The following is a 142,650-nucleotide window of genomic DNA, read 5'->3' on the forward strand; positions in this document are numbered from 1 at the left end:
TAACATTTTCTAAGCAAATTCTTCCTTGTCACACGAAGAGAAAAAACTTTTTGAATTTGGTTGCTACATTTACTTGCTATCCAATATCACATCAGATAATTTGAAGGGATTTAATTTTCTAGCTTGGTCGTCATGGTTTTATTTAAATGAATATCTATGTCCAGAATTTTTTTTTTTTTGAAGAATATTATGTCGATATATTAATAATTCTCAGGCCAGAAAAGATCATTACATATCCTCCCTCAACCATCTTTGGGTAGATAAAGAGTTTGTGGTAAAACCACAGCGATACATAGATTAGGTCTGATCATTTGATGGTACTCATGCTCACTTATTCAAAGAAAGCCTACAAACTATGTTACCAATGAAGAGTAAATAGGCAAATTAAAGTTTAAAAGGAAATAAAATTAAATTTTCTCCTTGCCCTTAACATTAGGGCTTGGAGGTTTGCTAGGGCAGATGATGCTTAGCACATCTTCAGTAGAAGCTTTTTTACTCTTGGTGGGGTTTTTGTTCTTCGACCCCAAAGGCCTTCCTTTCTTCTTCTTGATCAGCTGCATGTCTTCTCACTACTAGAATTATATTAATAGACATCGCATGTTTTAAATTGGTCAGACTTGCACACGATGTAAAAAAGTAATCTAACATCGTTTTACGAAAATACCGATTTAAATGTCTATCATTAACATCGGTTCTTAAAATGACCGGTGTTAAAAGTTTTGTTCGAAAATTTGCGGGAACCTATTTTTTGCAAAAAGCGCTATGTCTTTTAAGTGAAATGAAGAAGCGGGTACTACAACTCAAAACTTTCACACTTAGAAAAAAAATTGCACCCTACCCCAAAACTAAAACAGAAAACCCTAATGTTAGTCTTGCTCAACTCCTTCATTCTGAACTCACCCCAAACTGGAGCTCCTCCCAAACTCGACCTCCATTCTAGACCCTAGGCTCACTCGAACTCGCCGCCATTATTACCCTCATTGCTTCCTTCATTTACGCCCTCGGCTTCTTTGGCATCGACTCCGTCCAGTCTGCCATCTTACATGCCTCCCACTATGATGGTGACGGCGTCCTCATCAACTCCCGCTGCTGCCCTCCCCCTGCCAAACCCAAATTCGTCAATGCATTGTGCTTCGGACAAGGACATGATCATCCGGGCATTTCTAAACAGCGCCATTCCGTCTTAGTCTCTGGAATCGAAGCTTGGCGATTGCAAGAGAGCGGCGGCCAGTCAGCGCGACTCGCTTCAGAGAATGACTCAGTTCTAGGATTCAAAGGATTTGCCTCTTGAAGGATTCTAGGAGTCGCCGGTCGGAGACGAAGTAATCTTAGTATGTATGATTGTTTGATAACTCCTTCTTTAGGAATCAGGATTCCTCCTGAAGCCTCAATCAATCCAAGAGACTTGGCAGAGAATTTGGTGTGGAATTCCGGCAACTTCAACTTCTTTTGGAGCATGGATGGACTTGTAGCCTAGCTACTCTCTCCAAAAGGAGTTTTCAGTTTCTTTGGGGATGTGAATGGTGAGGATGGATGCCCTCTCTTGGCTACAGCTTGGTCTGCTTCAGCAGGAGGTAAGGCTAACACAGTATCTGCCTCTTCAGGCCTCACATCCCCATTCTTGATGACAATGGAACGCCTAGGTTTGTGTGCAGATGGAGCACCAAACAGATTCTGAGCGATAGATGGCAGTATGGTCGGGGGCTTGAACTCCATGAAAACGAAAGGTTCCTTTTTGAAAGCGAAGATTAGAGAGGCCTGGAAAATGAGACGCCAGAGAAGTCCCAATTGTAACCTATGCTTCAGTGTTATTCTACAGCTTCGGTGTAGCCCCTAAAGGGCATTCATCCTGATCATGGATAATCAAATTGCAGTCCCTGCACTTTCCATGTAAATTATCAAAGAAATATGTTATCTCCATCACCACACTAGGGATCAGTTTCAACATACGTTTCAGAAAGAAGGGTTGGGATATAACATGCGCTACATATCTATGTCCAGAATACATATTATATACAACAACGCTAGTCAATTTGGTAGAATAAATAGTTCTGATTGGTGCCATAATATAATTGTGTATAGTCACTACAAGAAATTTGGGTATATGCAACGGGTTCATATGCAAGGAGTGAAAATTCCTTGCATTTGGTTGGATACTACCAAGAATTATAAAAGTCCTTGCATTTAGTTTGGAGATAATGCCAGGAACACATAAAGTCCTTGCATTAATATTAAAAAACGTAAAAGTCCTTGTATTTGCTATTCATTCCTTACATTGGTTGAGCGGGATCTTTGCCGCTTTTAGGTTTTCTCTTAATCTTAAATCCTTTTTTTTTTCACTCTCTCTCTCTATTCATGTCTTTCACTGTTTCACCATCTCTCCGTTCTCTCTCTTCTCTCCCATTTTAGTCTCAATTCCTCTCATACCCAACCAAACCAGTAACTAAGGTTTCTCCACTTCAAAATCACCCTCCGATCTCCGATTTCCTCTTATTGAAACCCTAGAACCCTCCTCTTCCCCGGCTCTTTCCAATTTCAATTTTAAATTCAATTGTAGTGATTCCCAATTCCATATATGTGATTACAGCTCCGGCGATGCCCAGAGATTTATAGCAATTTCAAGAAAACTATTACCCAGATATTCACCGAGTACTTGTACAGCGCTGTGGAGATTCGTATCATTTTGGATGACGGCGGGCCCAGCCCGGCCTTCGGCCTTCAACTGTGATGCGGCGGTGGCTACTAGTCTGAAGACCAACCCTAAGGATGGCAAAGGCGACGATGGGGATGATCCGGAGCAGGCCAAGCTCTGAGCCGGGCTTAATTTGCCGGTCAAGTTCCCTCAGTTCTTTAGTGGTTAGTTTGTTTGCTTTTGATAATGGCTTGGTTTTAGTTTGTTGTGTTGCTATGTTTTGGATGTTTGGTAATGTTGATTGTAGTTAGAGAGCTGGGATTTTTGTTTTAGTGATTGCAGGAACCCCAAAATACCTCAGTTCCCCTCGAGATGAAGAACCAAGCCCTAAAATACTGAGCAGCCAGATCTAGCTATGTCGTCTATCTTCTCAAGTTCTCAGTGCAGATTTGTAGTTATGGGTAGTAGCTCTAGCCTCAAATCAATGCCCTGCCACCACTCTCAGTATCTCTCTGTCCCTCTATCTCTCATGGGTTTATTTTTGATGGCTTTTAATTCATGGTTTAGGTTTGACTTCAGTGGATTCTGGGTATCATTATTTGGTTTAATGTTGTTTTGATGTGAATACAATTTGCTTAGGGTTTGTCAGATTCCATGAAAGATTTTGATTTTTTTTTTTTACTACAGTACCACACTATCCTATCTTTCTCAGCCTCTCAAGTTTCATTATAAAAGCTTTAATGTCTGTCTAGTGGGTCTCCAAGTCTCTTGCAACTTTATCTGGGTAAGTTTTCTGCAGATTATTTCATTCTCTGAGTAATGCTGAGATGATATGATATATATTGTCCTTGCTAGATTTTGGTGTTGCGTATGAATTTGACATAGTCATGTTGGGAGTATGTGAAAAAGTTCAATGCTTTGTTAGTTTGTTAGTGTTAGATAGAGTCATGGAATCAAGATGGACATAAGTTGATTCATTTTCTAGTCTTCTATTGTAATAGCTTATTATTGAAAAATTGAGTTGCCTTCTAATGGGAACAAAAGGATGAAAATTATCTTTGTTACACAAGCCTTCCTGAATGGTAATGGATGACTCTTACCCATTTGGCATCCTTTATCTTTAATAGTTCAAATGCAGGGGGAGCATACCATAGAGCTATCATCTAGAAGTCTTTTAACAGGCTCCAAGGCAAGTTAAATAAATATGCTTGACAAGGTGAACTAAGTATTTGATACACAACTAGCTGGCATTGAAGTCTTGATTGGACACATTTAAAAACATGTACAGCAGAAATAAAAACATGTACGTACATAGTTTAATGTAGTTTGTGGTTGCATCACTGGCTTTCCACAAATCCTAGGAGGTAAATTATGCTATACGCCATGATGCAATTTTAGGGGGAAGCAGTCCAAACTATATATCAAAATTTAATCAAATGATCTAATCAAAATGGGTCTTGAGCCAAGCTTCAAACTTATTATAGTCTCACATCAGTAATCTCCTAGCATAACCTGCATTACTGTATGTGCACACATGCATGTGGAAGACTTCAACATAAATTAGTTCAAGCCATCCCCCATATCGATCTGATTCTTTGTTCTCTTCTATAGTTTGCTGCAAAAACAGGGGTCTAAAAGCTATGAATATATTCCGTAGGCAAGTTATGAAGCTTGATACACCTAATCTCTATGATATATGGATCTGATATTTTTTAATTTTATGATTACTTTGTTCTTCTTTCTAATAACAGTGTTCTACTACTACTCGTATACTCTGCTGCTCTGTGCTTCTGCACTCTGCTGTCTCTGCCTTAAACTTTCTATAGGATTATAAGTTCAAGAAGTTGTAAAGCTTATCATTTTCAATTTTGCATCTTTCTTACTTTATAAATTTTATGAATGATGATCAATGAATCTATTAGCTATGCATCAACTAACATCTATCTATGAATTTGTATATGCTATTTTGTATAACAAGTCGTGTGATTTGACTTATCATGATTATGAACATAAATATTTTTGCTGAATAAATAAATTGGAGACCCTAAACTAATTCAAATGGTGTTTCATTTGGCTTACCCACTCAGGAAATCCTTATAAGTACATTATGTATTAATTTGTTGTATATATGATTAATTGCAAGAACATGCAAGGCTATTGCCTCTTCTAGAAATGAGTTAAGTTTGGTGTTATCATACTTTGCAAAAGATGAAGTGATGTGCGATTTCTTTGTTATAGTGTTTAGGTCTGGTGTTAATGTTGTTTGAATTTATAAAGTGTTACTTGTAATGTGTTGGATTAACTAACTCATGAGAACTACAGGACTGACAATAAAATGGAAGTGTTTGGAATGAATTCAGCACACGTACTTTTAGCAAATTCTCTTTCAATTATCTTGCTAGATGTTACTTTTATGTTTGATCTTGACTACTTAGATAACTGAAGCAGCTTGTTCTCTCATCTTGTATATGTCTATGCAGTATTTAATGCCAAGATCATCTCATGCAGTTAGGTGAGCAATCAAAGCTTAATTTTTGTAAGTATACATGAGGCTTGATTGAAATTTAGGAAATTTAGGAAACTGATAAACATATTACTGCTATACATTTGAGCATAGGTTTTTCTTTCTCAACTCAGATATCAGGATTGAGTTTTACTATAAATTGAAGATAAGGATCAATGGTTATGAAAAATAACAGGATTTTAGATATACAAGTACAAAAACTCTTTCAAAACTGCAAAATATATAATTCATCATTCTTTTAGTGATTGCAGTTGACAATAAATTTTCCATGATCCAATAGTTTATTCTAGCCAAGTGATCAAAGTTCTCATCTTTACAGGTTCTCAATAAGAATGAGGCTGCCCCAGCTAGAAGTGTTATGTGGTTCTAAAGGAAAAGCTTTGTGATTATCTCAAGTCTTCGACATAGAAAAGAAATGTTTTAGGAAATGTTTTGTGATTATCTCTTTTCAAACGCCTCTGAGCGTCATTTCTTTGGATCTGGAACTAGAAGTATTTTTGGTTAAGTGAAATACTGTTAAATTATCACAATTTTTGATGTACAAATGAACTAATTGTTTTTAATTGAAGGAGTAAAAATAAAAATAAAAATCTGGAATGACATGCAATTGGGGTATTTTCTTTTATTCAGTTTTTATTTTTTTATATTTTTTTTAAAACTAAATGCAAGGAATGATATGCAAGGAATGCTCCTTGTATATCACTTAACCATAGTTAACCTCAGGTGTTCAATTCCTTGCATTTGAGATGAAAAATTTCTTGCATTTGTGAACACAAATGCAAGGAATTAATTTTCATGTCATTGTATTTGCTCTTTTGCAAGGGCCTCTTTGCAAGGACTCAAATGCAAGGAATATTCCTTGCATTTGAGTTAATGCAAGGAATTTCCAGCTTTTTACAAGGAAAAAATTCCTTGCAAAAGGCCATTTTTCTTGTAGTGAGTGATCAGATCATGTATGGAAAAGTGGTAAACGACTAAAGATATATCACATCTACAATCTAATTTTTTTGTTCAAAGATTTGCATATTTCCGTAAGATTCATCTTCTTCTAATTGTTTCTTGATATGATGCAACTCATCGTTTTTATTAAGCATGCACATGAACATCAAGAATACTGAAAGAAGCAAGGGTGCAATGGAAGAGAGAGATATGACCACTCTCAAGGACTCAGAATGAGAGAGCAAAATATAGGTTTTAGCTGACTCAAGAAATTTATGTATTCCATCGAAGAAAAAAAATTGCGTGGATTGAAAAATTGTTAGGGTTCTTGACCAAACGCCCAAATTTAGTTGAATAAGAACCCACTTACTCCATTTAAGTGTGAAATTACAATTTTATAATATACCATATAATAAATTACAACTTTTTACTAAAACCACATCTCTCTATTCTCCGATCCAAATCACAGACTCTCTCTCTTCCCTCTCTGATCTCTCCTCCTGGCAGAGTTCCAAACCGCTTTGAGTCTCTCCCGACACGGCGACTCACGCAGACCTCAAGTACTCCCACGGCACACAACTCATGCGCCTCTCCATCCAGCAGGTCATCTAGTCAACGCCGTCAGATCTGCTCCGTTCCTAATTGATGTTTCTGTACCTTTAAAGGAGATCCTACGAGTTCCGCTTCAGTTTCAATTGTTCAATAGTTGGTGTTGGTCTTGCAGTAAAGGGTTTGTGTCAAATCACATGTTAGTGGGGGATTAGGGGGAATCGAAATTTTTGGAATTTTTCTTTGCATTTTATTAATAAATAGGGAGATGAAAAATCCATAACAGAAGTCAAGCCAGTGGAGAAACACTTGGAAGCAAATGAAAATGGTGATTGATTGTGATTGATTCGGTTGAAAGTCAAAAGTTAAGAAGGTGAAGTTCAGTCCTGGCAATGAAACCTTCTACTCTGAGGCAAAACTCTAAATTTTGTTTTTTATTCTTTCCTTCTTCTTTTTTATTGAATAGATTTGCAATAATATAATTATTAGAGGACAATAATATGATTATTATGGAGCAATAATATGATTATTGGGAGTCAATAATATGATTATTGGGGGGCAATTAATATAGGCAATAATATGATTATTTGGGGACAATAAAATGTTCATAGGAGGGCAATAATATGATTATTGGGTATTATTAGGGGCAATAAAATCAGACGCCGGAATCCGGTCGCCTGGCCGGTAGCCGGATTCCTGTCACCTTAGTCCTTGGCCGGCCACCAGAGTCCAGCGAGATCTCTAATGACTTCTCTCTCTAAGTGACAAAAAAGGAAAGAGCAAAATTGTCCTAAAAATAAATAAAAAATAATTAATTGGGTATTATGGCAAAAATATATATAAACTATTGGGCAAGTGGGCAATCTCATAAGATGTGTGGATAAATGAGGTTATTGTAGCTCAAAATTGGGTAAATGGACATCTTCGGCGGCATAATTATAATCCCACTAGAACTCATAGTAGACTCGGGTCATCGATGAAACCTATAAATAACTCATGTTGCTACTACTGTACTCAAACCCTAGCCATCCAAAAACAAAAACGAGAAAAAAGGTACAAACCCTAGCTACAGCCTTCTTCTCCTCGATCACTACCGCTTCTGCGCTAGTACTTGATAGATCCAAAGTTTTAATATTCATTGAATTAGATGCCGATGCAAGCACCACCGCCAAAGAAGGATTGGTTTTTGTACTTGATCATGAACGATCGAATATGCCGTCTAAATATTGATGAATTCTGCAAAAGGAACTCTCCAAAGCCTCAGTTTGAAGTTGTGCATGATTATTATCCTAATGGCGACTATCGTCTTGATACAACTATTCCGCAGGGAATGCAACCTATAGTTGTGGGTTCCAAAGTGTATATGCTCGGGGGTGAATCCACAAGAACATGTAACCCTGAAATGAAGGATTCTGATTCTGATGTTGATTCCGGTGGCAGTGGAAGATATAATTCTGAAAATGATCACCGTGATGACCGTGAAACGGTACGTCGGCATGATGATTCTCGTGTGCCCAATTTGGATGTTTTTGCCTTTGATCCGAATGCTTCAGAGGGTCCAACCATCAGTCTGTGCATCGACCGTACCATTCCAAGGAAGCTAATTGATCCGAGGTTGATTGATCCAAAGACCTTGTCTGGTCCTGAAGTTTTCACCCTGGAGGACAAAATCTATGTTATGGCCAGAACATCATACTTGGGCGATGAGGAAGATATGGATCATCACCCACCCCTTTTCAAGGTTTTTGATCCCCTTCGCCAAATTTGGAAAGAGCTTCCCCGTCCTCCCCACTGCGATCATAACTCATTAAGTTTATATAGTCACTCTGCTTGGGGTCACAAGATTGTAACTTGCAATTCTCGGTCGGGTTTATGCCTTTTTGACGTTCATCAAGAGAAATGGGAAAAATGGCCAGAGCAAAAGGAGGACGAAGGGAACAACCACTTGGAGTTTATGGCTGTTGTAGAATTTGAGGGCTTTTTAATTGGTGTAATATACCATGAGCTCACTGTTTATCAGTTGGATCCGAATGGTATCCCCAAGCTGTTTCGAGACCTAGATGAGCTTCAGGGGATATTCTGTCCTTTTTTACTCGTCGGTAACTGTGTTATGGGGAAGTGTGATGGTGGCCGAATTTGGTTGGTGTATACCGGCAAGGATGTTTTCGAACATAGGCATACACGTGTAGCTGTGTTTCAAGTTTCCATCTCCGACGATCGTGATGGCAATCCGGTCCTCTCCACTGAACTCGAGGCTGTGGAGTTTTATTTATTCCGAAATAGTTTTGATAAAGTTTCCTCAGCTTTTTCCATGTGCCATCATTCAAACAATCGTGATATTGAGGAGAAAAAAATATGTGGGATAATTCTAGCACACGATCATCCTCGAGGGTGATGCGAGTTTGGCCACTGTTGCTACCTCTATTTTTGGTCCAATGTTGCTTCGCATAGAGTTCATTACATGCTTGATTTTTGAGTAAAACTTTTCACTTGATATCAATAAAATCAAATCTTTGTTTTCTTATCCTATTATTAAGAGATTTCGATCGTCTTTAATTTTAGTTATTCGAATATCTTGAAGGGCCATTGGCTTTCAACATGTGCTGGAGAAGTAGCAGGTTGCTGCATTGAGTTCAACATGAGTTGAGTGATATTTTTGAAAAATCAGTGAAACATGTCATAATTGGAGGTCATCATTTAACCGATGAATCAATAGGTTGATGGAGGCCCGCTTGGCCTGACAGATAAAAGCCCGGCCCATTGGTATTGAGGGCCAAGCTTGGTATAGGGATTTGAAGCCCGGCCCGGCCCGGCCTTCCAAATCCGAAGAAGCCCATCTGGCCTTGCTCGTAAACCCGCAAATTCTATACTATGCTAAATGTGTAGTTAATTATATATAGGGTTAATTACAGTTTACCCCCTTAAGGTTTGGGGGTGTCATCATTTCACCCCCTCTACTTTTAGTTTTGACTTTTTACCCCCTAAACTTTCCAATTTCAATCACCCGTGTCCAATTTCTCCTATTCCGTCCAAATTGGACGTTAAGTCTAACCCTTGAGGGCTAAAATGGTCATTTCAAAATAAATAAAAAAAAATTAAAAATAAAATATTTTTTTTTTCTTTTTGTTTTTTTGTTTTTTTTTTTTTTTTCTGTTTCTTCCTTTTTTTTTTTAAAGAGTATTTTTTTTTTTGGGTCTTCAACCTATACACCACAAATTATAATACATTTATAAAAACAAAAAAAATACTCTAGGTGGTTGAAAGCCGCTCGCTGGTCTACGATATTTGTGATATATCTCTGTTGGAGGTAAACTTATCCTTAAAAAGTGATGGCGGGAGCTGCCCCTGAAGGGATTCTATTTTTGTCACTTCGGGCTTGTATTCCATCACTCCCAGTCCTTAGTGATAGAAATAGAATCCCGTCAGGGGCAGCTACTGCCATTACTTTTTAAGGATAAGTGTTTCCCACAGACGGCGCCAATTGTTGGTGTCGAAAAACTTATCCTTAAAAAGTGATGGCGGGAGCTGCCCCTGACCGGATTCTATTTCTGTCACTAAGGATTGGGAGTGATGGAATACAAGCCCGAAGTGACAAAAGTTTGGGTAACGTAGACTAGCGTTCTTTCACATTATGAGAATGGTCAAATTCTACTGGGCCTGCAATTAAGGCGATTAACTCCGTAGTTAGTATGAATTTAAATTTCAGTCATGAATGCGGCGATTATTACGACAATAACTACGCACAATGATTATGATTATAAGTGCGCAATGAATGACTATGATAAATACGCAATGAATGACGGTCGTAAGTACGCAATGATTAACTGTTATTAGTGCAGCAATAATTATCATTATAAGTGTGTAAATAAATGCAGCCATCAAAGCAGAAATAATGGCGGCTTGTTCCCGAAGTAAGTCATCGCCTATATAAAGGAGGCTCGACGTCCAGGTAATCCATCGAATTCCAATTATCTCTACTCCACAATTAAGAAACGTACTCACTTAGGCATCGGAGGGTTTTCTGCAGGTACCCCCCCTTCTTCTCGAGCCGACGGTCAAACTCCATGTCAACGCTCGAGGGAAGCTACTCCATTGTTCCAGGTCAGCTCCCGCTCCAGTCCGCATTAATTGGTGAGTCAAACTCCTCAACGGAATTTTTCGACACCAACAGTCTCCTATAAAGTGAAGAATTTTAGGATATATCCCCAATAAAGTGAAGAAATATTTGTAAAAAATAATTTTACACTTTATCTGTAAATAAATATCTGTATATCCCCAATAAAGTGAAGAAATATCTGTGTAAAATCATTTTTGGTCTACATATTTGTGATATATTTCCAATAAATTGAAGAATTTTAGGATATATCCCCAATAAAGTGAAGAAATATTTGTACATCCTCAATAAAGTGAAGAAATATCTGTGTAAAATCATTTTTTACAGATATTTATTTACAGTAAAGTGTAAAATTATTTTTTACAGATATTTCTTCACTTTATTAGGGATATATCCCAAATTCTTCACTTTATCGGAGATATATCACAAATATCGTAGACCAGCTAGCGGCTTTCAACCACCTAGAGTATTATTTTTTTTTTTTATAAACCTATTATAACTTGTGGTGTATAGGTTGAAGACCAAAAAAAAAAAAAATACTCTTTAAAAAAAAACAAAGAAACAGAAAAAAAAAAAAAAAAAAAAATTAAAAAACAGAAAGAAAAAAATTTATTATTTTTTAGTTTTTTATTATTTTTATGTTGAAATGACCATTTTAGCCCTCAAGGGTCAGACTTAACGTCCAATTTGGATGGAATAGGAGAAATTGGACACGGCTGATTGAAATTGGAAAGTTTAGGGGGTAAAAAGTCAAAATTAAAAGTAGAGGGGGTGAAATGATGACACCCCCAAACCTCAGGGGGGTAAACTGTAATTAACCCTTATATATATATACATAGTCATTCTCTACTAACGACTATCACATATATTAAAATATGGGGATTTCCTTGATAGATTCACTTTTCGATCACATATTTACATCTTATCCGTTCAGTTTCTAGGTATATATGAGTAGATAATCTCTGCAAATTTTCAGCCAAATTGATAATCTTTAAGACATTAAAACTGCAATTTACAATTATGAACACAAACTATTCAGGTTGGACAGAGTCGGTTCATTGATTGATTTAATCTAGTTTGATACCTTAACAATCATCAAATTGGCTGAAAAATTTGCAAAAGTGATCTGTACATTAGGACCTAAAAACTGAATGGTTGAGACACGCTTATGCGATCGAAAAGTGGGTCAATTCATGGAAATCCGCAAATATGCAGAGGTTCTTAATTAGGATAGACACACACATTAGAATATAGAGGTATGAAAAATCAGAACTGAAAATGCAATACCTACATGCTATGATTTTGGAAAGCACTATAATTATTAAATGAATTGGATGTATGTTTCTGGAAAACTGTTCGGAAAGCACCATAATTGACTACACAATGTCTACTATATATAATAGGGGAAATGATCATTTACCTAATTTCAGCTTAAAAATTGCTCACTTGCTCCACTAACAATTTTTTAACCCCATTTACCCAAAACACTCTAAAAGATTATTTATGTAATACCCAATTAATTCTTTTTTTATTCTTTTTATTTATTTTTGAGACTTTTTTGCCCTCTCCTTCTTTCTCACTTAGAGAGAGAAGTCATCCTTCACCTTGCTGTGCTCCCGTGACCAGTGGCCGGCCTCGGTCTCGGCGACCGGTGACAGGATTCCGGCCTCTAGTGATCGGAATCCGACAACCAGTCACCGGAATCCTGGATCCGACAACCAGTCACCGAAATCCCTGATCCGACTGCCAAACTGGTGACCGGATTCCGGTGTCTGATTTTATTACCCCCCAATAATCATATTATTGCTCCCCAATAAACTTGTTATTGGGGATCAATAATTAGTGAAAAATGAAGATGTTTTGAATTTTGAAAGCTTTCGGAGGTTTATTCAAATAAATAATCTTATTATTTCCCCCCAATAGTCTTATTATTGCCCCAATAAACATTTTATTGCCCCTCGGTAATCTTATTATTGTCTTCCAATAATCTTATTATTACCAACCAAATCATAATAAAAAAAGCAATCACTACTAGAAAAATAAAATTTGACCACCCAAGAAATGTTATGGGTAGCAAAAAAAAAAAAAAAAAAAAAAACTAGAAACTGATTTGGGCACCCAGTAAAGCTCTAGGCACCCAATCACCATCTTCGGCGGCACCGTGGCTTCGTCTCCGGCTTCCGAAGGCTATACGTCGGTCGACGTTCGGGTCTGGACGACGAGTCGGTGATCATATAAGCCGTTGATCGATTTGTTAACTTGACTTTCTTGGAGACTGAAGAAGCTCCAGTGCCGGCTCCGATCGCTGCAATTTCGGGTCAGCCACATTGGGCGTTCGGGTCGGTTGCGGATCTGCTAAGGAACGGCAAAGCCTCCATGGATGGACGCCGCCGTCCAATCCCCAACGCCTAGCTCCTGATGAACCGCTGTCCAATTCTCGTTCGGCGAAGACTGCAGTGAACTCGGCGTCTTCGAGTCGACGGAGGTGGTGGTCACTTTGCTTAGTTGACGTGAGAGAGAGAGAGAGAGAGAGAGAGAGAGAGAGAGAGGTTTGTAATTTATTAATTAGACTGGGGTAAAAATGTCACTTGTGCTTAAATTGGGTAAATGGGAGTAAAAAACTTTTAGTGGAGGAGTAAGTGGGCAATTTTTAGGATAAAATTAGGTAAGTGGTCACTGGTCTATCGTCCTTTTATATTTGTGATAAAAAAATCACCCCAATATATATATATATATATATATATATATATATATACACGCATGTTCTTCTCCAAAATAAAATACTGCAAGCTATACTTCAAGAGCTCTAATTAACTTACTTAAGTAAAAAGTTAAATGTATGTGCAAGCTAGGAAATTGAAGAAAATTTAGGAGATCTGAATGCAGATTAAGAGCAACTCCAACAGCTTCCCCATATTTTGATTTTTCTCTATTTTAGGGAAAAATAAGCCTATTTTGCTCTAACAGATTCTTTATAACTATCCCCATTTTAGGGAAAAGTGTGGAAAGAGAAAATCAAATTGCCTAAATTTACAGCATTCTCTAAAATTTTAAGGAGGAATTATGAAGATTTTAGGGATTGTTGTAAAATAGGGAATCTGTTGGAGTTGGAGAATAAAAAGAGGCTAAAGTTTTGACTTTTGCTTCCCTATAATATAGAAATTATAGAGAAGCTGTTAGAGTTTTTTTTTTTTTTTTTTTTTTAGAGGAAGCTGTTGGAGTTATTCTAAATTGTTTGGAACTAAAGAACATAGGCCCAGCCCGAATAAAAGAGGGGTACCAGGCCCGCAAGACCCTATTTATAAGGACGGGCTTGAATTCTGAAATTTACAATAAAGCCTGGTTCAACCTAGCCCAACCCGACCCTTCATTATGTAAAAATTTTGTAAGGCCCGGCTTGACCCGATGACCAAGGATCATGATAACTGAGTGACCCTCAGTGATTTTTTTTCCTTTATCTTAATATTAATATATAACCAAAAATGGAAATAAAAAATAAAAAATATTATTCGTGGCTAAATCAGTAGCAAACAACCGCGAAACGAAGAAAACTTCTCTTATCCGCCAAAACATATCATAAAACTTCTCTTGGTCTTAATAATTACTCACAAATTTCCCTACTCTTATAATTTTCCCTTTAATCTCTCTCACACTCTGACTCATCATCTTTGCTTGTCAGAACAACTCTCATCATCTTTGCTTGTCATCTTCTTCTTCTTCATATATGCACAACCTCAGCTCTATATTCAAAGCTCTCATCAAACCCATTACAGCAGCTGCTTCTTCTCCTTCTTCAAATGGCCACAGCTTTCTTAACGTCCTCCTTCATTTTGGGCAGTTCCTCTGATTCTGGGCACGCCCTTCCATTCCTCTGTTCTAACAAGAAATTGAGAAGCAGACACAGAGCACGCTACCGAAACCCAACTGGGTTTCATGCGTTTTGCCAATCAAAGGTGATTCTTGAATACCCTTTTGATAATTCAATACGTTTCTATCTGAAATTCTTGCTTTCTTGTAAGCGTGCAAATGTTACTGTAACTGTATCAGTTCTCGTAAGCATGTAGAGTTCTGTGTCTGCATGAGACATTATTTCCGACATAGGAGTTTTATTGATGTTTTTGGACTTTTGAAGTGAGGTTTAGGATTTCACTTTCTGTTGTTGTACAACTTATTTTGTGATTTTTCATTCTTATTTAGATAATTTTTTTTTCTTTCTTTGCAAAAGTCTTTTCGAGTGGGGAATTATAAACTGACACATGTATGTTATTGGACCTTTTAGAGCAGTCAACTTTCTCGCTAGATTATCCGGTCTGTTACCATGTCTGTATGGCTGCTTGATTGCTTTAAACTATTCCACTTCCATTGAGGTGGTAAGTGTTCCTGAGTTTTCAACAGGGAACATCTGCAAAAGTACATAACTGTAGATAAATCTAATGCTACCCATCCAAAAGAGCCGAGATGCTTTGTGGTCCTATTGCAATGATCTTATCCAGTATTAGAAACTCGATCTGCTTCCTCTCCAAACGTTGTAACACTTCAATATCATACAGAAGGAAACTAGCAAGGGGATAGTTACATTATTATGTATTCTGTGCAGACAGAGGAAAAGCAGATACGGAGGTATTCACCTTTCCTAGAAGGTGCTTCTGTGGATGGTACTGCAAGTTTGGTGCCTGATGATTGGCAAGCAGTTCCTGATATCTGGAGATCTTCATCTGAGAAATATGGTGATCTCGTAGCATTGACAGATCCATACCATGACCCACCTTCTAGTTTAACTTATAAACAGGTTAATTTTCTATTCAATTCTTAACTATCTCTTTAAGATTTATTTATTCCAGACCCATTTTTCTTTTTCGTCTCCACCAAAATCGGGGACTTCAAGAAATGAGTGATCCTTTTTTTGGAACTAGTATACTTAGTAAGCAGAAATGAACAAACAAAATTTCTGCTGTTGGAAACATAAACTTTTGTTAAAGAAGAAATGAATCACTTGAATGCCTTACCAGAAAACTTATGAGGGATGGACTAATAAACAGCTCATTGTTCCTGGTCAATGAACATGGAAACATTAAATAAAATATCTTAAAATGCTTCGACAATGAATCCTGCATAGATGCCAAACAATCTCTGCCTACTTTATAATAAATTCTTTGATTAGTTTTAAGATCTTCCTCTGCATTACCTTCTATGATTATGTCATTTCTTTCCTTCCAATAAATCCATAAATAAGAAGAATGATCTTCTTATTACCCATCACATAGTCTAAAGTATAGACTTCTATCCAAAATGCATAGTGATCCAAACACTTGAAGCAACTGAATGTAGACGCTGAAAGTGAAAGGCAATGACATGATAGCAGTCCGGTAGTTGTGTTTTTGAGATTTTGCCTGAGATACATTTTTTTCACGATCAAAAGTAATATCCCGTCGATTACAAAAGGGGTTCAGTGGTGTAACAGACGCTTTTGTCTTGACTGCCATTAACTTAGTTAATCATTGTCAATTTTAGTGTCTGTTAAATTATTTTTGTCGTTTCCTACAGTCACTTTATTTATTAATATAATTTCTGTATAGCATTTTACTGATGCATAGAGTGTTTATCATTGGGTTCTTCCAAACTGCAGCTTGAGAAGGAAATTTTAGATTTTTCTGAAGGTCTAAGAATCGTTGGGGTACAGCCTGAAGAAAAAATTGCACTTTTTGCAGATAACTCATGTCGTTGGCTTGTAGCAGATCAAGGTATTCAGCTTCTTGGCATAATTGCAAACAATAATTGTTTCATTCAAACCTTATTTATAGCTATCTGTATTACTTTCTCTAGGATGTGGTATGCTCATTTTCTCTGTGGCCACCATATTATTCTGAATCTTCTGATAGCATCACATTATGCTCTTCAGGTTTGTTGCTTCACATCCTGCTATTGATAACTGCAATATGAACTGAATCCATGCACAGACCAAAAAAAAACTGAATGCATGCCTGAACGAATTCCAAGTGCATATTTTATTGTTGCAAAATGTATCAAAGCAAACCATACTAAGGGGTTAGGGTTGTGGTAATACCTTCTAAATAATTAGGTGACAAATTTAGAATGAATCATACCTTCCAAATAATTAGGTAACATCCTTTGTTTTTGTGATATGGCTGAAGGGCAACTGCCTTGTCTCTTAGTCTGAGAATTTAAAGCTCATTCTTATGTTTCTCTTGTTTCAGGTATAATGGCCACCGGAGCAATCAATGTGGTAAGAGGTTCAAGGTCATCAGTCGAAGAGTTACTACAAATATATCACCACTCAGATAGGTTTGGAGACAATCTCCCTTAAAAGTTTACTTTCTTCTTATTTCAAGTATATTACCAGTATAAATAAGTTGCAATTTTTTTTATGCTCTATCTACGTACACATTATCTTTTGCGGTTGAAACTTAATACATTAGGCTGCTTTCACCTTTGATCTCTTTTGAGGTTCTGAGTGAAAACATCTATTCTTGCATATGCAAATAAAGAATATTAGCAATCTCTAAGAATGAAATAGATCTTATTTCTTTTAATTAGTTATATTGAAATAATTACTGTTAGAAAATTTAATTTTCCATTATTCCACAATGTTAGTAGTGGGGGCTAAGTTGAGATCATTGAAAACTCTTGGACCTATAAAAGTATTCATAATTTCGCATTATGTTCATGCATCCTTCTCTTTTACCTTGATGACACCAGGAAAGCTTGAGTTTAACTTCATTCCTACTACAGTGTTGCAATTGCTGTCGACAGTCCTGAACTGTTCAATCGGATTTCAGAAGAATTCTGTTCCAAGGCTGTCATGAAATTTGTTGTTCTTCTTTGGGGGGAGAAATCTAGCTTGGTCAGTGATGGGAAGATTCCCATTTTCAACTACAAAGAGATTCTAGATTTGGGACGAAAGAGTTGTAAGAGTATGGCCGATTCTGATGATGGACGTAGGTCATCCATCTGTATTTATCTAAGATTTTTTTTTTGATAAAACTAGATTTAAAGCCTTTTTATGAGTTTGGACTCCTAATGTTTTTCAGTGTCACTTGGTATCCTCAGTCTTTAATTCTGCAATACTAGACTGTGTTATAGCATATAGCTATAGAATTTTTATTTCTCATTATAGAATTTTAGCATGTTTTTTCACATTTTTAGAATACAAATTGACAGCCTTAAGCAGCTTTGTCCTTCATTTCTGTTTCAGAATTGTGTTAACAAATCTGATTTATATAAATGAAAAGATAAAGCCAGCAGCGAGAAGCAGCTTATGTTATTTTGCCTCAAAATATCATAGAATCTATATGCATATAACTTGTTTTGGACATTCCATATTGTATTCCCAATACTTCTGTTTATTTAGACTGTTGGTCCTTTTGCTGTTCTAAATATATAAGTGCCTTGACTGTATATCTATTTGTGGATTTGTGTTTCTATGTAGTTAAGTTTGGTTGTTACAACTCCTACATATCCTTCAACTCTTCAAGCTTCTGAAAGTTGATGCAGCATCCGTTGTAACTATTCTGATTGCAGGAAAGTACTCTATGTATGAAGCAATCAACTCAGATGATATTGCTACAGTTGTATATACAAGCGGAACAAGTGGTAACCCAAAAGGTGTCATGCTCACTCATCGAAATCTGTTGCATCAGGTTTGTCATCTTTGTGTCCATCTTGACAAAGCTTTGGATCTAGGAATTTAAAAAGAACAGAAAAATGTATAGTGATAAGAGGTGTCATTTTGCAATATGAATGTACCATCTAAAGGAGACAAAAACGGAAGATTATCTAAGTGAAATGATCTTTAAGTTAAATGAGGAATATTTTGATAGGCTAAAGACATCAATGGTAACTCCAAAACTACATTACCTTTTTTCAATGAACTTATGAACGTATAACTGTGGACAAGAAGTTTACATAAGAGAAGAATATATTAGTGCTAAAACAGTAAAAGTCAAGTTTCTTACAAGAAACTTGGTGAAGGCTAGTTCCAATTTCACAAGCTGGAAAACAGATTTACACTTCTAAAAGCTGCTGAAATATAAGCCCCAAAAGAGGACCAATATGTTTTTTCCAACAACTCTTCCAGCCCCGTATTCCACAAGTTTTTGCCCTTTTCCCTCCAAAACCCCTAAAGCTTGCGCTTAACAGAGAATAGCGAACCTCCGGCAGAACCCACACCATTTTAGCTTCCCTTAAAAGATTGGAACAAAGCTGCTGAGACAATTCACATAAGAACATTACTTATCTTCAATATCCAACTGCTGGCTCTAATCTTCAGTTGACCTATTGTCGTGATCCTTTCAGTTTATTCATGTGAAGCATAATAGAATCTCGCTTGAATCTATTTTCATACCTTCCTCATGCAAAGCATATTGACTTCTCAACTGTACTCGGCCTAACTATACCGAGGAAAAATAAATACATTCTTTTGCAAGAAAATATAAAGTAGGTGTTCACCACTTTCTTCACCCTTGTTTATCTGAAACGTAATACAGCTACTCTCTTTCACTAAACTTCCATCATTAGTATCCTTCCTACATAGAAGCCTAATAACTAGGAAAAAAAAAAAGATTATGTAGGGAGCTCCATCCATTTACCCTCTATGTTTTCATGTGGAGACACTGCTTGGTAAAACAATATTCTATCATATATAAAGGGAGAAAAAACATTTGGCACCTGTTAGATTAAGTCAGATGCTCTAAAGCATGAGTGATTTTAAGAAGACCCCAGATGAAGAGATTTAATACCCATTTGGCTGTTCCTAATTAAAATTCAATATCTGCCACCAAAGTGATCTTGTCTGCAGGTATAGGATTTGACTGAGAACTCCCATACCAACATTTTACTTGAAATAGAAGCCATCAAACCATTCGTGACCTTATAAAGAGCATCTCATGGAGATATAAAGTGTCTTCCCAAAATAATTATCTTGGACATTAAGTGCCTCCCCAGATCTCTTCTTCCTTTGTAGCATTTTGGCCAACTACTTCTTGCATTTTGGAAGACCCCAGTTCGTTTTCTTATGACCGTAGCCAACACTTGTATGTGTCAATTATTCTCAATTTGAGGCTATTTGCTTTGTTGTTTGCCAGATTAAGAACCTCGGGGATATTGTACCTGCTGTAGGCGGGGACAAATTTCTCAGCATGCTTCCACCTTGGCATTGCTATGAACGAGCTTCTGAATATTTTGCTTTTACACGTGGAATTGAACAATTTTACACAACTGTCAGGAAATTGAAGGTATTATTATTTAATTTGCTGATTTAATGCTTGTTAATATGACATATATATATATATATATATATATGTGACTTATGCTTAGTCTCTTATCTGGGAATTACTATTTCAGACCCCAAAATACTATGGCTACAGCCTAGGAGAAATGCAGTCCTAGACTGGACATAACAATTTATCTATGGAAACTATCTCTACACTACTTTCCACTGATTTTGAAGAAGAAGTGGAAGAATATTTCTTTGTGGGAAATTGAAAAACTATTGACTTCATACCTAATTATTTGATATCTCATTAAGGAGTAGGTGTTCACCACTTTCTTCACCCTTTTACTATTATCATTTCATGTGACAATTTTTACTCATTTGATAGGCTGATTTGCGACAATATCAACCAGATTTTGTTATTTCCGTTCCTTTAGTGTATGAGACACTTTACAGGTATATATTTTTCTTGGAAATTATGCGTGCATCTCCTTTTGGAGTCTTTATGCTCTAGTGTTCTTTCCAAATGTCTGTTGACGATTGATATTGATTTATAATTAAAAATCCATTCTTCCGTTTTCTTTTCTTTTCTTTTCTATTTTCTTTTTTGTCTAATGGGCAGCATTGTCATTGCATGGTTAATATTGTAATGGATTCAAAAACCATCTGATCAGATGCTGTAAATAATGCTCCATTGGATTTCTGATGTACAACTGAGATTGATTTAACACTTTTTTGTCTTTGTTATAATGGTTTCATCTCATGCTGTAACAGTATTGATCATGAATTCTTTTGTAGCATGTATATGTTATTTTTGTGTGGTAAGCTAGCGTTCTTCCTCTCATTGGGTTATATATTTTCATTCTCTTTGCAGTGGGATTCATAAACAGATTTCTTCCAGCTCTACAGTTCTTAAGCTTATTACACTTGCATTCATACGGATCAGTTTGGCATACATGGAGTTTAAGAGGATCTATGAGGTTATTCCCTACAAATTTATCTTGTTATTTGTCATTCTCATAACAATCAAATAAAATACAGTAGATTCCGTACGTATGTCTCATATTCATTTGTGTCTACTGATAATCTGCTGTGTCAATAATTTAATCTCTTGAGGAAAATGAATTAATATATCATTTATGGATGCATGGCCAATTATGTTGTTGTTATGGATGGGTTCATGCCTTCTTATTGCTGTAAGTAAGACCACTCAACCAATACATGTTGGGTCCAATTAATTCATATTAGTTAATTTCAATAACGTAGCTTCTGTATTTTTCTTGGCCTTTTCTCCATGTTTCCTTGAGGCACGTTTACTTCGTGAACTTCGAAATCTGCTTAAAGTTCTTATTTCTACCTCACAATTACAACCAGTAGCTGGTCACTAGTAGTCATCAATCACCAATCACTGATCCATCACAAGTTAAAAACCTTGCAGCTAAAGGTAGTCCATGGTTGCTGAAATTCACAAACTAATATCATAGTTTAGATTTCTGTAACTAAAGTGGGTATATAATATTTCCCTGCAGATCCACAGACACATGAATATCGAGGACTTCAAATTTCTTAATGAGTAATATGTCCTGAATCTGAGTAAATGGAGATTGTCAATGAATGAAAGATGAACTGTCATCAAACTGCTAGTTGTTGGATGTGTGGATTTGACTCCATATTGATCTCAATGCTCATCTTCATTAACTTGTTATGTCTTGCTAAAATGTGCTTTTTTGGAATTTCTAAACCAAACAGTTGATTGTGACCTACAGGGTCTTTTGTAGTAATTCTATTAGTTCATATTCTGTTTGAATGATGGATATCTGAATCTTCTGATGAATATTATGTGCCTTAACTGTTTAATTGATTTGTATCTATCAAACTTTTGTTCGGTTTAACACTCGATTATTGATTTGTTATTTCTGTTGTGTGTTTAGTTGACAACTAGTTTCCCACCCAAACTTATTGCATTACTTGATTACGATGTGATTGATAGGGAACATATTTGACAAGGAAACAGAAGCAATCTTCACATCTTGTTTCAATAGCAGATTGGTTATGGGCAAGAGTTGTTGCTGCAGTATTATGGCCTTTGCATGTTATGGGACAGAATCTAATATATAGTAAAATCCAATCTGTTATCGGAATATCAAAGGTTATCTGATTTCTAACTTATATGTAGTCAGCTTCTTTATATTGTTACAACTATGTCTCAAGTGGGTATTGCATCATTGACTTTCATAGATCATATTTCATAAGTTCATAACTAACAAAAATGCTTTTGTAAATGATTATTTAATTTCTGTTACGTTTTTTCTCCTCATTTTCAAGGTTTTCAGAAGAGGATCGGTATTCTCTTTGCTTTACTTGTTTGTTTCTTCTTATTCTTCTTTTTTTGTTTAGAATTTTAAATTATGTTTTGTATCTCATTGATAAAAGCAGACATTATGGTGTTGCTTAGAATAAAAGGGACTGATAAGAGATTCCTGCAGGCTGGCATTAGTGGAGGAGGCAATCTACCTTCACATGTTGATAAGTTTTTTGAGGTTGGGTTCATACTCTTCTATATCTTAATCTTGCCAAATATAAATTTTGGATAATCAGCTATCTCAATAGTGTAGTGACTTGCAGGCAATTGGCATTAAATTGCTGAACGGATATGGTTTAACAGAGACTTCTCCCGTTGTTGCTGCTCGACACCCAAGCTGTAATGTAAGAAATAGAGTTTAATCTATATGTATGGATCAAGTTTTACTTATTCTCTTCTTTTTTCTTTTTTTTTTGGTGAATTATTCTGCGGTCTTGCACTTAAACGAGAGTGTTGGTTTGTGTTGTACACTTGTACTGTTTGTTGAGTTGTGCTTGATAATTATTATACCTAGGTTGGCCTGACTGGTCATACCATATCAAGCACAGACTTCCCTACTGCTTGAATTGTCATGCAAGGAGATTAATGGTTTCTGTACTGTATATATAACTTTATCCTATTTGGTATGGCAATTGTATTTTACTAACAAGTCTTTTGAAGTTGCAGTCACTTATATAAGTGGTGTGGTATGTCAGACGCCACTTTTTATTTCTATTGTAACAGACTGTTTACTATTCTTCATCTACTTTGCTGAAGGTTCTTGGTTCAGTTGGGCATCCGATTCGACATACTGAGTTCAAAGTTGTAGATTCTGAAACTGGTGAAGTTCTCCAACCTGGTTTAAGTGGCATTGTAAAAGTTAGGGGCCCACAAGTGATGAAAGGATACTACAAGGTATCATTATTGTTGATTAATAAATATGATATTTCTAATTAAAATATTATTGAAGATATTCTGAGAGAATTTTATATGCAGTTAAATCTAAATTGTACAAGTATTGGTTTAGAACTGAGTTAATAGAAAGCATAATATAGCATAATACCGAAGTCTTAGTTAGTGGATCCTTGTAACTGCGAATCTCGTATATTTTCTGTAGGGCCTAAGCCTTGTAGCCCTTGATCTTGTATGTCCTTTTGTATGCTTTAAGCCTTGTGACCAAAAATCATGTAGAAACTTATTCTATCAATGGTACCTTCCGGCATCCATTACGGAGCCACCCGTAATAAATTTTATAACGGACTTTGGTATCTGTAGTAAATTAGTAATGAACTAGTATAGCATTTTGTTATTGTAGCACTTGTACTGTACATTTAAATTCCTATGTGTATATATGTCTATGTTTGTGCCTTTGTGTGACAGTATTTATGAATGTACACCCTCTTGAATAGAATAGCACATAATTTAGTTTAGAGTCATTACGACGTAATGTAAATGAATATGCCGCTTTTAGGTAATATTTTCAGTATGTAATACTCATAGTTATTGTTTTTGTATTTCATTTTGTTTTGTATTGAACTTTTACAGTTAACCACTGCAAGTAGCCTAGTGGTTCTTGTCTAGTTGGGTGTGCTCCCCAACCTAGATTCGAATCCCGAAGCTGTCAAAGTGGGCAGGCACTGTGCTGCAATGTACAGTTGGAGCATTTCACATGCGCCGAAGGGGTTTATCTTGAGCCTAGGAAACCTTTGGGTTCCCCTTGACAAAGTCAAAAAAAAAAAAAAAAAAAAACTTTTACAGTTTCGAACTGAAGACATAATCATTTAATGGAGTGTTATCAAAATTCAAGATATATTTAGTTAGCTATTGTGTGTTTAGTTAACTTTTTTGTTCATGTTTGAACTAGAATCCAGGGGCTACAGAACAAGTATTAGATGAGGATGGTTGGCTAAACACTGGAGATATAGGTTGGATTGCTCCTCATCATTCAATAGGGCGAAGTCGTCGTTGTGGAGGTGTTGTTGTCCTTGAAGGACGTGCAAAGGACACCATAGTGCTTTCAACAGGTACTAAAAGCTTTCTTATCAGAAAAGTATACCAAAAGCTTTCTTCTGCAAACTAGCTTGTCATGGATCTTCTTACAGACAACTTTTAATATTTTTGGGATTTCAGCTTCGCAGATTTTTTTTTTTTTGAAGAATATCATGTCGATATATTAATATTAACTCAGGCCAAAAAGGACCATTATATATCCTCCCTCTACCATCTATGGGTAGATAAAGAGTTTGTGGTAAACCACATCGATACATAGATTAGATCCGATCATTTGACGGTATCCATGCTCATTTATTCAAGAAAACCTATAAACTATGTTACCAAAGACAAGTAAATAGGCTAAAATCAAACTAAATAAACTAAATTATCTCCTTGCCCTTAACACTAGGGCTTGGAGGCTTGCTAGGGCAGATCACACTCAACACTTCTTCAGCAGATACCTTCTTAGTCTTGGAAGGATTCTTGTTTTTCAACCCTAAAGGCCTACCTTTCTTCTTTTTGATTGGCAGCGATTCCTCCTTCTGTATTGTACCTTCTTTAGTAACCAAAAGTCCTCCTGGAGCTTCAATCAATCCAAGAGATTTGGCAGAGAATTTGGTATGGAACTCCGGGACTTTCAGCTTCTTTGGAATCCCATCTACACTCTCTGATGCTTTACCAAGCAGCAGCTTGAGTTTCTTTGGGGAGGAGAAGGGAGAAGGTGGCCTGTTGCGCTTCAAATCTGCCGGCGTCGCCTCAAAAGGTACCAAAGCTAGGGCATCCTTACTAGTACCCTTAGTTCGAGTAGTTGCAGCTTGTTTCTCCACACCAGCATTGCGAATAACTATTGGCCTTCTAGACTTATCACCAGATCCAAATAGGTTACGTGCTATAGAAGGTAAGATTGGTGTTTGCACACCCTGGAACTTGAATGCCCCATTAACAAACCTGTTCTCAGCAAAGCCCATGAATGACTTTGGCAGAGGGAGACGCGTCTGGTTCGCATCCTCAGACTGCTTGCTTGGTGAGACCACCTGACAGACTTCTTGGGCATGGTAAATTAGATGACACTTCCTACATTTATCGATTAGGTTTTCGAAGAAGAAGTCTATTTCAGCCACAACTCCAGGAGCAAGTTTCAGAGTCATCTTCTGGAAAAAGGGTTTAGAGATGTCGTGTGCCACCCGAACCCTTACCAGTGTTATTAAATAGTTTTTGATCGATTTCCTGGTATGTTCCCACCATAGAGGCCACATTCTTAATGGTTCTCTGCTCTTCCATAGCTAGTGGGATGTTGTTGAGGCGTACCCAAAAGTAGAGGGTTTCCAGCAGTACCGACTGAGGCGCAGCAAGTCCATCATAGGTTTGCATGATTACGGGGCTTTGTTGAAATACCATGGCCCCCCTCTGATCACCTTATTTCGATCCTTCCTCTGATCAAAGGAGAAGACGTATCTATTTGGAGGCCGATCATGTACCTTGAATGAGCCATCCAGTACCCAGATACGTCGAAAATGACGTTGCAAATCCGCACTATTGCATGCTTTCCTCGTCAAAGGACGAGCGAGCAAGAAAGCCTGAGATCCCCGTGTCGTGGATCCACCAGCCAAGTGGGAGAGATCAACCATATCACCCCCGGCTAGAGCATGCGATGTGGGAAAGGTAGCTGTGACATCCTCGATGGAGGCCATGATGCAGTTGGAGAAGGGCGCCGTAAGCACTCGACGCTAGGGTTTCTGTGTTTTAGAACGCGGCAGAGAGGCAGCGATAGGGTTTTGAACTATGATTATCAGTTCAGCTTCGCAGATTAGATTACATATTTCACAGAGAAATGAAGAAACATTTATTGTTGAGAAATTTTATTCACACACTTCTAAATAATAAATACACATTCCTTTTTTCATACACCCAACATCAAATTTTGTGAGTATGTTAAATTACTAAAAGAGACATTAATAGCTGGAAACTATATTCCCTCTAGAAGTTGCAAACTTAGAACCCTAGATATATGGCCTTCTTCCTCAATGGTGTCTCCAAGCTCCATTCTCGTCTTGGCCAACAATCTAGTCTCCAAGATTCCGTCAGATGGGTTCTAACCCAGACCTCTTCCGATCTTGATCTTCATTCTCAGTCGTTGAAGGGATTGATTCCAGAACAACAGGAATGTCTGAAGAAATTGAAGGCAGAACATGGCAAAGTATAATTGGGCACTATCACTGTTGATATGGTGATTGATGGAATGAGGGGAATGACGAGGTTGCTGTGGAGACCACTTTACTTGATCCAGACAAGGGCATTCGCTTAGGGGTTTGTTAATTCCAAAATGCCAATGAACATGTCAAAGTCTCAATAGAGCAATTATGAATAAAAGCTCTTAGTTGTGTTTTGACAAAAAAAAAAAACCACTGATTGATGAGCATTCATGGTTCCAAATATAATCGGAAACGGCGTAATAACTAATGATATCAGTATTTCTCAATCCTCAATTGAGGTGTTAGTTCTCCATCTTTGACATTTAATCTATTTGTTCTTATTGAGTTTTGTTTTTCTTTTGGAGTTAATATGGTATAAAGAAATGGGATGCGTATTTAGTGAATTGGTATGGTGTAATGTGAATGAGGGTAGTTTAGGAAGTTTAGGGTTGTGTTTCTAGTAAAATGTTAAAATAAAAAAGTGATTAGGTGGTGTATTAAGCAAGGGATGTGTATCTAGTATGTGTGAATAAAATTTCTCTTTATTGTTACATACCTAACTAGTCCAAATATTTGTAGTTACTAATGAACTCTTTTGGCAAAAAACTTAAAATCGGCACATTTCCTGTTGTTGAATCAAGATTGTTTAAAATATAATGTAAAGACACACGAAATCTTGGAGATAATTACCAGAGAGACATATTAATACTAATGCTCTAGGTACATGTATTCACTTGAATCGTTATGTAGATCCCAACCATATATGTAGTTATACGAACTGCAAAAATAGCTTATTCTAAAATCCATCTTATGTGTTGATATATGGTACATTGTATACTTGCGCCTTTAGTAGCTTTTTGATCATTTTCGTTCTTGTCATTTTCAATCAAGGCTGCTCTTATTTATTTGTTTGTTTATTTTGCAAATTAGTCGCATTGAGATGTTTACTTTCTTATTACCAAGACTACATAATGCTCTTTCATTTTTCCTTTTGTTCTTTTCCCTCTAACGGTTTGCTTGTTGCCATTTTCTAATTAGGAGAAAACGTTGAACCAGTAGAGCTTGAGGAAGCTGCCTCAAGAAGTAGTCTAATTCAACAAATTGTTGTCATTGGCCAGGTTGATTGAGTCTCAGTTTTTCATTCTTTTACTGTAGTTTGTTTTTCGTGTCACTGATAACAATTGATATGCTGGTTTTATGTTTCTGCTGGCATCCATACATGCAGGATCAACGACGGCTTGGGGCAATAATTGTTCCAAACAAAGAAGAGGCTTTACTTGCAGCTAAGAATTTGTCCCTTGTAGATATTGATGCCTCTGACCTAAGCAAGGAGACAATGAAAAGCTTGTTGTCTCAAGATTTACAAAAATGGTAAGATAGGTTCAATTAATCTTTGATGTGCTGAATAAGATATGGGTGAATGCAAGTTATTAGACAATCATTGGACCCCAAAGGATTAAGCTGTTATGGACTTGGCTGACACATGTCAAGCAACTATAAGTCTTATGTTTCTACTCTTTCTTTTCTACTTGATTCAATTAAATGAAGTCCCCATTGAGGTGCAATTACTTATCTAATCTGAGAAATTTCAACTTGGATTAAGATCCATTTTCTGAAGCTCTTGCTGTTAAGTAGACTGTGAGTCTCATTATTAACCCTCTAATTTCTTGCAGGACTTCAAGTTGTTCATTTCAAATTGGACGGATCTTAATTGTAGATGAACCCTTTACGGTAAAATAACCATGTCAGCATCAATATTTATTTGGCCTTGCAGCTGTGACTCGTTGGCTGATTATTCCTTATTCTTGCAGATTGATAATGGTTTGATGACTCTGACAATGAAAATTCGAAGGGATAGAGTCGTGGCTCGATACAAGGAACAGATAAACAATCTGTTCAAGTGAAGTTGTATCTGTTCTTTCATGATATTGTGCCTGGATCACATATTTCTCCACATTTATGAAAATTTTCATTGCACACTGTGGAGTTTGGGGAAGAGATGAGAAGTACAACAATGCCAAGAGGACCTGACGTCAAGAAATGGCAGACTTAGCTTCAAATAGTTAGAAACAGGAATTATAAGAAAAGAGAACGCACAGATAACAGTCATGACACCGGTGATGACGGTCTCCACTTAAAAGGGACATGTAATCGTTGCCTAATTTGACGGTGTCAGTAGCTGGATTACAAAATAAAGAAAATTGAGAAACAGTGTGCAGTTCCAGTGATTTTTTTGAATAGGGAGTTTTAGTGATTTATATATTGAGTAAATGTCAATAAAGTAAACATTGATTTTTTTTTTTTGGACTAACAGGGGTAATTTTTTTCACAAAACTAACTAAACCAACCAAATCCAACTTGGATGATGTTTGATTTTCAAAGCTCATTCCACCGATCGTCTAATCAATCAAACTCTATTAGCGTCAAGTTGGTCAACTTTTTTTGTGTTAGTGAGAATCAAATTTATGTACAGTGACTCGAACTTGAGTGACCACAATTGCACTCTAGTTAAGTGGCCAACCCACCAATCCCGTGATGTAGTTTTGAAGTGGTAGCTTCCCACCAACACAAAGGGAAGGAGCCACGTGGCGACCCAGTGGGTTCTGTGCCCCACTAACTTTTATATTATTTTTTAAAATTTCTATATATGACAACGTGGATAAGTAGCTTAGAGCTTCTTAATATTATTACCAGCCAACTTGGTGTAGCAACAAAGTATGCATGGATTTTGTAGGTAGTCATAGGTTCCAAACATGCATGTTGGGAAGATTAGTTTTTCAAATTTTTTTTTAGACCATTTTTTCTAAAACTAGCGCCCACTTGGTATAAAATTATGGCTCTACCACTGCAACACAATGTGTGTGTGTGTGTGTTCATGAATAAAAGTTATTTATATTTGTTATATTGGGTCACATCTCCGAATGATTTGATTTATGGTGGATGCAGGTTTTTGCAACCTACTTGGCATTATAAGATCTTGGGCTTGTTTGTACATCGTGGTTGGTTTGATATCATTTTCGATTGAACTGTTGGGATCCAATATGATATAAGAGCAATTTCACCCGATGGACTCTAGGGCAGGGTCTCTAGGGGATAACACTATTCACTCTCTTTTTTATGTAACTTTCACATGTTTGGCCAGGGTCTTAGTAAAAAGACATTATTCACTCACTTTTTCTATTAATATATTAATTGTGAATGTGAAAAAATATAATTTAAATAAAGATTAATGATGAAGATATATAAAAAGAGTTCAATTCTCACTAACAAATCAAACTAGCTGAGTAGTTTTTTTTTTTTTTTTTGGACTAAATCCTGCTTACTACCCTATACTTTCAGGGGTTCATCAGTTTAGTTCCTGGACTTCTAGTTTAATCAGAAAAGTCCCCGCACTCTTAGAGCTCCCACAAAACTGACAGATCAGAGCTCCACCGGCCACCTCAGCAACTTAACGCAGAATATTGACGAAGTAGTGACAGAATGTATCGATTTGATGAAATTATTGCGGGGACTTTTTTGATTAAATTAGAAGTCCATGGACTGAACTGATGAACCCCTGAAAGAACAGGGTAGTAAGCAGAATTTAATCTTCTTCTTTTTTTTGAAAAAATAAATTCATTGAAATTTTTAATGATTATAATCGTTTAAAATGACATCCCGAATAATCTTGGGAGCAGACACAAGCCACAAATGGTTTAAAGCTAGAACTAAGATAGAACAAATTAGAAAGTGTACTACACCAGCAAGTTGTTCATATACAATAAGACACTGCTCTAAAACACTTATAGAGAAACTAGCAAAAACTAAAGAGAAATTTTCAGCCTCCTTATGATAATTACCAACGACCTTGAGATTTGTAGATCAAACCATCAGACTATGCAATCTAGGCATGCAAGAAATTAGCAGACCAATCAACTCTAAATTTGTCCCATCCTACAACACACTGCTGACCAAGACACTCAATTGTGATACTCTCAATGTGATTACATTGAGACTCTTGATAGAATGTAGAGAGAATCAATCTACCCAAAAAAGAAAAAGCACCACATCCATAGTAACTGCTATAAAATTGAGCACAAGTAAAACACCACCTGGTTCCCATATCCAAATCCTAAAAGGAATCAAGCCCAATTGGGCTTTACCTATAGGCCGAAAGCAGCACAACCAAAGTTCCCCACTTTTTCATTTGGACACCCCAACATTGGGCACCCGAGCACAGCTGACCAGCCCCTGGGCAGCATTTGGACCTCTGGCAAGCAAGAGCCGCCCGCCATCAAAAGTCGCGCCGTCATCACAAAACAACACCTACTAAACCGCTCGCTCCAACCATCAACAGTTCGCTACTTGTAGTCTAGATCATGTTAGCCTCCCCCACAAACCACCGACCTGGCTTGTGATACACCATAGGAACCTCGCCACCCTCGCTTTGAGCTCGACGCCGTAACCAATCTCAAAGATCAGCGCCGTGCACGATCCTCAATCTTAGTGTCAAAACACCACTGCTCGCCTCCGACGGCGCTGTAAAACGCGGCTAGGGAGAGAACCCTAGCTTTTGATGATGTTATTATCATCAGTTAAATATACTAGCTGCGTAGTCTTGATTCCGCTTGTATGCGAAATTGGTAAGAAGTTAACTTTATTTAATCGACCTATTAAGTGATTTTTAAAAGATGTAATGCATCATAAATTATAGTATTATATACAGAAAGTGAACAATTATAGTGAGAATTTATAATCAAAACATTGATTAAATTTGTAGCAGATGATTTGGCGAATCTTGGACATCGAATTGATGTTGATAGTTGGCATGACCAGCTTCCTTCTGCTGTCATTCCTGCTCTTTGTTTTGATCTTTTACCATTAGGTTGTTTTAGGGCTTGTTTTATAATTATTTCTTTTTCCATGGAAAAGAAAAACATTGATTAAAGATATAAGTAATGTAAACTTAACAACAAAAAATTTTAGATCGGTTGGCTGAGATGTGCACTTGCGCTGGATATGTCGTGGGTTCGAATCTCCTCTTCAATGATGATTTTTCATGCTTACACACATCAATGGCTAGTAGCTAGCCATATGATAAGTGTGATTGTTGTGTTCGCTATGGGACAAAAAGGTGAATATCGCATGGCTAACGTCAACAACGAGTCTTGGGTTACCACTGTGGCAATAAGAAGGTTGTAGCCCAAAGCTGTTTCACTCCCTATCTCTTGCCTCAGGTCCCTTTTGGACTAGACTTCCTACCACATTTTAATGATAAATGTTCTTATTTTCAAATTAAACATCTAAGCATTTCATCAAACAATTTATATTTATTTTTAACAAAAGCTATACATTGTACCTTCTCTAGTAACAGAGACAATCTCTTTACCCAAATGAGTCCAATTCAAAACATTGACGACTGAAATTTTTGAATTCAATAATTACAAATAGCTGTATGGAAATCAGCAGTGATGATATAACTACTTATCCGCCAAGAAGATAAACAAAAGCTAGGGTTTTTTTCTCACCTTAGCTGGAAAGCTATATAGGGACTTTGCTAATAGCATCGTCCCCATGAAGATTGGGAAGCTTATGAAACTACGATGCTCATAAGCCATAGGAGATGTATGAGAGGCCATCATTGATGGTGTTTATATAGTGAAAATCTAGCCCCAAAAACTACTATTCCCTTTTGCATTATCACTTATGGCCCGACCCGCCGTATTCAGCAGATGAGATGGGCTAAGTAACCCGACGTCTTATCACGTGTGAAGTTTGACGATTTGTTTCCACCACTCAACCAAAATAGTAATGTTTGGTTAAAGATTAGTTACAAATACCTCTGAACTATGAGGCTATTTTCATTTTCATACCCAACTATTAAATTTTTGCATTTGCATACCTTCAGTTTCCTTATCTTAACATTTTGATACCTTGACCACTAACACTGTTCATCTTCAAGGGCGTTTCCATCACTTCAATGAATTTATGATTTTTGACATTTAGTTTGATAAAAAATATATATATGTATATATCTATATATATATATATATATATATATATATACAACCCAGAAAAAGTGCAGACGTCCCTCCTCCAGCGTTGGGAAGGCGGCGATTGGTGCACCGCAGGTGCCGGACGCACCCTCTGGACATCCCGGACAGCCTCGATCAAGCGACGAAGGCGAAGGTGATCGGAAACTCAGCGGTGTGTGGCGAGCTCGCTGAAAATCATGGAAGCCCATCGAGCTCGACTTCAAACCCTTCGCCGACCAATCCAACCGCTTCTGAACTGCTCCACATCGTGGCCTGCTTCTGTCAGGCAACAGAAACGCAGCCATCGCTGCCCGATCAAGGCCGGAGGAGCCACGTCCGCACTTTTTCTGGGTTGCGGACATCCACTTCAGAACCCGCCCCTATATATATATATATATATATATATATATTTTTTTTTTTTTTTGAAATTATCAAATTTTATTAGTTTGTCAAAATATTCTACAAATACTAAAATTACAATGCACTATATTTTTAAAATATATATTGACTAGAAGAATTTGTATATATATTTTTAGAAGAAAAAAAATTAAGAAAAACAAAGTAAATGAACAAGACCAAAAATAAAATAATTAAATAAATAAAAGAAGAAACAACCATTCCGTACCAATTGCTATTGTATAAGTAAATTAGAAGCCAATAAGAAATTATTTTTTTTAAAAAAAAACAAGAAGAAGCCAATAAGAAACAAGGGAAAAAAATACAAACAGTACCCAACTTATGGGCCACTCCGAATTTCTGTACCCAAGTTTCCGAAACTATCACAATGATACCCAAAATACCCAGCCCGACCCAATATATGTACCTGCCGTCCATGACGGCGTTAACCCATGTGCCACAAAGTGTATTTTTAGGGGTAAATCCGATCGAGGTGGTATTTGGCGCCAATTCTAACTAACAGCTCAGTTACATAGCCATTTCCCGCCAAAAATGAAAATCCCTTCAAATTTTTCTGTGGAGGAGCAGGCCTATGTGGATTTTTTATTTTTATTTTTTTTTTTAGAATGAAGAACAAAAATTACAAACCAGCTGGAGGACTAGACCAAAAGCCAGCCAAGGAATCATGGAACCATGCATACTAATACAAGCCAGCAGAACATTCTAGAAGGTTCCCACCTATGATACAAAGAAGAGAGAGGTACAGCAATGAAAACCATACAAATGCAAAACTGCAGGAACTTTCTAGCAATTTAGTCGGCTCGTGCAAGCTAGCTGAACACCTCCACCAAATTCGAAAGCATTATTCCTTCATTGAGAGCAGTGGGTATTGTGGTTCACATGGCAACCATCACACAAAGGAAAAATCCATGACCACCAACACATTGAGAAATGGATCAACAGACAAAAAATAAGGCAGGTCTCGGTGTTGGCATCTAAACCCCACTTCTGCACGTGTGATGATGCTTGCTCCACCTCTTTGCCTATGTGGGGTTATTGCTTGGTTAATCACTTAATCTGGAAAAATCGAAAGGCATGCAGATTCGGAAAAAGTTTGTGGTGGGGAGTAGCTTGTCAGTCAAGCACTTGAATGGCAAAACAGTTTCGGTAAAGCCAATTTGAGGCCACTCCCTGTTGTCTCATCTCGTATTTCATCAGATTTTTCTATTCCTTCTAGGAGGCAAAGTTCGTCGGAACGATGGTCCCCCACAAGGCAGGCCTGGAGCTGTTGTGAGAGATGAGAAGGGTAGTATGAAAGAAGCACTGATGCACACCATCCAAGGAGGACTGTCTGCTCATTCTGGTGAGGTGTTGGTGGTGCTTTTTGGAATGAGGTACTGTCTCATGGAAGGCTTCACGAAATTAGAAGCGGAATATGATGAAACTGTGATTTCAGAATCAAATCTCTTTGACTGATATCTATTTTCACTTGGAATCTATGATTTTCACCTAGATTCTCTGAGTTTTCACTTTCGATTTACACGGGGTCTGTGAGAGAGAGTGCAGCTGTCGTGAGTCAGGGCGTCAGTCTTTATCCCACAGAAGAATAGGGCTCGGGTAAGTAAATGACAGAAATACCCACCCAAATACACCACGTGGCATACGGGTTAACGCAGTCATGGACGGGAGGTACGTATATTGGGTCGGGCTGGGTATTTTGGGTACCGTTGTGATAGTTTCGAAAACTTGGGTACAGAAATTCGGAGTGGCCTATAGCTTGGGTACTGTTTGTATTTTTTTTCCCTAAGAAACAATTGTTGTGCAACTCATTGGTCTTGGTGTGCATCCGTGTGAACAAGTGTTCTCGGGTTTGAGCAACACCAGCAAAAATCCTAATGAAATTAAATTAATTTTAATTACCAAGTTCAATGAAGAAATTTTAATTTTAATTATGAAATTGATGAATTTACAGAAATGCCATTAAATATCAGCAAATTTTAACGGTGTTGGTGGTTAGGGTATTAAAATGTTAACAGAATGAAACATAAGGTATGCAAATGCACAGATTTGATAGTTAAGTATGAAAATGAAAATAACCTCATAGTTCGGAAGTATTTTGTATTGTTTTTTTGAATTAATGATAATTTAATTGATAAAAAAACTTATGCCAAGAAAGTCATTATATACCCGCTTGCTGCCTCACTATGGACAGAATAAGGCTTTGTGGTAAAAACCACAGTGATACATAAGATAAACCAACTATATTCAGAACTTATCGCTCACTTATTTAAAGCGAGCATATAACTATGAACAAACAAAGCATAGTAATAGGCTAACAAAACCAAATTAAAACCAAAAACCAAGCCTTACTTGGCTGATCCACCCCCCATGAGGCCCAAAACCCTATCTTAAGTCCAAGGAGAGCCTGCCAACCTAATAAGCTTAGGAAAGCTTGTCTCTAATCCGGATAAAACGGCACCACCGTAACCACCATGCCCAGGTATGGTAGAAGCTTGCAGCAGCCATCCAACGCCACTAAGAGCTTTGCAAAGACCACCTAGCCCCGTCATCAGATCTCTAACAATAAGCAGAGCACCACCTCCTTCATTCAACGAAGCACCCATGTTGGAAATTAATCTCATATGCTGCATATCTCATCTCCTTTATTCAAGTTTCGAGCCGACCTCGTCGTGGGTTGGCATCCCAATGATCTAACTTAGCCATGGTGTAGCCACCACTATGAAAAACACCCATGAGAGCGTGAGATCTATTCCAACAAAAAGTTACCTTGATGATTCAATGATTCGGCCAGATCCTGAGATCGGCGGCCTCCACATGATTCACTAAAAGGTCATAGAAACCTGGCTTAGTGGTTGTTGAATAAACTTGATACTGAGAGTCCACAAAAATGGGATAGGATTCGGCGAGAGAACCTACAAACCGAATAGAGGTCAATGGCATGCGGCGTCGTTGATATTCCCAGCCTTGACGGCTAGGATTTGGGAGAAGCAGAGTGCTCCCCAATTTTTGCTCCTTGTGGGAGTATTTTGTAAGTAATATTTGGTTAATTGATTCTAATGAAACTGCACATAAAATCTATGAATGGTGGCTCCCTAAAAGTGGCATATGGAATATTCTTTTCTACTTCCAACAAATGAAAATCATCTAGTATAAAGATTATACACATAATCATATGAGTTAATGATCAATTAGTAGTTTTAAAAACTTAGTAGAAGCCAAAGAGTCACCTAGTTTCTTGCTTTTACATTTTGGTCACAAATTTTTCAAATATTGTCATAAAATGAATACAAGATTGGTAATTATATCATATTTTCTTACATCAAAATTTTTTATCACTTACAAACATAATAGTTTGATGTGCTGAACATCTTGATAAAATTTTGTAAATTTTACTAATTAAACAATACGTCTACTAATAGAATATGTGTTGCCTTCCAAATGAAGTTCTTTATTGAAATATAAGTGTTTCATGTTTCACAAAGTATGGCTTTTACTAATAAAATGATTATGATCTTTTGGACTAAAATATAAATCATGTTCATTGATGACCCAAAAAGTATAAACATATTCTTTGATCTCATTTGTTCCTTGAAAATGTTAGATGCTTATTTGCAGCTCAAACTTGGAAGACTACAATACTAATCTAATCTTGAGGAAGATAGTTTGGAGCTATATATAGATTCCATTAAGGTATCCTTTATAAAAATTAGAACTCCAAACAAATTATTAACTTATGACTTCTTGAGAAAATTTTCAAGGTGATATCGATGGTCACAAAATTAGCCTTTCAAACTAGTTGGGTAGAAGTGAATTAGATGTCTGGTGAAGTTTTTATGACATAATGCACTGATTGATGGTTTCTCATCTTCATATGTACGTGATAGCTCCTAACTTTCTTCTTTAGCATTGAATAATTTTTTCACATCTTCACATGTGTTGCCTTTAAACTTTTCCTCTTGTGGCATAAACATATTGCAATGTCCAACTCATGCCCAGGCCCTATTTCTATCTATGTCCTTTATGTTATGCACGTCTTATCAATTCCATTTGATTGAAATAAAAATGACTAAACTATGTAATAAGACTAATGAATCTATTTCAGCCACAAGCACAACAAATATCTCATAGCACCCAATTGTACCTCATATTCACCATGTGATATCTTTGAGTACTTTTTTTTTCTTTCTTTCTTTTGGTACATGAAAATTTTACTTCATCTGTATTTGGCTACATTCCAAAATGCATTTTTATTTTAACATAGGGTAAGTTCTGCCTGTAAATGAGTTATTTAATCATTGTTGAAACCTAATATAAATGAGATTTTGTGGGTATGAATTTGGAGATAGAAGATTGCAACAAGCTCAACCTTCAAAATTGTATGTATACAAAGGCAATTGAAATAGTGATGAGTAATACGTCAACTTTAAACCAAAGAGAAAAGAGATATCACATTGACTGTTCAATGATTGAAATGATAACATCACTCCAAACTTGGACGATGTAAAGTTGAATATTTTCTATATTCAATCAAAAACTTTAGAGATCACTGCTGAACTCAAATTGTTGCAAACATATATATAAATATATATATATATATATATATATATTTTGTCTGCTATGAGTGTCACTGCAGCACAGTGACAACATATATTCTTATTGTTTGCTTTCCCTTTATAGCAATGCATGCCATTATAGTTGAGTGTCAGGGTTTAGGCAACGCAAGAGACTCAACTATAAAGGCATGCATTACTAGAATCGAAAGTAAACAATTAAAATATATGTTGTCATTTGCTACAGTGACGCGCATAGTTGATAAAAATGTGTAAATTTTTTTGACGTGTTGTGTCGCCATATATGACAATAAATATTGAGAAGACATTTTGGCCATGTGTATAAAATAGATATAGTTTCTTATCCCAAATTTGGATGCGATTTTCTCGCTTTTTATCAAACTCTAAGTGACTGTCTAAATTAGGGTTTATATTTTATCTACCACGTGTCATATCTTATCTGATGAGAATAATGATTTTTAAATATTATGATAAAAATATTATGATCACCACGATGCCTTAATTGATGCACTGGCAGTGAACAAATATCTCGCCGGATGGGCAGGGTAGTATACTGGCTATAAGGGGAAACTGACAATCATCTTGGAAGCGGTGGCCTCTTATGATACTTGGATTTGGCATGCCTTCTTCGAACTTTCAGGTTCCCTGATTGATATTAACGTCATTCTATGTTCACCGTTGTTCAATGACGTATGCCTTAGTGAAGCTCTTCAAGTGAGTTACCACATAGGTGATAAACATTATGACCAATGTTATTACTTAGTTGATGATATATACCCATTTGTACAAGCAATTAGAAACTCGAAGATGCTACAAACACAACATTTCACAAGGATGCAGAAAGCCTACAAAAAAGATGTGGAGAGAGCATTTGGAATTTTCCGAGCTCGTTGGACAATCATAAGAGGACCAGCTCGTGGGGCAATCATAAGAGGACCACCTCCACGACGATCTAGTCAATCACCTATGGACCATGAAGCTACAAGTTGATTAGAACCACCAGTGACGAGTTTTAAATTTATTGCTTTCAATAAGTGGCCATGATAAATAAAATATTACTTAACATTTTCTAATATAATTACCTCGTCCTCCTTATTTTCTCCATTTTTTCGTTGAAAAAGTTCGATCTTGGTAAGAGCTTAGTGTCATTTCATACATGCTAGACATATTTTTTTTCCAAAGAGCCTTACAACTTCAAGATGTTCTAGTTATGCAACCAGTTGGTTTGTGCGCATTGTACTCCTTCGAAACACGCACCCACAATAAATCCGACGTTTGATCTTTTTCCATTCAACCATCATCACCAACAGTGATCCAAGCTTGGCAAAAAAACAACTTCTTCATTATGCCTCCCTCTAAGAATCATTTCTTGGACCCACATTTTCCAAGAGAAAAAAATTAAGAACAAGAAGATGGGTGAATAAATGAAGAATTTTGAAGACGATGGAGGATGTTTGGTGTGAAGAATTGGAAAAGAATGGGTTGGTATTTAAAGAATTTCCTAAAATTTACTGTTCCAACGGGTATATTTATTTTCTTCAATTGTGTGGTAATTTTTTGTGAGCCCCGGAAAAATGTGTCGAGCTTAGCGAAGATCGTGCGATAAAGTATCCAATGATCTCGATAATCATCTAAGTGCTCGAGAATATTTTCAAAAATTTTCATAAGGTGAAATCCTCTATTTAGGAGTTGGATAATAAAGTATACGACACGACGAGTTCGTGGAAATTTTCAGGGAATTTTCCTAATACCCGAGCTATTTATAGCGATTTTCCGAGGTTGTGGGATTTTAGAAAATAATTTAAAGAAATAGAATTTTCTACGGAGAGATCTGGACCATTGATCAAGAACCGCTTCATCTTGGCCCTTGAATAGAATGGAAATTAGGGTCTTTATATTCCTTGATCAAATCAAGGATCGGGGTTACTCCCAGAAAGCTCGAGAGTGCATTAGAGAGCTCTCTGACCCAGACACCAGCCACCATTCCCTTCGTCTCTGCGTCCCCTACGTCCGTGTGCCTTTGGATCACTCATGCATTGAACGGAGAAGGAGTAACGACGACTGGAAGCTCCGAGACTTCTCCGGCGAGCTCTGCAATTCCCGGCGATTTCGACCACCATTTTGACTGGTATGAAATCTCATCTCCTCGTCCTGCTCTACGTGTTTGTATAATTAGTTTTCAAATTGGATTGGGTTTTGATGGTTTACGTTTCTGGGAAGCTACGGCCCCGTCACGGTTCCTCGACGCCGACGACTTTTCCGGCTCTCCTCGGCTTGTCTCGGCCTCGAATGCAACTCTAGACAAGGTATTCGGCAGCTTGCTGGGAAGATCATGTCTACATCCTCAGTTCATCGTCTGCCCAGTTTCAGCAAGGAGTTGGCTTGGCTGCCGTAAGATTTTGAAGGTATATTTCAACTCTCAAATCAAGTTTTGATCTTGGTATGATACTTGGAAGTTAGAGGACTGAGTTTGGTTTGGAATAGTGTGATGAAATCTCTTTCTGGCATCGATTCTGTCAAGTTAGGTTACTGATGGTGTTTGGAGTTTATGCTCGGGGATTGAGTTTGGTTGAGTTGGTATCTGTTGCTGGTATTGAAACTTTGGATTGGAATCGATTGTTTGTATGTGCAATGATCTGTGGATGTGGAGTTGTGGTTGAGCTCGGATTGCCTTGGTTGTGTATGAGTTTATTAAGTTATTGTGAGTTAATAATTTGATATTTTTATTATGGTTTGGATGTCGGTGTTCTGCTCGTGTTGGTTAGACGGGTGAGAAATATTGTTGGTGAATTTGGCAGGGAATAAATATTACAGTGAAAAATATCGGTTGTGTATATGATTGACAAAAGTTTGAAAAGAGTGGTCAAGTTATAATATTGGGTGTCCTTAGTAATTTTGGACACACCTTGTGTGAAGCTGGATTTATGTTGGGTGTCCATAGAATTACTATGTGACGAAATCGTTAAGGTAAAACTCATTCATTGGTGAAACAGGGAATTGGACGTAACTTTCATTTGCTTGTGCCTATATTGAAAGTGATAGTAAGTAAAGAAAATAAAATATATATATATATATATATATATATATATATATATTGGGTGGCATTAGTAAAGTGGGTGCGCTCAATATATATTTGGTCGATACCGTAAACTTCAAGTAAATGTTCAGTAATTTTGGTTAATTGTCGAACTTGTCGCCATTGGTCAAACGTTCGTCAAACAATGGTCAAAATGGAATTGGATTGGACGATTTATTAATCGTCGAGATTTCATATAATTGTTCAATATATTATTAACTATCGGAATCTAGGACTCCAGTTACCCGAGGAACAGAAGGTTCATAATTCTCAAAATACGTGAGAGAAAGCATCGGAATCCAGGTAGGGATTTAGGACTCTCCTCGGTTAGTTGTTTCCTTATATATGTGTTAAAATGATGCATGTTAAGTGGTATGGTTTGGTTATGTTAAAATGCAATGCATACTAATCAAAATGTGAGAAATGTGATGGCTTGAGAGCGAAAGGGGCACTGACTTCCTTGGGTTCGATTCCCTAAACCTCCGGAGGGTTAGTTCTGCCGGTCGTTCGAGTATCCGTAATAACGGACTCGGTACGTGTGTGTAGCTAGGTAGCGGACGCTCTCGCTACTCTTATCTAATAATAAAGTAAACTGAGGTAAGGTCGTGTAGTAGGTCTATGGGACCGGCTATCGAGTAAGATTCAGCGCGCGTATTCAATTGAGTATCATGCATCGATTTTCGAGTTAGAAAGCATTTTTATAAAGTTTAAAGTTTGTCGTTCCTTTAAATATCTGGTTTAAGCATATTTTCATACTGGAGCTCCAAACATTTATCTGTTGATTTTCAAACCTAGTCGAGTTACAGTTCCTGTTGAGCGGCAAGGACGAAAGCTCACCTCTACAACAGTATGGATGCAGGTACTGTGCACTGGTGACGGGACAATAGCAAACTGAGCTGGGTGTGCAAAACAAATTCAGTAAATTACTGTGTGAACTTTATTCTAAATTCTATTTTTCGAACCCCGTGTTCCGAAACTTGTTGATATTTAGTCTTGTGTTAAATTTAGTTGAATTCTTTTTCATTAGGATTTGTACCTCGTGTTAGCCCTTATCCAAGTTCTAGACAAATGAAATAGGTTTTAACAACTCAAGTTTTTCACCTCAAAAATATTTGTAGCTTCCGCTGTGTTTATACAAAAAGTTTTTCAAACAAAATGCCTAGCGGTTCTCTAGGATGTAAATCGAGCATCCGATTTATGTTTTAGAGACTTGCGGCACTGTGACTTGCTTAAGTTGGTGGGGTGCCTCTTGGGGCGTTACATTTTTTTTTTAATCTTTTTGGATAAAATTGGAATTAGTAAGCCTTGATTTAATAGAAGTTGTTGATCATATCAAATCTAGCCGCTTAGATCAAATTATATTGGATTAAATACTCGTTATTCCTCATACTTTTCCCTGAAAAACAGTTTGGTCCCTCGCCTTTTAAATTAAACTGAATAATCCTTATTCTCTCTAATTCTCATATAACAAGTCCAAAATGATCCAAAATGACTATTATGCCCCTCATTTTCTCTTTTTATTATTATTTTTCTCCCTTTTTTTATATACTCTCTCTCTCTTCTTCTTCTCTTCCTCTTCCATCATCAGAGACCACCACTTCCGGCCACCATCTCACAGCTCCACCATCACCAGTCGAATCAAGACCGAAACCCGATCCCCAACTCGACTGGCAACCCGGGATTTCTCTCCCTCTCTCCTGGCCTCACGGTCTCTCTCTCCCTCGACCTCTCTTCTTCTTCTCTTCCTCTGCCATCACCGGAGACCACCACTTCCGGCCACCATCTCACAGCTCCACCATCACCAGTCGAATCCAGATCGAAACCCGATCCCCAACTCGACTAGCAACCCGGGATTTCTCTCCCTCTCTCCTGACAGCACAGTCACTTTCTCTCCCTCGACCTCTCTTCTTCTTCTCTTCCTCTGCCATCACAGGAGACCACCACTTCCGGCCACCATCTCGCAGCGCCACCATCACCAGTCGAATCCAGACCGAAACCCGAGACAATCATGGCCATACGTCGATCCCGGTCCCCACACGCACATCGCAAGCTCTAGCGCCATTGCTCCTCACCTTCCTTCAATTTTTGGTGATCTCCTTACTTCACCACCACCTTGGCTCAACTCAATAAACAATAAGGAGCAAAACCCAGCAGCCCCGTCACCCACCACCGCCGGATGACACCACCAGCGCCATTGCCAGAGCTCTCGCCTCTGCACTTAGGTATTCTCCAATCTTCGGTAAAAATCAAGCCATACCACCACCATATAAGTTCATGGCATAATCCTTTCGGCTCGCGTTCTTGAATTTTTGACTTGGAGGAAGCGATGAGTGGCTCCAGCGAGAGAGAAAGCTGATAGAGTTTTAGGGATTTTGTTTTTAGGAAGTGGGGAGAGGGGGCAGAGACGGGGGGTAGAGAGAGAGAGAGGGAGGGGGGGAGAGAGAGAGAGAGAGAGAGAGAGAGAGAGAGAGAGAGAGAGAGTAAAAAAATAGAGAAAAAAATAAAAATAATAATAAAAAGAGAAAATGAGGGGCATAATAGTTATTTCGAATCATTTTGGACTTGTTATATGATAATTAGAGAGAATAAGGACTATTCAGTTTAATTTAAAAGGCGAGGGACCAAACTATTTTTTAGAAAAAAGTATGAGGAGTAACAAGTATTTAATCCAATCATATTTATTAAAATTAAAAAAAAAAAGATTAAATACTTGTTACTCCCTGTACTTTGCTCCAGAAAACAATTCAATCTCACACCTTTTAAATTAAACAATTTAATCCTTATTATCTTGAATTCTCACACAACAGGTCCAAAATGACTATTATACCCCATACCTCATCTTTTTTTTTCCTCTCTCTTTTTCTAATTTTTCTCTCTTTTATTTGTTTACTCTCTCTCTCTTTCTCTCTCTGCAAGCAACGCAAGGCAAGAGAAAAATGAGGCAGGGAAGCTCCAAAGAAGACACTGGTGTTTCTTCAACTTCAGAGTCATCATCCTCCAAAGAAAGAGGATATAGAGGAGGAGGAGGATCCCATCGGTCTCGCCTGAAGTAGCAATTGAACTATCGTCGTCACCAGAGTTGCTCCAATTCCCCATCTCATCACAAGTGCCTCGCCGCCGAGGATTTTAGCAGAATTGCGCTCCTCACCCTCCTTCGAGTACGTTCCTTCTTCTTCTTTCCGATCTTGAATTCTGGGTTGCGGGTTGAGCTAGGGAGGTCGAGCTGTGAGCTCATACGACTCGCCATCACAGCAACCTCCGTCATTATAGATTTCTCAGCGAAAAGTGAGCTCAGAGCAAAGCAAAATCGGAGAAACCCAAAATTGGGTTGTGGGCATCATCAAGTTCGAGCTCCAAGTTGTACTCTGAGTTCTCCGAGTCGAGGTCATTATGGCCGACATCACCGTTTGGGCCGAGAAGGAAACCGACATCATCCATTTTGCAGGTCAAATGGAGCATTAGAAGTGGATCTGGTTTGGGGGTTGGGATTTGTGGTTGGGATTCGGTGGAGTAGAAGAGGCAAATGAGCGTGAGAGATTGGGGGTTTAAGTGGCGGGCTTGGAGTGGAGCTCGGTCCTGGTTGGAAATGGGATTGGAGCTGGAATTGGGGTTGGGGAACTAGAGTGAGGAGAGAGAGAGAGAGAGAGAGAGAGAGAGAGAGAGAGAGAGAGAGAGAAGCAGAAAAAAATTAAATTAAATTAAAAATAAAAAGATAAAAAAGAGAAAAAGTAAAGAGAGAAATAATAAAAAAGATGAAGTGAGGGGTATTATAGTCATTTTAGACCTTGTGTGGACCTGTTGTGTGAGAATTAGAGAGAATAAGGACTATCCAGTTTAATTTAAAAGGCGAGTGACTAAACTGTTTTTTAGGGAAAAGTTTGAGGAGTAATAAGTATTTAATTCATAAAAAAATTACGAGAACATCTCCACAGTCGATTTTCAAATTGAAAGAATCGTAGCTGTCCAATAAAGGACTGTTGTAATGCCACAACGGTCATGACCGACAACCACTATCTTCAGACATCAGGCGGGGCGTCCTAGTCAGCATCATTTTCTCTCTCCAATGCAGTACCCATGCGTGTATTGTATTGAGCCAGTAATGCTAGCGCGTCACCGATACAGTCCTCCCCAGCGCGTTATGTTCGGTGTTGGGATGACCTAGCCCAATGTGTCGCCCCGTTCTAGTATAGCCCAGTCCTGATTTTGGAAAAGTCACAAATTTGAGACTTGATTTGAGTCCAAGTACTATATTTTTGAGACCAACATTCCGTAAAATGGATTGTTGAAGAGCTCAAGTCTCATTTGGGTCTCAAATCTGGTATAGAACCCCGCAGTTGGAGCTTCTCTACATAACCTCATTTGTAATTGGCCACACATTTAAATCTCAAAAGAAAAGTGTACACCGAGGCCTTATTTTTTTAGTTTAAATATATCCCAAACTAATTTTGTCCATGAGAAAATAAAAAGTAACAATATTTCTCAAATCTGTTAACATTTCCTCCACATATTATGGAAATTGTAATGGATGATCTGTGTGGTCTTACTAATATTAGGAATGTCTCTAATAACCGTTAAAGCTAACTCATTAGCCAAGTTGTTTCTGTTTGGGTGACAATTGAAATAAGTTCAATTGTCAAAATTATATGTATACGAAGACAATTGAAACAGTGATGAGTGACACATTAACTTTGAACCAAAATGAAAAAAGAAATCACATGGGCTGTTTGATTATTGAAATGATAACACCACTCTAAAGTTGGACAGTTTAAAGTTGAATATATCTTTATTTTCAATCAAACCTTTTAGAGATAACTGATGAACTCAAATTGTTGCAAGCATATATTCTTTTTTGTCTGTTATGCGCGTCACTGTAGCACAGTGACAACATATACTCTAATTGTTTACTTTCCTTTTATAGCAATGTGTGCCATTATACTTGAGTGCCAAGGTTTAGGCAGCACAAGAGACTCAAGTATAAGAGTAAATGCACCCATGAACCAAGGACAATTGCTGATTTGCCAACCAAATTGGTACTATCAATCCACTATTCATTCCAAATTGGCAATTGCCTCCAGCTTATACAGTGCACCAATGAAAGGCAATTTGTCTGCCAATCCACTATTCACACTTCAAATTTGAATAATTCATTAAACTTATAATTTAATTAATTAAACAATTAACAATTAGATTAATCATACAATGTTAATTTAATAAAAAATTAATGCATAAGTTTTAAAAACAAATAAAATTGTATATCAAGTATAAATATCGTTCCCGAAAAAAAAAATAGTTATCATTATGATTAAAATAAAAATATCTACGACAATTGATAAGATTATCGACCAATCTTCATTTGCCATGTGTCGACTTTAGATACCGTTTTCTTACAAAAAATATATATGATTTCTGATAAGATAATCGCCCAATCTTCATTGGACACGTGTCAACCTCAGATATCGTTATCTTCTGAAAATATATCTAGGATATGTGATAAGATTTTCAACCTATATAAACGTGACACATGTACTTATCCTAACTTTTTATCTTTCAATATTGGTAATAAATAAGCTTCAGACTTGATTCTCTGCTCACACATTCCTCTCATTCTACACCTACATTTCTTTTGAAATCTATCATCCATCTCATTTCTCCTTTTTCCGATTGAAGAATTGAACAAATGGTTGTTAGAAAGGGAGCGTGAAAATATGGAAGAGCTCGAGCGGATTCAAGCTACAAACTCTCAAGCGGCTGCAATGGTGGCGCAATATCAATTATCGGAGACACCTAGAGGGCGTGGTTCAAGACCTCATCGTGCCCCAAATGTTGAAAGACATAGAGAAGTCCGAGGTCATTTTCTCTTGGAGGATTATTTTGTCGAATGTCCAGTGTATGACTAATAGCAGGCTTTCGAAGGAGGTACCAAATGCAAACACATGTCTTCAAACGCATAATGAAGGATCTTTGCAACCTCGATAGTTTTTTAGGACAAAAATCAGATGCCACTGGTAAAATGGGATTGCTTCCCGAATAAAAAATGACAGGTGCTCTAAGATTGCTTGCGTATGGTGCAGCTGTTGATCAATGTGATGAAATCACTAGAATGGGAGCTTCTACCGCTGAAATGTCTAAAGAAATTCTGTAGATAAGTCGAGTTTCTTTACACTGGGTGGTTCCTTCATCCTCCAAATCCTGCTGACTTACATAGGCTTCTAAATAGAGGACAACGTCGTGGGTTTCCAGGCATGATTGGGAGAATCGATTACATGCATTGAGAGTGGAAGAATTGCCCAACTGGCTGGGCTGGAGCTTTTTCAGGTCGAAATGGTAGACCAACTATTATTCTTGAAGCAGTGGCGTCTTACGATACGCATATATGGCATGCTTTCTTTGGAACCCCTGGAGCTCAAAATGACCTCAACGTTCTTGGTGCATCTAATGTGTTCGAGCGTGTCATAGGTGGAACTGCTCCTCTGGTTGAGTTTGAGGTCAATAACAAAAGGTACACTAATGGTTATTACCTTGCTGATGGAATATACCCGAGATGGTCAACTTTTGTCAAAACAATATCGAACCCAGAACAGAAGAGGATAAACACTTTTGTAAAAAACAAGAGGCTTACCGCAAAGATGTGGAAAGGTGTTTTGGTATCCTCCAATCTCGATGGGCCATACTGCGTCATGGTGCTAGGTTGTTTAAACTGGAGGATCTTCGAGCCATCATGATAAGTTGTATCATTCTTCATAACATGATTGTGCAGGATGAGGAAGAATTTGCGGAGCCTGAAGAAGATGATCTAATGAATCCAGCAATGGCAACCGTCTATGATTGGCCTGTGCATCCTAATAATGGAGAGGCTATTCCTTTCGAACCAGTGGGGAGAGATGGACAGAATCTTCCTTCATTCATGGATCGTGAATTTCAGGTAGAGTCGGCCAACCTCCACAAATGCCTACAAGATGATTTGGTGATGCACAACTGGAACATGGATGGTAACTGAGTATGAACCCCCACAATTTATTAATTAGATTTGAATAAATGGTGGTTTGTAATTTTAAATAATGTATTCTATGTTTGGGTGCTTTATTAATATGTTTGGTTTTCTTTGTAATTTTAACCCATGTTTATCTATCTTTTAAGAATAAAGTTTGGTTTGACATCAATAGAATATTGTCTTTGCAATTACAAACTTGTATTACTATTGTTATTGTTATGTTTATAATTTAATTTATTCAAAGCACAAAAATTTTATTTCATAAAATTAAAATTACATAAGTGAAATTAAAATTACATTAAAAAAAATAAAACTTGATTTCCTAAACAACATTTAAATTTAGTTGAATTGGGGTATGTAGCAACCGCTACTACCACCATCGGACGTTGTTTTTGCTACGATATCTCCCTTCTTCTTTTTCCACCAAGCCTTTGATTGTGGTGTCATGGAATTAGTATCCATGGCCATAATTCTGCATCTTCTTTCGCCTCTTCAAATTCAAATACCTTTTTTGTGTATGCAGCCATTTCTTCGTTTCTTTTCTTCACTAGCTCAACAGAAGCTTGGGTTGATTCGGCCATGGCTTGAATAGCAAGAGCCATACTTTCTGCTGCATCTTGCGCCTTCTTTCCTTTCTTCTTTGCTTCTTTGGCTCTCTTTTGTCCCATTAGTCTTGGCATGGAGCTTGATGGTGTCTCTGAAACGATATCATCATCCAACTCAATTGGAGACTCATTTTTGGAGGCAGTAGCTATCGAATATGATGCCGATGGTTGAGGATTAGATGGTGGATCAACAAAATACGGGTGATACTTAACTTTCTCCCAACATTCAAATTTATCAAATTTCATGGGATATTTTTTCATGAAGATCCCTTGAGTTTGATTCATCTAAACAATGACAATGAAGCAATAAAAATCAACCAATAGAAATCAGATATTTGTAAGAGACAAATTTAACTTAAAAACATAAATAATAATAATAATATAACAATTAATAGTATTGGGGGAAAAATCAATACCTCGTCCATCTTATTGGTGCCACTTGTTATACGATTACGGGAGGTCATTTGTGCATTGTGCCAATCTTTGAGAATTTTTTTCAATGTTCAAAACTGAGATTGGAGAGCTTGAGGAGTTCGGCTTGTAGGTGGACCTTGCCAATTTTGCACATAATCAGCATGAACATTTTCCCATAACTTGGAGGAGGTTATATGTTTTCCGGTGATCGGGCACACAGTCTTACGTGCCCATGAATCACACAATTGAATTTGCTCATCAGTAGACCAATTGGTACCCGAATCTCCCATTGTTGGATGATAATTGAAAGAAATGAAGAGAAGATTGATGGAGGAAGAAGATGGAGAAGTAAAATTGTTGAAAATTTTGGTGTGAGAAATTAAGGTGAGGAACTAGGTATTTATAGAATTTTTGAAAAAAAAAATTCTAATTATTTTTTTACCATTAAGATTATTCTTTAGGGTGGAAAAAAACCTTACCGTCGTCAATTAATTGCAGCCATTGGATCGCATGATCAAACAGCCACAATTAAATGACCGTTGCACAAAGCATAGTTCAAAAAAAAAATAGCTGTTGGCAGCAGGCCCATGTGGGTGTGGAGCCCATCACCAACAGTCGGGCAATCCAATTGCTGATTATTGGTCCTCTAATAACCTGGGCAGGTGGGGCCCCCAAATTAGTCGGGCAAAAAATTGCCGCTGCATCATACTTTTCCCTCTTTCTCTCCAATTGGTCTACCGGTGCAATTGCTCTAAAGGCATGCATTGCTAAAAGCAAAAGTAAACAATTAAAATATATGTTGTCATTGTGCTGTAGTGACACGCGTAGCAGACAAAAGAGAATATATAATTTTTGTTGTTGTGTTGTGTCATATGACAAACAATGAATTATTGAGAAGACATTTTGGGCCACGTGTATAGATATAATTTCTTATCCCGAATTTGGATGTGATTTTGTCGTTACTTGTCAAATTCTAAGTGACTATCCAAATTACGGTTTATATTTTATCCACCATGTGTCATATCTTATCTGATGATAAGAATATTTTTTAAATATTATGATCACCACGGTGCCTTCATTATATAAACTAGCAGTGGAAAAATTATCTCACCGGATGAGCATAACAGTATACTGACTATAAGAGGAAACCAACAATCATCTTGGAGGTGGTGGTCTCCTACGATATTTAGATTTGACACGCGTTCTTTAGACTTTCAGATTCCCTGAATAATATTAACGTTCTTAGATGTTCACCGTTATTCAATAATGTATGCCTTGGTGAAGCTTCTCAAGTGAGCTGTCATGCAAGTGATAGGCATTATGGCCAACGTTATTATCTAGTTGATGGTATACCCTAAATGGGCAACAATTGTACAGGCAATTACAAACCTGAGGACGCCGCAGACACAAAGAATACAGAAAAGACGTGGAGAGAGCATTTGATATTCTCCAAGCTCGTTGAGCAATCATAAGAATATCATCTCCAAGACAATTTTGTCAATCACTTAAGGACCAATAAGGACCATGAAGCTACAAGCACTAGTGATTAGGATATTTAAATCTATTGCTTTCAATAAGTGGTCATGTTCTCATGAGTCTCATGATAAGTGGTCATGACCTAGTTTGGTTATATTGTTGTGTGGTGTGAATTTACTCTGTGTGATGTGCTTTTACTTTGTGTAATCATGTTTTATTATGAAAATTTGAGACTTGGTTTGAGTTCAAGTCCTATATTTTTGAGACCAACTCCCCCTAAAATGGATTGTGGAGAGCTCAATTCTCATTTGGGTCTCAAATTTAGTATGGAACCCCATAGTTGGAGTTGCTCTTGATAGCCTCATTTGTAATTGGTCACACATTTAAATCTTAAGAGAAAAATATTTACTGAACAATTATTTTTTTAGCTTAGATATATCCTAAACTAATTTCACCCAATTAAGTGAAAAAAAATAAATTATAACAACATTTCTCAAATTTGTAAACATTTTCTTCCCATATTATGGAATTTGTCACGGATGATTCGAGTGGTCTTACGAGTATTTGAGCCAACTCGCTAAGCCGTTTCTGTGTTTTGGTGTTATATTGCAAGCGGATGAATGCCAGTGTCTCTCACTATCTACACCAACTAAAGCTCTGCGCAGGAAGCCAGACATCTTCCACAGCCAAAAAACTCCACGCTCAAATCATCAAAGCAGCTCTACATCTCTGTCCGCCCTTACCCAACACCCTCTTAGGCGTCTACGGCAAATGCGGTCTCGTCGGAGACGCACTCCACCTGTTCGACGAAATGCCTCACAGAGACCACGTCTCATGGGCTTCACTTCTCACCGCACACAACCAAGCCAGCCTCCCCCACCGGACTCTCTCCATGTTCCGCTTTATGTATGAGTCGGACTCTTTGCTGCCGGACCATTTTGTGTTTGCTAGTGTTGTCAAGGCTTGCTCTAGCTTGGGAGCTATTAGGCAAGGCAAGCAAGTTCATGCACGCTTTATGTTATCGCAGTTTTGTGAGGATGATGTTGTTAAGTCTTCTCTGGTTGATATGTATGCGAAATGTGGATTGCCTGATAATGCTCGTGCGGTTTTTGATTCGATTTCGAAGAGGAGTGTGGTTTCTTGGACTGCTTTGATTTCTGGGTATGCTAGGAGTGGAAGGAAATTGGATGCTTTGGAAATGTTTGAGAAGCTACCGGTTAAGAGTTTGTTTTCGTGGACTGCTTTGATATCTGGATTGGTGCAAAGTGGAAATGGTGTTGATGCACTGTACTTGTTTATTGAAATGAGAAGAGAAGGGGTTGATATAGTGGATCCATTGGTTCTTTCGAGCACTGTTGGAGCTTGTGCTAATTTAGCAGTCTTGGAGCTTGGAAAGCAGGTTCATGGCCTGGTTATTGGTCTTGGGTATGGGTCGTGCTTGTTTATTAGTAATACACTGGTGGATATGTATGCAAAATGTAGTGACATTTTAGCTGCGAAATATATTTTCGGTGGAATGCAGCAAAAAGATGTAGTTTCTTGGACTTCCATAATTGTTGGGGTGGCTCAGCATGGGCGAGCTGAGGAAGCATTGACTTTATATGATGGCATGGTTGGAGCTGGAATTAAGCCTAATGAAGTTACATTTGTTGGACTGATTTATGCTTGTAGTCATGTTGGTTTCGTTAGCAAAGGACGTGCCATTTTCAGATCTATGATTGAAGATTATGGAATTCGTCCCTGTCTGCAGCACTATACATGTTTCTTGGATCTTCTTAGTCGCTCTGGGCATCTTAGTGAAGCTTGGAATGTTATTAATTCAATGCCGTTTGAGCCTGATGAACCCACTTGGGCAGCTTTACTAAGTGCTTGCAAGCAGCATGGAGATACCCAAATGGGTATCAGGGTTGCTGATCATCTTTTAAGCTTAAACCCAGAAGATCCTTCAAGTTATATACTGTTATCTAATGTCTACGCTGGTGCTGGTATGTGGGAAAATGTAGCAAAAGTGAGAAAGTTGATGACAGCGAGAGAAGTTAAGAAGAATCCAGGTTACAGTTCCATCGACATTGGAAAGGAAAGCCAAGTGTTTTATGCTGGAGAGACATCTCATCCTTTGAAGGATGAGATATTCGATTTGCTTAAAGAGTTGGATGCAGAGATGAGGAAAAGAGGCTATGTTCCCGACAGTAGCTTTGTTTTACATGACATGGAGCAGCAAGAGAAAGAAAAGCTGCTGTTTTGGCATAGTGAAAGGCTGGCATTGGCTTATGGGCTTCTGAAGGCTGTTCCAGGGACACCTATCCGGATAGTGAAAAATCTTCGTGTTTGCGGAGATTGTCACACGGTATTGAAATTCATAAGCAGTATTGTGAAGAGGGACATCATTGTTAGAGATGCCACTAGATACCACCATTTTAGTAAGGGAGAATGTTCATGCAATGACTTTTGGTAACACAATATCTGTGGATTGGAACTCTTTTGAAGCTCCCTACTCCAGACATTGGATCTGCTTTTGGGTTTTGCTCAGGTTCTTTATAGACTTTGAGTTAGGTTTCTGTTCATTTGAGTTTTATCTCTAATTTTGTCTGACATTGCTTTTAGGCTTGCTAATTTTGTGTTCTATCTACTTTCTTTAGGTTCATATAACTAACAGATTTGAACACTAGTTCCTATTGATTATGGCCATTAAGCCCAGCTAATACTCTTTTGCTTGACCAATTGTGTCGTCTCTTTCAATGCTATGGTGTGCACAAGAGTTCTTCCAATATGAGAGGAATATAATGTCTCTCATGGCGCAATTTCCCCATCCAAATTCAAGGTCAATTTCCCACCTTACTTGCAGTACCACCTTGTGACCAAATTCAATTTGTGTTTTTAAACACCGAGTAAAGTTGCCCCTTGTTCACTTGTTGTTGCTGACCATATAGCACATTGATTCCTATTTGCATTATTGCATCAATGAATATAGCTTCTCATTGATTATAGCTGTAGTTATTGTTATTCTGGACTTCTAGTTTGAAAAACAAGAAAGTTTGAAAATGGTACTAATTCTATCTAAGAAGCACTAGTGGAAATGCATCTTTATCCTAATTTGGTATATCCCATTAAAGAAGAGAACTTTAGCAATTTCAACTATCCGCAACTGAAGATCCCCAAAATCATGGGAGGTTATTCAGGATTGGATTCTCTTGATCTTCCTTCTGAATTCATTGTATCTTCGTCTAAGGACCTTATGTTTTGGTACATTGTCTATCCTTATCATATACTTTCGTCTTTCGTCCTGCATTTGCTTGAAAGCAAAAACTGATGATTTATAACCAGATTTTGGAATGTTGTTTAGTCTACCTAGTCCCTGTAACAGAAGCTGGTAATGAATAAAATGGTTTATGCGTTTAGCTACGTTGATTTCCAACTGTATGTCATTAGAAGCTGAAGGCAGAAGCTGGTGCTACTGTATGAGGGGAAAAGTTTACTGGTCATCTAGACCTGGCGTTGCAAGACGGTATCAGTTTAATCTAATGTGCTTCTGTTAACTAAATTGGAGTCAGCTTGATCTTGTTATCGCATAGGTGTCAAATATATATTTTCATCTCAAATCTAGCATATTTTCATGGACTTCTTTGTGAGTCACATTGTGATTTACCTGCAAGGAACTCATGTATACAGACTTGTATGAAATAATGTGTATAAGCATTGCATGAAACTGTTGGACTGTAAATTGCTGCATTTTTATTCTATTTCATGGTTATTTTTTCTGCAAATCTCAGGACACAGCTGGAAGACAATATGAAGGCCCAGACTGTGATACCCATCTATCTGCAGTAACTGTGAGACTGAATCTGGTGATAGCAGCAGATCATGACAGTCGTGCCCAAACTAATGCATCTTTATGGACAAGGCAAGAAACTGAAGAGCATACCTCACCGGTCACCAGTTTCATGTGTAAGCTGAATAGATACATTGCTCTCTCCCGTATGCTTGTGTCTGAGGCTTAACTAGTCAATGCAACCGTTATTTACTTTCACTATATAGTTAACTATTAATGTCAATATGATTTTTCACTTCACTGGCTTTTTTTTGTTTTTGGTTCTTTCTCTTCTCTTACTGTAATTGGAATACAAGAATAGTAGATGGTGAAGGCGACTTGAAACGCCTACAAGAATAGTAGCTGGATCATGTCATAATTTTCTCCCTCCTTGATGTAGCAACTAGCAATCATATGTATCCCACTCCTTTTTCTTTTTGTTAAACAAAAGGAAAATAGGTAGACAATCACTTAAAAGTTGGAAAACCCATAAAGAGATCTGTCATATCATGGACTATTGGGATCCAAAATTCCAAACTTATCTAAACTCCATAAACTGATACTAAATGGCACTCATTTCCTCTATGCCTATCCCAAGCTTTATACTCCAATCATATCTTCCTGGAAGACCCCGTCTCCTTCAAACAATTCGGTCAAGATTCCAAAATGACAATCACTAAAAACCGAAAATCTTCATTGAGAAATCTCTGTGGAGTGTAAACCAAAACCCGAGCATCTTCTTCTCACCCAATGCCCGGCAATTTCATTGAAACTAATAATAGTCTTCATTGTTTGAAATAATAGTCACCGTTAATGTAAATAATCCAGCACATATTTCTTAGTTTTAAATTCAGATGGTTCTAAATTCATATTTGTCCCATAAATTTTTGTATGCTCCTAACGTTCTAAGAAATATCTTATTAACCGATGCCTAATAAAAAAATACATTTCATGTTATCCAGCTATTTATATGTGCTTTAAATTCTTTCTCTCTCAAAAACCAAAAATCAGAGTCCCAATCTTTTTTTTTTTTGGGGAGAATAATCGTAGTCCTAATCAAAGTCACCATCTTGTGACCTCAGTGAATGCGTTATCTGCTTTCCTTTTCCTAGGTAACACAAATCCGATCGCTCACTAATCAGCTGCACAACCCATTTATCTGTTGACACGTGGCTGATCATTGACCGCGCGATCAGACTTTAAGATGAGTACTTATTTTCCAAACGTGGATAGCGAAACTCCGAATACATCCCCCTGGACACAATACTATATACTGATAAAAGACAAAAAAATGGACCCGATACAAAACAAAAACGATTTGCAGGAATCTGCCACGTCAATCGTGTCATATATCTGCATGAGTCATGTGAGCGAGAGAGAAAGAGAAGCCAGAGAAAGAGGGAGAGAGAGACGCCAGAGAGAGAGAGAGAGAGAGATGGCTACGGATGTGAGTGCGGTGCAGCACGGTGGAGTAGTAGAAGGGAAGAGGCAGGGCAATGGCGACGCGGCATCATGCTGCAAGACTGGGCCGGGTTACGCCACTCCACTCCAGGCCATGTCTGGTCCCAGAGAGCAAATCCTCTATGTCACTGCTGTTTACTCTGGTGGCTACTCAATTGATTTTGCTTCTTCTTCAATGTCTCTTTGATTTTCTACTTGTTTGGATGATTTGATTTTTCCTGGCATAAACCCAGATTAAAAGGGGGCAGAAATTATTGGCTATAGATTTGAACCTTTTTGGGTATTTGATGCCACTTTTACAAATGGTTTAAGAAGAGAAGAGGTGTCCTCGATCTTCTACACAGCTTTAATTTGGTCTACCCAAGAAAACCCATGTGTTTTTTTTTTTTTTTTGATGGAAATTGTGATTCTTTCTTTTTGTGCTTTGCTAAGTTGTATTTATTATTCGAAACATGAATGTTGATCCTTTGAAACATGAGTGTTGCAGGAACCGGGATTCAGAAGCCTGATTACCTGGCCACAGTGGACGTGGATCCAAATTCTCCAACTTATTCAAAAGTTATCCACAGGCTGCCTGTGCCGAATTTAGGCGATGAACTGCATCACTCTGGGTGGAACTCGTGCAGTTCTTGCCATGGAGATCCATCTGCGCAGCGCCGTTTCCTTGTCCTTCCTGCATTGGTGTAAGACACTGAATTTTATGCTACCCTCAGAATTGATAAGGTTATTTGTTCTGAATTGAATTGATTGAAGCCATTAGTTAGGCAGCTAATCTGAATTGGTTTAGGGAAAAAGAAGAAGAAAAATAGAAAAATAAGAATCCACACGCTCGAACTTATCCAGCTTGAGTTTCCTTGGTTCTTGTAAATTTTAGTATTTCAGAATCAATCTCATATTCTCTGATTCTGAGAATTTCGAGAATAAAGGATAAATCAATGGATGTCAATAGTGTGAAACCTTGGCAAAAAGGGAGGACAGTAGCAGTGGAAGCTGCTAAGTTCAACATATTGTCTTCTGCTAGCTTTGATCGTTTGTCATCTCACAGTACAGAGAAGATTTTGACTCTATTTGTGGAGCATGTTGAAAATTGTCAAGTAATGAAATCCGTGCTCCTATATAGATTGTCAGTCTGTTGTCCAAGAACGGAAAGACACCAATTCTGTGATCTGTTGGATCATTTAGTAATAGTGTTGACATCCTCATTGTTACAGATGTTCTCCCCTCAGTTTGTGTCTTCTACAAGATCTGCATATGGTTTTAAATTGTAAATTAAGCATTGTGAAGCCTACTGGAAAGAAGTTATGCCAAGTGAAGTCAACAATATTCTTTTTCAACCATGAGCTTATGCATTGGGTTTAGGAAAAAACTACTGTTCATTCAATAGAAGGATTCCACTGTATGATATATATCTTATCAAGTGTTTCTTATCTTTCAGATCTAGTCGCATATATGTGATCGACACAAAAACAGATCCAAAAGCTCCCTCTCTGCATAAAGTTGTTGACCCTGAAGACATCGTGCAGAAGACTGGCTTGGCATACCCTCACACATCTCACTGCCTTGCATCTGGTGATTTGTTGGTTTCTTGCCTAGGGGATAAAGATGGAAATGCTGCAGGAAATGGATTTCTTCTCCTTGACTCAGAGTTTAACGTCAAGGGAAGGTAATGCCCTCTGTTCCTTTGCATAATTATGATTTGAGACACAAAAAACTCAATATGTATATGCCTATGTAATACAAAGAAACTAAAACCAACATGTTACTTGAGATATGATCATTCCTAGAGAGTCTATCTGCAATGTTTGTAATCATCTGGTAGTCATTTGGATTTGAGATGCATACAGAAATCAATGTGTCCATGTGGTTTGCAAATATCTTTTACAATAAACTAGCACCAACATGTGAGATATATGATTACTCATTGTTCACTTACATGGTAGACTGTAGATCAAAGACATCTAAAACAAGTTTGATTACATCTAAGCATCTAACTTCTAGCTATCCTATCATTTATCAGGTGGGAGAAACCAGGGCACAGTCCGCTTTTTGGCTATGATTTCTGGTACCAACCGCGGCACAAGACAATGATAAGCACATCATGGGGTGCCCCTGCTGCTTTCACCAAAGGTTTCAACCTTCAGCATGTCTTTGATGGTCTCTATGGGAGGCATCTTCATGTCTACAGCTGGCCTGAGGGTGAATTGAAACAAACTTTGGATCTTGGCAATACAGGGCTCTTACCCTTAGAGGTGAGTAGTGTAAAGCTGATCAGAGTCATTAATTCTTACAATATGTGTTATTTTTCTAGTGGGTGATTATTAGGCTTTGGAGTTTCGATCTATCATTCAAGTTTATAAATCATTCTCACCGTTTCCAGATAAGGTTCCTCCATGATCCTTCTAAGGACACTGGGTTTGTTGGGTGTGCCTTGTCAAGTAACGTGGTGCGATTCTTCAAGACAGAGGATGGTTCATGGAGCCACGAGGTATGCAGTCTTGATGCAATTGGGCATGCATTTAATGCAACACTTCTGTCTTCATCTTCGTCTTATTTTGCTGTCACTAAAATAATAGCAAATGATACAAACTATCTAATAAATCCTAATTGGGACTTTTCCAGGTTGTAATATCAGTAGAACCACTGAAGGTGCAGAACTGGATTCTTCCAGAGATGCCTGGGCTCATAACTGATTTTTTGATCTCACTTGATGATCGTTTTCTATACTTTGTCAACTGGCTTCATGGAGATGTAAGACAATATAACATTGAGGACCCTAAAAATCCTAAACTGACCGGCCAAGTATGGGTTGGGGGACTTATCCAAAAGGGAAGCCCAGTTGTCGTTGAGGGTGAAGATGGTACAACAAAGCAGTTTGATGTTCCGGAGATCCAGGTATGTATGATCTTCGTACTATAACTTTCTGTATCAATTATGTTCCAGGATTCAGCAGTTTGTTGAGCTGAATTTTATTAAGTGTGGCAATAAGTGATAGGATCTTAATTTTAAATTCACCATTTAAATCACCAGAAGTATTAGCCTCACTAGTAACTTGCATGTTAGAGTTCTTTTAGACGCAGTCCCATATTAAAAATTTGGTGAACAAATGATTAGATGGCAATGCTGGTTCAATTTCTCACCATATATATTGCATGCTATTGTGTTCCTTGGTTGTCAATCCACCATTATTCTATTGGAAAACATTCTGATTGATGATGATTTTGTATTTCCATATTCAGGGGAGAAAATTGAGAGGTGGACCACAAATGATCCAGTTGAGTTTAGATGGGAAGCGGCTTTATGTCACCAACTCGCTTTTCAGTACATGGGATCGCCAGTTCTACCCTGACCTTCTGGAGAAAGGATCCCACATGTTACAGCTTGATGTTGATACTGAGAAAGGTGGTCTTGCATTAAACACAAAGTTTTTCGTCGACTTTGGAGCCGAACCTGATGGTCCTTCTCTTGCCCATGAAATGAGATACCCTGGTGGTGACTGCACGTCTGATATATGGATTTGAGTCTCCCCATAGTTTCTCTTCAACTACCCAACATCTGGTAGTGAAAATAATGGAGCATAATTTCCAGTTCTTGTATGAGAAATAATAATAAATAATCCATTATGACAGCATGTATGGTATTACCGTGTTTACTGACTTGAGCAATGTCTGGATGTATAATCAATAATTAAAGACACTAGCAAAAACGTTTAGAATTCCTGATGCTGAAAATATGTACTTTCACAGGTCAGCAAAGATCTTTGCTCCAAGTTCATTTTATTTTGCATTGAATTTACCTCCTGTTCAAGTTTCGGCAACGTGCTGCACTTGATTTTCAAACAGATCTTCCGCGAACAAATGTCCCATAGTATGATTGCAGCGGCACATCTAAACCATCTAGTATTCGCCTCAAGAGTTTTTCCTCAACCATCTGACATTGCTAGGAATTCCATAGATCACAAGCACTGTTCATTAACAAGGTTTTTATGGAAACTCTTTCGTATATCTAGCTCCAGTTGAGAATGTCATCATTTTATTACTATGAGAAGAAAGACAAATGTAGCCTAGTAAGATGTTGTAGGATTTGGAAGTTTTCTTGCATCAAAAAACTCAGAAAGATACAGAGCACAATTGAGGTTTTCTAGTGAAATTCCTGAGTAGAATGAAGTATCTTCAAACATATTTAGCAGCTAGCATAAGTAATGAATCCAATTAACTGAAATGAAAATGCATCCAGTTTAAAGCATAAAGAAATATTCCGATCAGCTACTTGAAATAAAAATTCATACAAGAAAGCAGGTTTTAGGAAACAAAGGGGACAACCTAAAAATTGAAAAACAGAAGTCCAGAAATCACATCTAACCCTAGTTTCCAATTCTGTCAAATTCATACATGAGAAAGCTGTTGGAGTTGAGAGGCAGAGAAAGAGCACCATCAGTCTGAAGTCTAGCATTGTGAAAGGAATTTCACCACCAAGCACTCACCCACTACTCAAAATCACATCTCCATATAATATACTTGATGTACACAATCTGGAATATGCATGTGCTAGGCGTCTGTAACAACACAAACAGCCATTAATAATGTCGTTTGGAAAACATAAAAATATCCACTGGTGTAACTAGTATTAGGTTTACAACAAGATAGTAAGCACAGACAATATTTACACTGGATCAACCATCAAGTTCACCCTACAACTTCAAATTTCTTAGTTAACCATAAACGCAAACAAAAACAATTATGAATGGAATAGAACATCCAGAAATAACCAGGTTTCAAGTGGAGACAATATCATTGCTAAGCATTTAATTTATGATGCCCCTTTTTGAATGATCTTAGAACAATATGAACAATGCAGAGAAACAAAATAGAACGGTAATAACCTTATCCAAATCACAGATGAGTCTGTTTCAACCATGCCTAAGAATATTAAACAGCGCTTTTTCTTGAAGCTTGGTGGAATGTGCTATGTATTGTAAACATAACTTGTGCAGTTGTGCACAAGAAAAGCATGCTATGAGTAAGAAAAGACTTCAAAAATTTGAAATTGAACATAGGATGAAAGGCCAGCTGCTTTACCAGCTATTACATATAGTATCTTGGAGCTTTAACCCCTGATATCCGCAAGCGAAATAAAGCTTGGAATATGGACATATCCACTATAAAGCTTTTTTGGTATCCCATCAACCTCAACCATGGAAAAGCCTTTTTTTCCAGGACTATGAGTTTCCAATTGAGCGTCACGTAACAACAAGACCTGCCCCTCTGTAAATTTCAGTAGCTGAGGAATATATCGATCGAAAGACTCATTCAGAATTTCAAACTCCTTATTCCAAGACCCCTTAACACCATGATCCTTCATCACCCAAACACTGACTTTTTGGCCCCTAGTAACTATAAGGCAGAGCGAAGCTCTCAAAGCTGCAAGTCTCGAATCACTACTGTCAAGAAGAATAGTATCCTCAGATGTCAATGGGAGTGGTGGAAACTGTTGGAAAAGCTCCCTTTCTACATCAAATCCCCATACCAAATTATTGGCTCTCCCAACCCAATGAAGAAAGCCATTAAAAGGAAATCCATATTCTGTATTCCCAAAATAGACTGAATACTTCCCAATGTTTCTCCAAACCGAAGAGCCAACCGTCAAAACCACCACCTCCTCTTCATTATATTCGTCTTGGAAGTCTCCATTTTCTTCTTCACTTTTAAACACAAATACTTTGTAGACATTGCTGGCTGGACTAAACCCAAACCCCAAGTTAGTGTCTATATTAAGACCATCATACTTGGGCAAGGCCAAACGCTCTCTGGTGATGGGATTGGATAAGTAAAGACGATGATCATCGATAAGCGCGGAATCATATAGGAAGAGGAAACCATTGAAAGAACCGATTATGTCAAGGCACTCCCTGCTATAACTACACAGCTCCAACACATCTCCGTTTGGTCTGGAGGCCTCGTCCAGGCCGACCAAGTAGTAGTCCCTAGATGGGGTAGACGACACAACAACAAGGCTGGTGGGTGTTCTGCAACATAGGGTTTTGGTGAAACTGGGGTCTGAGAACAAGCGGAGCCAAGACTTGCACACGAACCGGCATCGGTTCATGGTTGTGATTGGGATTCTGGACAAGATCTCGAATATGATGTAGTCTGGCACTTGCAGAATGTAGGGTTCCTCGGCATGCTGGTCATTTTGTTGTTGGGGTTCCTCGGCATTCGGCTCTTCGTTAACTTCTGGTTTTAGGGGTCCGTTAGTCTTGGATGGTGATGGTGAGTGACAGCGGCGGAGTTTGCATCTCTTCATTGGTGGCTAGAACCGAGAAAGGAGAAGAGGAAGTAGTGTGATTGTTCCCTCGACGGAAATAAAAAGCTAACGAGAGGAGCTTGACCGAAATAAAATATAAAATAAAAACCTAGTGTGATTGTTCCCTCAACGGGAATAAAAAGCTAACGAGAGGAGCTTGACCGAAATAAAAAATAAAAGGGTCATTGACCAAAAACACCAAAATTGACAAAAAGTATCTCACTTGCCTCAGCAACAAATTTTTATTCTCAAGTACCATTTTTAATACCAAATGACAGTTTTGCCCTCAGCTAAATTAAATAATTATATCGATCTCTCTTTCTCTCCCCCCCCCTCCCCTCCCCTCCCCTCTCTCTCTCCCCAACGAGGCCGGCATCTCTCCTCGAGGAGGTCCGACGCTGGTGACCCGTGGACGGAGGTTTGTGGTCAAGAACGAGGATAGCGATGGGGATTGGGCGGAGTTGGAGTCAACGACCACCGGCGACATCACCCCTCACATCTATTGGGGGAAAATAGATGTCTATTGGGGGTAATAGAGGTTTTCAAAAAAATCTGATGGGTGGCGGCTGGTGATCGAAATCCTGCGGCTAGTGACCGGATTCCGGCGAAAATTGACGGGATTCAGGCGACGGGTGACCAGATTTCGGCGACCGGTGACGGGGCTCCAGCAAAGTCCCCTATGGTTTCTCTCTCTTCCATTCTCTCGCTCTCTCTCTAAGTAACAAATGTGAGGGTAAAATGGTATTTAAAAAAAAAAAACAAAAAAAAAAATCTTAATAGGGTATTAGGGAAGACCTCCTTAGAGTGTTTTGAGTAAGAGGGAATTAAAAAAACTTGGAGGGGTAAGTGGGAAAAAAATCTCTAAAAATGGTGTAAATAGACAAAAACCCAAAATAAAAACTTATCGGGTGCGGTTATTGTGACGAAGTACGAAACAGTCCTTGAAATTTTAGTCATTCTGTTGTAGAAGGTTTCAAATTTCAATTTCGGTACTTCAAATATAAGGGAATTTCAGTTAAAATAAAAGAAATCACATTAATTGCATTTATAAAATAATATTTTTGAATGAAACTTTTACATAGACTAAACTAACATATAATAAACTTATTTACAATGTAGCATCTCTAAAATTATACATTTATAATAGAATTATGATATTCAATATGGACGAGTAATTAACCATCACGCCTTTTTCACTAATTAGAAAACTACAACCGCGCAGGTGTTTTTTTTTTTTTGGGGGTTGGGGGGGGAAGGGAGGGGAAAACCAAAACCCTATGAATGAAAATGAACAAGTACAACAAAAGTAATATAAAGTATTAATAATAAGAGCTGCTACAATATGGTTTGACCGATATGGTTGAACTGCTTCTATTTAGTATCATACAATACTGCTCCCAAGTTCATGAATTTTGGAAATGATTTTGGTAGCAGATAAAAGCAAAAGGGTTTGTTGTTGTATTCAACTTGATTAGAAAAAAAAAAAAATCAAAATTTCATATTTTCTCTATGAAAATATGAGTAAAAAACTTCATTGTCGGTGGCATACAAATTCCACAGAAATTTTAGAGCAATTTGGGTATAAATTTTTAAATATATTTTGTGTGTGTAGATATTTTAGAAATTAAGAATTTCGCAGAAATGTATGGAAAATTTCGGGAAACTCCTGATGGAAATGATATAACATATAAATTTCGTTTCAATACTTCCAAATTAAGGAAATTTTAGCAGTTTCGAATAAATTTGAAACCTTACAACGAAACAAAATCAGAGAAAGAATAGCTAATGTGGTATTTCATTGAGGGCACGTTTACTTACTTGGAATGATTACGGAGTAAAAACACCCCTATGTTTACTAACATATAAAAGAATCGGAATGATTCCAAGTAAAAGAATTTCTGTATTTACTAACACATAAAGGAATCAGAATTGGTGTAGGTCCCACCTATTTATCAGGAATCGATTCCTGAATACTCAGGAATTCGATTACGAAGGGGGGAGATGAGTTTAGAAATCATTTCTCCGGAATTAATACCGATTCCTTTCTTCTCTCATTCCACTTGTCTCCGATTCATGATCATTTTCCATTCCAAGTAAGTAAACGTGCCATGAGTGAATAGAAGCCTCTACATATAGAGGAATAAGAGGATTACATGATACATTATGGTAAGGAATCCTAATACCATTCTAAATCTAATACCATAATCTAGAAGGATTTACTCTCCTTATTCTAATCTAGATATGATTACTCCTATGTTGACTAGGCACAACAAACAAGGTTTCCTTGAACACTCCTCCTTATGTTGTCAACACTAGGTGGTGCTTCTCTTGTTGCTTCGTTAAAAACCTTGTCAAGTAATAAAAACCCAGTAGAACAAAAATAACCTTGGTCGAAGGAAAAAGGGTGACACACCCTTCACATTTGGAGATTCCCATGTAGATGTCAGAGTCCCTTTGATCTCTGTGTCTCCCCCTGATTCCTACAATCATGGGATCTCAGATAATTTAAGTAAACTAATGCTCTTTACATGCTTCTCAAATGTGGATTTAGGCAAAGACTTGGTAAATAAATAAATCTGCCACGTTATCCTCAAATCTAACTTAACTTGATTCACTTTGATCTTGAGGAGTGTCTGTTGTTGCTGATTATAAAAGAACTCAGAAGAAATATGCTTAGTGTTGTCGCCCTTAATGAAACCTTACTTCATTTGTTCAATGCAAACAATATTATCCCCATAAATGCATGTAAGTTCATCTGTGGCAGACCTTAAACCACATGTACTTCGAATATGCGTAACTATGGACCTTAACCAAGTAAGAAATTTTGTAAAATATATATAAAAAAAATTAAATCACAACCTCAGCCCACTACCTTTGTCATCTTCCTTTGCAGCAATCTATCTTTTCTAACCTCTTACACTGATCCAATTTTTGTAAGTTCTCTTGATAATTTGATGGGATCGCAGTTTTCTTCTTCTTATTCTTTTTTCCTTTTTTTATTTTTAGTTTTATTTTTGTTATAGCTCCTTAATTGAGGTGATCGTTACTGCAATTCTTCTTATTATATAATCTATAGATCATCATAATTGTACTTCTGCCTATTATACTAGAAAGCCATACGGTAGAGGTTTGGGTGCTTTAAGAAGAATGGGGAGGAAATCATATGAGAAGAATGGAGGTCTGGGGTGGATTTTTGGAAATTTTTTAAATTATTTATTTAATTATCCTTTTAATTTTTAGGCTAAATTTCTTTTTTAGTTTTTCTAATGTTTGAGGGCAAAATTGGAACTCTATGAGTCAAAATAAAAATATAGGGTGAACTGAGCATTTGATAGGGTGAAATAGCCGCCTCCAAATCGTTTTGGGTAAAAACTCCAAATGGTACCTAAACTATTTTTCAGTACCTACGAATTTTTTTCACCCCAAATGGTACCTGAGGTATTGTGTTGTTACCAAATATAGTACCTGCTGTTAACTTTTCAATTAAAGTTGCTTACGAAGCATGTATTTTTTGGATTAAAACTCCAAATTGTACCTAAACTATTGCAAAATGTAATTTTTGGTACCTATAAATTCTTTTTTACTCCAAATGGTATCTCACGTATTGCACATACACCACATGGGTTCTTCCAGTAACTGAGTTCTTCATAAACCTCGGAAGCCCAAAAATGAAGATTAATTTAACAAAATCAAACACAAAAATTTATATGTATAAAATACCTTTTTAGCTGAAATAATATTATTTTAGCTAAAACTTTACATTTGACCATAATATTCTCCCTATTTTTAACGGCAAAACATTAGTTCATATAAGGGTGTGTTCTAAAAATTCAGGTACCGAAATTTTGCATTAGGCCATACTTGAGGTCCATTTGAAGATTTTTACCTTCTAAAAAATATTAGAGGACACGTGATATAGAAAATCTAACCACTCACTCGGAGCATTCATGAATGTTGCAATGTCATAGGAGACATAAAGGTTTCTAAATGAAATTACTGACATGTACAAGCCATTTACTTCTATTTAAACAACCAGAACCATTCTCATGGCTACCTACATAACAAAAAAAAGACTTTATTTCCATCTTTGCAGATGCAGCCGGATGCATAGAGACACTGAGTAATACGCCTGAAAAGTTGAAATGATCGAAGGAAATGTTAACGTTATCTGTCAGAGGAAACAGATGGAAATATGACGCATGACAACTTACAGAGGAATATTTGGCTCTAGTTGCTCTGGATGATAAAGCAGCCTGGCGATCAAGAACCAGCACAACCACTACTCCCTTCACCAGCATGCTTCTCAAGTTTCCTATTGTTTCCTACTCTGTAAACATGTGTGCATGATAAAAATTTATTAGATGACATGGTCAGTTGACCAGTAATGCGTAGCCTGCTACTTCTCAAAAATTCAGTGCCAAAAAAAAAAACTTGAACGTACAATCCCAAAATATATATCCTTATACTGTAAAATATATCATAGGCTATCATTTTAAAACATGTAGTGCGTTAGCTCGAAGGAGCGAGCTTAAGCTTGATTACAAATGACTCATTTTTACTCTTGACTTGCTCAAATCTCTACAAGATCAGTCGATGTGTTTCAGTATGCAACAATAGAAGACCAATTCGATCAAGTGAGATAAAAAAAAGGAAAAAAAAAACACGTACAGAACAGATAAAAGGTTGAATCATATTTATGAAGTGAAACTTTTGTACCTTTCCACCACCTCTCCTTTTGAAACATCATCGAGTGAAACAAAGGAGGCCAATAACGAATTGCATGAATACAGGTCCGACGAGTACGAACTATTTTAGTTTCCATAAGATTCTTAGTTTCATGATTATAAGTTATAACGAATCACACCACAATCACTTTTCATTAGGATTTCCCCATCGCTCAAGAACAGAATTGGTTCATACACACCTGTCCTGGCAAATTGTGGATTTCGATCCACAACAAAAGCTTTAGTCCAAGACTCTTGAACACCGTAATTCTTCATAACCCACCCATTACATCGTACACGATGCCGTGGAAAGACACATAAAAGGAGAGAACTTTCTAACACTCCCAACCTCAACAAATTATCCATCTTCTGATCATCTATAGACGGTGGTGGTAGTGACCGAAACTTTTCTCTTTCAAAGTTGAAAGAATATATCCTCCAATAAGGATAAGGATTGCCATATGAAATCCAATGAAGAGACTCGTGCAGAAGAGCATTGAACGAAAGGCAGAACGTGCCTGTAGGAGCTTTTCCGATGCTTTTCCAAACTCTTGTACTAAGGATGTATATAAAGGCCTCTCTGGTGCCATAGTCTGTTTGCAGCACCTTGTATTTGTTGGCGGACGCACTAAAGCCAAGTGCAACAAAATCATTCATACAGCAGAGCCCGTTCCATGCTTTCTTAAAAGTAGGTGAAGGAATAGGAAGGGTGATGTACTGGCCCAAAATTGGATTGCACACATAAAATGAAAATGAAAATTCTCCTTCCTTACTGCCTGTCAAACAAAGCAAGCCATTGCATGAGTTTATCAGAGCATATTTAGAAATTGGAAGGGGTGCAAATTTCTTTCTTTCCAACCAGGGTTGACTAGAACCAGCCTTTTCTTCTATATAGGTGAAATCAAGATTGCTTTGTTGTTTTCTGTCAGAATATGACTGGATCAACATTGCAACGCCGATAGATGATCTGGGAAGCTGTAGACGAGCAAACTGAGGGTCAGAAATTATGTTAAACCACTCTTTGCAAACGCGCCTGCAGTTGAAGAGGATCTTGACTGAGGAGAGCCTTGAGAGAATGTCCATAACTAAAGCATGGGGAAGTTGTTGGATTCTGCAAACACCTTTCAGCTGTCGTCGTTCTTTTCTTTGCCTTTTTCCACTCTTCATTGGTGCTTTACTGTTTGGCCCCTGCTATAGGGTTTTCTTTGTTTTCTTTCCGCGGCACTAGATGGGGTTTGATTTGATGTCCAGAGAAAAAGAATCGTGATGAACTCCGGGAGTGATCGACAAGAGAGTAGGCGGCCAACTGAAATCTGTAAAACCAAAGGTGCAAAGCATATTCGTCAAATTTGATGCTGCTGGACTACAAGCGATTAGTGAACTTGTAGCAACATGGATACAGTTTTTTTCTTTAAAGTGTCTAATTTACAGAGGTTAACAAACTAAATTCGTGCCAAATTGGAGTTTCTCAAACAAATAACAAGCAACTGGTGGACCTGTAACAACATGGAAACATCAGAAATTGAGAAGTGATCAAACACAAAACTACCACTGTGAATATAACTACAAAGTTTCACACCGATTGATCAGAGGGTGGAATGAAATACCATGACAATTGAAAAGTGTGACATAAGTTATGATGGATGAAATTAAGATAGAGTTGCGTTATATCTTTCACATACCCTGTTCATAGTGTGAAGGCCCTCTACATTCGATCTCCACAGATCGGTGACCTACTACAGGAGCCACCTAAGACACAAATATAACCAAGTTGGCAAGATTCCAGGGATGGGGAGTGACATGTCAGTCATGTGAAGATAATACCGGTACAAATTAACTTCTTCCTGTCTCTCTCATACTTGCGATATCCTTCATAGAAGTGGTTTAGGGTTTAGGTGGTTCATTGGGGGTCCTAACATGTCAAACAATAACTTTCTCTGTTGCACGTAGGAGGAGAGGGAGTAGCACCCATGGGATAGTTAACACTTACGGGTGCTATCTACTACGTACCAAAAACATTGCCTCAGCTTAATAGTATTCGTACAAAATTTTAATTATAATCTAAGCTTTCCTATATATCTTCCTACTTTTGTAACTCTGACAGACAATACAGGCTTCTTAATTGGGGAGTAGGCAAGTATGAGCTGGAAAATTTGGAGAGCAGATCCATTTCAAATATTTACCACAAAATTCTGGTTCGTTTAACGAGGTATCAAAACTGACTTCCCATAGCAAGACCAGTAATATACATTTTACCTATCAATGCTGCAAGGCCAAGACTACCAAACGAAAGCAATTGATAATCCTAAAAAGGGAAGGGACAACACACAGTTTCACTTGCCTAGACAAAAACTTTTATACGGTTTATACTTCAAATCCGGTTTATTATCAGAAAAACTATGTTCTCCATTTTCTCCATTTTCCTGCCAGTTATTTAAAACCTAGGGTTTATTAGTTCTATACGATCAAGCTCAAAACTCAACCTTCCTAGACCAGATATTTGATTTTGAGTGTCAAGCAGGAAAATTACCAAAAATCAGCCTCCGAACAAAAAATTTCTCATGATTCAACCACAAACTGAGCCCAAACACAGAAAAATCTAAGCTAATGGAACCAAACAGAAGCGAAAGACCAAACCAACAACACGATACTAATACACATAGTTCTTCGAATCCAAAAATTTGATGACAACCCTAGCTTATAGAGGAAGACTAATTTGAAAATCAAATTCACCTGTGGAGGATTAGCGAGCACTTGTAGCGAGTTAGGTTCTGAAACGTCGATAAGGGTGACAGCGCAATCGAGCAGCACTACAACTAAAAGAGAATGTTTTTTTGTTTTTTTTTTGGTCAAATAGCACTACAACTAAACTAAGGGCACGTTTTGGTTGGGTTTAGGTCACAATGAGTGTTGGCTTGGTCGATCAAAAGCTGGTCAGGTGGACTCTGGGTGGCGAGTTAGTATCGACACACGTGAGTTGTCTAGTTTCAGGGTTCTTTTTGGCTAGATGAGAGGTGAGATGTCAAAGATTCACTGCTCCTGCGTTTGTTGTCTTTGCCATATAGTTGTAGTGCAAGTTTTGAGTCTGTCATTATAGAGTTCCAGTGTGAAGTCTAGTGGCCATTTATGTTTTAGAGATGTTGCCCAAACTCGTTGTAAGCAGTTCATTATTAATGAAGTTCTTCTTGATCAAAAAAAAAAAAAAAAACCAAGGGCACGTTTACTTACTTGGAAGGAAAGGGAATGATTACGGGGTAAAAACATTCATGCGTTTACTGACACATAAAGGAATCATTTTGATTCCGGGTAAAAGAATTTATGCGTTTACTAACACATGAAGGTATCGAAATGGATGTAGGTCTCACCTCCTTATCAGGAATCGATTCCTGAATACTCAGGAATTCGATTACGAAGGGGGGAGATGGGTTTATGAATCATTCCTCCGGAATCAATACCGATTCCTTTCTTCTCCCATTCCAGTTGTCTCCGATTCATGATTATTTTCCATTCCAAGTAAGTAAACGTGCCATAAAAGAGTGTTTTAGAGAAACGGGAATTGAGAGAAAATTGTTGTGTATTCTCATTGATAATAGGAGACTCTTTATATAGAGGATTACAAGGCATAAAATCTGAATTGTACAAGGAAAGGTAATCATACATTGAATAGGAATCTCTAAGATTCTCCGAGATTATCTAATTAAACCATATTACCAATAGGTCAAGTAACCTAGAGTTTGAGCCAGACACAAAATAGAGATTTACTTGAACACTCCCCCTTGTGTCCCCAAACTTGGTGCTCATGTCGTTGCCTAGTCAAAAACCTTCCCGAGTAACAAAAACTCTGTGGGACAAAAATAACCTCAGTTGAAGGAGAAAAAGAGTACAACACACCCTTCACGTTTCGAGATGAACATGTAGACATCTCCCCCTGATGTCTGTGCCTCCCCCTGATGATTACGATCATGGGAGTTCAGATAACTTTCTCAAGTTAATGCTTATCACATGTTTCTCTAATGTGGATTTAGGCAATGACTTAGTTCACTTTGATCTTGAGGAGCTTCTGTTGTTGCTGATTGTAGAAGAATTTGGGGGATATGTGCTTGGTGTTGTCGCCTTTGATGTAGCCTTGCTTCGTTTGTTCAATGCAAGCAGCATTATCCTCATAAATGCTCATGGGCTCATCTGTGGTAGACTTTAGACCACAATTACTTCGAACATGCATAACAATGGACCGAAGCCATATACATTCACGAACTGCTTCGTGAAGAGCAATAATCTTTGCATGATTCGAAGAGGTAACGAATAAGGTCTGCTTTGTAGACCTCCAAGATATCGCGGTCTTTCCCATGGTGAATACATAACCAGTTTGGGAACTACCTTTGTGCGGGTCAGAGAGATACCCAGCATCAGAAAAGCCTTCCAAAACACTTATATCGTTTTAGGATGGGGATAGGGGACGTGAACCACTATGTATGGCGTCCCTGGCATTTGATAGGTCCGAATCCATCGTCTCTCTGCAGGAATAGAACAAGCCCATATCAATCGTACCTGTAACACCCCAAGCTGCACCTCATCAGCTTAAGCACGTCACAGTGCCGCGAGTCTCTAAAACATAAACCGAACGCTCGATTTACATTCTAGAGAACCACTAGGCATTTTGTTTGAAAACATTTTGTATAAACACAGCGGAAGCTACAAACATTTTTGAGGTGAAAATCCTTGAATCACTGTGACGTGCTATATATGCTTGTCATGATATATATGCTTATTTAAATGGGGTGCTAACAGCAAGGAAACATGGAGTTATTTTGTCTTATGGAAGTTAGTTGTTCGCTGGGATTATTTACGTGAATTAGGATTGGTCGAAAAAGCTATATAGGTGAAGGATAAATTATTTGTTCTAAGGAAGTTTCTAACTTAGAATTGTCGGGTTTAGAATTCCAGTGACCCACGGCTTGACAAACGACGGTGAAAGCTCGGAGATTGTCAAAGCATGGATTCCAAGTAGGGGAGACTCACTTACGCCTCACTAGAGTTTTCTTTACATATTCGTTTTAAGTACTGCATGACTTATGCACGGTTCCAGTATGTTTTATTTATTTTATTTCTATTTATATATCTATTTTATTTTATTTTATTTTATCGACACGGAAATAACTATTAACATGTCAGGGTCGTGCTATACGGTCAAGTAAGTTAGATGACTTGAGAGCGAAGGGTGGCACCGACTTCCTTGGGTTCTATCCCCTTAACCTCCGGAGGGTAAGTTAAGCCGGTCGTCCGGGTATTTCTGATAGTAATGACGGGCCCGGTACGTGTGTGTAGCTAGGTAGTGGACGCTCTCTCTACGCTTACCTGGTAAACATATTGGTTGAGGTGAGGCCGTGTAGTTGGTCTATAGGACCGGTCATCTGGTTTGTGAGATCTTGGGATCCCGTATACAAGTCGTACTCTCAACCTCAATTGTAAACTTTTTTTGCACCACAATTCTAAAAGGCCTTACAAGCTTTTGTGGCATGGGTTTGTGGCACAAGCTACAAACTCGTGTTCAGAGGCTTGCAGCGCTATAACGTAATTCTTCCGGGGCGTTATAGTACTACTTAGGTATCAAAAGATATCTTTAACACCAGTCCAATGGCGTCGTGTTGGCGCAGACCTATATCTAGCTAACAAGTTCACAGCGAATGAGATGTCCGGTCTTGTCCATTGTGCTAAGTACAATAATGCGCCTATCGCACTTAGGTAGGGCACTTCGGCCTCTAGCACTTCTTCGTTGTCTTCTTTTGGACGGAATGGATCCTTTTTTGGATCAAGACTACGGACGACCATTTGGGTGCTTGAAGGCTTAATTTTGTCAGTGTTGAAACGCCTAAGCATATTTTGGGTATAAGTTGATTGATGAATCAGGATACCATCTTCACGGTGCTCAAGTTCCAAACCGAGGCAAAACCGTGTTTTCCCAAGATTTTTTTTATCTCAAACTCGGATTTCAAGTGTTCAGCGGTTTCTCTTAACTCTTTAAAGGTGCCTATTATGTTCATGTCATCGACATAAACCGCTACTACTGTAAATCAAGAACTTGTCCTTTTTATGAATACACATGGGCATAGTTCATCGTTGACATATCCCTTACCAATCAAGTAGTCACTTAGACAGTTATACCACATCCGTTCGGATTGTTTCAATCCATATGGTGAGCGTTTCAACCTTATGGCAAACGCGCTCCGTGGTTTAGAGCCGCTTGATTTGGGTAACTGAAGTCCATATGGAACCTTCATGTATATCTCAGTATCTAGATGCCCATATAGATACGCAGTAACCACATCCATAAGTTGCATGTTCATTTTTTCAGAAATTATCAAACTGACAAGGTAGCAGAACGTAATGACATAGAATAGGTCTCCTCATAGCCGATTCCAGGACGTTGTGAGAAGCCTTGCGCCACAAGGCGAGCTTTGTACCTTACAATCTCGTTTCTCTCATTATGCTTTCTAACGAATACTCATTTATGACCAACTGGTACGGTGTTGGGTGGTATTGGCACAACCTTTCCAAATACCTTTCTTTTCGCTAGAGAATCAAGTTCTGCCTGGATCGCATCTTTCCATTTTGGCCAATCAGCTCTAAGTTGACATTCATCAACAGAGCGTGGTTCGATGTCATCGGTCTCAATAATTTCACGCGCTACAGAATACGTGAATACATCATTAATGATGATGGAGCTTCTTTCCCACGTCCCGTGTACACTAGTGTAATTTATAGAGATCTCTACGTTCTCAGGGATAGGTTCTGACATTGAGGCGTCCCCCAATGATGTCTCTTGGACATAACCATAATCTGGAACATTCTCATGGGACGGATTTTGAGTATCGATGATCAAATGATTTGTTTGTGCCTCATTTGCGGGATTCCAGCCATCGGAATACGGTCACCGGTCGCCACCCACCGGACTTCTTTGAAAATCTCGTCGGAGATCCCTAAAGAGGTCGTTAGAGATCTCATAGGTCGCCGGAAATGTTTATTGCTCCCCTCCCAATAGACATCTATTGTCCTCCAATAGACATCTATTGTCCTCCAATAGATTACTATTGCCCCCCAATAGACGGACAATAAACCTCTATTACCCCCAATAAAGGTTGGGGGGGGGGGGGGTGACAGGACCCGCCCCGGATTTCACCCCGAAATCGGGAGTGGCCCTGCGGGGCCCACCTTAGTGATAACTCTACCGAGAACTGGTCGAGTCACCCCTAAAGTGGACTACCCAAAACAGTAACCCACAATAGATCAGAGCCAAACAAAGAAGTGCGGAAGCTATTCGTCATCTATGCCTCGAACCACGTACGCACGACCTCAACTAATAACGCCTGCAAACTGGGCATTAGAAACCGAAAGGCCCAGGGGAAAATAGATGAAAAACGTTAGCGTGAGTGGACAAAAATAAACAACTTAAACAAAAAAGATTTTATACTTTCCCACATTTATTTCTTTAAAACTCCCGATGCATGCAATAATTAAGAAAAGACCGACTAGCCCCGCTAGTCAAGAACAACAACAAAAGAACATGGGGAAAATGGATTCACCATACGGGAATGGAGCCCCTCAGGCTCAACCTACCCTCGACTGCCACTCACACATAGATTGTGCGAGGAGGAGAACTAATAACCTCAACTTCCATTCACACATAGATTGTGTGAGGAGGAGAATATCACCTCGACTACCACCCACGTGAGGAGGAGAAAGCTACCTCACTGCCACTCACAAACACAAAGTAAGTGAGGAGGAGACCTATTCACATGACCCGCGTATGGTGAGGAAGAAGATCGTAGAAAGCCAATAAATCTGTATAGTTTCCCCACATATCTCACGAAATAAGAATCCAAGTGTATAAAGACGTGACCCCGCACGCCGAGATCATCTCAAGTTCTAAAATAAGTAGGGTATAAAGAAGTATAAAGTTTTGCTTCCTCGAATTCTTATTTCGTAAATCTCTTTAAAAGCTCCAAGAGCTGAATATAAATATAAAATCAATAGTATAAGCAAATCCCATTTCAAAAAAATCTCTCAAAATCTCCAAGAAACAAACCAAATCCAAAATCATTAATTAGGCATTCCAAATGCCAAAATGGAAGGTCAATAAATAAATGAGAAATCCAACTCCATCAAAACTCATCTCGAAAATCTTCCAGGAACTTAAATCGGCGATTAGAAATATACTTAATTCCGGAAAATTACCTCGGAAATAAGTAATTCGTCAAATAATGTTATAAATCATAACCAACCTTTGAAACTCAATGTTGAAAGTAAAACCACGAGATAAACCGAAATCAAATTCCGAAAATCAATTCATTTGCTCAAAATGTAATATGATTAATAACTAGAGCATTAATTTAAGAAATAAATGCATGCATCATTATTTAAAAACAAAAGTCCACTCACAGTACTATTGGGCGACCACGCAAACAAGTTCCTTCATCGAGCAATAGCTCGGTACGTCGTCCTGTACACAATTATGTTTCCGTAAACGGCAATCCGATAAAATAAATACGAACCTAAACGAAACTCGAAAATCCCTATTTCCATTACTTCTCAAATTCCACCCAAATCTCTTCCACAACACTACTTCCTCAATTTACATATTCCACAATGAAAACGAGGGAAATCCGACGGCCGGATTTCCCACAATTCCATCACAAAACTCCAAACTTCGGAAATTCACAAACAATTCCAAACTCCTCCAAAATTCACCAAACTTCACATACAAGCTCTACAACAATATACAATTTAATGGGCTAAAAACTGAAATTAAAACACTGCCATATAAGCCTCCACGCGCCACCAACAGTGGCAGCGCGTGGGCCCCACGCGCCGGCGGCCACCACCTCCGATGGCCACCAAAATTTAGCAGCACCATCATCTCATCATTCCAAACACGTTTCTCAACTACCACAACCCGAGAAAACCACTAGACCTAGGTCAACAATTAAGAAAACAGTAAACCCAGATTTATGAACAGTACCGAGAATTTCAAACCTTCGATTCTTCCTCCACGCTGCAAATCGTGGCTTGAGGCTAGGGGGAAAATGATCCTTGCCAAAAACCGAACCTTCGACGCCAGTTTGGTGGCCGGAGACTGCTGGAAACGGAAGATATCGACGTTGACCACTTCTGCTATAGTGAAACTTCAAGGACCCGATGCGTCATTTTCTGGCCAAGTCGCCGTGAGTTATCGCCGTGGGGAGGTTGGGTAGGGGTAGAGGAGTCGACCGGTGCTAATTGTTCGCTCCTAGGTGGCCGGAAGAGGGAGATGGCCGGAGTTACAGAGAGAGCCGAGGAGAGGAAGAAAAACGCAGGGGAGGAGGAGAGAGAGAGAGAGAGAAAAAAGAAAAGTTACCTGCCAACAGTAAAAATTCAAATATATACTACTTACCGTGAACAGTAACTTTAGTATTCCGCTTATAACTTTCGCATACGAGCTCCGATTTTTACGTACCACATATCCACGCGCTCGGTTTAACGTCCCCTACAACTTTCATGAAGAACATTTTCTCAAATTTTGACACGAACAAAAAGTCAACTTTTAGGGCCACTAAAAGTACGGAAACGAAAGTAAAAGTGAAAGTAGTTGTCGTTTACCGTCCAAATGACTAGTAAACCGGTGGATTCAGGTTCGGGACGTTACAGGGGGGGCAATAGAGGCTTATGAAACTTCGCTGGAAGTCTCCAAAGAGGTTGTTGGAGATCTCATATGAGGCCGGAGAGGTTTATTGCTCCCTCAATAGACCTGTATTACCCATAGACGTCTATTATCCCCCAATAGAACTTTCGGTCACCGAAATAAGAACTAATCTCCCTATAATTAAATAAATAAAACTTTGATTAAGGGAAAAAAACGGAAGATTATATCAATTCAAAACATTTATAACCCCTCAATAGAAGTCTATTACCCCTTAAAAGACTTATAACAAACCTCTAATAAACTTTTGAAGTCCACGGAAACAAATTCACAAAAGAGTAGAACAAGCTGGTAGAAATTAAATCACTAATGCTCCAAAATAAGAAACCTTCAGAATATTATAGGAATAGAATCCTGCATTTTCCAACTTCTAGTTTACACATGTCAACGTGATAGCCTTCTTCTATGTTATATATAAAAAAGAACACGTGATGGCCTTCTTTTCTATGCATGTTATATATCAAAAGTACAGAAGGATTTATCTCACCAAATAGTAAACTCACATTGGCCAGGCTGAGCCTCTATTTCCATGGATGCTTTGTTCAGCTAATTAACCTCTACAGAGCTATAAAGCATAGTTAATCTTTGATTTAATTTTGTATGAGGGCTTCGTTATGAAGAGAAGAGAACCAAGTGAACCTCCAATTCAAGACCTACAACCAAGGTAACGAAACCCACAACCAATTAAACCTCCATGACAACGATACAGAAGAGAACCAAGTGAACTAATCCGTGCCGATTGCCGAACGTTTTGACCCCGACATCCTCGATTATGATTCCTGGATATCGCTTCGACTCGCCAAACCGTCTTCTACCTCTGGTACGACAACATTCGACGCCGAACGCATTCACCAGCTAAAGAACCAGCTCCAATGTGGCCGGGTCGAACTTTACCCGGTACAGCTAATCTGTTGAAGGACCAAACGACTCCAATTGCCAGGCCTAGTCCTTCACCGGAGAGAGAGAGAGAGAGAGAGAGAGAGAGAGAGAGAGAGAGAGAGAGAGAGAGAGGATATATAAGCTTACTAGAGATTTTCGACAAGCTGAGTGAGTCGATGTGGGATGAGAGAGAGATTGATGTTGAGTGGCAGTGGTTGTAATTTTTTAATTGGGTCGAGGGCAAAATGGTCATTTAACATTAAATTGTGTATGTGAGAACAAAAATCTGTCTAGGGTAAGTTGGATAATTTTTGCTTATTTTGATGCTTTGAATCAAAGACCCTAATTGTTATTTGAGTGTGCTTCGTTTGTTTGGTATGATAACTTCATTGTACTGAGGTTTTCAAGTGTGTCCAGTGATATATATGATAATTGTTGGGGTTGTGCCTGTTTGCCCAAAAACTCATGGTATTTTGCCCAATCAGTCCATCATCCTTGTATTTTTCTCATTTACACAACTTTTAGGATAAAAGACTCATAAGGGTAGTCCTTTTTAAAGTAGTGCCTAGTATATCCTATGCTGAATTTTGGGTCCAAAACTCACTTTTTCCTAGAAAAACCTGTTCAAACTTCTGAGAAAAACAAAACTAGCCTTCAACATGCCAAAGTTTTTCACCTAACGGTTACTTTAACAGGCAGAATCACTGCTGCTTGTTTTTATCCTAAGCTGAGGCAAATTTTCTTAAGAAACTGAAAATCTGAACTTAAGGTAGTATAAAATAAAGGCCAAACATAACACAGATATAATATAATAACATAAACTTAAAAAGACTTGATGAATTGGGTGAACACATTGAAATTATTTATTTAAACATAATTACAGGCTAACAATTCAGAGCCTCATTCTCAGGTAAACAACTAAAAAGCTGTTTAGCTATCCATAAGAATGATTGCAATTACTTACTTGTAATGAAAGCACACTTCACACTTAGACAGGAAGGAAAGAGCACACTGCTACTATGGCTTTCTTACTTCTTGAGAGAATTTGATTCTTCTCAATTTTCTGATCTAGAACTGATATGGAAATTTTTGAATGAATTACAATGAAACCTAAAGCTCCTTATATAGGGAGCGGACTCCAAACTGGAATTCAAAACAACTATATCTACATAAGGACTCCGTGATTTTCTGCTTTCTTGAGTGCTCCTGCTGGTGGAGGTCGGACGGGGAAAAGCAGATTCTTTTAGGTAAAATGTTTTTCACCTTTCTTTTCTGAAAAGCAAAAGTAGCTTTTGGGAAAGATCCAAAAGTACTTTCAGTGCTTTCTACACCTACTGCTTCACATGTTCTCGTCTGTTTCTGAATTATGACCAAGGACGAACGAGTCGTTATCTGCCTGGGTCATACGAGCAGTTGTTGTATTGTCTTCGACATCTGTATCAACATACATCTTGTAGTGGTTGTCTGTTTCTAGCTTTTCAACCCACTGTAAGCATGCCAGTGTCAAGTCTATCTCTTTTCTTGTGAGAGATAGGAAGAGGTCACTGCTGACTACGTCAGGATGATCGTACGCAGTGATAATTGTCTTTTCTCCTGCTGCCAGGAAAGTATTCTTGGTATCTTTAGAGATGATCTTCTTGATGTACTCTAGTGATATGGCCTTCATCCATGGAATGCTTGAATTTGGCTGGCCATTGTAAGCAACACAGGCAGGCTAAAGATATCTTCTTCGAATGATTCTCACATAATGATAAGGAGAAATGTATTCAACTTCACCGTTTGTTTTCTGAATCCATTCTGGTGGGGTAGATCTGAACTTCAATCTCAGCATGCAGTCATTTTTTCTGACATTTTTGACTGTGTTGACGATTATAGGGGCAGTCCCTTGAGATCATCATTCGTTTTAGTTCATAGATTATGGACAAAACCATTTTCAACAAGCCAAAGCTTGTGTTCTTGAGGATGTGCACTCTGAACATTGACTAAGTATCTTCCAACATAAGGTCCTGCAATAATGAAGAGAGTTGGAGGAATACAAGCCTCGGAATTATGCCTTCCTATCATATTATGGAATTCGAACCAATCTGATTCTTTTAGTGCTATGATAGGAATTCGAGCACTTTCTGGATCTTTAAGATAGTGAATTTTTTCACTTCTAATAGCACTCTACTGTATTTGAATTTCTTCATGCTGTGGTCTAGCATTTTCATGGAGTTCTTCAGCTAAGGCGAACAAAGCTGGGAACATAATACCACTGTTTCTTTCCTGAAAGGCAAATAAGAGATTATCCAGGATTGCCTTCTGGTGGTAAGCTAGCCTCCTGCAAGTTCTGAACACAGGATCAGCAAAGGTTCTTAATTCATAATTGAAAATATTTATTACTCCAATTGGAGTTGGTTTGCTTTTTGGCAAAGCAACAGCCGTCAACGGTCTTGATGAGCCTTTACCGTCTGCCTTTTGAGACGGGCTAGCCAATCCTTTACCCTGGGATTGATCAGTTGAAGCTAGTCCTTTTGGACCTAGCAGGAATCTTTTGAGGATTTTTTTCTTTAGGATCCTCAGCAGGTTCATGTTCTTTCCCAGGTCTTCTGCTTCTGGAATTATGACCTTCGTCGTCATCTTTTCGACTGAACATGGCCAGTTCTCTAGTTAAGGCGTCTGGAAGATAGTTCTTGTTTCCTGCAATTAATTCAACATTATAATCATATTGGTTAAGAAATAAATGCCAATTTCCTAGTCTTCCTCTATCAGCAGCTTTATCAAGTTTAAAATTTTTGAAATTCTTTACTCTAGCACAATCGGTGCGGACAGTAAAGGGTTTTCCAAGAAAAGCTGGAGAATTTAAAATTGTTTTCTTCACAGCCAAAATTTCTTTTTCCCCTGTGGGATAATTCAGTTATGCAGGGCTGAACTTGCCACTACAAAATTTACAGATCTTTTCAATGTTAGTTCCTGGCGTTTTTGCCAGAACAACACCGGACCAGTAATTATCACTCGCATCTGTTTGGAGGATAATTTCATCATCTTCTTCTGGTTGTTGCAGAGGAGGGAGGTTTTTGCAGAGATTTTTTATCTGCTTTACAATTTTCTCATCATCTGCAGTGAAGTTCCATTTTCTCTTGGAACTTGTCTTAGGAGATAACATTGCTATTAGTCCTGAGATTTTGGGAATGAAATCTCTCCCATAATTTATGACTCCTAAGAATCTCTCTAGACTCTTGGCATCAGGAATTCTATCTGGGAATTTCCAGATCTTCTCAAGGATGTGAGGTTGGAGTTTTATTACTCCATTCTTGATGTTTATTCCTAGGAAGTCAACTTCATTGAGGATAAAGAAGATTTTCTTTTCTCCTAGGACAATTCCATGCTGAACTATCAGCTTTACAACCTCGTGGAGGTGTTTCATGTATTCTTCTCTGTTTTTGGAGAATACAAGGATGTCATCAATATAGACGACGCAGAATTCAGCCACATGCTTGAAGATGTTGTCCATCTTTCTTTGGAAGATTGAGGGGGCTTGTTTTAGACCAAAAGGCATTACTAACCATTCGTAATGACCTTGTGGTGTTCCAAATGCAGTGAGAGGAACACTCTCAGGATGCATCTTGACTTGCCAAAAACCCGACTTTGCAACGAATTTTGAAAAGACTTTAGCTCCTCTGAGCTGGTTAATCAATACTCTTACTTGAGCAATTTGATAACCGTCTTTGACAGTCTTCTTGTTGACATCTCTGTAGTCAATCACCATTCTAGCTTTTCCTCTGAGGTTTTCTGCATGATTTCTCACATAGAATGCTGGAGCATGATGAGGGCTAGTAGAGGGCTGAATTAATCTCTTGTTCAGGAGATCTTCAATATCTTTTCTGAAATCTTTTTGGTCTTCCTCTTTGTACTGAGGAATAGTTTTGACATGACAGATGGCATTCATATCATGTAGTCTTAATTCACAGACCACTGGGTCTTTTTCCCAAAATTTATGAGGGTCTACATCGATATTTTGCTCGAGTAGTTTCTTGATTTTATCAAGAGTGGGAATTTTCTGAGACTTAAGCTTATTCTGAAAGTGCTTGAGGTTATGCTCGTGAATGAAACTAGCTTCTTCATCTGTGCTAGTTGTTTCTTCTTCTTCATCTTCAGAAGATGATTTTTCAACAAGTAATTCTTCTTGTTGTTTGATTTGGAAGATGGTTTCAAATTTGGGGTTGTAGGGGGTAAGATCACCACTATTCTGTTGCAATCTCTGATATTGGGTAGGAAAGTTTGGACCTACTACACTTTTGGCTTGAGTAAGCATGTCTGCCTAGTACACCCTTTCTCCTTTTCTGAAGCCTATCGCTTCTTCATCCTGGATAAATCTCTGTTGGAGAATAAAATCATTTCCCAACAAAAAATCTGATCCTTGGCCTTCAGATTGCCAAACATTATGAATGATAAATGTTCCTCCACCAATGGTGATATGAACATTTTTTGCTACTTTATTCATTGTAAGATGGCTTCCATCAAACGTAACACCGGTAGCTGTTCTTTTCTTATCTTCTTTCCAGAGTTCTTCTGGAATTGCAAATCTCTTTGCAACTGTAAATCCCGATCCATTGTCTACAAATGTATGTAGATGGTATTTTTTGTGATCAGGGAATTTGAGTCCAATCTCTATGTAGTTGCTGTATCTACTAGTAGAGACGACTTTCGATTGTTGTAGCTCATTTTCTTGAGCTTGTTCCTGAGGTATGAATGGTTTACATTCTTTTAGAACATTTTCTGGTATTTCGACCAGTTCTATAGTTGTATCGATTTCCTCGATTTTTTCTTCTTTTATCTCGAGTTTTTCTTCCTTGAGTTTTTCTTCCTTTGTTTTTGAGGAAGAAGGTTCCATAACTTCTTGGAACTGAGTTTCTAATTCTTTCTCTTTTTTCTCAGAGAAATATTCTTCATATTCTTGTTCTACCAATTGGTTGACAAGGCCATTCTTGGTTTTTCTTCTTACTTCAGCTATGAAGCATTCTTTGTGATAAGTCTTTTTTGACTTTTCACAGAACATAGGAAGTCCATTCCTTTCGTGACATAAGCAGTAGTCACAAATGAATGTACCAGGGTTCACCTGATAAGAAGACGTTATTGCCTCCGTCTTACTTTCTTCCCAGTTTTTGACATGTAGAACATTCATCTGTCTAGATTCCAAGTACTCTACTTCAGAATCTATTTCAGAATCAGATGATTGTTCTTCATCAGACCAAGCAAAGTATACTGACCTGTCATCTTCTTCATCATCAGAGTAGGCTATTTCGTAGCCCTTCATGTTTGTTGTTTCTACTATATGCTCATATTCGTCAAATAGAGGTTTAGTAGATCTTTTACCCTTTTCTGGGCATTCATTGGCGTAGTGCCCTTCAGCTTTACATAACCAGCATCTGCAAGCTTTCTTGCCTGGTCGAGTATTCTGAGGATTGACTCGATGATTCTTCTTTTTCTTGAAGAATTTCTTTTTAGGATCTTCATCCTGTTGTTTCTTGTAATTGGAACTTTTCTTAAATTTCCAATCTCTTTTCTTATTACTCTTTTTGAATTTTGTCGAGTAATATTTTTCTTTTATTTTTCTGTGGAACTTGGATTCATGACATCCCTAATTGGTTGGCATATCCAGTATTCCATAACAGAAATTTTCAACTCTTTTGAGTTGTTTCTTAGCCATCTTTGCTCTAAGATTGGCTTTGCATTGTTCTTTCAGTAATTGCCTAATTCTGTCGGCAATTCCTCTAACTGAAAATCTTTCAATTGGTTTTTCAGCTATGCTTTCTCTCACAGCTGTTCTCCATGGTTCAAGGAGTTTCCTGTGCAACAGGTTGACTAGATCAGTATTTTCTAGTTCACGAATTGTACAGTAATATTCTTGAAATTCATTCAAGTATTCTTCAAAATATCTCATGTCACAGATTTTGAGAGCATAGATATTTGATTTGGCCGTTTCTTTAGCCTTCTCACTTAGATTTGAGAGATCTCCACAGAACTGATCATACAGGGGTACTGCAAAATCATACGAAGATTTTGAATTTTTGATTTCTTCAAGCCAGTCTTTCCCTCTGGCAGTCTCTTTAAAAGAGAAATAATACTTTTTTGCTACTCCAGTGAGAGTAGTTTCATAATACACCTGAAGATCTAGTGCTTCAAATTTTCCAAGGGTTAGAGCAGAAGCCATCATCAGGCTATCAACCCATTGGTCAAGAGTTTTTCTCTTGTCTAGAGCTTTGTCTAGATTTAGCCAGATACATGAGAAGAAATTGGTACTTTGGGTATATTGTCCTCTGGGACAAATCTTTGAGAATTTCTTTCTCCATTTTTGCCCGAAGGGGCTTTCTGTGTAGGGAGTTTTACTTTTCCCTTTTCTCTAATGATGGAAGTTTTGGAGCTTTCTCCTTCTTCCATTTCAATATCCTGATAAGGAAGGAGTTTTCTTTCCTTTCCTGGTTTGAAATTTTTCATTTCTTCGATTAGTTTTTCTAATCGTTCAGGATCTTCACAGGATTCTGCTTCATCATAGAGATCATACAGCTTTTGTGCTCTAACCATGTTTACTGGTCTGTTCAAATCAGCTTCTAATTCTTCTTCAGTGATGGACTCTGATGGTTCTTCAGAGTATTTAGTACCACTAACACTAGCTTCTCTAGTGCTGTAGCTTCTTCTGAGAAGATTGTTATTTATCCTGACATTTTCAGGACAGACATCACTTTTTCTGTGATCGTCCAATTTTAGACTGATATCTCTAGGAGCGGGCAGAAACCGAACCGGATGTCAAAAACCGGCCGAACCGGACTGGAATTCCAGTTCGGGGACCGAACCGGATGAAACAATACTGCAAAAAAAAAAAAAAAAAAACTGGACTGGACCGGTATTTAACGGTTCGGAACCGGGTTTAGTTTCAGAACCGACAGGTAAAAACCGAACCGGCCCGCATATATAATATTTATTTAAATTAATATTATTTTACTTATTTTAGTATTATGTATATATTTTTAAATGTGCTGTCGAATTGTAATTGGTCGAAATCCAAGTACAGCTAGTCCTCCAGTCCTCCCGACCTCATCTCTCTGGACTCAACGAGTCAACGCCGACTGAATCTCTCTCAAAGACTGACGACGCCGACTGACGCTGACGACACCGACGCCGACTGACACTGACGACAACGGTCTTCTCATCTCTCATCCGATCTGAGGATGGAATCGGTATGGAGAGTTAGTTCGATTTCGATTTCGATTTGATGTTTAGTTAATGGGTTCATCTTGTTTAGTTTCGGATGGATCTTACTTGGGTTAATCGGAGCATCAGTTTCGGATGGATCTTACTTGGGTTAATGGGTTCAGCTTGTTTCGATTTCGATTTCGAATTGATTTTGAGTTAATGGGAGCATCAATTTCGGATGGATCTTACTTGGGTTAATGGGTTCAGCTTGTTTCGATTTCGATTTCGAATTGATTTAGAGTTAATGGGTTTAGCTTGTTTTGATTTTGAGTTAATGGGTTAATGGGTTCAGTTTGTTTCGATTTGATCTTAAAACTCCATGACTGGTTCTTGGAGATTGTTTAATCTTTTGATGAAGAAACTCGATTCTCAGTTTATTGGATGTTTGTCTTTGTTTAATCTTTTAATCTTTTAATCTTTTGCTTTTGTTCATAAACTCCCAATGTTTCTTGGATTTGTTAGTTTTTGTAGAATGAACTTGATCTTAGTTACTCTGCATTCTCTGAAAATGGGCGTTGTTCTTAGCAGCTCGATTTTGGGTTCATCAGTTTATTGCTCAGTGATTTGAGAATTGTGGTTTGATTGGGAATGTTTCGATTTACAAGTCTGAAATCATTATTGAGCTACTTTGTTGTTTGACTTGTTTCTATTTGTATCTTGTTTCTATTTGTGTTTGATTCTTTACTGATGATAGGTTTTGTTTGAGAATTGTGGTTTGATGCTAAATTATCATGCTAATTCTGTTTTTTATTTTACTGTCAGGGAAGTGGAGCTTCGCAAACTCCCAATGCGACACCAGCTGGGTCAAGCACCGGAACAACACCAACTGCTACAAGTGAAGCTGCTGCACCGCTTATGCTTCCTCCCCCACCACCTTCTGCAGCTGCTGCTCCAATTAGTGAAGCTGAGTATGTGAAGAGGAAGAACCAGTCTGCAGCATGGGATCATTTTGAGAAGATGAAGAATCCGGATGGTACTCCGATGTCGAAACCAAGAGCTAAGTGCAAGTACTGTCCCACCACGTATGCTTGCGACTCAAGATCAAATGGGACGACATCCATGAGGACTCATATGCTCTACCAATGCAAGAAGTGTCCGGCATACGAACCAGCTAAGAAGCAAAAATTTATTTCCTTTGATTCTGCTGATAGTGGTGGTAAGTTAGTTGCTAGGGGTTGGGACCCAGATGAATGTAGAAGGGCTTTAGCTAAAATGATTGTGAGGGATGAGCTGCCATTTAGTCATGTAGAGGGGCAGGGTTTTATTGAGTTTATGAAAATTGCATCACCAAGGTTTGATCCTCCCTCTCGGAGGACAATTGGTAGAGATATCAGGGATATCTACCAATTTGAGAAGGAAAAGATTCGAGAGTTTTTAGCTAGGAACAATCTGAGGGTTTCTCTTACCACCGATACCTGGACCTCGGTCCAGAATATCAATTACCTTGTCTTGACAGCTCATTTCATAGATGAGACTTGGGTACTCCATAAGAGAATAATAAACTTCACTGTTATTCTGAATCACAAGGGTAAGACAATAGGGAAATTGGTGGAGTCATGCTGCATTAATTGGGCTATTGAGAGAGTTTTCAACATTGTAGTTGACAATGCATCGAGTAATCAGGTTGCAATAGAGTATATGAAGGAGAAGATTGGGAATTGGAAGCAGTTAGTGTTAGGTGGGAGTTTTCTGCATGTTAGGTGTTGCTGCCATGTTTTGAATCTTATTGTGAGGGATGGGATGGAGGAGCTTGATTCCTCTATCGATGCAATTAGGAACGCTGTTAAGTTTATTAGGAGTTCACCTGCAAGGCTAGAGAAATTTAGGAAGTGTGCATCTAGAGAGAAGGTTGATCATAAGGGGGGTATTGTGCCTTTAGATGTGTGCACAAGGTGGAACTCCACCTATTTCATGTTAGACATAGCTGTGAAGTATAGGCAGGCCTTCGTGAGGTTGGAAGATGAGGACCAGCAGTACGAAAACTACTTTCAAGAAAGGGTTGGGGGAGGAAAAAGGGTCGGGCCTCCTAAGAAAGAGGATTGGGAGAAGGCTGCTAGGTTGGTGAAATTTCTCAAGATTTTTTATGATGCAACTTTGGCATTTAGCGGCACTAAAGTGGTAACTGCAAACCAGCCTGTTGTGTGGATGTGTACCGTCATTGAAGAATTGGAAAAATGCAGCCAAAGTGTCGATCCTTTGATGGTTAACATTGGGGCATCAATGAAGAAAAAATTCGACAAGTATTGGTTGGACTTGAACCCTATTTTGCTGCTTGCTGTGGTATTAGATCCAAGATACAAGATATTGTATCTTGAGTTCTTTTTCCCTCTGCTGCAGCAAGACATGTCCTTGGTCTCGGAGATGATAGATTATGTTAAGGGTCAATTGATGCAGCTTTATCATGAGTATGTTAATTCTGACCCTATGGCTGCGCAAGCGTCATTTGTAGCTACACAGCCACCTACTCAATCAATTCCTAATGCCGGAGAGGAGGATAGTCATGCTGCATCAATGAACAAGTTTTTGAGGCTTAGGAAGCAAAAAGATGTGGTTGAGATAAGGAATGAAGTCGACAAGTACTTGCTTGAAGCTGCCGAAGACCCTGCCAATACAAAATTTCATGTTTTAGATTGGTGGAAAGAGAATTCTCCTAGGTTTCCAGTTTTGTCTAAAATTGCAAAGGATGTCTTTGCTGTTCCAGCTTCAACGGTGGCTTCGGAGGCTGCTTTTAGCCTAGGAAAAAGGGTTGTTAACCCATTTAGAGCTTCATTGACTCCGACAATGGTTGAAGGGCTGGTTTGTCTCAATGATTGGTTAAGAGGTGGTGCTTTTAATGAGTACAAAGAGCCGACGAAGACTGAGTTGGACCTTTATGGTGAGCTTGAGAAGCTTGAGTCAGGTAATTTTTGACTTTACACTAATTGTTAATTTGAATATATTTATATCTGTTAGTTTGTGATTCTTGTTTTTGGTTTTCATTAGACTCTGGTGTCACACAAGTGTCTGACTCTGAGGGATGAAGTAGGTTGCAGCTGCTGGAAATCGGACTAATGGAATGACCTTTTGAAATAAATTGTTGTGCTGCTGGAGCTAGTTCTCTATCACCCAAGTTTCTGTTTTTTTTTTTTTTTGTTCCCTTTCGGTTTCATTCAAGTATGAACTGCTTTAACTTTGGTTTGTAATAACTAATAACTCTAACTTCTGTTTGTCGACTTTGGAACTTGACGTTATTGCCTTTAAGTTCTTCAACTATGGTTTGTAATAACTTTAAACTTACTGCTGGAACTTGGAAGTTGGAACTTTTATTTATGTTTATGCTGCATCTTAGCTATTTGGTTTGGAAACAGATTGTTAGACTGTTGGAACTTTGATTTAGATTTGAAAATTGCTTTTTGGTTTGAAATGTTGAACAGGTGGAGCATATTGTTGATGTTTGAAACTTTGAATGTTTGATAGTTGATCTGCAGGTTTGAGTGTTTGTTAATGTTATTGCCTAATCGAACACAACCGAAACCGATCCGCACCGCACCGCAAAACGGTGTAACCGAAGTAAGCGGTGTAGGTTTTAAAAATGCGGTTACGGTTTTAAATATAGCACAACCGAATGAAGCGGTTCGGTTGCGGTTTTGGCCTAACACCGAACCGCCCCGAACCGCGCCCACCCCTAGATATCTCCAGTCTTTCTACTTTCATATATTGTCTCTTTGGCATTTTCTATTGGTTTTTTCGGACCAAATAATTTCCATTCAATTGGAAAAGTTACTTCATTCCAAGTAACCTTGTGAATCTGTTGCGAATGGTTCTTCTGACTGGTGAGGAATCCAGTAGTAAGACCTGGGATATTTGATATCCTTGTCTTTGGTTCTACTGTGGTACTCATCAGTTTATAGTATATTCTGTATACTATTGCAAGTTCTTGCATATCTTTTTTCATTGATATGTCATCTGTCTTGACTCTCAATCTTAGACAGTGAGCTGCATCCTTCAAGCTGGTTGAGAAATTTGGGAAGCAATTGAAATAAGCCACTTGATTGCATAAAGATGCCTCAAGGGTTCCCAACAGACTAGCTTGAAAATTTGTTAGTTCTATTGTCTTGGAGGACACATAAAACTGAACAGTTTATGCCTTCTCGGGCAAGAAGTTTTATGCCTACTTAGACTGCTCCAATATGCATAAATTGATCATTTTTTGTTCTTGCTCGGGCAACTTCTACAGGAGTGATCATCAGTAGATCAGTTTCTCCTGTTGTGGAGGGGGTTGTAAATTCCAATAATTTGAAGTAGTGGCTATCCAACACATCAAACTTTCCCCTTTTATAGATTTGTTTAAAATCTAATTTTGGAATTGCGGATTTTTTTACCTCCTGTTCAATTTCGTTGAATTCGAATTCTTCAGCATTGAGGAGTTGTACTCGTTTCTTTTTCCCGAAGATGCTCATCATCTTGACATCTCTTTTTTCTTTCGGGTTTTCATACTGAATACTAGTTTGACTAGTAGATGGTCCAAGAAAAATCATGTTTGGAATAGGATTCTTCTCAGGTTTTTCTAATGGTTTAAATCCATTAGCCTTCTTTGGTTTTACTGTAGGCACTTTCTTGTCCTTCAGTATATTTTTCATAGAATCCAGCATTTTTTGCTGTTCATTGATTTTTCTACTAACATTTGTTAGCTCTTCTTCTTCTGTTTTTGGAAGTTCCTTGATATAATCTATTTTGTTTCCCAATTTTTCTAATTGGTAGATTATAGCAGGTAATTTTTCTAGATGATCATGACATCTAGATAATTCATTCAGTAGGATCTGATGTTTCTCATCAGAGGATTTCAATAGAGAATTCAACTTCTCTAATATTAAATCAGACATTGTCCCCATTGGGGATTCCCCTTTTGAGCTATTTTACAAGCTCTGATACCAGTGAACTGCGGATCTAACCAATACTCAAATAGTCAAGAGGTTTTTGTTCCTCTGTAAGCATATACAAGAGATTTTCAATATCTTGCTCAACTTTATAAATTCTTATCTGGGTATGGAATATGATATCCCAGTAGCCAGGAGTTTCTCTTTTAAGACTGTTTCTAAAGTCTTTCAACTTTCTCAACTTTTCTCTTTCTTTTTTCAATTCCTTGCTAGTGTTTTTGCAGATAACATTTAACTCAAATCTATCAACGATTGAAATTATGAATAGTAAAATTTAACTGCTTACCTTTGAATATAGAGGATGAATTATAGCTGCAATTATAGTCTAGACAAATAAATTCAAGATGGGCCCACCACGTTTCATCAAAAGAAAAATAATAGTAAAAGCAAACATTAGAAAGAGAGAGAGAGGGGTACTAATGGTATAAATATTTAGTGAAATGAATAGTTGGGAGAAAAAGAGAAAACTTTTGTGTGAATGGGGTTGAAAATAAGTTTGTGGAGTGTATGGGGTGTATTTTGGTATTTTATGGGTAAGTGGTTATTATCCCATAATTGTTCAATTTGTTTTGGATTATGGCCTCCAGAACGCTCACTCAGATATAATATACCACTCCACAAATTTTGTCCGAGAGAGAGAATTTTGCTTGCTGTGATCTCACCAAAAAAGAGTATTGTGGAGAAGATGGAAGACTAGGAGGTCTAGAGATAAATATATATATATATATATATATATATATATTTATACAATGATTCTCGGTTACGGATGTCCGTAACTTTCAAAATTTGCGGATTTGCAACATTAGCCGTTGGATGTGGTTAAATGAAACTCTACGACCATTATTTAAGCAGCAAACATGGGTCATACGGGTTGGAGATTAAAATGGATCCGACCCGAGCCTTATATAAGACCAACCTGGAACTATGGTCGATGAACTCCCGCTCTTTTGACAATTGATCTCTTTGATCTCCCGCTCTATCAATGGCCTCTACCTCTAAAATATTTTGATTCCCTGTGATGTTTTTGAAGAGGGAGAGAGAAAACTGTTGCTGCACCCTTTGGTTTTAAGGACAAAGGCACTCATAATTCAAGTATAGATTTTACAAAAGCTCGTTCTGTCTTCTTTCTCTATTGACTTTGGATTTGGTCAAGATGATGGGGCCTTGAATCGATAAAAGCTAAAACTAGTTTCTCTGCTGACTTTGGTTTGGGATTCTATGTGTAATTATCAATCTAGTTTAATTGGTTTGCCATTCATTCACTGCCTTGATTATAAAGTTGTTAAGTTCATGTAGTTTAATTTATGTGGTTTCATTGTTTTGCAATGAAAAATTATAGGTCGGGGACTATGTTTCAGGCAATGAATTTAGGGTCAGTTTCATGTTCTGCTGAGTGAGACAGAAGTATATTGACCACAAAAATAAGAAGTATGTTGACCACAAAAATTCATTACTAGACTTTGTGATTCGCTTTAATAGAGGACTTGTACATCAACGTCATCAAGAGTTAGTTTCTACCCATATTGATGCAAATGAAGAGCCTCAAATGAGTACCCCTCATCCTATGGAATCTCAATTGTCTAGAATTTATACTCGTGCCTGTTTCCAACAATTTCAAAGTGAGTTCTATATTAGCTTTTTCAATTACAGGTTTCAACTTATGAGAGAGGATGACAATCAAAGATTGTATTTGGTCAAGAAAAGAAGTGATCAGATTCAAAAGGATCGGGAAATTGTTTATGACAAGCACACTGACCTTGCTTCATGTACTTGCAAAAAATTTCAAAGTGAAGGAATCCCCTGTAGGCACATCTTGGGATATTTGTTGAAAGTTCAAGAAGTAGATTACTTGCCTGACCAATATATTTTGAACAGATGGACTAAAGCTGCAAATGCTACTATAGTTAAGGACCTAGATGGGTTGGAGATAACAGATACAAATGCTTGGTGGTGAAGCGTAGTAAATAATTTCATCATGCTTCACTTGTTATTGATAAAGTCCTTACAAGTCCTCATGAAGCTCAGACCATGTTTATCGAGGCTCTTAACAATGTTCTTGATAAGCTCAAACAAATGCAAGTCAATAGTAGTGAAAGTGCAAGTATCGGTAAGAAGTTGCCAAGTGATGTTCAACATAGGTATAATGAGCCAAAGATTATCAAAGCAAAGGGTTCTGGAAAAAGGCTTAAGAAGTCAAAGGAGAAGACAGAGAGAAAGAGAAGTAGTACAAGGAAATGTCATGGATGTGGTTTGTATGGGAAATTACATGATAAACAGAATTGTCCGGCGCTTAATATGCCTAACGATAGGTAACGTTGTGAAGAACTTTTTTTATTCCTTGTATAATTTCATTTTTTTTATATGGGGATGTAGTTAATTAGATGTTATTTTCATGTAGTTCTGTTCTTGACAAATATGCGGACAAGGATGAAGATGATCACGAGCCAATATCAACTGATGAAGATGAGGACCCCAGTTCCTTCGATGAAGACGATGACAATTAAGTTCCCCTGCTTTGAAGAGACTTTATCTCAAAGACTTGTTTTTTGCAGCATAACAGCAGAGTATGAAGAAGGAAAGAGTTGAGCAGAAAAAGTTTGTCCTTGGTTTTGTAGCATAGCAGCAAAGTATAAAGCAGTGATCAGATTGAGCAGAAAAGTTTGTTCTTTGCTATGTTATATTAACTACCTATCGTTGGCTGCCATTTTGTGAACAATTCAATAGTTTTGGATATTGAGGTAAGATCATCGACTTGGATTCTGAAACAGATGGAGTAATCGCTGTTATCCTTATATATTCTTGATAATGAAAGAAATGAAATATGGGTTGATGGATGGTGATTGACTTATCTACATCTGATTGTTGCTCCCTTTTATTGTTTCATTGAGGATTTGGCTTTAGTAAGAAATCTGAGTTCATCTTTTTTATATTCTTGATAATGAAAGAAATGAGCAATTGCATCACTTAGAATGCTCCAAAAGAGGGAAAAAAAAAGAGCAATTTTTCTTAGAATGCTCCAAAAGAGCACTTTTTCTTTGTATGTTTGTATGAGAACTTGTTTAAGCTAGTGTTCTATTGCAGTTGTAAATCCAGAGTGCAGCATGTGAACAATTGGCAGGTGATGTGTGATGTATTGATTAGATGGTAGCTTGTGTACCAAGATGACCACCTTATCACTAATTGTTGGAAACTGTGCAAGAGGAAAAACAGGTGAAGATCGTGGATTTGAATTGCTAACATACATATTACATAATTGTTCTTTCCACAATTGTTCTGATTTATCTAACATACATAATAGTTCTTTCCACAAAAACTACGAATGAGCAATAGTAAGCATCAGAAATCCCAACTCCTCCACAGATAACACAACGACCCATCACACTTCTGGCAGAGCGGCCCAATGACAATCCCTAGTTGCTTCCGGCACATGATCAAATCAGGGTGATGCTTGGTCATTATTCACTATGCTATAATCTGCTTAGATGTAACAAGTATTAGCATTTGTACCTTCAATTAATATAAGACAAAGCTGACTTAGCTCAGGCACAGAAACATACATAAAGGAAGATATATGGAAGGTGATGTTTTATGTTGAACTATTGAATCCCAAAACTCAAGCTACTAAGAAACTTCTAAATCCCATAAGTATTTGCAGCCTTGACAAACACTCAACTTGGCCAAATTGGGAGTGAGTACTTTATATTTCTTCCTAAACAGTTAGCAGAATCTGAACAGCAGTCTAATGCGATCAGAAAAGAACCGAAAGTATTATATTGTTGTCCAAAGGTACTAGTCTAGTCTCTATTCTCCTAAACCCTATGATTATCCTATCTTCTCAAACCACATTGAATCCATCCTATTGGTAGAATCCCAACAACAATCTAATAGGTACACAAAGAGAGATAAATATGAAGAGTTTCTCAATTTTAAACATGGATAAAGAGCCATTGCTCTAACTGATGCCAAGTTAACAACTTGTCAACTTCGATGGCAAGAGAACATTACCCACAACATCTAGAAACATAGCAAGTTAAATTAACATGTCAGAGTGTTGAATTATTGCATCACACAATTTCCAACTATCATCAATTGCAAAACTTGATAACAAATCAAACTAAAAGCCATACCATGCAATAAGAAAATTAAACTAAAACCATACCAATAAATTCGAAACCATTGTTCCCCAATGGCTCAGTCCTCAGTTGAGTCAGTTCCTCACATCGAATTGGAAGAAAGAGAAGAAACCCACAATAAATTGTAAGCAAGAGAGCACGATCCAGACTTCCAGAGCAAGTCAGCAAAGCCTAAATCAACACCCACGAAATTGAAATCAACATCAATTCTTAACCCTAAAAATTTCCCCAAATTGAATTGAATAAATACAACAAAATTGAATCTTACACTACATTCAATGGATTGCCCCAAAGAAGAAGAGCAATAGAAGAGAAGGAGCCTTCGATCTCTGAGACTCTGAGAGAAGAAGAGAAAGGAATGCAGCACCTTGCTGCCTTGCTCGACGATCGTGGTCGGCTGGTCGCCTGGATTTGGACTTGGGGTGGTCTTGAAGGATTGAAGGAGTGAAGCTCTTCAGTACGTAGCAACCTTGAAGTAACTGAATTCAGGTCGGGAGTTGGGGAGTTGAGGTGGGCTTGAAGGACTGAAGAAATGGATGAAGTTGTGCTATTTTTTGTTCTAAAGAAGACAACTTGAGAACCATCGAGATTCAACTCAAACCTTTGCAGGTGGGTTTTATATTAAATCTGGGTCGTATCAATTAGCCATTTTGTTTGCTGCTTAAATCATGGCCGTAGAGCTTCATTTAACCACATCCAACGGCTAACGTTGCAAATCCGCAGATTTTGAAAGTTACGGACGTCCGTAACCGAGAATCATTGTGTGTGTGTGTGTGTGTGTGTGTGTGTGTGTGTGTGTGTGTGTGTGTGTGTGTGTGTGTGTGTGTGTGTGTGTGTGTGTGTGTGTATAATCGGGCAAAATTGTGTGCCAAAACATGGAAGGAGGTCCAATTAATAATTTAGGAGGTATGAATAGAACCAATCATGTTGTTATACATATGCAATGCAAGAACTAAAAACTTCTGTTAACGAAAGAGGAGAAACCCTCTCAACCCTAGCAAACCCTAGCCGTCACCCTAGCTATCCCTAGCCTTGCCGGAGTTGTTTTTCTTTCCATTCCGTCCTATGCAGCAATTCAAGATCCTTGCTTGGAACTGTCGAGGGCTGAATAACACAGAGACCCAGGATGCGCTCGTTGATTTAGTCAGGAGACAAAACCCTAGTCTGGTTTTCCTTTCTGAGACTTTGGCCTCACCAGATCTGTTGACGACTGTTCGTCGCAAGATTGGCTTTGATGGCGTGGTGTGTGCACCTAAGGATGATGATTGCCATGGACTGGCTTTGTTTTGGCGTAAAGAAACTCCAGTTCGTCTTCGAACGTATTCTAATAATCATATAGATGCGGAGGTAGAGGCTGTAGGATCTGAAGGTGTTTTCCGTTTTACGGGCATTTATGGAATCGCTACTACAGCTAATCGTACCATTACTTGGGACCTTCTTCGGCTGTTAGCCTCTCAACTCCATCTTCCTTGGCTGGTAGTTGGCGACTTCAATGAAATACTGAGTCATGCAGACAAATCAGGGGGTCCTCCTCGTGGAGTAGCCCAGATGAATCGATTCAGATAAGCACTTGTGGATTGTGATCTAATAGACATGGGTTTCATTGGATCTCGATTTACGTGGTCCAATCGTTTCACCAAGGAGCGACTCGATCGTGCTTGTCAAACAGTTTCTTGGAGAGAACTCTATCCTTTCTCTAGGGCTATCACCCTCCCTCTCAGCCACTCGAACCATTGCCCTATCCTTGTAGAAGTTAATCCGGAACTGGTTACTCTGCATCGCCGACCTCGATCTTTTCGCTTTGAGGAGATGTGGGTACCTTATCCTGAGTGTTCCAAGGTGGTGGAACAAGGCTGGATGCTTCCCACTTCCGGGGATTTGATGATACAGGTTGGAAGGAAAATCCAACATACCGGGCAACTCTTTATGTGTTGGAATTCTGGCGTTTTTCAACAGCGGCAAACTGAGATGAAGTTGATTGAAGGTAAACTGGATGAGCTGATGAAACGTGGACGTTTCGACGAACAGAAAGCGTTACAACTTCGCTTGAATGAGTTGCTTACTGCTAATGAAATTTACTGGCGACAACGATCTAGAGTTCAATGGTTGAAAGAAGGTGACCAAAATACTGCTTTCTTTCATAGAAAAGCTTCGAATCGTAGATGTCGGAATAGGATCAAAGGTCTTTCTAATGAAGCAGGCCAATGGTGTTCTAAACCTCCGGACATTGCAGACATCTTGATAAAGTACTATGAGGAGATCTTTCAAGCTGGCAGGTCGGACCCTGAAGCTCTGAACATGATCCTCAATTGTTTGCAACCTAGGGTTTCTGCAGACATGAATGCAGACCTTACTGCCCCTTATTCTGATGGGGAAATCAAGCGGGCTTTATTTCAAATGCACCCCTCTAAATCGCCGGGTCCTGATGGCATGTCTCCTTGTTTCTTTCAGAAATTTTGGAACGTGGTAGAAAGAGATGTTTGTATGGCAGTTCGTGAGGTGTTGAGTACAGGTCAGATTTCTCAAGAGTCCAATTTTACTCACCTTACTCTCATTCCAAAGATTAAGGATCCTAAACTTCCCTCAGACTTAAGACCTATAGCATTGTGTAATGTGGTGTATAAGATTGCCTCCAAGGTTCTAGCTAACAGACTCAAGTCGATCCTCCCCCATGTTATCTCTCCACTATAGAGCGCTTTCGTTCCGGGTAGACTCATCTCAGATAATACTTTGGTGGCAACCGAAGTAGCTCATTTTATGAAAAAACTGCATCGACAGGCTGAGGGCTTTTTTTCCCTAAAGCTAGACATCTCCAAAGCATATGATCGCCTTGAATGGACGTATTTAGAGGCCATTTTACTCAAGTTGGGGTTCTGTCGAGATTGGGTGGACGTTGTACTCTCAATAGTCAAGTCGGTTAGTTATTCTATTTTGTTCAATGGCTCACCTACGGGTTTTATTCTGCCTTCACGGGGTATCCGACAAGGGGATCCCTTATCCCCATATTTGTTTATTCTATGCGCAAAGGGACTTTCTGCACTTATTTCCTCTCGTGTTCAGAATGGTACCATTAAAGGTCTCACTATGACTCCTACAGCTCCTACTATTCACCATCTTTTATTTGCAGATGATAGCTTTTTGTTTGGCGAAGCTTCAAGCCGTGAATGTCTAGCCTTTAAACAGGTACTATCCATCTATGCAAGAGCTTCTGGTCAACATATAAACCTCCAGAAATCAAGTGTTGTTTTTAGTGGAAATGTTAGTCCGCGAGACAGAAATTCTTTAGCCTCTATACTCGGAGTGCAGTGTGTTACAGAGCATGGCTTGTATTTGGGTTTACCTATCCATGTCGGACATAACAAGAAGGACAGTTTTGCCTACTTGAAGGAGAGGCTATCCAAGAAACTCATTAGTTGGCGAGCAAAGATACTGAGCTCCAGCGGCAAAGAATTACTCATTAAAACTGTAGCCCAGACTTTGCCCAACTATGTGATGAATTGCTATCTTTTGCCCAAGTCTATGTGTGATGAGTTACAGCAACTTTGTTGTCAGTTCTTTTGGGGAAGCACAGATGATAAGAGAAGAATTCATTGGAGGTCTTGGGAGAGGATGTGTCTCCCTAAAGATAAAGGAGGCATGGGGTTTAAACACCTGCATTCGCATAACTTAGCCATGCTCTCGAAACAAGGATGGAGACTTCTTGCAAAACCGGATTCTCTTGTGGCCCGAGTCTTCAAAGCAGTGTATTATCCATTTGGATCTTTCCTAATAGCGGATATGGGTGACCGGCCTTCTTACTCTTGGAGAAGTTTGATGGAGGCCAGACCGGTATTGCAAGCAGGTTTATTGTGGCGTGTTGGCAACGGTCAATCTATTAGAATTTGGGAAGATGAATGGATCCCAAATGTCTCTCGTTACTCTTTATCTCAGCCCTCGGACTCGGTCTTTGAGACAGTCTCTGATTTAATTAATCATGATTCATTGTCATGGGATATCCCTGCAGTTTACTCTTGTTTTGAACCGTCTGTTGTGGCCCAAGTACTGTCGATCCCTCTCAGTAGGCGCTTTGAACGGGACAAGCCTGCACGGAAGCTCGATAAAAAAGGCTACTTCTCGGTCAAATCCGCATACAAAATCGCATGTGACTTCTCTCTCGGCAATTTATTTGCATCAGCCTCCACGGGGGATCCATATGGTCCTGTATGGAAAGCCTTGTGGAAAGCACAGGTTCCTAGCAAAGTTGCCATCTTTGGTTGGAGGGCGGTGCACAATCTACTTCCTACACGATCTGCTTTATCCTTGAAAGGGTACACAGGTCCTATGCAGTGTGTTATGTGCTCTACTCATGTGGAAACTTTAGAGCACTTATTTTGCCATTGTCACTGCGCACGTGAAATCATGGGTGCACCTCCTTTCTCTATTCCCATTTCATCCTTGCGTTGGAAAGATTGGATCTTGGATCAAGTCGTGTCACTACCTTCAGAAGCTTTTGACCGACTCTTAGTGTTGCTTTGGAGTATTTGGAAAAACCGTAATGATAAGTTGTGGAATGATCATGTTCAACCGAGTGCTACACTGGTGGCCAAGGCTATGGCTTGGCATGAAGAATATCTCCAGGCTCACTGCTCTACTAATTCTCATTCTCATCGTCGACCTAAGCCCCGTAAAGAATGGGCTGCCCCAGATGGTGAGTTTCTAAAAATTAATGTGGATGGAGCGTTTCTACCTGCGATTCCGTATGGTGGTACGGGAGGTGTGATCCGAAACTCTCATGGACAGTTTATTGCTGGCTTCTCCTTCCGAATGGATTTTGTTAGCTCACCCTTACATGCTGAGTTGCTTGCCTTGAAGAATGGGCTGGAATTGCTGCAGGCTATGAATATTACTCGTGCCACTATTGAAAGTGATTGTTTGGTTGCTGTGCAGGCTATAAATTCCTTAACCCCAGACCTCTCTCCCTTGGGTGCGTTGATTGTGGATGTTCAAGAGCTGTTAGCTGCCAGTTTGGACATCAAACTCTCCCATGTTCCACGCCAAGCTAACACTGTGGCGCATAGGTTGGCTAGTTATAGCTTTGAATGTAATGTTCATCTTGAATGGTTCTCTATTGCTCCAGAATTCATCCTGGATGCCCTTTTGTATGATTTCAATCGTATCTAATAATAAACTCTTCTCTTCAAAAAAAATCATGTTGTTATACATGTTATTTATGGCTAGATTTTCCCATTTATGAAATCGAAATTTCATCTATGACTGTTTGTTACATATAACGATTCTCCTCGGAATTATTCAGCCAAAATTTGCCTCTGCAGGCGGATTTGATCTCGAAAGCTATTGCAGGTCCTTGAGGAAGCTTAAATCTCATACAGTAGAGATATGGACCCTGCCTATTGTAGGGAATGCAAGTTTAGTGCAGTGTGACCATTTGCATCCATAAGGTTGTGGCAGTAACAACTTTGTTAGAAAATGTAGTCATACTGCAAATATAGGGGTAATGTGATTGATGCCTCAAAGTGATAACCCATTACCCGTATTTCCTAGTTCAATACCACATCCAAATTCATCCTAGAGTGACATATACCAGTTGTTTTTCATGCACCCTATTTTTTCAAGGGTGTGATGGAGATAGAGGCAGGAGAGAATGTCACAAAGGTCAATTTATGGATAAAATTACAGTATTACTTCTAAAACATAAATATTGATCTGTAACAAGTTCCATGTGTTGTCAAATAATTTTCCAGTCTAATCAAATCCCTAATGCAACTAGTTTGCTACCTAGGAAGAAATCAAATTATCTTCCAGAAATTGTAAGGTTTGAATTCCAAAAAACCTTGAGAAAGATACATCATTGATATGGTTGAGGCTAAGAGGTTCTTTTCGGTGGAGACATGTTACTGATTAGAGAAGTAATTGTGCTCACTGTAAATATTTGTACCAAGAATCCTGAGAAATTTAAAACATGAATATTATTAGACTTCATCCAGCATTAGTTCTATTAGCATTGCACAAAGAGAAGTATAGACTCACCAATTGCAGTGCGAGCAGCCTCAAGAAGTTCAAACTTGTGTGTTTCCCATCTAGTGGGAGTTTGGAAAACCTATTCAGCATTCAAACAACAATCAGGAACATCCGCAATAACAATTTGGGAATGTATTGAGTAAGCCTATGGTATGTTAACATTTCTCATACATCAACTATTTTTACCACTTTGAGGACTCATTTTACCACTTTAAAGACTCGTTCTACCACTTGAGGACTCATGTGGTAACTAAGAAAATTTATCATTTTAAAGACTCATATTACCACTTTGAGGACTATTATTATTATTTTGATGACTCATTTTACCAATTTAACACAATTGTATGTATGTCATATGTTAGCATATTGTAGAATTTCCCGTATTAGTTTTACAGCGTTAGGCCTGTCATTATGAAGAACTTTCTCTGTCATGAGAATCTTTTAGATAAAAAAACTTGAGAAATATCTTAACATTCTGACAAATTGCCAATAATCAAAATTTGAAATGTATAACAACTTACCTCTAATGTTACATTCCCCTTGGCAACACAAGCAATGGAAAGAAGCACTCCAATAGATGATGCAACCATGTAAACTTTCAACAAAGTTACTCGACTACGCCTTCGACCTTGGCTCAACAAAAAATTGTGGTATAAGAGCAGATACAATAATGAAGTCACTTAAAAGAGAGATGCAAGATCTGTATATCTACCCAAGTCCCCAAGTATCAAAGAAATTGAACCAATAGCTATAGAAGAGATAGCAATCACATCGGGACCTTCCCCTTTGGAAGTAAAATGAAATGTATATAGGACTCCTATCAGCTGAAAGACAGCCTGCAGCAACAAAGAGAAAGCTATAAAATAAAGAGGACAGAGAGATTTCATGAAAACTGAAGCAACAACAATAATTAAGTTGTTTTATGTTGGTCACTGAGATTCACCATACTTGCTCAATCTATCTGCACTCTGGAGTATATGCCCAAATGCAAATTTTCCCTTTCTAACAGAAATCAAATGAGATACAACTTGGCCAATTTGTTTCGACCGCATAGAGAGTTTTGAGGAGGAGAAGAAGCAACTATGCTATCCAATTCTACCAGGTGTAGGTTTTCCTCAGTGGAAATAAACTCTTCCAGAACCATAAAAGTTGTCTTATTTTCTCTATTGATTGTCAATTTCTAATTCTCAGACTATGAACTCTATTTATTCTATTGCAAGGGACGTACCAAAATTGATTTACTAGTAAATGCCAAGCAGTATCCTCACTCCTCAACAAGAATCAAATTCCTTTATACAATAACTTCAAATATCTAAGAACATTACCTATCCGAATTTTACTTCAGACAAGAAAAAAATTGAAACCTGTTTAGTAAAGTACAGCTCAGTACACATTGCAATGCCAAAACATTACAGAGATCTGAGTACCTGAGTGAGAATAAGCGCGTAGAGACGAGATTTTCCATCAGCTACTTTTTGATACCCTGAAATTCAAAGAAACCAGATGAATTATGCAAAGATCTATATAAAAATTTTGGGAACCTATAGATCTGTTTGGTTGCAGAGAAAGTGAGAGAAAACCTGAAGAGAAGGGAAGAGGGGTATTGGTGCTTTTAGAGTATAGATTACGAAAGCTTACGAGAGTCAACAACCATGCGGTAGTTGAAATCTGAGCCATCTGTTCCAGTAGGCCTCCCTGATGATGCTAATCTTCTCTGCTGCATCTTCTTCTTCTTGTCTGTTTCAACTTCCAATCTTAAAACTTACTCTGTTGAAAATCAAGCTCTGTCGAATCATGTTTCATTCTTTGATACATTAACAGGTGTTTCACTCCCAATTATACAGAAGAAACATCAGATATTCAGATGAAAAGAAAAACCATACAATCTGAACAAAACAATTCAATACCTGGGTTCCTGAGTAAGCAACGGTTGCTGCTGGGAATCGCTGGAGTTGGGGCTGCGCTCTCCTGCCCTTGCTTGGTAGAGTTGTGGGTCTGCAAACAGGATTCAATACAGATGTGAGGTTTCAAGGATTTACTAGGAATTGCCCCCGCGCGATGCTGCGGGTTTGCATATTCTTTTCCTGCAAAGTTCGTATGTAATAGTCTTTTTTCACAAATTTTGTATGTAATGCAGTTGCAAATCATAAGCTAAGACACAGTAGCTCAGAATTTTATATCTATAAATGAGATAATCATATGTAGATGATAGCCACTAAGGAAAGAGGCTTCACTAAGGAAACAACCACAAATTTTGTGCTGTATTTTTATTGATATGCTTACAGAAGTTACAATTGTAGTAGAAATCGATCACTAAAAGTGATGACAGAATATAAAGAGATCAATATGTACCAACTGCACAATTATGTGTGATTAAAAATATCACATGTTAGCTAAGGTCTCATACCCGTATCCTCCTGGAATCAAAGTTATCGAAACTGCAACATTTAATTACCATCTAAATCACTAACAATCACAAACATTTGTACTATTGTTGAAAACATAAATTGAAATTGATACAAGCCAAAGTCCCAATTTTGTTGACGTCAGATATTTGTTTAAGATGAAATCAAAACATAAAAGATGATGGGGCACATGCAAAAGATAATTATTAGAACCCAGAAGTTATCTTGACAATAACATAAAAATTGAAATCAAACACCGTCTGGAAATAGAATTTCCCTTGACAATTTATTACAAAATGTGCACATCAAAGCAAAGGGCAAACAACAATTCTCTCTCTCTCTCTCTCTCTCTCTCTCTCCTTCCGTAAGTGCAGCAAATAATACCAAACAACACTGTTAAGTGAGACGATGCTGATCTTAAAAAAATCTGGGAAAGTAAATAGAAACAGCAAAATCCTTTGTCAAGAAAGTATATGTTTTGAGAAGCAAAAAGTTCCTTTCCCTTCTTATTTTACTTTTTGGCTGATATTCTGTTATGCCCTTGCCAGTATCTTCTTTAATTCTCTTCAAGCTTTTCAATATCAGTAGAAATGCTACTCTTTTGTCAGTCAAACACGTTCGCATTACCAAACCACAGAAATCCATACTCCAACTATAAGCAAATTTCACCAACTCGACTCTAAAAATAGACCACATTCAGAAGCCACAAAACAACATATAGCTGTTCTATTCTTTCAAATTCCCTTCAAGCCTCTCAATTTACATGAGAAAAAGACTCAATTTTAGTTTGACTATGATTGTACATTGAATTCTATAGTTTAAGTTTAATGCTCATATCTTTATAGTTTCTAATAGGTCAAATTCGTCCAAAACAGACGAAATTTCAGTTAAGTTAACTGAACCGATGTGCCAATCAAAGATTTGGATAAGGGGTAGATAGAATCTGGGGGAAAACATAGGAATTAAAGTTTGATTTCAGTAATAGAAAAGTGATGGCTCATTGCGTTGTGTTAACAGAGATTGATGAATACCAGTTTGACATGATTGCAACTTGGAAGTAATGGCAACCCTGTTGAGTTTTAAAATGTAGGAATTAGAGCCAAATTTTGTAAAAACACAAAAATGAATTTGGCCAAAACAATTGTTGCTTCACAGCTTAGTAGCCTAAATATATACTATAGATGGTAAACCAACAACTCAGCAGTTGAAAAACTTGATGTTCCAATCACTTTCCAACCTGGATTAAAGGAGATGGGAGCTCAAGCCTGCTTGAAAGTTCTTATGCAAATCCTTTCACAGCTACCTAATTAGTGAATAGTGATGGCTGAGATCTGCTCTGTGCTCTAGCAACCTTTAAAATCCATTTTTTCAAATTCCCATCAATTCCCTCAATTTACATGAGAAAAGAATCAATCTTTATTCTTTCACAAACCCAAATCAAATTTCTCAAGCTATATTAAACCAAGCTAACCAAAAAACGAAGTAGAGAAGCAAAAAAATATGAAGCAAAAACAACCAAAACGTAGCAAGAAATTCATTACCTCACGCAGCTGCTGCTGTTCGGTTTAGGAGGCAGAGGGGGGAAAAGAGAGAGGAAAAAACTCGGTCTGGGAGGCAGAAGGGAGGAAGAGAGAGGAAAAAAATAAAAAGGTCAGTGGCAGAGCCGTAAAAAAACTCAAATGAGGGCAAAATTGTATTTTTGCTGAAGAATGAACAGTGATGAGGGAATGAACAGTGAACTCATCTTTTATATATGTATAACTAGATAGATAGCCCGCGCTTTGCTGCCGATATTTTTATTATCAATATGTGTTTTCAGTTTAGTAGAGTACATAAACAACAATTATCTTTTGGTAGTTAAACCCTAAATGAAGCTAGATAGCCCGTGCTTTATTTCAGGATTTTCTGAGTCAAAAGAGCAATAGTAGGTTTCAATGCAAAACCAATGGCAACTATAACTACAATCCCCAAAGGCTTGAACATGGATACAGTAGAAAATTCAACTACACTTGACTGCTGGATAAAACTGGTGATAATTGTAATATAATCCCCAAAGGTTGAGCATAGACACCATGTCGATAACACCAACCTGGAAAGCTAAGCCAAAAACTCCCTGAAATAGTGTGATTGAAAGTTCGAGTAAGCAAGCAACATCTGATGGTTAGTTTGTATACGTATCAAAAAAGTGAGAAAATTACCGAGTTTTCTGATGACAAAAACTGATTCAGTGTTTTGAGTATAGCTGCAAATGCACACAGTCAGTTAGTCATCTGTGAATCAAATATAAAACATATGTAAAGTCTTTTTCAGTTATCAAAATTAGCAAATCTTTTGTTAAATCGTTCTCATAATTGAAATCAGTTAACAAAATTAGCAAATATTTTTGTTGAATCATTCTCATAATTAAAAATCAGCAGTATAAGGAACTAATAAGAAAAGGTTGACTACTGCTAATTCCAAAATGGTCCTGGAGGAACAGTGCCTAAACATTTTACCTTTCCTCCATTTTTTTTTTTTTTATGTAGAAAACTTATGTATTGAACAAATAAATGGTAGAAGTCTAACACAGAGGTACAAAGAAAACTATTAATAATATCCATATGACTACGATAAAAAGGCAGGTAGCCTTCACTTGTCCAATATCAAAAGCAGAAACAACATTGAAAGCTCTCGCATATTGTATGGAAGCTCGGCACTCTTAAAGGTTGGATCAGCTGTCTCTTTTGCTAAATAACCAAGATAAGGTTCCCATTGAACACCATTTGAAATCAGAACTACACCTTTCTTAGTTTCTGCTAGTTAATATTTAACAATAAACTTAAGCATCAGCTAATGAACCCAAAAGTACCATGGGGCAAGAAATGAATGATAGAAGTTAGATAAACACTCTTTTCTCCCTAGATGGGAAGCCACTTCTAGCATAGCACAGCAAGATCCTTAGTAACATATCCCTCAAGAGAGGTTCTTAAAAATTGCTCATGTACTTGAGAAGAAAATACAATTGCAATTCTCTGAAAAAGCCAGCAAGGGAAATGATATAAATAAGACAGTTTGGAGTGTTGAGCAAAAACTAAAAACTATCTAAGATTGTTTTAAGTATCATTTGAAAACTTTCTTATCTATACTGCCTCCCTTCTGCTTAACTCTCTGTTGTCTCCCTCCCCCCTCTCCTCTCTCTTTAATTAGAAAAAAAAAATCAATAAACTAATCAACAATTAAATAATAATTAGACAATTACGTTCAACTCTCTTTCCATGTATTGTTTTCGGCAGTTAACATATCAAATATAAAACATATGCAAACATCAAAATCTGGAAAGAAAACTATTGACCCCATCAAGAAACCAGTGTATCCACATCTCAATATTAATGACAGGACCTCAAAAATCCCCTAAATGTCTTCAAAACAATACCTCCTCGATAAAAAGAGCTGGTCTCCCTCACTAATTATTATTTATCCCTACGTAGCAGAGAAACAACAAAATGGAATGTGTAATAGTCTTACTATCCCCATTTCTAAGGCAAAAAAAAGCTCGTCACCACAAATAGCCGGTAACTTGTTTAATTCTCTTCAAGCCTTTCAATATCAGTAGAAACGTTTTCTCCCTTTTTCTCTTTTACCATTTTTTTTTTTCGTTAATGTCCCGATCTTTTTTTACGTTTTGATTTCATTCTAAATAGAAGTGTGGGTTTCACTCTGTTAACACCAAAAACCAAACCTTTACAACTATTCATTAACATGAATTACTGCATGTGAATACAAAACAGAACTTTCAACAACAAACCCCTGTCATTTTCACTTCATAAACAAATCAATTCAAAGCCAATTCATAGTTCTCAACTTCCCCACAAACCCAAGATTTCCTTTCGCATTCTTCAACTTATTTTCCAGGAATTAACCACCCAACGTTCCAAAACCACACAGAAAAAACTCCAAAGATGAAACACCTTTACACCTATTCCACAAACATGAACACGAAAAATCTTAATCTACTTCAACAAAAGACTTACTGGATGTGCAGACACGATGGATTTCACTGAAGGATCGACACTTCCACTGAAACCCAGACTTCTATTTAGAATGAAATCATTCAAATCAAAACATAAAAGAAGATCGGGACATTAACCCAAAAAAATTGGTAAAACAGAAAAAGGGAGAAAACGGATTGCTACCTCTCGTCTTTGCTGATTTCAATTTGGTAATTGCCCTATAGAAGAAACAAGAAACCGATAGTGAACCGTATATCGCAATGGCAGAGCCGTAAAAAAAATTCAAACCAGGGCAAAATAGTCTTTTCCCTGATGAATGAACAGTGATGATGAAATGGACTGTGAACTCATGTTTTGTATATGTATAATTCGCTACTGGTATTTTTAAAAATACAAAATAAATATTAAAGGGGGAGAGAATTAGAAAGTTTTGAGAATAGTTTTATCTTCATAATGAATACATTGGGACCATATGTAATTCATAAACTCATTCCCAACATAACACCAGACTCGCAGCATAAATCCATTTGCAACATATTCACAACGAAAACAATTTTACCTTCTGTCACACCTCAAATTTTATGCATTGAAATATTATTCAATAACAAACCATCTTGAGTGAACCACATATCTGAGGCTCACAGCCCAAATCACCTACACAGATTAGGCCTCATCAAAAAGCGCGCGGATCAAGTGAGCCGATGGAGGCCAGCCAGCTCGCAGGGCCAAAAGCCCGTAAACTATTACATATGTATGTGTTATATATATATATATATATATATATATATATATATTTATAAACACACACACATATATAGATATATATACTATATATATATATACTATATATATATATATATATAAACACATATTCTATATAAAAGTATGAGAACTTCCACACATATATAAACACACACACACAGATATCTATATATATTTATAAACACACACATATTCTTATAGAGATATATAAACACACACACATGTGTGTGTGTGTGTTTATATATGTGTGGAAGTTCTCATACTTTTATATAGAATATGTGCATATATATTCTACATATCATGACGACGGTTGACCAATTCAATTGGATTCGAAAATATGGTGAAATTAACTAAATTTTTTATCACACTCACAATTTATTGTAATAATCTCATCCAACGGTCAGTTTTTCCATTGTTATTGAATTGATAGGGATTGCTCTTTAGAGTGTATGATATATAAATATAGGTTTATAAGAGTAACTAAGTTTGACCTCGTTGATTGAATTCGAAACGAGAACCAAATTGGCTAAATTTTTTACAACCATTATAAAACATTACAATCTCTCCATCGAGCGATTGGTTTCTCTAAATTCATTTTCTACTTCATGGTTGCTTTAGAATGAACCTCAACAATTTAAATGCAATGTACAAGTCATACAACTTTAGGAGGCAAATTGATATAGGCCAACGTCTTTGTAATTAAAATTAAAAATTTTATCTTATGTACATGCACATCCATCGATAGGATATTTACAAACATGATGTGAAAAAATAAGCACATTTAGCAGGCGTCAAGCCATCGGTCAACCAAGAAAACATACAAGTGACGACGGTTTACCAATTCGATCGGATTCGAAAATATGGTGAAATTAGCTACATTTTTTACCACACTCATAATTTATTGTAATAATCTCAACCAAAGATCGGTTTTTCCATTTTCTTTGAATTGATAGGGGTTGCTCTTTAGAGTGCATGATATATAAATATAGGTTTATAAGAGTAAATAAGTTTGACCTAGTTGATTGAATTCGAAACGAGAACCAAGTAGGCTGGATTTTTTACAACCACCATAAAATATTACAATCTCTCTATCAATCAGTTGGTTTCTCTAAATTCATTTTCCACTTCATGGTTGCTTTAGAGTGAACCTCAACAATTTAAATGCAACATATAAGTCATACAACCTTATGACTTATGAGCAAACTGGTATACGTCAACGTCTTTATAATTAAAATTGAAATTTTTATCTTATGTCCACGCATATCCATCGATGAAATATTTATAGATGTAATGTAGAAAAATAAACACGTTTCGCAGTTGTCACGCCATCGGTCAACCAAGAAGACATAGAAGTGACGACGCTTGACCAATTCGATCAGATTCGAAAATATGGTGAAATTGGCTAAATTTTTTACCACACTCATAATTTATTGTAATGATCACATCCAACGATTAGTTTTTTTATTTTCTTTGAATTGATAAACGTTGCTCTTTAGAGTGTATGATATATAAATACAAGTTTATAAAAAAATTAGTATCTTTAAAGATTTATTTGTAAATAAAGCCCGCAATGCCCGACCCAAAAAAACCCGCTAGGCCCGACCCGCAAAAGCCCAAAAAAGCCCGCATTATATGGACGGGCTTGGATCCTTCAATTTATAATAAAGTCCGGCCCAGCCCATTGATGAGGCCTAACACAGATCACACCATGTAGGATAGTATGCCACTCGCATAAAACATGGCGACAAACGATGCACCAACTATTGTGAGGCTTTTCATCCCAAAGACTCTTCTAGACAAGAACAATAAAGTAATGATATGTAACAAATTTAGAAAAAAAAATGGAAATTTTGCAAAGCTAGATAATAAAAATAACACTGAATTTAGGGGTGTATTCAATTCAGATTTTAAAAGGAGTTACAAGCAACCAAAAAAAGGAGTTCAAATAGCATCAAAAAAGGAGTTACAAGCAACCAAAAAAAATAGCCAAAGACATAATCCCATGTGGCCCCTCATCATTGTCTCAACCTCTCCTCAGTACCCAAATTATTCAGATTTTCGCACAAGAAAATCTGATGCAGCCCTATCACTTCAAAGTCCTCTATAAGACTCAATTCTTATCTGTTTTAGGTGATTCTTGATCCTGCAGAAGAGGATGCTACCCTCTTTATCATTATATAAGTTTTATTCCCAGATGATGAACTCAATAAACCTAGTAAACGCTGAAACTCAGCTCGGTCATCAGTGTAGGAGCCGATGAGAAATTAAAATCAACCAAATTAAGCAATATATCGATTTTATGCTACTCAAAGATCCGAGCAAGTCTGTGGAATGGATTCATGGTCTGTACAATCACGTTAGTTTACCAACAATAGCATCTTCGACCAAAAACCATAAAGAGGAAACTGGCAAATACGAACAGGCTTTCATATGATTAAAGTTCATAACAAAAGATCTCTTCATAGCAGACACTTGCAGAGCAAATCAATTAACCCGAAAGATCGATTGTGACATGGAAGGAAATCAATAGAGTTGCCTGATCAGAAATACAGAATTTGACAGTAGTTGACATCTTGCACACAATTACAGCCTTTTAATCTCTCTCTTTTTCAATCTTTGTAGCTAATCTAATCACATTCAAGTGTAACAGTAAATGCAGAATTGGATTGGAGTTGACCTCTTCAGTCTGGTCTAGTCTAATTCAATCAGGGATCCAAATCCAAACCATCTTGGTAGCCAATGTAGGAGGTAATTCACAGGCAAAAGCAAAGAGCTTTGAATCTTAATGACCTATTTGGTATTTATCACATATAATATCCAGCATAAATACAATCAAACTTGTTGTGAATGGAAAAGATGAAGAGATGAATATATGACCTGAAATAATGAAGAATCAAGATTTCAATTTGGGGTCAGGTCAGCTTCGACTGGGCATTCTGATCCGACAGCCAATTCCGGTATTGATAGGATTACGGTTTGGTGCTCTCGCTGCTCTGAGTGTTAGGGATGGGTTTTGTGCACAGAGAAACCAGATGGATATCGACGACTACTGTTTCGGTCTGAAGAAGAGAAGAAGGGGGCATTTCCGGAATTGCTAAAAACTTCGTAGTAAGAAAAAAAAAAAAATGAGGAGTGAAATTCAAACTTTTTATTTTGGGCAGTGAAATTCACGCTTACTATTTATAATCCACACTCCATGCTTTTTATTTTAGAATCTTAAGTTTTTGTTTTGTTTATAGTGTGGATTTTTTTTTCTTTTTTGAATCAAATCAAAATTTGGCGCCAATATATTACACCACAAACCAGAATAAGCCGTCACATACCATTCCCCACCAGACAAAAAGATAATGGTAGTACCCACAATGATACATAGCTATAGACCCACTTATTAGACAATTAAATACATAGACATAGCGAGAATCCTCTTTTGGTACTACTCCAGAGGTGATAAAGGTACATAGAGTGCACAAAAATGCATGGCTTCTTAATACAAAGAAATTATTGTAATTAGATAAACTAAATAACATAGGGATGAGCTTAGGGCAAAACACCCCAGCCTAAATTAGAAGCCCAAGAGAAGGGGTCCAGATCAAGCCCAACAGAGAAGGTTGACTGAAGCCCAAAACACCATCTCCAACACCCACTAGTCGCACACACAATCATTGCAGCACCGCCGACCACGCTGCCAAACCCAAGCCACTGCAACCCCCCACGAAACCGCCTAGCCATGTTGCTGCCATGATCCGCCCAAATCCTCCATAGCCACGCCACCACAGTAATCCTCCCAGACCAACAAAGCATCGTCGCCACAACGATTGGCCTTGAAAACGCCATAGCCATGCCACCACTAGTCATGGAAATCCCATGACAAAGACGCCGCCTGCAGGCCTAGAAGCTCATGATGAATCTCGCGTCCCTGTACAATCGGACCTTGAGTCAGAGATGTCGCCCGAACTCTCCGTCACCCATTCTGCCAAAACCCTCAAGCCAAACACCTCACTCATGAGAATACCGAGGCATTAGCATTCAAGTACTCACTCAACAGCAGCCCAATTTTGGCATGGCGAGCCAATGCCAATCTCGAGCTCCGCCGGATGATAAGAAGATCTCAAAACCTAAACGGAAAGTCATGTGATGTTAATATAAAAACAGAAAAATTGAGTGTGGATTGTAAAATAAGAAGTACGTATTTCGCTCCCCTAATATTTATTCCCACCGTAAGGATATTGAGTGAGAAAAGAATTATGATTGCCAATCGCAACTTAACAACAACAACAATATATATATAATATATATATATATATATTTTTTTTTTTTTGAAAAGGGCGATGCGGCAGCCCTCAAGCCTTGATAGCCTTAAATAAAGAAACTGTCGAATACAAGGGGGGGACATTGAGCCTAAACCCCTGATTACAATAAGTAGAACCTCCTGAAATACTATCCTGATTTTCTACTAAATGCTTGTACTCAACAAAGCATCAACTAGCAAAGAGCGCACAACTGGCGACTCTATTTGCTTTAACTGCAGTAATGCAGCGGAGACACAACGGAAAGATAACTTGGTCTGCAACCCGGCTGCAGCAAAGCATAACTACCATATGCACAGCTTTCCCATTATGTTGCCACCGGACACTACATCCGGTGACACTTAAATTCCCTCTGTTACTAAGAGGCAGCAACCATTTGCAAGAGCAAGGAAGTCGCCGCCAACCTAGAGCAGAGAAGGCACACAAGGTGCAAAGACTGGCACACAGGCCACTGGCACTCAGGCCACTGCCTCCTACCGGAACACGGTTGGAGGTTATTACCGACAAAGAAACAACTGAAAGAAGAACAAACAAACAAGCATGAAATAAAAAACAGCAGCAAAACCAAACAGCCGAAGCCCGGCCCATCCACCATCTCTCCCATAGGCCCAATGCAGACGCCCACCAAGCGAGCATCGATCTGCCAGCGCCGGCACCAGATCGCCCCCAAGTAGCACGACGCCGCCGCGCAGCAACCCTGCACCGCCGCATCACCACGACACTGTGCAGGCCCTTCTTCAACCCGATTGGTGCCCGAAACCCGATCCAGAACCGACTAGATTGAGATCTCAGCGACCGTCCCCCAGCCCCCAGTTGCCGCAGAGCCTCCACGGTTCGCCGCCGGCCGTCCGTGTCCCAGAGCCACTCCAACTGCCCCATAAACAACACAGAAACGCACCTGCAGATCCCTGTCCAACCCCAAACCCAGATCCGAGATCTAACTCCGAGACCCAACCACCGCCAAGAAACCATCCTTGGCCCAGACACCTGCAGCATCCGGCAGATCGAGCCCTGCCGGCAGATAACACCACGCCGGAAATCCGTGCCAGCTCCCACCCCCGATCGACGAAGAGACGAAGCTCCGCCCCGATCCCAGTAGAAGCTGTCAACCTCCATCCCTGAGCTAGATCCCCGCCATAGAGCCTCGCCGCTATCCTCCATCCTCATCCCCTCCCGGACCGGAACGCAGCGGCAGGGGGCCCGCCGGCGTTCGGCTGGGAGAGAACGCGCTCGATCTCTCTGTTTTGGTCTCCGCGCGTGAGGCGCGTTCAATGATCTCTTAAGAAGCAAAAATCTTCATATATATATATATATATATATATATATATATATATATATATAGCTTTAAATATCTAATAAATGCACATTTTGGTAATTAAATTTTGGGTTAAATACTGTTTAGTCCCTATACTTTGTCTCTCTCATCGTTTCAGTCCCTGACATTCTAATTTAATCTAAAAACTCCATGATCTCACAATTTCCCTCTAATAGGTCCCTTCCGCATCAAATTAGGAGTTGACTTTGGGTAAAATGTCCAATATACCCCTCCGTTATTTCTTTTTCCTTTTTTTCCTTTTAATTTCTTTTTTTCCTTTTTTCTCTTTTTCCTTTTTTTTCCTATTTAATTTCTTTTTTTCTTTTTCTTTTTCCTTTTTAATTTCTTTTTCTCTTTTTCCTTTTTAATTTCTTTTTTCCTTTTTTTGTTTTTCTTTTTTCCTTTTTTTATTTTTCTTTTTTCCTTTTAAATTTCTTTTTTCCTTTTTTTCTTTTTTTCCTTTTTTCTTTTTTCTTTTTCCTTTTTAATGACCATCATATCCTGCTGCATCAGTAGCGCCACGTCGGCAAACCAATCCAGATCGACCCGAAACCCTAATTATTGTTCTCCACACCGGCGGCCATTTTTCTTTTCCATCACTATTCTTCTTCTTCACTTCTGGTTTTGGTCAACTTGGCCATCAAAAACCACCATTTCAACCAGACCCAAAATCCAAATCACCATTTCGAGCAAGACCCAAAAACCTTAGAGTCTGAAAAAATGGTAGTTTTCAGTGAAAAGTTTCCAAATTGAGGCCTGATGTAGAGAGAGAAAGTGGGATTTGAGTGGGAGAGAGAGAAGTAGGCTGTGAAAACAAGAGGGGAGTGGTTAAGCGGCGAATTTCTGAGCTGATTGGGATCTGCTTATGTTTGAGAGATGGCGTCGGCGTCGATGGAGACGAGGGCGGATCCGCTAAGAGACAACGGAGGGAGATGGCTTCAGAGAAGGTGAAGAAGTGATCGATCAGCTCCTAGCCTCTAGCTTTTGCTCGATGTCCATCTATATATACACCACCAAGGTAGGTTTTTGCTGGGTTTGGTTTCAATTTGGGAAGAGAAACAAATGGTTTGTGGAGTTTGATCAGAATGGGATTGGTGGGTTGAGGAAAGAAAAAGTAGGCAGAACGAAAAGAAAAAAAAAAGGAAAAAAGAAATTAAAAAGGAACAAGAAAAAAAGAAAGAAATTAAAGAGGAAAAAAAAGAAATTAAAAAGGAAAAAAAAGAAAAAGAAATAACAGAGGGGTATATTGGACATTTCACCCAAGGCCAACTCCTAATTTGACGCGGAAGGGACCTATTGGAGAGAAATTGTGAGGTCAGGGAGTTTTAGATTAAATTAGAATGTCAGAGACTGAAACGATGAGAGAGGCAAAGTACAGGGATTAAACAGTATTTAACCCTTAAATTTTTTAAAACTAATTAAATTCTTACAATTTCGTTTAAAATGTAAAAAAATATTAAATGTATCTTTTAGTTTTAGAATGACAGACTCTAAAACCTTATAAGTATTAAAAGTGAAGTTGATGACATCAAGCTTCACTTGTTCTAGGAGAAAAAACTGTAAAGCCAGTGGAGAGCTTCTCTCTTTAGAACCTAGAGAGAGAAACCTAATCTGAGATTTCAATCCCCCACTCTCTCACCTAGATCTTGATCCATTTGGATCTAAATCGACGGTTGAAGAGTTGGGGGAGGCCACAATAGCAAAGGCTTCAACTTTTTTCCTTCCATATCCACTGTTCATCATCTTCCTCAAGCTGTTTTCAGCTTTTTTCTCACGCTTGTGGTGATTGTGTACCCTCTGTGGTGTATTACCTGGCTATGTCCAGCAGGGGAGGACCTTGTTGCTCGATTTTTCTCTTATTTTCTTCTCACTGCCATACGTTCCCTCACGTTTCCAAGTCAAAAATCAATCAACCCCACAATAAATCTCTTCTCTCCATCCTCAAACTCCAGGAGGTTTCATATGGCTGCAATTACAAAGTGCAAGTCACTTACCTAGGCGAGTATGGGTGCTCACGCATGGGTATTTTACCCCCCATTCTCCATTGTTACGTATCTTGTTCTGGTTCTTTGCATTGGATCTTGGATCCTGTTTGGCAGCCATGGCTTCTTCTTCGTCTTGATGGTGGAGGAAATGATGTTGTTGTGAGGGATTTCATCCCTTTGGTTGTTGTTTGTATTTTGATTTGTGTATTGGAAGTTGGATGGCATCGGTTCACCATTACCGATTTTTTGGTTGTTCAGTTTACGGCGTCTCTTCGGCGAAGGTTAGTGGCTGGCGGCAGCGGCACAGTTTGGACGACAGTACTAGGGTTTTAGTAGTGGGCTGGGCCTCTTATTGGGCCTATGCTTTAGTTTTTATTGTTTTAAGAATTAGTTTCCTGATACTGGCTCTTTTGGAGCCCAGGAGGAAATTAATTTTCCGTCTTAGTTTTATGTCTGTTTGGGCCTGTCCAACAGACTGATTGTGTGTGTCTATTTTCAGCCCATTGGTCTAGCTGTGGGGTAGCTCAATTGATCCCATTTTCCAAAAAAAAAGAAAAAAGTTGATGACATCAAAATAGATTCATCATCTCTTCATAACCAACTGTAGCTTCCTCAAGGAGAAAATACTTGTTTGTTGGGTCATGTTTTTGAAGATGTGATGAATTCAATAAATGGATCAGGTAAGAATGTAGTTGCTTTTGTTAGGGTTTCCTAGCCGTTGTCTTCTCTTGCACGTAAGAGGCGACATTGGCCTTGGCCACTTTCCATCTTCCTCATCATGTTGTCCATCTTTGGTTGTTGCTTTCATCCCTTACTTTGGTTTTCCATTAGCACCGGCCTATCCTTCATGGAAGATGATGCATCTTGTTCTCTTCAAGCTATGTCTTCCGGCTACCTAGCTCTGGTGTCAGTGGCTTTGTCTTGAGCTTCTATGTAAATGGTGCGATGGACTTGTGGCACACCATGTGGGTGGATCGGACCTTCTTCTGCTCATGCAACATGAATCTGCAGTTGTGCTTCTATGGCATGAGCGGCTTGATGTATACTAACAAGGGTTAAGGTAATCACCGGTTCTCGGGTTAGATCTCTTATCCGGATATTTTTACTAGGTACTGACACTTTTATTGGACTGTTTTTAGCTATGCTCAAAATTTTGACTAGGCTTGGGCTCACCAAGGAAGTGGCTTAGGTTTGGGCTAGCATGGCTGATTTAATTTTAAACAACCTACTACATCATTGTTTTGTTTATTTTAAATCAAAAAGCTCCTAAGTGTATCACAATCGAGTGTATTGTCACTTGAAAACTTTATTATCATTTAGATTTAAAAGTCGTAGGATTGTGGTGTAATAGGCTTGACAAATAAGTCAAATTAACTGTTATAATGAAGGCATCTGTTTCATCTTATAATGCTTGGTCAAAATATCAGGCGCAAGCTTAAGGATGTTTATCTGTGTCATTCTGACATTTAATATTATGAATAAAATCTTCTTTTCTAAAAAATAATTTTTTTTAATCGGAAACAAACATATTATTTGAGTCAATAAAATAGTTACAAGTCTTGTTTTCTTTTCTTTTGTATTTGTTTTTTTTTTTTTAATCAAACCTAAAATCAGGTGTAAATATAATATATTCATCATAAGCTAGAATAGACTGTTATATACTCTTCCACTGCCATCTATAGACAGACAAGAAGATAGTAATAGTACCCACAGTGGTACATAGACAATAGACCTACTCATTGGACATTCAAATATGTAGACATAGCGAGACTCCTCCTTTAGTACTACTTCAGAGGCGCTAGAGGTAATATAGTGCACACAAGTGTTTAGCTTCCTAAAACAAAGGAAATTATTGTAAATAAACAACATAGGGATGAGCTTAGGGAAAAAAAACTTAGCCCAACATATTCAGTACAAGGCAGACCCAAGAGAAGCCCACGCAAAGCCCATCAGGCCTGGTTGGGTCCAGGCCCAGCCACCATCTCCAAACAAGCTAACCAGTGAGCAATTCCAGCGTTGCTCCGCTGATCATGCCAATACTACTCCGCCATGATCTCGCAGCCACGATTCAAAACCTCCACGACCCAAATCACCAAGCACTGCCCCACCACGGCACCACACCCAGCATCACCACGAACTCACCCCGATCCAGTGCTCGCGATCCACGCCGCTGCAGAAAAAAACCATTCCCAAAAGGTCACCGATCCATGAAGCAGTAAATCAAGACCTCTAATCCGGCACTGCGTAGCCACCGCATCTCAAAGATTTCACGCCAAAACCAACCTGGAAAAAAAAAAAACCGCAAGTAATACCCCTCATAAGAGCTCCTCGAACACTAGCATTCCTCTCTGTCCAACAGCAAACCGCACGGCGTTGGTGAGACCAAAAGTCTAGCCTATATGCCAGGGCCGCTGCCGGACGAGAGCGATCTCTCGGTCTGAATCTGTTGCCGACCTTAGGGTTTTCTCTCCTCGCTCTCGCGGTTCAGAGAGTTTTACTCAGGAATATGATTGATCAAACTAATGAGATTGAGGCCCAGTTTGGGATTGCTGTGCTGTGGCCAGAATTGCTTTTAGTTTTGCTGTGGCCAGAAGTGCTTTTTGTTTTGCTGTGAGAAGAAGTAGTGAGTGTTTGGTAAACTGTTTTTCAAAAGTGCTGTGAGAATGAAAAGCCGTTTGAAGGTGTTTGGTAAACTGAATGCAAAAAGTTGCTGTTGTATCTATTTACCAAAAAAGACATGAATACTCAAACTGAAACATTTTCATATATTTTGCTCCTATAAACTAGTTATTTTTTTTCATTTCTTTTTTTAATGAGAGGAATTTCATTGATGAAGCTTGCAGGAGTACAAAAGTCTCATATGAAAAATAATGATAAAACTCGTTTGATTAGAAATCCCTCCAAGACCTTAATTAACAACATCATGAATGAATAAATTATTCAAGAAAATCTATCTTAGCTAAGACAAGCTCCCTACTTAAATGAAGGTTGCCTAACGTAACAACATTTTGAACCAAAGAATCAGCTTCATTGCCTTCGCTGGGAGTTTCGCACAAAAACACCGGCTCAAAGTTGTTGGTTAACAACTTGATCTCACAACTCAAATCTTGGAGAGCTTCTCTTAAATGCCATGATCACATAAACTGCATCGCCTTGTAACTTCTACGATAACAAAACTGTCTTATGCCCTCAATGCCTGCAAAATTGTAAGCTTCTCATACCAGACATGAGAAATGACAAAAATAAAACTAATAATAGCCAAGTCATTTTCCTCATTGTCCACAGTGTAAGGAGGTGATTACATGTGGTTAAGACAATAATAGGCATGAAGTTCAGAGCAATCTCTACACTCCTGAAAACAAACGGCCAAAGAGACTCTTAACCTCGAATCCTATCTCATAGATGATTAACCTCCTCACACTCAGCTTCCTCAAAGATCCTTTTGTTTCTCTCCATCATATCATCCAAAGATCAATAACACACCACATAATTGGAACTATGAAGTAGAACATAATTGGAATAATGAAGCAGAACATAATTGAATTTAGCCTCCATCATACCATCCAAAAATCAATAACACACCACACAAGTATTCAGCCTCCCTGTAGCAATTATCAAAGCCCATATATATACCTAAGGTTTCATATTTCATATTGCACGAGGAACAGAACAAAATTAGATAGGAGTAGTCCAGCAAAACATTTGAATAGAATTAAAATGAAAAGCTCATGGCTGCTAAAGGTTCCATACTCTTCGAGTCTTCTATCTGGCCTAACAACTAAAAGTATTGCAGCAAGTACATTAATATTTTAGCAACCAAACAGAATAACAACACAATAGGCAAAAAAAAAAAAAAAACACATATCAATTGCAGCAAAGTAGTCAGATCAGTTTTATCAAAATATAAAAAAGCTTGGTAACATGGTATCTCCCTTTGTTTCGTTTCTCGATCTCATCTCCTCTCTATCCTTCTGCATTTATTTTTCTAGATTTCTTTTCATCTAAACCTCTGAATAGTCATAGTTACTAAACATTCGACCATCTAACACACCAAAAACCTGAGACACAACTATGCAACTGATTATATGGAATAGATTATACAATGTAAAACTCTTGTTTGCCAATTTGTGATTACCTCCAAGACACACAAACCTCCAAGACTATTCATGTGATTACCTGTGGCTGAGAGTAAGGAAGTGATTGCTTGCCAATTTGCCATGCCCAGTCTACAACGGTTAGTCAAGAGCAATGCAAACTTTTCAGAAGCAATAAACATAAACATGAAACTGATTTGAGAGCAATCACACTATTGAAAATGACGATTTTTGAGAGATAATAGCACACCCGACAAAAAGGAAAGGAAAAACAGGTCGTGTAGGATGACGTAGAGAATAACACATCGAAGAACCTATGTAGGTGATTCTGCAAAACTTTCAACAAAAACCTAAATTTCAAAAGAGAAATCTTCAGCGAATACATAGAATTAAATAAGAATGATCACCATCTGGGTCATCTTGTTTATAATTGTGTGAAACTTGGATCTGGAGGATGAGGGGCGCGTCCGTGATGACATGATGATTCAAGAAAGATTGAAACTTTGGGATCGGATTGAGATATGCATTTATTAGAATCCATGTCAAAATATCGAACAACATTGCCTTTTTCAATGAGATAGAAGATGATTGAGACAGAGAGAAGGGAACAATCTCGACGATGAAGCGGTGCGAAAGTGAAATGAGAATGAAGGACTTTCTGATGTAAATTTCAGAAAAGCAAGAGGACAATTTAGGTTGTTCATTAAAATTCATTTAAACCTCCGCATCAGGACTTGCTTCCCGCAAAAGCAGAAACCAAAAAGCTACAAATTGTAGCTTCCTAATTTCTCCAGTTGGAGGAAGCGCTTCTGGCCGAAAGCTGGCCCCAAGTGGTTTACCAAACAGCCCAAAGAATTTCAGAAGCGCTTTTGGAAGGAAAAGCAGTTTCAAAAGCCCTCCCAAACTGGGCCTCAGTCGGTAAGTCCAACAATCTTTTCTTTTATATTTTGTTTAATTAACTTTATGAAATATTCTAAAATTTTTGGACTACTCAAAGAACCCAAGTCGCGAAATACTTCACCTTAAAATCGGCCTCCTGATCTAAGTCTGATCTCATCAAAAACAGTAAGAGTTAAGTTTGATCACTTTAATATTCAAAAAGTATTATATTTATGTCACAGAAACGTAGTCACATAAACACCATGTTGATGAGGTGATTACGCAATTGACAAACCCACCACCAAAAAAAAAAAGTGAGCAGTGAGCAAGGCATTCTTTTTACTTTTCTTTGGTCGACGTATGAGAAACAGAACAGCCGCACTTGAGGTTTGGTGAAGTGCGGTCCCTCTTGCATAATGCTCACTCCACTACCATCTCTGGATATATGATTCTGTCTATAAAGTAGTTCAAAGGGAAGAAACAAAGTCACAAACATACAAAAGGGGAAGGGCCTAAAAATGGTGTCTCTGCAATCTTGCTTCGTTCTACTACTTCTTTGCCTTTCCTATCTCAGCGCAACTGCCTCACCACCATCATCATCAACATGCAATGGTTCCATAGCAGAGTGTGAAACAGAAAGCGAGCTGCTGATGGATTCCGAAATAAGCAGAAGGTTTCTCGCACAGAAGTACATCTCACCTGGAGCTTTGAGGAAAGACCAACCAGTCTGCAACGGCGGTGCTAGAGGCGAAGCTTATAGTAAAACAGGAGGTTGTCTTCCTCCTCCGGCTAACCCTTATAACAGAGGCTGCTCTAAATACTATCGGTGTAGATCCGACTCGTGATCGGACACAAGCAGGCTTGAATTTATTATTCACTACGCATCTACCTAGTCTGTTGTTCTTGGTTTCTGCTTCAATAAACTCATGCAAACTTTTAAGATCAGATTATTGCATTTAGCAGTCCTAATACAGAAGGGTTCTCATTTGTAATAGAACCAACTTGGTTTGCTTAAGTTGCGAAAACTTGGTTTGCTTGTGATATAAATTTCACCAGAAGTTTACTTTCGCTCTTCACACCAAAGAAGATTATCGCTGTTCTATAAGAAGTATGTGTTTGGTTCCTAATCAGTGTTTCTTTTTTTTGAATAAACCTAATCAGTGTTTCTAGCAGAAACAAAATTTTAAGATCAGATTATTGCATGTAGCAGTCCTAATACAGAAGGGTTCTCATTTGTAATAGAACCAACTTGGTTTGCTTAAGTTGCGAAAACTTGTTTTGCTTGTGATATAAATTTCACCGGAAGTTTACTTTCGCTCTTCACACCAAAGAAGATTATCGCTGTTCTATAAGAAGTATGTGTTTGGTTCCTAATCAGCGTTTCTAGCAGAAACAAAATTTTGTCGGTCAAAACAGTTACCATCTCATCTGTGCGATATTGCCAATGTAGTAGAAACTAATATACCCAATTTCCATTTTTATGAATTACCCATCTTCTGGTTCCAACATATTCCCAATAATGTAGTACAAATACGACTTTTAGGTATTATTGAAAAAATGCACCAACAACCAATGGTTGTGGGTTTCTCAGGTGCAATTGTTGACATTTGGTTTATATAAATAATCATATGACGGCAAATGGCTTGACATTTGGTTACATTACCAAAATTCATATGATGTTCGACGAAAATTGATACACTACAATGATGAAAAGGAAAATTGCAACAAAAAAGTTCAGCCTCCAGCTAAACCCCAAGTTACCAGGATCTAATTGATAAGAGGAAGCGCCGTAAAGATCAATTCGCAAGGTTTTGGTCTGATACAATAAGAATTGCAATAATAATTAAGGAAACAAAAACAAAAATCCAGGAAAAAAAAAACAAAAACAAAAAAAATCAACTAAAGAAACATGACTGCAGGGTTTCACATGAATCTAAAATGTGGACAGCAAAAGAGCAAAGCTTTGCATTGGATGGGGCACACTAAAGAGTAAGAGGGGAAACGAAAAGGATGAGGATAAAGGCAACAAAATTATCTAATAAGTACTAACCAAAATGTGCTCTACATTCTTGTTGTCTTCAATATAGACTTACAATTTTTAAATTAATTTCTATATATAGGAGGTAAGCGACCAGATTTTCCACTAGGGAAGGAGACTGAAAACAAAAGACAGAAAAAAGGGTAGCGTTGGATTGACATGAACACCAAGCCTACTTAAATGAAAGCTTCCACACCTCTCGGACATTAGACGAGCCATCTGCAACTTCAGCGACCATGCTGGAAACCAGAACACCTGCAGACAGGAATTCCAAGGGAAATTTCAATTTCCTGTTTATAGATCAGTAGAAATATCACTTTGAGACAAGGATGGAGGCATAGACTTTACAATAACAGAGTCATATGTCCAAAAAAAAAAAAAATAAAGCCAATAAATATGTATATGTCTGCGAATCTACAGCAGCTTCATACCTTTTATGCGTAAACATATCCATAATATTTAACATAGAAACCAAATTAGTAACAAATAAATAATTATAAATAAAAAAATAAAATAAAAAACCCACTCATACATGAATATAGTATGCTGTGTTCCTATTCACTTTCACCCAATGAATCAGGTAGACAGGAAACAAGCCAACAAATTCTATGGTGATATAATGCTCTGTAATTTTTTTAAACATGAGTCTAAATTTCCAACTAGCTCACCATCTTTCTCCACCACTGATAGGAACCTTCGAGTTCCCCCTCCTACTCCAAAATAATGCTTCTTGGCTGCCAAGTAGACTACTCCATGAGGACGAGTGATGCACTGTAATCAAACGTATTAGACCCAAAGCAGCTTCACGGTCTGAATCTATAAGCAATGAACAACTATATAGATAATACCTTCTTTATGAGTTCATAGAGATGCTGGAGAGTGGAGATTGAGTAAACTGTCTCTGCCATTAAAATAATATCATATTGAGCATCCGGGTTTTGCCCTGAACTAACATTAACATCCTTCTCAGTGTTTTGTGCATAGGGAAGATGGTTATGGACTTCACGCCAGTCCCCAGCAAAAAAACGAATTTCCGCCCCCTTATCACACGTTGTCTCTTGCAATGCTGGGGGTTGGAAGCTTGGAACATTTGCATTTACATTGGGTATTGTGAGACATTGCAGGACCTCAGCATTGAAGTCTTGGAAATGAATAGCAGCTGCACCCTGATGCAACATCAGAGGCTTAAGGAATATAATCTAAGATGCTAAATTTATAAGCATAAGGGACAAAAACTAACCTCAAGGCAGGCAAAGATACCGGGAAGTCCATGACCACAGCCAAGCTGGAAAATTAATCAAGGAGCACAGTAAGGCGTACAGAGGAACAGGTTAGAGGAGATAAGTGACGCTGGTCTCAAATTATATGTCAACCAGGAAAGTCATTCATTAGAGATATTTACTCATAGTGGTGATACATGAACTGTTTACCCGTGGTGATGCAAAAGACTACTTGATATAAGAGTTTTAAAAGGCGAATGCGTGAGCGAGGCGTTTTGCCTAAGCGTTAAGCCTCAAAAGCTTTGAGGCGCTTTTGAGGCGGAAGCTTTTCACACATTACCTGTTAGGGTTTCTTCTAAAGAATTAGTGTGCTACATTGACATTGACTTTTCCTATGAGATAGAGTTCTCTAAGGATGTATATACTTTGAAACATATAAATATATATTACTAAATAATAAATATAAAACTTATTCTGATCTTCATTTAAAGGAAAGAAAGGGAAAAAAAATGCCTTTTGGAGGTAGCCTCGAGGCGTTTTGTTGAAGCCTCGCACGCTTCACGCCTAAGGCATGCCTCAAGGCGCGCTATTTTAAACACTACTTGTTATCACACAAAAATTTATCTAGTTAAAAAAATGAATACATAATTACTGAAGGATGGATCATTGGAGTAACCAAACTTGGACAAAGAACAAAGGATTAAATTATCCATCAAGTTTACCATTGTTTTTCTAATTGACAGTTGACTATTCCAAGCTAGGACATTAGGCTGCAAAAACTTGAAATAGCCATCTATTAGGAATTATTAGGTTAGTTTTCTTGAAACATAGATCATTAAGTTGACAAGCAAGACTCATGGAGGACGTTGACATTTATGATCATAACAATTTGAGTGCACTACTTAAGTCTACAATCTCAATGAAGTAGTAGGAATATGACCAAAAACTAACTAGTTTGTGTTTGTAAGGTTAAACTGCATTTCCAGGCAAAGAAGCTCGTGTTTACGATTTAACAAAAGCACCTTGATGACTAAACGTATCTATACTTGTACATGTGACTACCATCCAAGATGCATGCGCACTACACTATTAAGTTATAAATTTCAATAGCCAAAGCAATAATTAGGAATCTGTATGAACAAGAACTACAGTAGCACGGACCAAAGAAAATTAGCATGCTTAACTGCTAACATGTTTAAACATAGTGGGAACAGTATACATTCACCTGAATTTATCAGGATGCCCACCTCTAAAACTCGTCTACCGGCAAATGATAGATGTCCATTTTGAACTTCAGAGCTAAGAGCTTTTACTAGATCAAGTGAACCCTCCCATAGCTTTAGTCCCCCTACACCCCAAAACCAAAAGACGTCCCATAATTACATTTGAACAACACATCATAAACAAGATTTGACATTATTCAACAACTAATATACAACATCAGTTAAATAATTTGCAGTTGTATTAAATCAATAACCGAAAAAAAGAAAGATAGAAAGAACAATATACACCTACCTTCATATTTCCCCGGAACTAAATCGGAGTTGGACAGTGTAAAAACATGTTGAGTACTAACTCGGCCCTGTATTAAAAGCCCATATGAACTCTAAATTACACACTCACATTAAGCTAAATGTTACGGAGAACCAATAAATATGAAAGAAACAATGAGTGACCTTGAGCAATGTAAGTCCACCCAATTCTACTGGCTCCACAGTGTACTTCACAGACTGCGAAATCTATACCCACAATAAATAAATTATTGAATGTTATAGCTTGAAACTCCATTTGTGCTTGTGGGTTTGAATTAAACTAATGTATACCTGCGAGGGAAGCACTTCGACGCAAGGAGGTGGAGGAGGAAGAGGGGGCTCTGATTGGTCAAATAATCCTGACCCTGATGATGCGAAGAGCCGAAATGGTTCGAAACTTGGTTTCTGAGAAAGGCGGAAATATGATTCAGTTTCAGATTGGAAATCGATACAAGGGAAGAAAAAGCTAGCTCTCACCTCGGACTCCATTGCTGTCTGCTCTCTCTGGGTTTTGGGGGGTTTTTGAAGTTTTTCCTTGTTTCGGTTTGGGTTACCAATATTTTGGGCTTTCAATATGTTTAAACCCAGGCCCATAGTAACAAATGTTTCCTCCATTATTGTTGTGGCTTTGTCTTGTCATTGTTTTGGGCATTTTCAATGGCTTTTCAGTATCCTAGATTTGATTCTTTACTTTGCAAGGACTAATCTTCTTTTTGTTCCGATCGGGACGTGATTCTTCACTTTTGAAGGGCTCTATAATTCTTCAGGATAATGCAAAGGGCAAAACAACTTTAACAATGTAAATGAGTATATGATCATAAAAAAATTATGTCTTAATTAGCTAACAACTGAGAGTAATAACTGCAGCAACCATAAATAGGTTGACAAAGCACATAATATGTTGCTTGGTATTCTTGTTTTTCACCGCCAAAAACCACAATCCCCAGTCAGATTAAGGCTCAGACCATCAGAGCCATGAAGTTACCGAACAAGAATTCAAATAAACAATTCACCTGTTCACGAAACCATGACCATCATCTTTGTCAACACCAATCATGATGACCAAATAACTTGACATGTGACCAAGATGCACCAACATAAAACAAAACGGTTAAGCCGATCACAAAGAAAATACTCAAAAGAGGTGAAATTAGACTCCAAAACAGGCCTCAGATAGTTAAGAAACACAACTCCATATAACGGGATAAAAAAAAATAAAAAGTTAAAAAAAGGCAAGCCCTCTATATTAGTTTTAGCTGAGAACCACTAAAGATTAAGAAGTGTTTAGGATATGTTGTAGATTGTAGAAAACCATATGCGTGTTATTAACCAGAGCGAGAAAGAGAATGAAACAATTTTAAAATTTATTTAATTTCTACTGGAGTGTCATGTTTCTATTGGCAACTTCCGTTTTGAATTAGCATTTTCCTACACATCAAAAAAAATATTAGCATTTTCCTTGAAGAGGATCTTTTCATATTTTCCTATTCAAGGGAGGTTCATCTGTTTAAGAGTATCTTCTTTTTTTTTTTTTTTTTGGGGAAAGTAATAAAGAAAAGTATGGTTGAGTGCTTCATAATCAATGAATATGGTGACAAGTAAATAATAAGGGAGAAAGAGATACTAGTGACCGACAGAGGTCCATTACAAATAAATAATTTAATGAAACAAAAACCACAATCACAGGCGTTAAATTGGGGCCTTGCCTCATGGTCTGCCTCCCATGTCGTGCGCCCCCATTTGATGTCATTAATAACTTTGCCGTCCAGGGTCATATTGCTGTCTCCATCTCCTACTGCCACGTACTTTCTAGTCAGTTCTTCTGTTCATGCATTTTGCTTGATAAAAATCAACTATTTAGTGTTCTAAATATTAAAATTTGGTAATTGGGAGATATTGAATCGGTGTCCATATTCACTTCTGAAAAAATTTGAAAATTAATTGTCTGTCTGCTTGCTACAAAGAGATAATACAATGTTTCATCACTCTCAGAAATGACCATTGAGTTCAGTTATTTTTTATTTAATACGGCATCAATAACAATAGCTGGTTTTTTAGTTTGTCAATCGTCTTGTTAATCACGACTTTTAAGACCGTTACAAAGCTATTTGTGTGGAACACAAGATTAATATTTCAATGACTACCAACTCCGAAATTACACCGCTTCAAAACATTATATAACTTTTTGTTAAAAGCTTAAAATTTATTCATTGCGAAAAAATTTTCTAGCTATGCACCGACAGTGTAAGTGAATCAATAAATTCAGCAAATCTCAGTTGTTAATATTTATATGTAACATGTTTTTAATAATAAAAAAATATAATTGATATTATAATGCAATGGCACGTCAGTACATTATATACTCTATCATTGATTACGTATTAGTCACATGTATGCATGCAAATTAAGAGTGTCGGCACACAATTAATGGAACTTCTCAAACTTCCTACTAGGTACGTGACGTATATTCACCGTCGACTACAGTTTTTAGAGTTGCACGGAAAGTTAAAACTCATCTATGACCGATCTAGGTATGTATAGAAGTACCTTATACAAGAACAATATAAATAGACTTGTACTTGGACGAAGGTCGTTAGTTCTTTTAAATCTCTCGACCTTGTCACTCTATTTGTTTATTTAATAAACCCTGAAATCCCATAAATGCAAAGCTTTTTACAATTAAATATTGCATGGATCTGGAATTCTACCGAAGATTTTTCCAACAAGAAAGTATATCAAAATGCATAGCATGGTACCGTCTTTAATTCAACCCGACTTACGAGACAAAACTATATTTAAAGTAATTATAAGATGAGGCTTTTGCTTTTATGTTTAACAACTTGATTTTTGTTTTTCATGTTTAAGTTTGAGGGATTGCTTGATAAAAAAACAAATTGAGGGATTCTATTTCCAAGTTGTTGCATATTTTCTGATTGCCCCCCACTAGATTGATTACATATGCATAACTTTTTGACCACGGTAGAACAAATTCAATGGAAAATTAAGATGGACTAACAAGTCAAGAGAACTAACAAATTAGACATTTTCTCTGGCAATTACGTAAGTGTATGGCGCTCTCGCTGACAGCCAAAAGACCAGCACCAAAATGGAAACTCTTTGTAGTCAAGATGGACCAAGTTTCATGACACTAGACACCTCCAATGATCTTCAAATTACCCTATTTTTGTGATTTTTACTGAATTAGTTAGGGCACCTAACTAATATGTCACGGTTCATGAGTAAATGATTTTTTTTTAATCAAATAAACAACACATATACTATAATTAGGTTTTGTGAGTCAAACTCATGACCTCACTTACAAAGGAGAAACTTATGTCACTAAATCCAATAATACTGAGCGCAAATGATTTGATTGTGGAAAAATAAACATACACAATTAATAATATTCATAATTTTTGAATTAATGATCCTTAATTAAAACTAAACCCAAAAGAAAAATTGAAAGGGTTCTTGACTTAAAGCACTAAAATTAGCCAAAATTATCTCACTTATTCCACCAAAATTATCTCAGATTTTTAATTAGCTCAAGTTCCCCTCCTTGTATTCGACAGTTTCATTAATCAAGGCTTGAGGGCAGCCGCACTAACCCTTTATTAAAAAAAAAAAAAATCTTAATGGGGTATTAGAGAGGACAAAGTGTTTTGGCTAAGAGGGAATTAAAAAATCTTACTGGGGTAAGTGGAAAAAAAATATCTAAAAATAGGTTAAATAGATAAAAACCCAAAATTAGAAGATTTTATTTTGACCGCAATTATGTCCATGAGGCCATGATCATCGGGTCAAATGGTCAATTTCTCTCGCTACGTTCTCATGCGTAGTCGCGTACTTTAGCTACCGACAGAGTGATGGAGGTTTCTCCCTCAGTAGAAATTTTTCTCGAATCCATGAAAAAAGAAAAAGCAATAGTTTTCTGTTGCATCAAATCAAAACTCTCTCCTTCTCATGCATGATTCCTCTAAAGTTAATTTTGTACTTGCACGCCACATTTGGCTCTCTCAATCCCCATTATTAATGTAGTGGGGTTTTCAGTTTTCTTTCGTTTCTCTTTTTCTCTTCCCCAAACTGAAGCAATTCCCAAATTCCCGTCTCCTTCTCTTTCCCCTCTCACTCATTCCAACTCTCTCATCAAGCTCCAATGGAGAATCCACTCATAGCTAAGTGCTCTCAGGACCTCTGGTTTGGCATACTCATCTCCTTCTTTTTTTGCTTTGTATTGCTTTCATTTGATTATTCAACTTTCTTGGGTGTCAACAATGGTGCCAATCTTTTAGTGAATAAACGAGGTCGCCCAGTTGGGTTTGTGAAGAACCAAACCGTTTTGATTACTTCCCAGTCTAGCCCAGATTCTTGTACTGGTCGGTATGTTTATATACATGATGATCTTCCTTCCAAGTTCAACTCTGATTTGCTCAAGAACTGTAGGCTTCTTACTAGAGGGACTGACAAGCCCAATCTGTGTCCTTACTTTGAGAATTGGGGTTTAGGTCCTGAAATTGTAAACACTGAAGGGGTTTTAGCCAACAAGAGTTGGTTCTCCACAAACCAGTTCACTTTGGAAGTCATATTCCACAACAAGATGAAGCAGTATAAGTGTTTGACAAAAAACTCATCTCTGGCTTCAGCCATTTATGTGCCATTCTATGCTGGCCTTGATGCCAGTCTCCATTTGTGGGATTCCAATCTCACGGTGAGAGACGCTTCGGCTAGAGATCTCAATGGTTGGCTTTCGAAGAGGCCCGAATGGAAGACGATGTGGGGGAGAGACCATTTCTTGGTTGCGGGGAGGATTTCATGGGATTTCAGGAGGCAAACGGATGAGGTTTCGGATTGGGGGAGTAAACTCAGGTTCTTGCCGGAATCGATGAACATGAGTATGTTGTCAGTTGAAGGAAGCTCATGGAGAAATGACTATGCTATTCCATACCCAACAAACTTTCATCCTGCAAAGGATAGCGACGTAGTTCAATGGCAGAACAGAATGCGAAAACTAGAGAGGCCTTACTTGTTCACATTTGTTGGTGCTCCAAGGCCTGACCAGCAAAACTCAATTCGGGGGAAGATTATTGATCAGTGCCTAGCTTCAAGTGTTTGCAAGTTGATAGATTGCAGTTCTGGTGGGATTAAGTGTGACAACCCGGCTAGTGTTATGAGGGTGTTTCAGAGCTCAGTTTATTGCTTGCAGCCTACAGGGGATTCATACACTAGGAAATCAGCTTTTGACTCGATTCTGGCGGGTTGTATTCCGGTTTTCTTTCATCCGGGTACTGCTTATTCGCAATATTTATGGCACTTACCTAAGAATCATACCAAGTATTCGGTGTTTATTCCGGTGAGGTATGTAGAGGATTTGAAAGAAGGCCTCATTGAGAGAACCTTGGTTGGAATTTCAAAGGAGAAAGAATTGGAAATGAGAGAAGAGGTTATAAGGCTAATACCGAAGCTGGTGTATGCAGATCCCATGTCAAGATTAGAGACCGAAGATGCATTTGATTTATCTGTCAAGGGAATTCTTGAGACGATAGAGAATGTTAGGAAGGTGACTAGAGAAGGAAGGGATCCTAGCATTGGTTTTGCAGATGAGGATAGTTACAAGTACACATTTCCAAAGACATTAGAATAAACTTTTTTTCTTTAGTGCAATTCTTTCTGTTTAGAACAAAAAGAGGTAGAATAAGAACTGCAGGTATATAAATGAAAATAAAATTGTTGCAGTTCTGGGTCTAGAAACACAATGCCTGTTCTTTACTTCTGAGGTTTGATGGAAAAGAAAGAGAAGCAAATATAAGGTCCTTAATTTATATTGCATCTCTCAGAATATGTAATTGCATAGGAAGAATTATAAACTAAAGATCTGATGTTCTTATTGTCTTGAGATTGTTAGTCTTCGATTGATTCAAGTCGATTCTGATATGTAGGTTTAGTAAGTTATAGAGTGAAAGAGTGTATATCTGAGTTCAAGATCTGAACAGCAGTCATGTAGAGCCTACTTCAGGGTCAAACATCCTTCTTACAGTACTCTTTTTTTGTTTTTCTTGAAGGAACCGTCGTCAATCCAGTAAAATACTAGGAATGTAGGTAACAACAAGAAAATGAAGAATTTTACCTTTGTATCTGGTGGAACTTATGGTTTTGGAAATTCAAAAATGGTAACTTTAAATGTAGTTTGGACATTTTACATGTTCTTGTTTTTTATATATCAAATCACGATATTCAAACTTGAAAAATTTAAGATCTTTGCCAACTTTATATCAGCGAGAAATGTCTTATAATTATACCAAATGTTAACATTGTCATTTCTTTTTATAAACTGTTGAAAATATTCCAAAATGATCATACAAAATAGATTCAAGACTGACTTGGAATAGAATTCAGAGAAACTATGAACGTAATCTTCCTTTTCTTTCTTCATCTTTCTAGAATCACATAATCAAGGGGGTGACCAAAGACAAACACAAGCAGCAAGTAAGGCCTTTCTTGTTTTCTCACTTTATTCTATCACTGAAACACTTCACTGTCTTTTGCTGGACGAAAGCTTGTGTGGTACGGGAAATGTCATATTTTCAACAGCTTTCTTCAGTTGATAACCGTCATGTTCATGGACTCTGTCAAGAACATGAGGCTGCTACCGCATATGGAACTATTGTCTGTCAGCCTCCTGAAATCCCAAGACACCCTCCCAGAAACCAAGAATGTTCTCTTCCTCACATATTCTTCCATTTAGGTTTTCTCACAGTGCAGTTCACTTGCAATGTTAAGATAATAATATTAGAAAGTGAAATTGATCAGGCGTTTGATCAAATCAGAAAGGTGATACATCTTATGGAATTATGAAAAGCAATTAAATATACAAATTCATCTCACGGCAACAACACAATTCGAATATCCTGAACTAGCCACAAGCTGTAGAAATTTGTTGGCAATATCTTTTTAGTTTAAAAGGAAAAAGAGAAGATCTATTCTTTGGTTGCTGGAATATGGATCTGGTTTCATTTCTAAATCTGCACATCTATATTTTTTTTTTTTTTTATCATCACTTTTTGTGCTCTCTAAACACAAAGTTTTGCATGCAATAAACTTTATTCTAGTGTCTCAGGAAATGTGTATTTTAAACTATCTTCATCTGCAAAACCAATACTAGGATCTTTTCCCTCTCTAATCAACTGCCTAACATTCTCTACTCTCTCAAGAATTCCCATAACAGCAAAATCAAATGCGTCTTCAGTCCCCAGTCTTGACCTGGGATCTGCATATACCAGCTTTGGTATTAGCTTTATAACCTTCTTTCTCATTGCTAATTGCTTCTCCTTTGAAATTCCAAGCAAAAGTTTCTCAATAGAGACTTCTTTCAAATCAGTCACATTCTTTGCGGGGATAAACACCGAATATCTGCTATGATTCTTTGGTAAATGCCATAAATATTGGTTATAAGCTGAACCTGGATGGAAGAAAACAGGAATACAACCAGCCAGCATAGAGTCGAAAGCTGATCTCCTAGTGTGTGAATCCCCTGGAGGCTGCAAGCAATAAACTGAGCTTTGAAACACCTTCATAACAGTAATCGGGTTGTTACAATTGATCCCATCAGCACCACAATTTACAAACTTGCAAGTACTTGAAGCTCGGCACTGATCAATAAGTTCCCCCCTGATAGATTTCTCCAAGCCAGGCCTTGGCGCTCCAATAAAAGAAAACAGGTAAGGCCTCTCTAGATATCTCATTCTGTTCTGCCACTGGATAATCTCAATATCCTTTGCTGGATGAAAGTTCGTGGGGTATGGAATAGCAAAGTCATTTTTCCACAAGCTTCCTTCTACCGAAAGCATACTCATGTTCTTTGACTCTGGCAAGAACCTGAGACCACTGCCCCATGGCCATTCCGCATTGTCGTTAGTCCTCCTGAAATCCCAAGAAGTCCTGCCAGTCACCATGAAATGGTCTCTGCCCCACATTGTCTTCCATTCAGGTTTCCCTGAAAGCCACTTGACTAGATCTTTACCCGAAGAGTCTCTGACGGTGAGGTTAGTATCCCAAAGATGGAGACTGGCGTCAAGGCCAGTGTAGTATGGTACATAAATTGCTGAAGCCAGAGTGGAGATGTTTGTCAAGCACTCGTACTGCTTCATCCTGTTGTGGAATATGACTTCTAACAAGTAGGGGTTTGTGGTAAACCAACTCTTGTTTGCTAAAACACCTTTAGAGCTCTCAATTTCAGGACCAAGACCCATATTCACAAGGTAAGGACACATATTTTTTTCGTCACCCGAATCACTAGTACTCCCTGAAGTAAGTGACTTACAGTTTCTGAGCAGGTCATAGTTGAATTTGGAAGGAAGATCATCATAGACATAAATGTAACGACCGGAGCAAGAATCAAATATGTGGTGAACATGACTGTTCCCCAAAATGTTAACCCAATTGCTGAAACCCAATGAAGTTGAATTGTGAAGGCAAAGCAATGCAAAGCATAAACAAAAGGACACGAGTATGCCAAACAAGACTTCTCGAGAACACTTTCCTGTAAGTAGTTTCTCCATTTGGTCTGGATGAGCAGCTCTCTACAAAGAACAACACAATTTTCAGTTAGTAAACTCCCCAGGCAGAAGAGAGAATGGAGATTGGAGCGTGTCTTCACAATCTTGATGAGAAAATGATAGAAAACCTCTGTTTGCAAAATAAGAAAAGAGCCTGTAACAAGTATGAGTTTAATATCGTTTCAAAGACACATGCTAACTTAACTTAAACTTGATTTCTTTCCAAAGTATCAATATTTTCAAACCTAAACAGTATCATCAAGTTTGGAACAAATCAAAGCTTAAAAAGGAAGGAAAAAAAAAATTTCCATTTTCAGAATTTGGAGACATTTCTGCTTTTAATTCTCTGCAACCAAACGTTGTTTATCATATGGTTGATCAGAAACCCATCTAAATTCAAAATGCCATAAAGATTTTGACACCATTGAAACATTGCATCAAAAGTCCATACAAACCTTGAAACTATTCGAAGAAGAAGAAGAAACCTACCTCAAACCAGAAGGACTTGAACATTGCCACCACAAGTCCTGTGATCAGGATTCAAGAGTCGCAATGAAGCCAAAAGCTAGACTGTTTCTCCGTTGCAATGATCATCAGTGTGGAACATATATATGTGGTTTTGAAAATTCAGGCAAATTGTAACGTGAATTAGGAAAGCGAATACTATTATGGAATAGAAACGCACAGAGACAGCAATCGCATCAACGATCGGAAATGCAACGTGGTCAAAAAAAGGAAAAGTTGAATCCAAACAAGATTTGTTTCAATCAAAACCGTGTCTGATTTGATGCGCTTCGTATCTGTATGGTTTTAACTTTTAATAGGCTATTGCCACTTTCTAAATTGACCGATGTCCCCATGAATCGACTATTCTCACAATTATAAACTTTTGAGGCCATTCATTTCATTAATGAAAATTCTATCATACAGTAAATGACATTTCTTAAAAAAAAAATAAAAAATTACATGTGCCGGATCTACCTATGTATCAAGTGAAATACAAATTAACCGTAAAAAACCCCCATTATACTCCCAGGTATGTTACAAGTTCTCCATGCATGGTTACTTAACTGCGTATTTATGGTCGATACTCAACGGCCAAAACTACTAGGAATAAAATTGGACTTTTCACCTTAAAAGAGTTGCACACGTCTTTTCTTCTTCGTCTCCTTAATTTAAGGGGTTATGAAAATAAGGAAAGATGGTGACGTTTTGAGAAGCAAATACGAAGAGGTCGAAACGGGATTGCAACGGCAACGGACATCACTTAAACAAGGATCACTTTCAACTTTCAAATCTTTTTCATGTGGAATTTTTGGGTACTATTAATCGGTTAGGATTCCAAAAGAAAGAAAGAAAGAAAGGAAAAAAAGGGTATTAGGGTACATTACCAAGAAGAAGTAGAAAACCCATTTAGGTTTTCAGGGCTCGAATGATGAAGTCCTAGCAGTCCCATAAATGGGCTAGACCCAAAAGTAGTCACAAATCCAGTTTCTCATTTCGGACGGACAAAAATTGAAGATACCGGCTCTTAGGGTTTGAACTGACGGAGAATGGCCGGTCGGGGAAGAACACACGTTGGAGAAGAAAAGAATACTTGCGGGAGAGTCGTGCAACATGCCAACAAGTAGGATAACCCCCCGCTCTGATGTACGCCGATCGTAATGTTATGGCACGTTTATTTACTTGGAATGGAGAATAATCATGAATCGGAAACAAGTGGAATGAGAGAAGAAAGGAATCGGTATTAATTCCGGAGGAATGATTCCTAAACCCATCTCCCCCCTTCGTAATCGAATTCCTGAGTATTCAGGAATCGATTCCTGATAAGGAGGTGAGACCTACATCCAATCCGATTCCTTTATGTGTTAGTAAATGCAGGAATGTTTTTACCCCGTAATCATTCCATTTCCTTCCAAATAAGTAAACGTGCCCTTAAATTGTTGTATTCCTTTTATCCTGACATTATCTCTCCTTTTGTAATGTAATGAGTACTCTTATAATGGGGACTGAGTCATAGTGATAAAACATCTTATAATCATTGGTTAATCCCTCACAAAAGTTGTCCGAGTCTAAATTGAGTGAACAATAATAAAGTGTGTGTTTCATGATGAATAATCTCAAAATTTTATGCATATATCAAATTTAATGGCGTAAATAGAGTATATATATAAATTATCATAACGCATCATTAACTTATTATAAATCAATACAATATCAACATGACAAGGTCAATTTTTGTTTGTAGATGTTGATATAGTCTTTTGCCATGATGTTACCTTGACTAGTTGCCTTGGCTATAACGCAAGGCACGTAGCATTTGGTCAAATAGTAAACACATGTGCGATGGATACATGCAAGTTCCATTCCCACTTTCATTAAATCAAAGAGAAAAGAAAAAAAAAAACCTGACTTAAGCGAAGATAAGGAAAGTACGTACAGATCAAGAAAAGACGCAGTGATCGATCGGTAGCAATAAAGAAATGAGAAAGAAAAGAACAAACCGCATGGAAGGAGAAGATGGCGCCGGTGTGTGACAGCTTCCTCCTATATTGCAACTGACCGGAAATTCTGATCGCCGTTTTGGATTGTATCCATCGATACAACGCAAATTTGGCCGCACCGGCATCTTTAACCTGGCTTCACTCTACACGAAGAAGCAGTGTGTAAACTTTAAACTTCTCTCACGAATTCTGGACCTTCTAATGCTGCTATGTTTGAAATCGTGAGAATAATTCCTCTCTTCTCGATCGCGCAAGAATATAAATAGGATTTAAGGCTGACTTTAGATAATAATTTATAGAATAAAACCCAGTTACATAATTTTAATTTGATTATGTAACCCACGTCTAGATTGAGGAGTCATGCCCTTCTCTTTGATTTTTGGAGTTGAACCCACATCGATCGATCCACGTCTAACACTAATATAGTAGGGTCAAAATGTGTTTGAAAATTTAAAGACGTTTATGAAACACAAGAGAGGAGGACGTATTAAAGTATAGTATACTGTGAAAGTAAGAACAGCTGGCATTGTCTCAAATTATCTATAATCTAAAGGGCGTGGACTGTTCACTGGCGTGTCACTGTTCATTCGAGCCCGAAGTAAATGACTATTTTGCCCTTGGTGCTTACGTGAATTACAGTCGCCCATCAATGCGTTGGTCTTCTATATTTTCAGAATCATGTTTTTGAGTAGAAGAGACTGGAAACGCCAAGAATATCTATCAGATTCTAGATCTATCTAATCACTGTTCTGGCAATTTACCTTTGTACTATTCATAGTCTGAGTATATAAGCCATAAGATTGACTCACGAGTGGCTTCGGGAACTCTCCATTTACGTCGACTCCAGCTCCTCCACTGTTGCGATCTCCGATCAACGTCAACCTCCATAGAAACTGAGTTAGTATCATCAATCAATCACTTTCTTTCGGCCTTTTCTCTTTAAATTATGCATCTGATAAACTGTGGGTCTCTTATTTCAATTGAATTTAAGCTTGAATAGGATTTGTAAACCCAGAAACACATATTTTCAACTAGAAAGAAAAATTCGAATCTGGTTTACAAATTGAAATTTGGTATGATAGTAGTCAACTTCTTACTCAAATATATCAATGTCTTTTAGATTACTGTATAGAAGTGTATAAGTTGATTGATAAATCAATGTCTTTTAGTAATTTCACAGTTGTTAAGAGTCTGTAACATTTGTTCTCCAGTTTTGATTTCGGTTATTAAGTTGGTTTGCAACAATAGCAGTTACGTTTGAATCTTTCCTTTGTTTTTCTGAAATACACTTAAACTACAGATATTTAGCTATTGTAGATTTGTAGTTTGATTGATAAATTCTTTTCAGGTGTTCAGAATTGTCGTGCATCAATTCATCAACCACAGTTTGAAATTGGATTGAAGCTTGCAGAACCTTACACTTACATCAATTATTGTTGACCTTCAACCAGCTAACTAAAACGTTCAATTTTATTTCATTTGGTTCGCACTTAAATTTACATTTACATACTATTGAATAATAACTGAGTGAGTTTCATGATGTTTGTTTTAATTACTTATAATGATCTTTGTTTAGAAGTTATTCACTGCATAGCATAATGGTTTCTTTTTTATTTGAAAATGTTTGCAGTATCTACACTAGGCACTTTTTTGCTGCATATACTCTTTACTTTAGTGTTAATGTGTTTGAATATAGCTTTTTAGAGCAGTTTTGCACTGCATATTGATAACTAGATGAATGGTCCCACATCCATTTAGTTTCGATTTCAATTGGTAAACTTCCGGTTCTTAATTGAAGAATGGTAGTGATATGAAACGTGATTTGATTTGTATCAGTGGTAGTGCTTAATTTGAATCCTTTCTTTAAAAGAGTTTACACCATATCCATCTATGTCAGCTAATAGCTTTAAGCTAGAATGTTATGCCTTATTGTAATAAAACGCAATCAATGTTTTTTGGTGTACTGGAAAGAAGCATATGAGGGATTTCTGGTTGTTGCAACTGGCCTAATAGTTGGGTTCATAATGGCTAATTGTATAGCAGCAAAATAAACATAAATCTGGAATATACTAGATAGTAAAGTTTGTTTGTTTATTCAGGTTGGCTACCTATGATCTATCTGAGCTGCAAATTGAGGGTGATGGAAATCGCCAGGTTAAATACCAGACATATATGTTACCTCAATTTATTTGTTTGCTTGGATCAAGTCAAACATCTTAGTTAACATGCTGCAGTTTCGAGCAATAGCTGATCAGTTGTTTCACAATCTAGATTACCATGAGCATGTTAGAAAGCAGGTTATAAACCAGGTATGGCTGATCAAAGACATCTGCTTCATTCCTTATGTTAGCTCTTTTCCCTGGTAGGCACTTCTTTACCTTGGTTTAGTTACTATTAGGCAAAACTAATACCAGAATTTTCAAAACAAAATAAATGCCTCAAGTATTGGAGAGAAAAAAAAAATTCAACCATTCTATACATTATTTCTCAGTAGCTAATACGAAACATCAAATGCAAATTCCCCTCAACTGAATCTAGAACATAAAAAGGGAATGCCACAGTATGGCAGCCTAACTTCAACCCAAATCTGCTTCAAACTCAACAACCCTGAACACAATCTATTCACCAAACGTCCAAACCCAACCCACAGATCATCTAATGTTCTCAATATTCAACATAAGAAAATCTAATGGCAAGCTTTCACCCTCAAGCACTAATTAACAGTCTACCCAAAAAAGGAAAGTAGAAAGTTTTGGAAAGTAGCCTTTTATTTGTCTCTGTCTTTCCTTTGATTTTCAATTTTAAATGAAAGATTACTTCTGTTGTCTTTGTCTCCGTGTTTCCTTTGATTTTCAATCTTTCTTTGTGGCATTTGTCTCATCTCTTTCATTTTCTGATTAAATCAATTTCTCTTTGTAAATCCAGGTAAAAAATGAATGACTTTATAATGCTAGGGGTTACACAAAATCTCATTAGTTGTATTCTTTCTGTCACTTAATGTTTCAACTTCGTTGATTACAGGAGCTATGGCTGGTTGCTTCTTATGAATTAGCAGGCCTAAGGCGTTCTTAGTGGAGAAATAAGTGAATGGTGCACTTCAACAAATCAGGTAATTGTCTATCTGTTTCTATATCTATCTCAATTTCTTTTTATTTATTTATTCCCTTCTCTAATTTCCAACTTTGGCATCTAAGTTTGTTAACTTTTGGTGACAAGTCAAATCATTCTCTATATGCATGTTTCTATATATTACCAGCTTGGACATCTTTCGACCTTCTACAGAGATTGGAATGAGTTCTACATGTTTCAAGAAGACATCAACAGTTCAACACCATGAATGATCTGTAATAGTTCTGTATCAATGTTCACGCCTTAGGAGATTATAGTTACAGTTGCCACTGATTTTGGAGTGAAACGCTCTTTGGGTTCATAGAATCCAGAAAGAGAGCGTGGGCTATGTAGCGTCATTTAGCGTTTAACTACCAAAAGATAACAATTGTTTATATATTCTAATCAACTGTAAACACATATCGATTATAAAAATACCCGCAGCAAAGTGCGGGCTATCTATCTAGTTGTAACAATCTTGGGTTAATTACCTACAACATTCATTTGCCGTCTTAAATAGTGTGTTTCATTCAATCAATTTTTTTTCTCTAGACACATTGAATTTGTACTTGTTACCCTCCTCCTCTGTAAATCCAATACTAGGATCCTTCCCTTCTCTACTCACCTTCCTAACATTTTCAATCCTCTGGAGAATTCTTTTGACCGCTATATCAAATGCATCTGGGGTCTCTAATGTTGACATGGGATCTGAATACACCAGGTTTGGTATAAGCCGTATAACCTCCTCTTGTTGGAAAATATGATGGTCTAATTGCTATATTTATAATAAAATCAAGAAACATTTATGCAGATAAATCTAACCAAAATAAAACCGATAAAAGTTAGAAAAACCTTAAACAATTTGGTCGAGTCTAGAACTTGGTTCTATGTCCTTAAGACAAAATTGCCTCCTCATCATTGCTTAAAGGTTCTAATGGCAAACGTCTCCCAGGATACAACGACCTTCTTCTTGTGGTAGTAGCACTCCAAACCTCAAGAACAGCGAACTAAGATTGTGTATGAACTCTCTCTAGAAAAAGACTCAATTGGTTTTCATGATACTAGGAAAACTCATATGTAAAAGAAGAGGAGGAAAATAAATTCAAGAAGTTATTTTCAGAATATGGTGTAACAAGTGTTTTATAGATATAAGGTGACTTTTGGACGAGAGATGACTTTTCACCAAAAGTTATCTTTTGTGATTGGCCATGATTTCTCATTGCGTAGTCATTTACAAATATTCAACTTCACACCTTTTCACTAATTATTCATCCACAAATTATGGAAAATAAAATACTTAATATTAAATTTTCCAACAATCCCCCACATGGATGAAATAATTAGTTGGAAAGGAAAATTTCAAAAGACGACGTGCGTGGATATATGAGAGAGTTCGGTTGAAATGATATCGCATCGGGATAGGTAGCTTTTGTGACAGGACCCGCCCCGAATTTCACCTTGAAATCCAAAGTGGCCCTGCGGGGCCCACCCTAGAAGAAATTATACCAAAAATTTGGCGGAACTCCCTCTAAAAGTGGACTACCCAAAAACCTGTAGAAAGACATTTACACTTCTAAAATAATCCACCCTTTAATTTTTGAAGCCACCATGCTCCCTAAATCACATCTCCCATTTCACAAACCAATTCTTAACTTAAAATATTAATTTCATGGGTTATCAGAGCAATCTAATGTACATGCGTACAAAAAGAATAGAATATAAGATAAAAGACCGATACTTTTGTAATGCGGAAGCGATAACAGCTATGCCTCAACCCCATGTACGCTCGACCTCAAGCTAAACTGGCCTGCAAACTGGGCATTTGAAACAGAAGAGCCCAGGGGAAAAGCATTGAAAATCGTTAGAGTGAGTGGATGAAAAATAAATAATTTCAATGAACAAGTGAAACTTAATGCTTTCCCAAGTTATTCTCTAAAATCTCGCATGCAGTAACAATCTTGAAAACACTCTTAATCACCATCTTTGCTGCAATCTTAATCCCGTAAAATAGAACATCTCGCAATCTCTTAAAATCTCCAATCCCTCCTATACATAATCGCATTTCAAACATCCTGTTAAATTACTCGTCTCAAATCATATCTCAAAATGGACGATGACTAAAGGGGACTGTCGATTAGTCATCTCATGCCACCTGGAGGGGACTACCGACCAGTGACGCATCGGAGGGGACTGTCGACCGGATGAGGAGGTGATGGTTAGAGGGGACTGCCGACTAACCATAGATAGTTAGAGGGGACTGCTGACTAACTACCTCATGTCATCTAGAGGGGACTGCCGACTAAATGACTCATCGGAGGGGACTGCCGACTGGAATATTTTGAAAGGGATTGCTGACCAGAATATTGTCTGGAGGGGACTGCCGCCCAGACTATTACCTGGAGGGGACTGACGACCTGGTAAAGCATGCATGCGCTGACTTATTTACCTTCTCAATAAACTGGATTTAATCTCTTTAAGGCAATTACTTCTGGAAAGAACCTGATATTAATTCACTAAATCCTCAATAATTCATCGAAAGCATAACTCAGGAATATCTCGATAACTCAAACCTCAATATCTCAATAAATCCTCGAAAGCATAAATCCCATACTCGATAAATCAATAAATTCTTTCAGAAAGAATTCTCAATATAACTTCAAAGCTGATAAGTGCGGAACTCAAAACTCAAGAAATCTCGATAATTCCATCGTGCTCTAATATTTGATAAATCATTTGTATTCGTATATCATCATATAAATCGATATTCGAAAACAATATAATTCTCATAATATTTTCTTAATCGATCACTTCCCGAAATCATTTTCCAACTCAATAACTCATAACTAACTATCTCGAAAATCTACTAAAAGCCCTCGGGAAGGAATTTCAATACTAACCCTCGTAATTCATAAATAAATCTCAATAAACCAAAGTTTATAAAATCATAAAACTCAATAATTCAAATAATAAATTAAACCTCAATTAGTAAATAATAATATACTGCATGCACAATTAATTTAAAATAAATGTCCATTCACGGTTTGCGGCTACAACGGCCGTTCAACTTTCCCGTCCTCAACTCACATATCCGTCATCTTGAACAATCAATATAATAAATAATTGTTTCTTAAGAACCGAGACTTAATTTACGATAATAAATTCTACACCCTAAAACTAATAAATCATTGGATGCTCGAAATCAACACGGAACGAGTCCAAACTTCATATATTATATCCAATCAATAAGTACATCAACATGCGGATCTAGGGGTCATCATTTAGCCCGTGGGCCGATGGATGCCCGCTGGCCCGCAGGGCCAAAAGCCCGGCCCGACCCACCTTAGGCCCAGCCTGGTGGGTAGAGGGCCGGGCTTGGTTTAGGGGTTAGAAACCCAGCCCGCCAAAAGCCCACTAGGCCCAGCCCGTAAAAGGCCGCAAATAAATATATATTATATAAAATTATATATATATATATATATATATAATCCAAATTTCAAGAAACGAATCCTACCGTTATTTCAAAAAAAGGGAATCCTAGGCTAGAATGAGAGTATCCTACCGTTGGATTTGGAAAGTGGAGACCAGCTGTCTCATACCAGCCCACAACTGACAACCCCACTAGGTCAGTCGCTCTCTGTCTCTCTCACACTCTCACCACTCGACTCACTCACTCACAATTGACCTATTTCGAAAACAACTAAGCTCTTTTCTCTCATTCTCTCAGCCGCTGTGATTTCCCTCTAGCTCGTAGCTTCATCCTCCATCGGTCCATCCCTCCTCCATCCCTCTAGTCTGCTCCATCCCTCTTCCGCTGCTTTGGTAGATCCGCGATTCTGTGACCTCTTCTCTCAGATCGAGGTCCGAATCTCAGACTAAGAATCTGTTTCTTCAATTTTCTGTTTGTCTTGAAATAGATCGGTGTGAAATAGATCGGTTCGAATCTCAGACTAAGAACCCATTTCTATGTTTGACTTTTTGATAATTGTAATGTGCAGCCATCCCTCTTCCGCTGCTTTGGTAGATCTGCAATTCTGCGGCCTCTTCTCTCAGATCGAGGTTCGAATCTCAGACTAAGAACCCGTTTCTTCAATTTTCTGTTTGTCTTGAAATAGATCGGTTCGAATCTCAGACTAAGAACCCATTTCTATATTTGACTTTTTGATCATTGTAATGTGCAGGTTCGAGTGCAAGCTATTCGGGGGCTTCCCCTTTTCTGCAAGGATACCCTGAACACATTTCCAGTCTTATAGACATTCTTGTGGAACTCCTGGAAGCTGGTAATGGAGTACATCATGTCTTCTCTTTTTGATTAGTTCATTTTCAGTTTCTGTTTTAAATGAAGCGAAAGGAAAATCTGACGAGTTTGAGTTTTATTTCTTTGTTTGTTCATGCTTCAGAATACATATATCTGCAATCTAGCAGGGACTGAAACGAAACTGAATTAGGTTGAAACGATGGCTTTTGAATCAAGGTTATGGCTTATTTGTTCCTTTTATTTTTCTTTTGAAGTTGGTGTTTTGATTTATTGGACAGGAGTTGAAATAGTTAATTTTTTTTTATGCGTTTTGAAGAACCCAGTTTTTATGCATGATTAGATGTTGGAGTCAGAATGATTAGATGTTGTTTTATCACTTTATGCATGTTTTGAGTTCTTATTGTCACAATGAATAATTGGTACT

At 37.9% G+C, this 142,650-nt stretch overlaps 12 protein-coding genes and 1 pseudogene across 52 annotated transcripts; 6 read left to right on the plus strand and 7 right to left on the minus strand.

Moving 5' to 3' along the window:
- Positions 1 to 14,364: 14,364 nt before the first annotated feature.
- LOC112197812 (probable acyl-activating enzyme 16, chloroplastic) lies at positions 14,365 to 28,812 on the plus strand. Of its 8 annotated transcripts, XM_040518509.1 has the most exons (19): positions 14,544 to 14,711; positions 15,038 to 15,128; positions 15,356 to 15,547; positions 16,385 to 16,499; positions 16,974 to 17,061; positions 17,509 to 17,714; positions 18,298 to 18,416; positions 19,860 to 20,009; positions 20,376 to 20,443; positions 20,862 to 20,967; positions 21,978 to 22,136; positions 22,474 to 22,527; positions 22,613 to 22,693; positions 23,106 to 23,243; positions 24,193 to 24,352; positions 27,551 to 27,630; positions 27,738 to 27,883; positions 28,186 to 28,243; positions 28,324 to 28,812. In XM_040518509.1, exons 1-19 carry the CDS (start codon positions 14,692 to 14,694, stop codon positions 28,414 to 28,416), a joined length of 2,124 nt encoding a protein of 707 aa, XP_040374443.1. In that variant the 5' UTR covers positions 14,544 to 14,691; the 3' UTR covers positions 28,417 to 28,812. The 8 variants fall into 8 exon arrangements, with proteins under 8 accessions (XP_024194454.1, XP_024194455.1, XP_040374445.1 ...); XM_024338686.2 differs by lacking the exon at positions 15,038 to 15,128 and having other exon boundaries at positions 14,365 to 14,711; XM_024338687.2 differs by lacking the exon at positions 15,038 to 15,128 and having other exon boundaries at positions 14,365 to 14,711; positions 17,509 to 17,690.
- Positions 28,813 to 46,295: 17,483 nt separating this feature from the next.
- Positions 46,296 to 47,587, plus strand: LOC112199224. The gene is made up of 3 exons (XM_024340270.1): positions 46,296 to 46,437; positions 46,906 to 47,234; positions 47,348 to 47,587. The coding sequence occupies exons 1-3, from the start codon at positions 46,296 to 46,298 to the stop codon at positions 47,585 to 47,587; spliced, it is 711 nt and encodes a 236-aa protein (XP_024196038.1).
- Positions 47,588 to 50,564: 2,977 nt separating this feature from the next.
- Positions 50,565 to 54,145, plus strand: LOC112196465 (pentatricopeptide repeat-containing protein At4g14050, mitochondrial). Of its 5 annotated transcripts, none has more exons than XM_040519361.1 (3): positions 50,565 to 52,624; positions 52,716 to 52,897; positions 53,847 to 54,145. In XM_040519361.1, the coding sequence occupies exon 1, from the start codon at positions 50,693 to 50,695 to the stop codon at positions 52,529 to 52,531; it is 1,839 nt and encodes a 612-aa protein (XP_040375295.1). In that variant the 5' UTR covers positions 50,565 to 50,692; the 3' UTR covers positions 52,532 to 52,624; positions 52,716 to 52,897; positions 53,847 to 54,145. The 5 variants fall into 5 exon arrangements, with proteins under 5 accessions (XP_040375295.1, XP_024192582.1, XP_040375294.1 ...); XM_024336814.2 differs by having other exon boundaries at positions 50,565 to 52,606; XM_040519360.1 differs by having other exon boundaries at positions 50,565 to 53,581.
- A 1,092-nt stretch (positions 54,146 to 55,237) lies between these two features.
- On the plus strand, positions 55,238 to 59,059 carry LOC112197426 (selenium-binding protein 2). The gene is made up of 7 exons (XM_024338090.2): positions 55,238 to 55,488; positions 55,833 to 56,028; positions 56,781 to 57,008; positions 57,363 to 57,594; positions 57,723 to 57,830; positions 57,965 to 58,237; positions 58,582 to 59,059. Exons 1-7 carry the CDS (start codon positions 55,242 to 55,244, stop codon positions 58,861 to 58,863), a joined length of 1,566 nt encoding a protein of 521 aa, XP_024193858.2. The 5' UTR covers positions 55,238 to 55,241; the 3' UTR covers positions 58,864 to 59,059.
- A 533-nt stretch (positions 59,060 to 59,592) lies between these two features.
- Positions 59,593 to 61,645, minus strand: LOC112199225 (F-box protein At3g07870). Its single transcript, XM_024340271.2, has 2 exons — positions 60,421 to 61,645; positions 59,593 to 59,897 (listed from the first exon to the last, which is right to left on the minus strand). Exon 1 carries the CDS (start codon positions 61,643 to 61,645, stop codon positions 60,449 to 60,451), a length of 1,197 nt encoding a protein of 398 aa, XP_024196039.1. The 3' UTR covers positions 59,593 to 59,897; positions 60,421 to 60,448.
- Positions 61,646 to 66,486: 4,841 nt separating this feature from the next.
- LOC112199226 (F-box protein At3g07870) lies at positions 66,487 to 67,536 on the minus strand. The gene has a single exon (XM_024340272.1). The coding sequence runs from the start codon at positions 67,534 to 67,536 to the stop codon at positions 66,487 to 66,489; it is 1,050 nt and encodes a 349-aa protein (XP_024196040.1).
- Positions 67,537 to 98,905: 31,369 nt separating this feature from the next.
- Positions 98,906 to 109,521, minus strand: LOC112198408. 27 transcript variants are annotated; one of them, XM_024339524.2, is made up of 12 exons: positions 105,859 to 105,898; positions 105,697 to 105,742; positions 103,885 to 103,928; positions 103,776 to 103,799; positions 103,228 to 103,293; positions 101,189 to 101,276; positions 100,862 to 101,048; positions 100,709 to 100,764; positions 99,994 to 100,117; positions 99,803 to 99,909; positions 99,291 to 99,360; positions 98,906 to 99,206 (listed from the first exon to the last, which is right to left on the minus strand). In XM_024339524.2, exons 7-12 carry the CDS (start codon positions 100,956 to 100,958, stop codon positions 99,127 to 99,129), a joined length of 534 nt encoding a protein of 177 aa, XP_024195292.1. In that variant the 5' UTR covers positions 100,959 to 101,048; positions 101,189 to 101,276; positions 103,228 to 103,293; positions 103,776 to 103,799; positions 103,885 to 103,928; positions 105,697 to 105,742; positions 105,859 to 105,898; the 3' UTR covers positions 98,906 to 99,126. The 27 variants fall into 27 exon arrangements, with proteins under 27 accessions (XP_024195292.1, XP_040374800.1, XP_040374813.1 ...); XM_040518866.1 differs by having other exon boundaries at positions 105,697 to 105,757; XM_040518879.1 differs by lacking the exon at positions 105,859 to 105,898 and adding an exon at positions 102,924 to 103,037 and having other exon boundaries at positions 100,920 to 101,018; positions 105,697 to 105,852.
- Positions 109,522 to 116,875: 7,354 nt separating this feature from the next.
- On the minus strand, positions 116,876 to 118,787 carry LOC121052413. 3 transcript variants are annotated; one of them, XR_005808992.1, is made up of 4 exons: positions 118,546 to 118,787; positions 118,389 to 118,474; positions 118,221 to 118,270; positions 116,876 to 117,240 (listed from the first exon to the last, which is right to left on the minus strand). XR_005808992.1 is itself a non-coding variant. In XM_040517346.1 (4 exons), the coding sequence occupies exons 1-4, from the start codon at positions 118,697 to 118,699 to the stop codon at positions 117,179 to 117,181; spliced, it is 330 nt and encodes a 109-aa protein (XP_040373280.1). In that variant the 5' UTR covers positions 118,700 to 118,787; the 3' UTR covers positions 116,876 to 117,178. The 3 variants fall into 3 exon arrangements, 1 of the variants encoding a protein (XP_040373280.1); XM_040517346.1 differs by having other exon boundaries at positions 118,389 to 118,452; XR_005808991.1 differs by lacking the exon at positions 116,876 to 117,240 and having other exon boundaries at positions 118,009 to 118,474.
- Positions 118,788 to 119,437: 650 nt separating this feature from the next.
- On the plus strand, positions 119,438 to 120,085 carry LOC112198523 (protein RALF-like 32). Its single transcript, XM_024339667.2, has one exon. It carries the CDS (start codon positions 119,536 to 119,538, stop codon positions 119,860 to 119,862), a length of 327 nt encoding a protein of 108 aa, XP_024195435.1. The 5' UTR covers positions 119,438 to 119,535; the 3' UTR covers positions 119,863 to 120,085.
- A 943-nt stretch (positions 120,086 to 121,028) lies between these two features.
- On the minus strand, positions 121,029 to 124,359 carry LOC112198522 (histidine protein methyltransferase 1 homolog). 2 transcript variants are annotated; one of them, XM_040517526.1, is made up of 10 exons: positions 124,285 to 124,359; positions 124,099 to 124,212; positions 123,952 to 124,014; positions 123,791 to 123,857; positions 123,523 to 123,623; positions 122,998 to 123,045; positions 122,296 to 122,340; positions 121,904 to 122,221; positions 121,724 to 121,826; positions 121,029 to 121,310 (listed from the first exon to the last, which is right to left on the minus strand). In XM_040517526.1, exons 1-10 carry the CDS (start codon positions 124,294 to 124,296, stop codon positions 121,228 to 121,230), a joined length of 954 nt encoding a protein of 317 aa, XP_040373460.1. In that variant the 5' UTR covers positions 124,297 to 124,359; the 3' UTR covers positions 121,029 to 121,227. The 2 variants fall into 2 exon arrangements, with proteins under 2 accessions (XP_040373460.1, XP_024195434.1); XM_024339666.2 differs by lacking the exon at positions 122,998 to 123,045.
- Positions 124,360 to 127,696: 3,337 nt separating this feature from the next.
- On the plus strand, positions 127,697 to 129,700 carry LOC112197368 (probable xyloglucan galactosyltransferase GT14). Its single transcript, XM_024338001.2, has one exon. It carries the CDS (start codon positions 127,964 to 127,966, stop codon positions 129,446 to 129,448), a length of 1,485 nt encoding a protein of 494 aa, XP_024193769.1. The 5' UTR covers positions 127,697 to 127,963; the 3' UTR covers positions 129,449 to 129,700.
- Positions 129,701 to 130,576: 876 nt separating this feature from the next.
- Positions 130,577 to 133,194, minus strand: LOC112197366 (probable xyloglucan galactosyltransferase GT14). Its single transcript, XM_024338000.2, has 2 exons — positions 132,849 to 133,194; positions 130,577 to 132,383 (listed from the first exon to the last, which is right to left on the minus strand). Exons 1-2 carry the CDS (start codon positions 132,870 to 132,872, stop codon positions 130,905 to 130,907), a joined length of 1,503 nt encoding a protein of 500 aa, XP_024193768.1. The 5' UTR covers positions 132,873 to 133,194; the 3' UTR covers positions 130,577 to 130,904.
- A 5,303-nt stretch (positions 133,195 to 138,497) lies between these two features.
- The window catches only part of LOC112199227, a 12,109-nt pseudogene continuing 7,956 nt past the window's right edge, over positions 138,498 to 142,650 (minus strand).

The sequence above is a fragment of the Rosa chinensis genome, chromosome 4, assembly GCF_002994745.2.
Source record: "Rosa chinensis cultivar Old Blush chromosome 4, RchiOBHm-V2, whole genome shotgun sequence".
Taxonomy (NCBI): domain Eukaryota; kingdom Viridiplantae; phylum Streptophyta; class Magnoliopsida; order Rosales; family Rosaceae; genus Rosa; species Rosa chinensis.

Coding starts and splice junctions, on each gene's coding strand:
- LOC112197368 (XM_024338001.2), top strand. CDS start 127,964: ATGGAGAATCCACTCATAGCTAAGTGCTCTCAGGACCTCTGGTTTGGC.
- LOC121052413 (XM_040517346.1), bottom strand. CDS start 118,699: ATGTTGTTCGATATTTTGACATGGATTCTAATAAATGCATATCTCAAT. Junction 118,271..118,388: donor TTTCCTTTCCTTTTTGTCGG/GTGTGCTATTAT, acceptor TAACCGTTGTAG/ACTGGGCATGGCAAATTGGC. Junction 117,241..118,220: donor TTCCTTACTCTCAGCCACAG/GTAATCACATGA, acceptor ACAATTTTGCAG/GCATTGAGGGCATAAGACAG.
- LOC112198522 (XM_040517526.1), bottom strand. Junction 123,858..123,951: donor GTGGACTTACATTGCTCAAG/GTCACTCATTGT, acceptor CTTTTAATACAG/GGCCGAGTTAGTACTCAACA. Junction 121,827..121,903: donor TCTATGAACTCATAAAGAAG/GTATTATCTATA, acceptor GTTTGATTACAG/TGCATCACTCGTCCTCATGG.
- LOC112199225 (XM_024340271.2), bottom strand. CDS start 61,645: ATGAAGAGATGCAAACTCCGCCGCTGTCACTCACCATCACCATCCAAG.
- LOC112197426 (XM_024338090.2), top strand. CDS start 55,242: ATGAGTCATGTGAGCGAGAGAGAAAGAGAAGCCAGAGAAAGAGGGAGA. Junction 57,009..57,362: donor GAGTTTAACGTCAAGGGAAG/GTAATGCCCTCT, acceptor ATCATTTATCAG/GTGGGAGAAACCAGGGCACA. Junction 57,831..57,964: donor ATGGTTCATGGAGCCACGAG/GTATGCAGTCTT, acceptor GGACTTTTCCAG/GTTGTAATATCAGTAGAACC.
- LOC112199224 (XM_024340270.1), top strand. CDS start 46,296: ATGGAAGAGCTCGAGCGGATTCAAGCTACAAACTCTCAAGCGGCTGCA. Junction 46,438..46,905: donor AAGACATAGAGAAGTCCGAG/GTCATTTTCTCT, acceptor GAGCTTTTTCAG/GTCGAAATGGTAGACCAACT. Junction 47,235..47,347: donor AGATGTGGAAAGGTGTTTTG/GTATCCTCCAAT, acceptor ATGATTGTGCAG/GATGAGGAAGAATTTGCGGA.
- LOC112196465 (XM_040519360.1), top strand. CDS start 50,693: ATGAATGCCAGTGTCTCTCACTATCTACACCAACTAAAGCTCTGCGCA.
- LOC112198523 (XM_024339667.2), top strand. CDS start 119,536: ATGGTGTCTCTGCAATCTTGCTTCGTTCTACTACTTCTTTGCCTTTCC.
- LOC112197366 (XM_024338000.2), bottom strand. CDS start 132,872: ATGTTCAAGTCCTTCTGGTTTGAG. Junction 132,384..132,848: donor TCAAGTCCTTCTGGTTTGAG/GTAGGTTTCTTC, acceptor TGTTCTTTGTAG/AGAGCTGCTCATCCAGACCA.
- LOC112199226 (XM_024340272.1), bottom strand. CDS start 67,536: ATGAAGAGTGGAAAAAGGCAAAGAAAAGAACGACGACAGCTGAAAGGT.
- LOC112197812 (XM_024338686.2), top strand. CDS start 14,556: ATGGCCACAGCTTTCTTAACGTCCTCCTTCATTTTGGGCAGTTCCTCT. Junction 27,631..27,737: donor AAATTGTTGTCATTGGCCAG/GTTGATTGAGTC, acceptor CCATACATGCAG/GATCAACGACGGCTTGGGGC. Junction 28,244..28,323: donor TTGTAGATGAACCCTTTACG/GTAAAATAACCA, acceptor TTATTCTTGCAG/ATTGATAATGGTTTGATGAC.
- LOC112198408 (XM_040518876.1), bottom strand. CDS start 100,958: ATGGCTCAGATTTCAACTACCGCATGGTTGTTGACTCTCGTAAGCTTT. Junction 99,910..99,993: donor TTTGATACTTGGGGACTTGG/GTAGATATACAG, acceptor TGTTGAGCCAAG/GTCGAAGGCGTAGTCGAGTA. Junction 99,361..99,802: donor AGGGGAATGTAACATTAGAG/GTAAGTTGTTAT, acceptor AATGCTGAATAG/GTTTTCCAAACTCCCACTAG.